Below are 144,179 nucleotides of genomic sequence, written 5' to 3'. Positions count from 1 at the left end.
TGAGTTGTGCGTCGTAGTTGTGAGTTGGTCCGTCGGAGTTGTGAGTTGGGGCGTCGGAGTTGTGAGTTGGGCCGTCGGAGTTGTGAGTTGGGCCGTCGGAGTTGTGAGTTGTGCGTCGTAGTTGTGAGTTGGTCCGTCGGAGTTGTGAGTTGTGCGTCGTAGTTGTGGGCTGTCCGTCGGAGTTGTGAGTTGGGCCGTCGGAGTTGTGGGCTGTCCGTCGGAGTTGTGAGTTGGGCCGTCGGAGTTGTGAGTTGTGCGTCGTAGTTGTGGGTTGTCCGTCGTAGTTGTGAGTTGTCCGTCGTAGTTGTGAGTTGGCCGTCGGACTTTTTATTTTGTTTACTAAGCTGCAATGGTCAATAGGTGGCGTATGCCTACTTCCGGGTTCTTCTACACATGTGATTGAGTTCCGATTGTGATGAATTATACCTTGCTGAATCCATCGATTCGTCACCGAGAAGGCAAAATCCTTTTGAGTTGTCGCTTTTGCTTGCCTATGCCTACATGAAATGGATGGACCCATGTGTTCGATGCTTTTATTGGGAAATTAGGCCTATGTTTTGTTCGCACAGCACTATGTTGTCAGTTGCAGATCTGATATTTTATCTACGCCCCTTCGAAATGTTGTTTATGAATTGTAACATATTCTTTAATAACTGCAGGTAGGATGCGGGCTTTATAACGAACTAGCATTAATCTTTCACTAAATTCTTTTTCGTTCAAGGCACCACGAAAGCGTTATATGTTTTTACACCCCGATAGCAATTTAACATTAAATAACAATTAAATAAAATTTAAAGTGTATGCCTATCATTAAATTAGTCCAAAGATGGTCAAATCATCCTTTATTATTATTTATTATTATTATTATTATTTGGCAATTCACATAAAATACAAAAAATTACAAAAATTTATACGAAAAGGAAACAACTCTTTAAAACATTAATTATATAAAAACATACATCTGTATTGGAAAACAGTAACAAGGGGGATACATCAAGATATATAAAAAGGATGGCAGGCAGTAAAAGAAAAAAAAGAAAGAAAAAAGTACTACACGACTGAGGACAACAGCAAGACATCAACACTACAGGTTTGCCAGGACTGACAATAGTGCCTGCACTGTCACCAAGAGGTGTGTCAGTCCAACCAAGAGACAAAAGGACAAACAATTTCACTCAACGAACAGGTTAACAAACAAACACCCCAACAAACAAACAAACAAATACAAACACATACTAAAACTTTAGTATTTGAAAGTGTTATGTAAGTTGGATTGACTAGGTATGGATGAATAGTGTTTTAATTGGTTAACTTCAAATAATTTATATGTTGTTTGTTGTAAACGGAAATACGAACGCATGACCGCATAAGCCAACGGAACTATGCAAATTTTCCTGATACCCGAGCTGTGACCTGTGTGTATGCAAGCTGTGCTTCCAAATAACAAATTATAGACATAAATCTGACGATGCCTTGAGTTTGTTTTATTGACTTGTATCCTTGGTGGGTTTATTTGCTGTTCAAACAAAAACAAAAACTATACTTCTTATGGATCCCCCGGGAAACTAGTAGCAATTTACAGATGCATTGCCAGATTTTTAGACGATCTGAAAGCCAAAATATGTTAAATTGCAATTATCCCAGGATATAGAGTTGTTGCCACTTACTTTATATATACTTCAAAGATTACAAAATACAGTGAATAGCTGGATCAGCCTTTTCATTTTCCTGTATTATGACGTCAATTTCAATAATTTACATTGGGCAGCAGTCTGGTGCTTGAATATTATGTACTTCTGTACACAAAGTGACACATTATAGCTGATAATTTCGCAGTGTGCGCGAAACGAACAGTCATGAATATTCAGTAAGTTGCACATTCTCCTGATTGACCGGAGCTAAACCAATCAGAATGAAATGGTCTGGATAAAAATCGTTCTACCTACAGTTCCTGGCGTTAAAAATATGTAAATATTTTGTTCTTTCATTTTGTTGAGGAATACGGGCTAACCATCATCTTTAATTCCTGCGAACCGGCCTAAACTGTAAGGTATCTTTAAAAAACGTGTTCTCTACGATGTTATAAAATAAATGAAAATAGGAATGGGCGTTTTCACTATTAACAAAAAATGATAGAATGTCAAATAACTCACAACTACGACGGCCAACTCACAACTCCGACGGCCAACTCACAACTACGACGGCCAACTCACAACTCCGACGGACAACTCACAACTACGACGGCCAACTCACAACTCCGACGGACAACTCACAACTACGACGGCCAACTCACAACTCCGACGGCCAACTAACAACTACGACGGCACAACTCACAACTACGACGGCCAACTCACAACTCCGACGGCCAACTCACAACTACGACGGCACAACTCACAACTCCGACGGACAACTCACAACTACGACGGCCAACTCACAACTACGACGGCCAACTCACAACTCCGACGGACAACTCACAACTACGACGGCCAACTCACAACTCCGACGGCCAACTCACAACTACGACGGCACAACTCACAACTCCGACGGACAACTCACAACTACGTCGGCCAACTCACAACTACGACGGCCAACTCACAACTCCGACGGCCCAACTCACAACTCCGACGGACAACTCACAACTACGACGGCCAACTCACAACTCCGACGGACAACTCACAACTACGACGGCCCAACTCACAACTCCAACGGACAACTCACAACTACGACGGCCAACTCACAACTCCGACGGCCCAACTCACAACTCCGACGCCCCAACTCACAACTCTGACGCCCCAACTCACAACTCCGACGGACAACTCACAACTATGACGGCCAACTCACAACTCCGACGGCCAACTCACAACTACGACGGCGCAACTCACAACTCCGACGGACAACTCACAACTACGACGGCCAACTCACAACTACGACGGCCAACTCACAACTCCGACGGCCCAACTCACAACTCCGACGGACAACTCACAACTACGACGGCCAACTCACAACTCCGACGGACAACTCACAACTACGACGGCCCAACTCACAACTCCGACGGACAACTCACAACTACGACGGCCAACTCACAACTCCGACGGACAACTCACAACTACGACGGCCAACTCACAACTCCGACGGCCCAACTCACAACTCCGACGCCCCAACTCACAACTCTGACGCCCCAACTCACAACTCCGACGGACAACTCACAACTACGACGGAGGCTGTCCTCTATGGAACACCATACGTATACACAGAACAATGGTTATACGCATAGTAATGGCGTTGCCATTGAGGATCATGTATTCTGAGTTACAGTACACACTGCCTGTACTTATATGTATTAAATGTACTACATGTACATGTAACTAGTCTCTATTTATATATTGTATTCTTCTGTCCTTGTACACATGCGTTCTTTTTGTATCAATGGTTTGTGGATGCAAATAAAGAAAATCAGAAGATCAAATATTGAAGAAGTGTCTGCTGACTGATGAATGACTGGACTCGGCAATTCCTTTTTTTAAATAAAGAAGGGGACCAGGGCCAAGGACTCCCTCAAGTGGCAGGGGGTTATCTCCGTACCTCTACATTAACAAAACGTATACAAGTAAAATCCTTTCAACAAAAGAAATCCTACTTTCGGGATGTCGACTTCCCGAGATAAATTATCACAGGAAGACGACATCCTAATTTTAGGATGTCGATTTCCCGAGATAAATTATCACAGCAAGACGACATCCTACTTTTGGGATATCGACATTCCGAGATAAATTATCACAGGAAGACGACATTCTTCTTTTAGAATGTCGACTTCCCGAGATAAATTATCACAGGAAGATGACAACTGACGTTTAGGATGTCGACATACCGAGATAAATTATCACAGGAAGACGACATTCTTCTTTAAGAATGTCGACTGTTTGTAGTTATAAGATAGGGGATAGGAGAAAAATTTGGAAAAACCGTGGCCTCATTTTGACCTCTACTTCCGGGTCAACCGGAAGTGGGACCATATCTCAAGAACTACTCAACCGATTTTCAATTTGTTTTCACTTACAGACTCCTTGACATTAATATTTACTGTGAAAACTCGTGACCCCATGTTGGCCTCTACGTCCGAGTGAACCGGAAGTGGGACCATACGCCAAGTACCATACAACCGATTTTCAATCCTGTTTGTTCAGTTTTATCCTCCTAAGGCATTAAAAATAAACTTTGAAAATCCATGACCCCAAGTTGACCTCTACTTCCGGGTCAACCAGAAGTGGCACCATATCTCAAGAACTACACAACCGATTTTCTAACTTTTTTTCAGTTACAGACTCCTTGGGCGTTAGAGATTAGCCTTAGGTTACCGTCACCCCATGAAGTGGCACCGTAACTCAATACACTGTACAGTATTTTTCAAACTTTTTTTCAGTTATAGACTCCTTGGTAATGTTAACACATAATCAAAGCAAAAGAACACGGAACAGCTTTGTGTTTGTTCACAAACACCTAATGTCTAGTTGTATGTAGAAATTGTAACGGCTTTATTTTCTGTTTTACACCTGTCAATTTTGTCCTGTTAGTTTTGTCCTTTATTTTTAATGTCTGTCTGTTTTTTGGGTTTGTCTGTTCATAGGCTGGGGAACAAAAGCTGTGCTTCTCCCCGGACCTAGATGTTGCCTTTTGTTTATTGTTTCATCTTTTTATATATTTTATATTTACTTTTATTTTGTCCATATTACTCTGTATTATACACTATTTGCAACATTGAATAAACGTTTGTATATAACACCCAAGCAGATCCTTGCCATTTGATTGGAGGATTGTCCGTCACGTGATAGCAAATAAAAGTACCATTGCACGCTGAGTCACTCGCCGTGCTTTTTCGTTCCATCCGAAAAGTACCATTGCACGCTGGCACGCTGCCAGCGTGCAATGGTACTTTTCGGATGGAACGAAAAAGCTGAGTAAAAACATCACTGCGTGCGCGTATCTTTGGTAACGCAGCAGGTGTTACTGTAAGAAGGCATAGTAAAATTACTAGCATTCGGCTTCTACAGTTGAAATTGTTTGTTTTGAAAGTTGTTTCTTTCAATCAAAATGACAAAGTTCTACTTGGATGTTATATAAAACAAATAATGAATGTTTTTCATTCGTGCAATGGTGCGAATATGTTCATTCGTTGAAAGCTGGAATGTTCCATTCAACTCGGCTCCGCCTCGTTGAATAGAACATTCCATCTTTCAACTCATGAACATATTCGCACCATTGCACTCATAAACATTCATTATGTGTATAATATCTATCTATCTATACCACGGGAATACATTATAGTAGAATTACTAGACATGATAGAATGAGAACTATCTGAATGTATAAAATGCAACTCGTCATTACTAGTGGATCCAATACGAGGGCCTGGGTTAACAGCAATATCCATAAATATTGTTTGTGGAGGGTCATGACCAGGAATAACAAGAGTAGTTTGGCCATGTTTGGACCATTTTACTAATGGAACTTTAGAGAAATTAAACCCAGTACGGCACAGCAGAATGTTACCCCATAACAGGGTGAAAATGACACAACAAAATTAGTCAGACACCACATGTATTGGTCTGGAGACACAAAATACTCATTTCTGACAGTCACAGCATCAGAAAAGGTTTGAACCCATGACTTATGTATGATAAAAATCAGATGTAAAAACACCAAGAGACGAGAACGGGCACTAAAGCAACAACCATTATGAGCACACGTTAAATAGTGAACTCGACCGGAGATAAAAACCACGTCAAAGGTTCACGCATAACCATTATGATTGATATCACTTGACTGGCCCCTGACATCGTAAACAAAGGAACGACCCAACAGTGATGCGTGAACGACCTTCTATTCAGAAGTTTTGAAATTATATAAAAAGGGATTTCACCACCCAGGGCCAAATTTCATTGCTCTGCTTACCGCCGATTCTGCGCTTACGATCACCATTCTCCGTTTGCTCATCTAGCTAGAGCCGAATTTCTACGCTAATAAGGCCTATACGTGGAGTACGAATACGTGGAGATTGTTTTCTTTTTGTATGAATTCAATTATAAAAATTGAATGTGTATGTAGTTGCTGCAGCATGGGCACCTCTAAAAACAGTGTTTCACTGAGAGGTTTTCCCAGGGGAAATAAGAAATAAATAAATAAACCTGACCCTATACCCGACCACAATATCGAACATTGTGTGTGATGTCAATAAAATAAATTCTTATAGATGGATGAAAAATAATTTTCTTAAAGTTGTACACATGTTAGAACTGTTTACTCAGTACTTCCCCGAGCTAATGTGAATAATGAAGAATTTGAACTGCCTCTAGCTGCCGGGCAATCTTTGTGGTCTATACTTGCTAAGACACTGCTCTAGAATGACGAATGTCGTGGGTTCGAATCCCACCTGAGTCAACGTTTGTATTTTCTCAGAAAGCTTAACTCCTTTGGCGTAGATAACACCATTTTAGAACTGTTTTACCGCACTATTTTACAAAGTGTTTTATCTTTTAGCCTTATTTGTGTTTATGGAAACATGCTATCTCGGGACAAACAATCTTTTTTAAGAGTAGTTAAGCAAGCTAGAAAAATAACCAGAGTCGAACTACAAAGCCCAGAGGCACTCTACCATGACCAAGTTAACATGATCCTGTCTGACCCATCCCATCCCATTTACCCTTAAGTTTTTATCAAGTCGCCGGCGGGAGGATCGCCTTTTACAACGTAGAATTAGGATACAACGCTACAACAACTCCTTTGTCCCTACTGCAATGCGTTTTATGCGTTGTCGGTTTTAAGGACTTCTCTTGTGTACATTTTACCTTGTATATAAATATTGCTGTGCATAATTTTTAATCCATGCTAGATACATATTTTTCTACCTGATATTCTTAATTAATTAATATTTGTATCTATCTGTTTGTTGTTAAATAATTTTAAGCGTTTTTGTCTGTACTGTTTGAATCATGGCCAGTTTTAATTTCCCCAGTGTGGGATAATTAAGTTCTTATCTTATCTTATCTTATCTTATCTTAATTAGGTGTTCGGGCAACAGCCCGAACAACTCATTGTTTTTGTTCGTTTTTTTTTTTTTTTTTTTAGGTGTTCGGGCAACAGCCCGAACAACTCATTGTTTTTGTTCGTTTTTTTTAGGTGTTCGGGCAACAGCCCGAACAACTCATTGTTTTTGTTCGTTTTTTTTTTTTTTTTTTTTTTTTTTTTTTGGTTGTTCTTATTCTTCTCGCTGTCGATTGTCCGCAAGAAAAAGCATAGATGCAAAGCTTGCATTAAGTTGAAACTTTGCACACAGGTAGACATTGACGAGATACACTAATTCAAAACTTTTGATCTACATGAGGGATTTTTACAATCAATACATCATCGGAAAGGGCATTAAAAACTCCGTAAACGCCTCACAAACATGACCACATTTTGATTTTGTCTTCCGGCTCAAAAGAGAGGTTGAAAATTTCGAAATTCACGTCTGAAAAACAACGTAAATCCCCCGTTGGTATGTGCATAAACATTACACCTAGGCATACACGCAACGTGTAGTGTATTAGCTGTGCGGGAGAGTCACGCTCCAGTGATCATCCATAGAGCGCGAAAAAGCTTCATGTAGAATAGTCTTCGTTCAAGGCGTTTAACTTTTTGACCTTGTCTTCTGGTTCAAATCGAATTTATTGTATATTATCTATGACCGTACTGCGTTGATATGACCGGTTCCCGTCCGCTCACTGAAGTTAAGCAAAATCGGGCTTCACATGCTAAAATTTTCACCTAGTTTGTATTTGTTAATTATTCGTGTTTGGAGCATTATCAAGGGTTCCATTATCAAGCCGGTGTGGGCGTTTTTTATTGTCATTTATGAGCTAGCAACTATTAGTCATTTTTATTGTCATTTATGAGCTAGCAACTATTAGTGCAACTTTTGACATTACAAATAATATTAGCTCCCCGTTTAACTGTTTACATTTGTTTTCATAAATACACAAGTCATCAATAAAAACTTAATATTTTTTTTAATGACTTGTATATTTATGAAAACAGATGTAAACAGTTAAGTGGGGAGCTAATAGTTGCTAGCTCATAAATGACAATAAAAAACGTCCACACCGGCTGTTGGAACCTTAACAATGAGTAATTTATAAATAATTTATAAATACAAACTAAGGTGAACATTTTAATAATATTATCTGCGCAATTATATCAATCTGAAAAGTACAAATCAGTACTTGCAGTAAGTGGAATAATTATGTCAAACAGCAGTGCAAGATGAAATTCGAATTAACTCTAGTTTGTAGAACGGAGACCTAATTATAATTTTCATTAATTTTTTTTAGCATGAATACATTAAATGTCAGGTCAGGCGTTTAGTAAAAACAAATTCTTACGACATTGGCCAAGAGCTAAGCTATTTCTTTATTCCTTACGTTTCCTGACATTTTGTTCAAAGATCATTTCGACAAGCGTAATTACACCGACCGAATTCAAAAGTTAAGGAGTCTCGAAACGGCCTGAATTGTGCACCACTGCATGAAAACGGCTTTGATCTGTACCCATCTTTTTTTCATCTTTTGGCATCGGCTCGGAAATGCGCCCAACGTTTCCCATACTTTTTGGAAGCGTCTGGGATAAGCACGGACCGTACCGCTTCTCAATGCTTACTTTATTGTACAATGCCTGGAAAATTGCTAGAATCATATGAAAGGGCCTCACGTATTCCACAAAAATGGGTATGTTGGTGACCTTCTCTTGACTTTTTGACCTTTTTAAACTGGAAGAGCCTGTAAAATGCTTTGAAAAGGCAGTATTTAAAGGCTTTTAGGTTGAAATGTACACTTTTTGATGCTTTATCATAAAATTATTTCACATCGAGAAAACTGTTTGGTTTTGATTTCTTTGCAATGGGCCATATTTTTGACCGCGTGAGGGCGCTCTCAATCACTTCCGGGGGTATATTCATTCATACCCAAAACAGTTTTTAAAGATTGGAACACATTATAACCACAGACATCTAATCCATCACAGACAATAAGACTTTTAAAGGAGCCGTTATAATCCACCTCTAAAGCAAATTGAACCTACGGCGCAACAAAAGTGACAGAACGCCTATTAATTTGTGCAGGGCGAATCGCGTGTACCCCCGGAAGTGATCAAAATACTATTTATAGCGCCCTCGCGCGGTCAAAAATAAGGGGCATTTGACGAGCTATTAACAACACTTTTTCATTGATTCAAACACTGACCCAACAATAGCCGAACACCTAGTGTTTGTTTCTACAAACACTATATCTAGTTATGCCTGTAATGTTTCACAGAGCTCGGGTAAGTACTGAGTATTATACACATAATGAATGTTTATGAGTGCAATGGTGCGAATATGTTCATGAGTTGAAAGATGGAATGTTCTATTCAACGAGGCGGAGCCGAGTTGAATGGAACATTCCAGCTTTCAACGAATGAACATATTCGCACCATTGCACGAATGAAAAACATTCATTATTTGTTTTATATAACATCCAAGTAGAACTTTGTCATTTTGATTGAAAGAAACAACTTTCAAAACAAACAATTTCAACTGTAGAAGCCGAATGCTAGGAATTTTACTATGCCTTCTTGCAGTAACACCTGCTGCGTTACCAAAGACACGCGCACGCAGTGATGTTTTTACTCAGCTTTTTCGTTCCATCCGAAAAGTACCATTGCACGCTGGCAGCGTGCCAGCGTGCAATGGTACTTTTCGGATGGAACGAAAAAGCACGGCGAGTGACTCAGCGTGCAATGGTACTTTTATTTGCTATCACGTGACGGACAATCCTCCAATCAAATGGCAAGGATCTGCTTGGGTGTTATATAATATACACATAATGAATGTTTATGAGTGCAATGGTGCGAATATGTTCATGAGTTGGAAGATGGTATACACATAATGAATGTTTATGAGTGCAATGGTGCGAATATGTTCATGAGTTGAAAGATGGAATGTTCTATTCAACGAGGCGGAGCCGAGTTGAATGGAACATTCCAGCTTTCCAGCTTTCATTGGCAGCGTGCAATGGTACTTTTCGGATGGAACGAAAAAGCACGGTGAGTGACTCAGCGTGTATTGGTACTTTTATTTGCTATCACGTGACAGACAATCCTCCAATCAAATGGCAAGGATCTGCTTGGGTGTTATATAAAATGTTCTATTCAACGAGGCGGAGCCGAGTTGAATGGAACATTCCAGCTTTCAACGAATGAACATATTCGCACCATTGCACGAATGAAAAACATTCATTATTTGTTTTATATAACATCCAAGTAGAACTTTGTCATTTTGATTGAAAGAAACAACTTTCAAAACAAACAATTTCAACTGTAGAAGCCGAATGCTAGTAATTTTACTATGCCTTCTTGCAGTAACACCTGCTGCGTTACCAAAGACACGCGCACGCAGTGATGTTTTTACTCAGCTTTTTCGTTCCATCCGAAAAGTACCATTGCACGCTGGCAGCGTGCCAGCGTGCAATGGTACTTTTCGGATGGAACGAAAAAGCACGGCGAGTGACTCAGCGTGCAATGGTACTTTTATTTGCTATCACGTGACGGACAATCCTCCAATCAAATGGCAAGGATCTGCTTGGGTGTTATATAACACTATAACACTGTTGAAAGCTGGAATGTTCCATTCAACTCGGCTCCGCCTCGTTGAATAGAACATTCCATCTTTCAACTCATGAACATATTCGCACCATTGCACTCATAAACATTCATTATGTGTATACTAATGCACATCGGTGTATATTGGTAATACCATCCAAATTAATATTAATATACTTAAAGGCAGTGGATACTATTGTAATTACTCGAAATCATTGTTAGCATAAAACCTTACTTGGTTCAAGCAATGTGGAGAGGTTGATAGTATAACACATGATGAGAAACGGCTCCCTCTAAAGTAACGTAGTTTTCGAGAAAGATATAATTTTTCACGAATTTGATTTCGCGACCTCAGAATTAGATTTTGAGGTCTCGACAATAATTGTTCGTAAATTATTTTGGGGAGACGTTTCTCACAGTGTGTTATACTATCAACAGCTCTCCATTGCTCGTTTCTAAATTTGTGTGCTAACAATTATTTAGAGTAATTGCCCATAGTGTCCAGTGCCTTTAAGAAAAGAAGAAGAAAAAATCTCATGAGATGGCAAAACAAAATTGCTTCCGAAAAACTTACCGTTCCCCGGACCGACACTTAGCACCCTCAGCACGCCGTCAGTTGAACCCTCCGCACCAACGCCCAGTGCCGGTAGTTTATTTTCGATAAAGTTACCCAGCACAGCACGTCGAGTGCTTGCCTGATCAAATGCTTGAGCGGCAGCCATATAGTCACCACCGGACAAGTAGGTCCTACGTGTTGATTTGGCTACAGACATTTTGAAGTAAATTCTAGAAGAATTAGACCTGTAAAAATGACAAATTCAAGTCATGCACAACATGCATACATACTAAGCCCGGGAAGGGACAGTGGTAAGAAAAAAATATGCAGGGGCTAATTCGTTCGCACGGTTAAGTAATCCGTTCGAACGAATTAATAATCCGTTCGAACGAATTAATAATCCGTTCGCACGGTTTAGTAATCCGTTCGCACGGTTTAGTAATCCGTTCGAACGAATTAATAATCCGTTCGCACGGTTTAGTAATCCGTTCGCACGGTTTAGTAATCCGTTCGAACGAATTAGTAATCCGTTCGAACGAATTAGCAATCCGTTCGAACGAATTAGTAATCCGTTCGCACGGTTTAACTAAGGCATGAAATGGCGCTGCACGCATGCGTAAGCAATCCCCTCACAACAACACTTTGCTTCAAGATGTCCACCCTCGTCTTTTCAATTAGCAATGCATCTATTGACAAACTTATCAACACGGTCATCATCAGAGTCAGAACTTGTGTTGCGGCCCTCTGCCATCTTGAAGCAAAAAGTTGTTGTGAGGGGATTGCTTACGCATGCGTGCAGCGCCATTTCATGCCTTAGTTAAACCACTGAACGGATTACTAATTCGTTCGAACGGATTGCTAATTCGTTCGAACGGATTACTAAATCGTTCGAACGGATTATTAAACCGTGCGAACGGATTACTAATTCGTTCAAACGGATTGCTAATTCGTTCGAACGGATAACTAAACCGTGCGAACAGATTATTAATTCGTTTGAACGGATTACTAATTCGTTCGAACGGATTACTAAACCGTGCGAACGGATTATTAATTCGTTCGAACGGATTACTAAACCGTGCGAACGGATTATTAATTCGTTCGAACGGATTACTAAACCGTGCGAACGAATTAGCCACTGCATATTTTTTTCTTTCCACTGTCCCTTCCCGGGCTCCGTACATACACAATGTCTGCTTTAAATTGTAGTTAGTCACAAAGAGTATATGTCTGTATGAGTCAAACCACAGTTCCGGTCGCTCTATTAGTCAGCTGAATGACAAGGTTAAAATTACTCGGCGGACAAAAGCACAATTTTTTTTTGCACAATGCGTCCTGATCTATTATATTAATACTGCTCTTTTGTAGTATACTATACTGGATTCATCAAACAGCAAATGTGATTTAAATCAATGTCACAACCTTTAAGGCAGTGTACACTATTGGTAATAAGTCAAAATAATTATTAGACTAAAACCTTACTTAGTAACGAGTAATGGGGAGCTGTTGATAGTATAAAACATTGTGCGAAACGGATCCCTCTGAAGTGACGTAGTTTTCGAGAACGAAGTAATTTTACACGAATTTGATTTCGAGACCTCGGATTTAGAACTTGAGGTTCAAAATCAAGCATCTGAAAGCACACAACTTCTTGTGACAAGGGTGTTTTTTCTTTCCTAGTTATCTCGCAGCTTCGACGACCAATTGAACTCAAATTTTCACAGGTCTGTTATTTTATGCATATGTTGAGATGCACCAAGTGAGAATACTGGTCTTTGACAATTACCATAGTGTACACTGTCTTTAAACTTTATAAAATAGGTTTTTTTTCTTAAACGGAAGCGTATATATACGACATACCGAAAAAAAAAATCGGGCTCCACTATTTCGCCCGGGCGGATTACTAAATCGCCCGGGCGGATTACTAAATCGCCCGGGCGGATTACTATTTCGCCCGGGCGGATTACTATTTCGCCAGGGCGGATTACTAATTTGCCCGGGCGGATTACTATTTCACCAGTGCGGATTACTATTTTGCCCGGGCGGATTACTATTTTGCCCGGGCGGATTACTATTTCGCCCAGGCGGATTACTATTTCGCCCGGGCGGATTACTATTCCGTGTGTAAAGGGAAAAGCGTAATCATTTTTTTTTTTTTAGGGGGGGGGGGGACAGTAAATAGTAAAACCGAGACGCACTCAACACGTTCAAAAAGCTAGAGGTTAATTATTTTATAATTATTCCTCATTACATGGAGAGAGATGTATTGGAATCCAAGCTTTATAAAAACCGTATGAGGCGTTAATATGTATTGTATAAAGTTCTTTTTATGGGGGGGGGCAAGGTAGAACAGCTGGGTTGGTAGGGGTGGGGTTTGGATAAGAAGGAAAGTGCGAGGAAGAGGGAGACCGACACTACCCCGAAAGTACTAAGGCCAAAATAATTCTGGAGCGGGAAATTCGAAACCAAATCCGGCGACAGGGGGGGGGAGGTGGTTGTTTGGAAAAGGAAAAGACAAGTAATCTTGTGGGCAGCTCGTCTGGTGGTATGTGCCAAGAAATGTGATTATGTGACACCATCCGGAAGAGTCTTCAGCGCTTTTCTGATAGATTTGCGAAAAGCCCCGACACGTAACCACTCTCAAAACGTCATGGTTGTGAGCTCCAGTTTGTAAAGCCGCTTTTGGTTCAGGAGCTTATGGTGATCCGTAGAAAATAAATGATTAGAAGATGCCACCTAGCTAGATACCTTCTTTAGGTCTTACAAAACAAGAAAATACATGTTAGCAAAATTGAAAATCTGGCAGATGGCGGCCATCAGTGATTTCAAAATGGCCGCCTTTTTATGTAATTGTTTCCATAACTTTGGCAATGTTGTTGAAAATCCTGTTTTTGATGACTTATTAAGTAACATTCGCAATGACTATCAAGCTATACAAGCTAGCATTAATATAATTAATATAAATATGACCAATAGAAACAATATTTCTGAATTTCAAAATTGCCGCCTATCAAATGCCTGTATCACGGCCTATGAGCCTCACAGAAACTTGGTGCTGGTGTCTATACCCATGTTTGCAGGGTCAATGAACCCAATTTGATTGTTATATTGGATCATTTGGTTAAAAAAGCCATCTTGAATTTCAAAATGGCTTCCATTTAAATGTGCCTGTTTGACATATCTTGGTCTGTGGAGACGCATAGATGTATGGTATACTGGCAAGTTTTACTGTTCAACAAACCAAATAAAAACATATCCATCACAGCTAACTATGACAAACTGGCTCCAGATCTTGCCCAGAAGCGACAGGCCCTGGTTGGTCTTGACCAGTTACTGATATATCTGGGCCCGACCAGACTACACCGATTCCGTATTAGATCTGGGTCTGGTTAAGCCAAGCCAGGTCAGATGTTCTTAGATATGTGCCAGGTCTGGCCATACCGGGTCAAGCCGAGGAAGGCCAGGTCAATAAATCTGGATGTCAGACCTGTGCCAGATTTGGCCACAATGTGTCAGATATTTCTATATATGTGCCTGTTCTGGCCACATGAGCTCAGATAAGGGCAAATGTGGGCAAGGTGTTTCCTCCAAACCAGGTCAGATGACGTCAGATCTTGGCCAGAAGTAACCAAGCCCGGAAAATGAGTGTTCGATCTATGCCAGGTCTTGCCACACCTGATCTGATGATTTCAGATCTTTGCAAGATCTGGCCGAACCTACTCAAATAATGGCAATATGTGTTATCATGGTTTATACAACAATAATCAAAGGGGTGTTTTGGGGCCAGGGTAAGATAGGGCATTTGACTGGAATTGGCCAGAACATGAAGGCCTCGTCATCCATTTGGCTCACCGGGTGTACATCTAACATCGTCAGGCTATATTGGACAACAATCTGTACTCACGTGTACCTGGCCCATAGCTGACTTAATGATATTCCTGTTTTTCACGACCTTAGGTTGGGGCCTGATTTTTTTAGTCGATAATTATAAAAAATTCAGAAGTGTACACATATCAAAATTACATTAAAATGGTGAACAAGTGCATTATTATCAAGTAAAAATACCATTTTCGTTGAAATCATCTCATCTTTTTTTCAAAAGCCTACTGTACGGCGCCATGAGCAACGATTGTTGGATTAGCGCTTTATAAATTTAACAATTGATTGATTGATTGATAATCAGTGTGGTCTCTGGTAATAAACCATTCCCTGACAGTTTGATGTTGATTAGTGGTTTTCCAAATAGTCAAAGCAATGGTTAGAACAGATCTTATGTTTGTTGTTTAAATGCGATTACACGAAAGATTGGAGGGGGGGGGGGGGTTAAGGGGAAAAGGAGGCTGGAAGGGGTTAAAGAGAACTTTTATCCGGTGATGTTTGTTAAGGTAAAAGTGAAATCATACATGTTGCCCTGTGTAAACATGCGGCCTCGTAATCCGCCCGGGCGAATTAGTAATCCGCCCGGGCGAAATAGTAATCCGCCCGGGCGAATTTCATTATTATCTCGCAAGTTCGATGACCGATTGAGCTGAAATTTTTACAGGTTTGTTATTGTTATGTTTATGTTGAGATACACCAACTGTGTGAAGACTAGTCTTTGACAATTACCAATAGTGTCCACTGCCTTTAAAGGAACCACGTTGCTTGGATCGGTCGAGTTGGTCTTTCAAAAGCGTTTGTAACCGTTTGTTATAAAATGCATATGTTTAGAAAGATATTTTAAAAGTAGAACATAATGATCCACACAAGTATCACTCGAAATTGCGTGGTTTTCCTTTTATTCGTCGACAAACACCGTCGGCCATTTATGGGGGTCAACATTGTGACTCCCATAATGGCCGACCGTTTTAGTTCGCAAAGTACAAGGAAAACCACACAAAGTTTGAGGCAATGTGTGTGGATCATTGTATTCTAATTTTACAACATCTTTCCAACCATATGCATTTTATAACAAACGGGTTACAAGCGCTTTTTATATATATACCAACTCGTCCGATACAAGGCAACGTGTTCCTTTAAGTTGATAACCCATCCAACTCACCTAATTTTGATGAATTGTTAAATTGAATGACTATTTTGTTAAATCGAATAACGCAACATTACATTTGATTAATTATAAAACGAAATCGAATGACCCTTTTCACTAGCTTTTGATTTCGCGCGAAATAGAACAGCTTGGTGCTTAAATTGGCTGCTCATTTGCCGAAATTGACCGAGAAAACCTGTAGTATAAAACATTTTGAGAAACGGCTCCCTCTGAAGTATGTAGTTTTCGAGAAAGAAGTAATTTGCCACGAAATTGATTTCGAGACCTCAGATTTAGAATTTGAGGTCACTAAATCAAGCATCTGAAAGCACAAAACTTCGTGTGATAATTGTGTTTTTTCTTGCATTATTGTCTTGCAACTTCGACGACCGATTGAGCTCAAATTTTCACAGGTTTGTTATTTTATGCATAAGTTGAGATACACCAACTGTAAAGGCTAGTCTTTGACAATTACCAATTGTATCCAGTGTCTTTAAGAGTTGAACTTGAAAACAGTCATTCTTATATGTTATGCATTGATATCACAAAAGCCGAGTGCAAGGTAGACTTGATATTGATCGCTGCTGCAAAACTACATTTTGAAGATGGGGGCGCACTTGTCTAAAGTGACTGCTGGCATGTTTCATGTGTTTGGGACCTCACACGAGAAAGGGACTTGAATCAAGTCTATGTGCAAGGAGGCATCTCCGACTCAATTATGGCATTCTTTGCAGCATCCACATCGACTCGGAAATCTATATTTTGTCAACAATTGAAACCCTATTCTGAATCATGTACAGAGTCCGATCCGACCTCAATCACAAACCTTGTACTTCCACAGGTTCATTTTTCACTTACAGCTTTCATTTTGGGGTTTAAATTTAAAGACTTTATTGAAGTTGTTTCAAGGTAAATTATAACAGTCTTTGAATTCATACATTTTTGATGACTCCAAATTATGATCACCAAAGATAAATACGCAATCCGTCGCTGAAACTAAAAATAAAATACAAAGGGGTGGACTGAAAGAGAGGGGTGGATTGCTTTCTCCAACGAGGGGATGCATAACGTTGCCCTTTGTTTCTTAATCTAATTAGGTGTTCAGCCAACAGCCGAACAACTATTGTTATTGTTCTGTTTTTTTTTTTTTTTTCCTCGCGTTCTTCTTTCCCTGCGAACATTCTCCAGCAATTTTAAACAAAAGTAAAGCTTGTACAAACTTAAAACTTACTATGTACATAGGCAATAGTGAGTAGATGAAACCGAAGAGCATATCTGTCGTTATGTATACACAAATCGGTGCAACTCAAATTTTAAAAAGAAACATTTTGTACGTAAAAAATGGCTTCAAAAACAGCAAGTGACAAAAACACGGCACATTTTTTCGTTATGAATGTCGGCAACAGTCCCTAATTAGTATGTATGGATAGATTATTTCATATTCTACCTGGACATGTTACAAGCGAGACCGGATCGTACCTAGTCCAGTCAGGATACAGCGATTTCCACCGTTAATCCAAAACTCCCATTACGAAAAAAAATCAACTATAGACAGCGTGGTTTTCCTACACGGGTGATTGGCTGACGATGACATCATCGACGAATATGGCAGCAAGCTGTTTTTCGTTGGTATGGTAAAAGCGCCTGTCTAAACCATGAGCTGAATGAGGATCAGCTCATTCATCCCATGGTATAGACCGTGGGCTCTTTTGTTATTAGTCGATGATGTCATCGTCAGCCAATCACCGCCAATCATCATCGCTGTTTCCTGACTGGACTAGGTACGATCCGGTGTGGCGGCCTCAGCGCTCCGGCGGTCTCAGAGCTCCGGGTGACGTAACGGGAGATTTCAGCACGCAGTAATCACGGTCTCAGATCTCTGGCGTGCCAAGCTCTCCGGGATGACGTAGCATGCTGTCGTGAGTCCCCGTCCACCCCCCCTACCGCCACGAATAAATCTTCGCGACCCGTTTTGTTATCGTACGAGTGCTTTTCCGAGGGGCAACCCAAAACCCTTTTCTGGCTTTCAGAAGAACCTTCTTTGTAATTCCAACTCCTCAAATACTTATTATTAACGTGATTATTTTTTTCACAATACTGTCGCATATGCTCCACTCGTTCACCACACGATATGGTGACTACTACGAGCTACCTGGAGTCGGGCAGCGCAGTAGTTGCGCAACCAGCAGTTCGCGCGCGGAGAGCACGGCGCTGCAACTCGACTATCTCACCGCGTGGGCTATAAACGACTTGCCCCTAAGTCTACTACGAGAGTGTACTCGGCACGGCGCTAAAATCGACTACTTTCGCTTGGTGTGCGCAGCCACGGCATGACGTAATACTACCGTATTTGGTAATATGGAGCTCTGAGACCGCCGGAGCTCCGAGCTAGACCGCCACACCGGTCTCGCTTTTAACATTTTCGGGAAGAATATGAAATAATCTATCCATAATTTTTATATACTAATTGGCGACTGTTGCTGACATTCATAACGGGAAAATTTGCCGTGTTTTTGTGACTACGTTGTTTTCTTCCTTTTTGAAGCCATTTTTTACGTACAACTTTGTAACATTTGAGTTGCAACTATTTTTTTCATACAAAACGACAGATATGCTCTTCGTTTCAATGTACTTGTACATTATTTCTGTCAATACTTTTCAGATAAGGCCGAAAAGACTGAATTTCAGAAGCCCTTTGGACTAATTATTATATTCAAACCGAGGTCACGCATGAAAAATCACGCCAACTCGTGCATGCAGATAAATCAAAAGAAAACTTATTACATCGAGTGACCTGCGGGTAGACTGCTTTTTGAAAAAATTGCCGTCAATGCTATTTCAGAGGATGTGTTCGTTCCCTGTGTCGATCCCGCGGTGCTCACTCGGGTGAACCCCTGGCATCAGCTGAGAGCACACAAGTTAATTATGCAACAAGTGTTTTTTTCTTCTTTCATTATTCTCATGCAAACTCGATGACCAATTGGGACAAAATTGTCTCAGGTTTGTTATGTGATGTATTTAAATGGAATACATCAGGTGGGAATACTGGTCTTTGACAATAAGTATTTACCAATCCAGTCCACCCCTATCCAGTTTATGATTGTGTGCTTGGACTCTCTTCATCAGGGGTGCATAAGGAGGATACCAATAGTAGGACACCATGACAATAATGAGTACTGTATATGGCCCTCTGTCCCCATATCGGACATGGTATAGCGTGTTAAAGGCAGTGGACACTTTTGGTAATTACTCAACAAAATTATTAGCAATAAAACCTTACTTGGTAATGAGTAATGGGGAGAGGTTGATAGTAAAACATTGTAAGAAACGGCTCCCTCTGAAGTAACGTAGTTTTCGAGAAAGCAGTAATTTTCCACGAATCAGATTTAGAATTTTGAGGTCTCGAAATCAAGCATCTGAAAGCACACAACTTCGTGTGACAAGGGTGTTTTTTCTTTCACTATTATCTCGCAACTTCAAAGACCGATTGAGCTCCAATTTTCACAGGTTTATTATTTTATGCGTACAACAAATGAGAAGACTGGTCTTTGACAATAATAACCAATATTGTCCATGGTCTTTAAGGATACAAACAAAGGGGACCTGTAAGTACCTGTAAGTAAGTTCGGCACCTCCGGTTTAAAACTCTTTTGACGCATAGATGTGCATACAACTGTTATCAATGATTTAACCAAACACAATGTAATATTATGCTTGGCTGAATTTGGAGCTCCGGAGCCCATTAGATAACGTTTCGGGACAGATTGAACTTTGTGCCCGTTTTCGATGCTCTGTACAATCGTTTTAACGGATAAAATTAATGTACATGGTTGAGTAAGTGTGAACTGGCAAACAAATACATGTACATTGTATATGTTGCTTTATACTAGCTGTGTTTATGCACATTTTTTCTTCCCCCTTAAGAAAATACTCTATACACGAAATAGTCCTAGAATTGAATACCACCATGTCTGCGTCTCAAGTTAACAACCTCAAAGATCTGTCGACTGATGAAGAGTATTACCAAAGAGTTTACGATGTTTTTGAAACAGTTTGTGACAGACGGGAGAAGATGTATGAGTGGATTTGCAACGATCTACCGGCAGTTGTGGACTCGATCGAGACCGACCCTGGACGGGCGTTAAACGTGCTGAGTGTTGGGGCAGGCAACGGTATGTTACACCACATGGTTACACAGCCCTATGTTCTGGTATCTTATGTTTCGACATCCCTTTCACCCCGGTGGTTCCGCCATGTTCCGACACCCCTGGTGTATGTTCCGGGAGCTGGTCATCTCGCTGATTGAAAAGTGATGGCGCTGTCCCATTCAGTGACGCTTCAACACTATTAACTTGAGCAAACACAAACTGTTCATTAATTTTTTACAAGTATTTTTGGGTAGGGTCGATATGGGTATCAATATGTTCGTAATTTTTTTTACTGGGGTAGTTGAACCAGATGAACCGATTGAACAAATGTGTCAATACGTGTATTGTTATGGGACACCGCGAGGTTTGCAAGAGTCCTCTCTTTGTAGCAACAACATGTTTTCATGCCTTCTTACATTCTGTTAGAGGTCTCAACCATTGTCTGGCTGGCAGGATATCCCAGCTCTATCTCAGTTCATCGTGAACGTCAGTTATTATTAGAGAGAATTCGCAAGATATGGTACGGAATCCGGACATTTAAAACGGAGTTGAGTATATATGTACATGTATTACTGTGTGACTTGTCCCGTGAGAGATTGGTGTTTCATCCGGGTCTACAAAACCCAAATGATCAAGGGTATGTGGGTTGTTTGGGGATGGTCCGGGTAGTTTTGCTCGAGCAGTTTGTTTACCTTTTTGAACGCAATGAAAGATCTTCGAAAGTGTTTCATGGTTCCAAAGTAAAGATCAGTGGATTTGTTTAGGTCACCCGGTTGTACTGAAAACAAATGGAGTTTCAGCGGGTTTGTTACATGTATATACTTTCACGTGTAATATTATACCAGTTTTACTGAATTTGAAGATTGTATAGTCAAGGTAGTGGATCGAAGTATCAGATGCCAGATGCCGCAATTTTTAACTAATATAATGGTTAACAATTCAACAATAGTGTCTCTTTTTGGAAGATGGGTTGGTCCTGAAAAGGGCCAGTTTGGTCGTTTGACGAGATCCTATGTCTCACGTTTCCTCTTTGTACCTTTGTCCGCGGATGTTTTGGGCCGTGAAAAGAAACTGATGAGATTTACAGCCGTCTGTAGTTCTTGTTCCTTGATTTCCGCTACCAGTTTTGATGCTACCTCCTCTAGAGCCGCCTGTCGTTTCTCTTCGATCACTTGGGCTTGGTGCGTGTACTCCTCGATGGTCAGTCTGACAAATGCCAGCGATACTTTCGAAGATAGTCGATCCCAATTCTCTAAGAATGCTGGATGGAATGTCATGCCTCGATGTGGGTGTGGTGGATTCGTTGTGATCTTGAAGTACGTCGGCGGCTTGCTGTTTTTGATCGACTGATTGAAGACTGATAGTTGTGTTGTAATGTGACTTCTGGCGGCTGTGAGTTTGCTCAAAGGTTCAGCCAGAAGTTTTACAAGTTTGAAATCAGTTTCAGAAAGTCTTGTTCGAACTTCATGGGTTTCGGTTGCGAACTCGTCCCTGATGTCGAAATAATCACACTGTGTGTCATCACTGCTAGCTGAAGATGGTGCGGGAGACGGTGGATCTTGGTTCTTGGGGCTTGAAGGTAGACTCTTGGTTTTGCTGTGGCGCTTAATGGACTTGCTAAGTTGAGTAGACATGATGTCAGTGGCGTTACTGCTGTGGTGACAGGTTTATAAACCAACAGTATATTATACGGACATGGGCAAGATCACTCGGGTGCGTTGCGTGCTTCTGTGGGTTACTGATGTGAGTAGTTGATTGGCTGTGAGGTTCCTTTGTTGTTTTACAAAGAGGGGTCCAGTGGTTCCGGTGGCTCTCAAACAGATGCGCGGGAAAACTGATGGTGATATTCTGGATTCCTGAGGAAGTTTGTGTTTGTTTGCTTGTAGAGATGAGCGTTTTGTCTCTCTCCAAATGTGGAGAAATGAGAAAATAAGCTGTTTATTACATTTCTAAAACGCAATGAGTTTTTAATGTGGGTTAAAGCCAGATTAGTGTTCTTTTCCGATTGCTGTTCGAGTATACTGTTCGAAACGTTGATACCACACCCGGCTCTTTTCAGAGCCAACACCCCTTAATATTATACAAACAAATTAATAACCATGCTGGCTAGTTTCTCACAATCTCACAACTCTCCGAATGTCCGTGAACTACCAGCTTACTTACCATGCATCACATGAGCCACCTCCCCGGGTTGAACCTTGGGAAGTTTATATTGAGTTTATATTGAGTATCTGTCAGAACCTTTAAGGAATTTGCTTACACGCTGAGTATTCATGTCTTTTTGCTTGTATATTAATAGTTCTGCCGACCATGTTTACAGTAAATGCTGGAATTATGTGGACGATCTTACACTTTAGTGAAACCAGGCTCATCAATGCTGTTAGCAAGATTCGGGATGATTTAAACTGTCTCAATGACTGGTCTGTAGAAAATGAACTTTTATTGAACCCCTCGACATGTCAAATCATGCAACTTTACTTTAGGCGGGAGGGACCCCCCCCCCCTGTTTCTCAACCCTTTGAAGGTGCCCTATTGTGTGTCACCTTCCAACACAATTTGAAATGGGATGAAAGTACTGAACATATTTTGACACAGTTGAAACAGTTGATTCGTGATACCGATGACATCGTGATATGAAAATATAGGTAAAGCCATTAGAATGTAAGTTACGTAACTACGACCGTGTGGAATGACATGTGATTACACTCTCTGACTCTCTCACAGGTGTCATCGATCTAAAGATGATGTCAGTGCTCCTGGTTAACCATCCTCTCGTCCACGCCACTATCCTCGAGCCTAACCCAAATGTATTGCAGCAGTACAAAGCCTTAGCATCCAAAGAGTCGGCAAAGCTCCAGGGCGTAAGCTTCGAGTGGAGAGCTGAGACGTTCGATGAGTATCAAAAGATGACTAACAAGAAAAGAAAGTTTCATTTTATCAGCTGCATGAGTTCTATTTACTACATGGGTGATTTAGAACCGGCCTTGCAGTGTCTTCATGGTGAGCTGGATACAGGAGGTATATTGATGGTGTCGCTTATGTCAGGTAAATAACAACTTGCAATAAATCAGCTCAATAAGGGAGGTTTAGCTGCACGTTACGCGAGGGGTATATGTACGTGCAGCAGACGTAGGTTCGCACGTCATACGTGGGCATGAAATAAGCCCAAAGTGGTGACGTCACCTACAACCATTACATTCTTTTTTGAAAGTTCACGTTCGCATGTTTGCTCGCGTAACGTGCAGCTAAACCGCCCGATAGTCTAAACATCTGGCGTCAAACACCGTCTGTGGCAGTCCCATTCTACACGCAACATTAAGCCCCTTGCATTGGAGGTCACACGTGCACGCGCCATGCCTAGCTCTCAGTCAATAGATGCACTGCACATGACGTCATTGACCGCCATCTTTGACTTTGAAAAGTGCTTGCGTGGTACGCGCAGCGCAAGACTCCCGGCCAATGGGTTAAAGAGTGCAAGTTTTGTCATTAATGGAGGCATGCAAAGGGTCTATATAAATCTTTATATTGCAACGTCACAGCCCGAGTTTGTATATGTACACACCGACGTTGGAAAACTATAGAAAGCCACAAAACGCAAAACAAACACAGAAAAGTTTGTAGCTATGTTACACAAATATTCAACCATTGAATTTGTTGACAAAGCACCAATTCAGGCAACTCAGTGTCTTTATTTGTTTAACCACTTTTATTGTTATTCTGTTTTGGTTTGTTTTTTTAACTAGGGGAAGGAGGATTCGGGAGTCTATGGCAGTTTCTTCATAAGAAGTTTGGCCGGAGAGGAGATCTGTTCACATCTTCAGACGTTATTGAGGTGTCACGAAATCTCAATCTTAACATTTCCGTAATTCAAAACTTTATTTACCATTGTGACCTATCGGCTTGTTTCGGTCCCCCCGAAGAACTGTCCGAAGAGGCGAGTATTCTCCTCGACTTCTTGACTCATACCATCGGCTTTGCTCGGAATGCTTTGGCTGAGTGTCGAGATGACGTCATGAGATTCCTAAGGAGTGACGCGTGCTCAGACCGAGGTCCTTTAGGTCAGGTGATTCTCAAAGGAAACAACGTTGCTGTGTTCATCCGTCATGAATGAAGTCCATGGTGATCATGTTGGGAGGCAGAAGGGGTTACCAATGTAAGGCCCACACCTCTTAGTGGCCTTCAGGCCGTATGTGTCTGGCAATGCAACTTGCATAAAAATAATAATTCAAAATGCATTTCGATGGCGTGGGTTCGTATCCCACCGCTGCCACCAAGTGGAGTCTTCATTTTTGCCTTATAAACAAGGTGGAGGTTGAGACAGACTTAACTTTTATACGCTGTGAAACTTAGCTTTTATTTCTGCCATGTTGGTGAAGTAAGTTAGTTGACAATAGAGGGCGCTTGTCGGCTGTTGATTGTTGGTTCAACAGAGCTTCATTTCAAACGAAATTTAATTGGCAGGGATGTCGTATTGAATTAGAATTCACCCTTGACGTAAAAATATAGGCCCTAGGGTCTAGCAAATTTAAAGAGTCCAAAGTATACCCAAATCGAAATATGCACATTAAAAATAAATCAATTATGTGCATTTCACAATAATTGTTAATATCTGAGTGACTTAAATAATTTTTGTCTAAGAATGTTGGAGCCCTTTTAGGAATTAATACATTTAGGCATATATAAAAGTATAAGTTTATGTGTCATGACAATACAGTAATATATCAATGTTTAATCGGTCCCTGCTGGTGAACAGGTTTATTTATAGTGTCTTTATATTCATGGCTTAAATTATATTTTAAGTCAAAAAATTCAATTTCAAAGAATTTTGATGCAACTAATTTTTCGTTTACATTATATCTACCCCATTTTAAAAAACGTGCCTTACAGTTAACGAAATGATATAACTTATGGCTAACAATTAAAACAAATCCAGTTAGATTGTTTGAAGTATAACGCAGATTTAGTCGTGTTTATACAAACACGGACAACATTCACAAGAAGACGACTAGACATAGTGTTTTTTGTTAATTACAAAAACACGGTGTTCGGTTGGACGTTACGTGATGACGTAGTTCAAAAACATTGAACCATAAAGATGTTTTTTATACAATGTGTCATATTTTATAGTTAAACTTGTATCCCACTTTTGAACGCCTTGTTTCTTCACAAATGCAATATGTTTGTGTGAGATTGGCATCAGTTTTTTTGTTAGCAACTTATGAAAGCCCTTTAAAAATCTAGCCCACCCCTGCACTTGATGCTGTACACAGATTTGATAATCAACAGCGCCCTCTTTGGTGGGCAAAAAGAGAGCGCTGTTGGGAATTCCCCCAAAAACGTTCGCGCCATATGATTTTTACAAATTTTAAACGTAACTTTGTTTTATTGTTATTTAATACCCGATAACGTGATTTTGAAGGTTCAACTATCTGTTTAGTTTCAAGGTTCAAATCGATCTCAATCTTGAGTTATGCCGGGCCGTAGATGAGCTCAAAAGCTGGTTTTTTGATGGAAAAAAACACGAAGGCGAACTTTGACCCAGGGTAACGACCCGGAAGTTAAAGTCGTACGATTTTAGCGTTAACTTTTCAAATGTTGTCCAAGTCTTTATCTATCCGATGCCCAAGTATGAACATCATAGCTTTTATATTCGTTGAGATACAGCAACAAGCAAATGGTCATTTTTGAACATTAAAACCCTGTCATGACGTCATCAATAACGTCATCATTCTAAAAAAGTGGCGGTTTCATCAACTCACTGGTGCCTATGTACATAGTAAGTTTTAAGTTTATACAAGCTTAACTTTTGTTTAAAAGCTCAAAAGTTGTTTTTTATGAAAAAACACGAATAAAAAAAACACGAAGGCGAAATTTGACCCAGGGTAACGACCCGGAAGTTAAGGTCGTACGATTTTGGCGTTTACTTTGCAAATGTTGTCCAAGTCTTAAACTATCTGATGCCTAAGTATGAACGTCATAGCTGTTATATTCGTTGAGATACAGCAACAAGCAAATGATCATTTTTGAACATTAAAAACCCTGCCATGACGTCATCAATAATAATAATAATAATAATACTAGACATAGTGTTTTTTGTTAATTACTAAAACACGGTGTTCGGTTGGACGTTACGTGATGACGTAGTTCAAAAACCATTCAACCATAAAGATGTTTTTTATACAATGTGTCATTATTTTATAGTTAAACTTGTATCACACTTTTGAACGCCTTGTTTCTTCACAAATGCAATATGTTTGTGTGAGATTGGCATCGTTTTTTTGTTTGCAACTTATGAAAGCCCTTTAAAAATCTAGCTCTCCCCTGCACTTGATGCTGTACACAGATTTGATAATCAACAGCGCCCTCTTTGGTGGGCAAAAAGAGAGCGCTGTTGGCAATTCCCCCAAAAAATTTCGTATTTAATACCCGATAACGTCATTTTGAAGGTTCAACTATCTGTTGAGTTTCAAGGTTCAAATCGATCTCAATTTTGATTTTGATTTATTGCTCAAAAGTTGTTTTTTTTTGTTCGAAAAAACACTAAGGCGAACTTTGACCCAGGGTAACGACCCGGAAGTTAAGGTCGTACGATTTTAGTGTTTACTTTTCAAATGTTTCCCAAGTCTTTATCTATCTGATGCCCAAGTATGAACATCATAGCTTTTATATTCGTTGATATACAGCAACAAGCAAATGGTCATTTTTAAACATTAAAAACCTTGTCATGACCTCATCAATGACGTAATCATTCCAAAAAAGTGGCGGTTTCATCTACTCACTATTGCCTATTTACATAGTAAGTTTTAAGTTTGTACAAGCTTTACTTTTGTTTAAAAGCTCAAAAGTTGTTTTTTTGATGTAAAATACACGAAGGCGAACTTTGACCCAGGGTAACGACCCGGAAGTTAAGGTCGTACGATTTTGGCGTTAACTTTTCAAATATGTTCCAAGTCTTTATCTATCCGATGCTGAAATATGAACATCATAGCTTTTCTATTCGTTGAGATACAGCAACAAGCACATGGTAATTTTTCAACATTAAAAACCTTGCCATGACGTCATCAATGACGTCATCAATCCAAAAAAGTGGCAGTTTCATCTACGCACTAGTGCCTATGTACAAAGTAAGTTTTAAGTTTGTACAAGCTTTACTTTTGTTTTAAAGCTCAAAAGTTGTTTTTTTGATGAAAAAATGCGATGGCGAACTTTGACCCAAGGTAACGACCGGAAGTTATGGTCATACGATTTTGGCGTTAACTTTTCAAATGATGTCCAAGTCTTTATCTATGTGATGCCCAAGTATGAACATCATAGCATTAATATTCGTTATTATTATTATTATTATTATTATTATTATTATTATTTATTCGGCCAAGATTTCAACAAACAGTACAAGATACAATATTGAAATATAAATAAAGAAATATAACAGTATAAGAAACAATGAATGTAAACTTAAGACATCTAGAACAATTGTAAACCAATGATTGAGTGAGACAGAGCACTGGCAATCAAGCAAGACAATTATAAAAACAGACAGGACAAGCCCATTCTAAGATGGCCAGGATTAATAAAAGTGAACCTAACCACTGTGACTCGAAAGCCTATCAATCCAAATTGAGATACAGCGAAAAGCAAATGTCGTTTTTCAACTTTAAAAACCTTGCCATGACGTCATCAATGACGTCATAATTCCCAAAAAGTGGCTCGTTTCTATTTACTGGTACATTATTTTGGTTGATACTTTCAGAAAAGGCGAAAATGACCGAATTCCAGAAGACCTTTTGACTAATTAATATTCACACAGAGGTCACGCACGAAAACATGCATACTCCGCAGATAACACAAAGAAAATTAGTGACCTGCGGGTAGACTGAATAGGAGACTTTCCAACGCTAGGCGGCAGCAGACATACCGGGTAAATTCCCATTGTTTACGTAGTTCTGAACATGCGCATAATTCTGAGAACAATGGATTTACCCGGTAAGTCTGCTGCCCTCTATCGTCCCAGAAAGTCTCCCATTGAAAGGCCGCCACTCGCATAATCGAGTCTAAGGCCGTGTCCGAAACGGCGACTTCGGCTACAGCTACGGCTAGATCGCGCGCGTCTGCTATTCTTCAACACTGGTAGACGCGCTGATCTAGACGTAGCTGTAGCCGAAGTCGTCGTTTCGGACACGGCCTTAATTTTGCAATGAACTGACTGACAAACGAGTTTAGTAGGCAGATCCCGCTACAGTTTGACGCCATTCCCTCATTTTGTACAATACAATTAGGTAGGGAACCGCGCAGTAGTTCCCCACATGTATTTTCCCTTACATTTTCACTCGGCGTCCGTAAACTACAGACGGTACCAGTTCACTTTCTTTGATACGTCTGTGGAATTTCTGAGGTTGAAATTTGAAAAAAATGGCGGACACACGTCTCGATTCGTTGATACTGAGGTTGTTTGATGTCGAAGCTGTGAAGTTTGGGTCGTTCACGTTGAAAAGTGGCATACAATCTCCCGTGTATTTTGACCTGAGAGTCATGGTTTCCTACCCAGAAATAATGGTAAGTATTCAATGGGGCAGCAGTATTTCCTAAATGTTATAAATGTCGTGAATCATAAAATAATTTGGTTAATCTGAATTATTATATAGGTAGGTTCACCTTTTTGTTTAACTTAAAAAGTTATTATTTACTTATATTGGTTAAAACTTTTGGTTATTTGTAATCGTCAATAATTTCAACACGAAACTGTCAACATGACAACAGGTAATTCATAACATTTTAAACTTAAAGCCATCGAGTGATCGATATTGCTCCATGATTAGACACTTTCTGAACAGAACAAAAATAAAACTAAAAGTTCACAGATTTTCAAATAACTTACAGGGGTTTACAGAAGGTTTACAGTGCAGTTTTCTGCCTATATCGACAAAATCAACTAGGCGGGCATCCAATAAATCATCTCATCTTCCTTTACTGTGCAGAAACCTCCTCTGGAGTATACTTGCACATTATCATAAGGGGTGTTCTTTTCTTTTATTAGTTTGTCTACCATTGGTCCCTTTTGAACATGGATGGAGGTAGGATTATTGATTAAAAGTTGTTTTCAACATCTTATTTAATTTTTTCATTACTTTCTTGCAGCAAGTTTGCCCAGGTTTGTTATTTTATGCATGGTTTGGGATAGCCTTGCCCTTTGACATTTTAAGTATACCCGCCTTTAATTAACAAATTTCTAATTTTCTAAATTTCTAATTTCTAAATTTTGTTATTGGATAATAAAGTTTTCTGCGCCTCGGAATAGGGTCTTGTACACTAGATTATAGATGGCGTATTATAAATGCATTATTATTACTATTATTATTTTTATTATTATTATTTGCAGGCAGAGGTTGCTGAGCTTCTGTGGGAGGCATCGATCAAGAGTGGCGCAGATTTCAAAGTGGTTTGTGGGGTGCCATACACAGCACTTCCATTGGCAACAGTAAGTAAACTTCCTGCAAATGTGAATGTGAAGCGAAATTTGACGTCACAGTCCTGTTTTCTCAGCGAATGTTTCGTAGGAATTGAGCACAGTCCAGCTGTTTTGAAATATTCATTGCGATTGTGTGACATCAGAATCTGATCGCATTGGCAGGAAGTATGAACCCCTGATATGATATTATTGCTTTGTCTTTTCTGATCGACATCTTTTTAAAGTATTGTAAGTTAAACTTATCTTTGTACAGTAGTGCTTTTCCATAACTTTTTAAATTTTGCGGTTTGTGGTTTTAGTTATTGACGGGTCCATTTTTGTGGTTTATAGAATTTTTGTATTATCTTTGGCTATTTGTGCCTCTTTTTTTGCAGCTATTTTTTAATGTGTACAGCGCCTTGGGGTCCAGTCATGGATGTAAGGTGCTGTATAAGCATTATTTATTATTATTATTATTATTTATTATGAACCGGGCTTAATTTACTAGAAATATACTAGGATTGAAATTTCACACTTGGGCAACTAGAACCAAACCAATACCTCAGGCTCTCTGGTGTGCTCTAGTACAGTTTCTTACCATGTGATATCTGCAAACAATGACCACCCCCCCCCAATTTATTTAAAGTGCCACCTTGTTAACACTGAAAGATCGGAAGGAGGTCAAAAATCCTCTTAAAGGAAAGTGTTGCCTTGAAAGAAATAATTAAAACCCATTCTCAAATCTTCAGTTATCCCTTTAAACAATGGAGGTCACCATTTAGTTGTGCTAACGAAAACCAGTTTATGTTTACCAAAAGTTTTGGTCTTTGAAACTTTTAAAAGTGTTCTACCGTCTCTTTTTGTACAATCACAAAACGTAAGTCTTTGGCCCTACCCTAAGTTAAAAGTGCAGGTCGGAAAAAAAACTTCTGACCTGTCTGCTACCACCTAAAGTTAGAAAGTATCCAGTCCATTTCTCCTCATTAAAGCCAATTTTCTTCCTCACAGCTGATAGCTGTAAATCACAAGAAGCCAATGGTGATCCGACGCAAAGAAGCCAAGGACTACGGGACAAAAAAGATGATAGAGGGCGCTTTCCAGCAGGGAGATTATTGTCTAATTATTGAGGATGTAGTGACAACTGGTGGGAGTGTATATGAAACGGCTCAGGTACGGTTAGTTTGTCAAATATCAGCAAACTTTCACCCCAGTTCTTTAGAGCAGTGGACACTATTGGTAATTGTCAAAGACCAGTTTTCTCACTTGGTGTATCTCAACAATATGCATAAAATAACAAACCTGTGAAAATTTGATCTTAATCGGTCATCAAAGTTGCGAGATAAAAATGAAAGAAAAAACACCCTTGTCACACGAAGTTGTGTGCTTTCAGATGCTTGATTTCGAGACCTCAATTTCTAAATTAATTTGAGGTCTCGAAATCAAATTCGTGTAAAATTACTTCTTTCTCGAAAAGTACTCCACTTCAGCGGGAGCCGTTTTTCGCAATGTTTTATACAGTCAACCTCTCCCCATTACTCATTACCAAGTGAGGTTTTCATGCTAATAATTATTTTGAGTAATTACCAATAGTGTCCACTGCCTTTAACCATAAACAAAATATTAAAATCCATTTCCAATATTATGGCTGAAATGGTTAAACCAAGGTAGCGGTAAAAAGAGAAAATATAAACTATATATTAAATATATATTAACTCCTACAACTATATTACCATGTGCCTTGTATATCAGCCTTTTTACTTAATAAAACCTTCCTACTTTTATCTAGGACCAAATAGCTTTCCCAAATGGGACACAGTCTTCCTAAATTTTGTTTTGACTACGTAAACTTTCAAATTTTGCCATTTGTTTTTTCATTTAGATAAAATTATTGCCACTGCCTTTAATGGGACATGTTGCCTTAAAAAGTGACTGAAATCTGTTGTCGTAAAATGCAACAGAAAGATATTTTAAATGTAGAATAATGATCCACACGATGCCTTTAAATTGAATTCCTTATACCTTAAGAACTAACACGGCACATCAACTTGTGGAGTCAAATTCTTTACACCACAAACTGGCCGGCTGTGTTAGTTAAAGGGTAACCACGTAACTTTGAGGCATATTTGTGTGGATCGCTATATACGCTCAGTCCCTACCCGTTTGGGGTTGTCTTCTAACCACATGTAAAGCAGAACATTTGTTGTGTTTCCTATTCAATAACTTTATATAAAAAAACGTAATTCTGATAACAATAGCAAACGTTTTTTTTATAAAAATTTAGTCTTTAGAAGCTGTTGGTATGAAAGTACGTGATGCAGTGGTGCTACTTGATCGAGGCCAGGGTGGAAATGGCAGGCTAAAACAACAAGGAATCAACTTACAAAGGTACCATTGGAAACTCCAGGGCTTGTCTCATTAAAAATAGTTGGAATTTTGGTTGAGCAAGGAAAAAATTGACCAGAGACTGATTTCAACCCGCAAGCGACCTCCAGATCATTGTGTCTGCTCTACCAACTGAGCTATCTAGCCTTAATGTTGGTTAGGCTTGGGCGACTAGTGAAATTTACTACTCGACTAATCGCACTTCAAATAATCGCTACTGTGACACTGATTTTGAATTCTCAAGGCGTATTTTGGCAATGTTTTCCGCAGGCGCATTAAAGTAAAATTCAAGCCAAAAAGGATTGAACGATTGGAAATGGATTTTAAATTTATTGCACACACATGCCCTACCTTTGTATTTCACATGTAAAGTGTGCGAACCCAATTTTCATTGCAAAATTTATTTTATATATACTTTTTGCCTGATATTTTTGGTCTTCATTTTTTTTTCAGTGTTATAACCCTCCCTAAGGTGCTTCAGGTCCTAAACCATCATGGGAAAATCAGCTCCAGTGTCATGGCCGAGACAGAGCAGTTTATTGTTGACAATACTTTCACAAATGGTGCAAATACACCGACCCAAGTACAACCAGCAGCAGCCAAGAAACCTCGCATGGTAGGATTTCTCAGTCGCTGCACTGGCGGGAAAAATTAAATATTCATTAGGTTACTCCCATACTAGAAATTTTGACAGTTATTTCTTTAAGACACTGGACACTATTGGTAATTGTCATAGACCAGTCTATTCACTTGGTGTATCTTAACCAATACATAAAATAACAACAAACGTGTGAAAATTTGAGCTTGATTGGTCGTCGGAGTTGCGAGATAACTATGAAAGGAAAAACACCCTCGGTCTTCACCCTCTGAAGACTCGGTATTCAAGCCCCAAACAAAGTTTTAAATTATTATTATTGTTATTATTTATTTGGCAATTCACATAAAAATACAAAAATACAAATAATTTATACATAAAGGATAAAACTCTTAAAACTCTTAAAAACATTAAAGGAACACGTTGCAATTCTGTTATCTGTTTATCTGTTATCAAATTTATGTTGACTTTCTTTTTTATAGCAAATGACGTATGAGAATCGTGCTGAGTTATGTCAACATCCTGTTGCTAAGCAACTCTTCTCCATCATGGCCGCCAAGAAAACCAACCTTGCCTTCTCAGCAGACCTCACATCTTGCCAGAAAGTTCTTGAGGTTGGTCCTGGATTACGATATATTTTTGACATTTGTTTTGAAACTCTAGAAAGTTGTGAATATATAGCTTAATGCTAGTAGTTATGCCCGGAAATTTCATTTTGTAGCTAGAAAGTTTTTTTTTAATGAGAGATTGCTTAACATCACAATGCCAGGAAAGCCACTTCAAGGTGAGAGCTATCGCTCAGAAATCAACCTAAGGTCAAACCGTACAGAGGTCGCACTACCAGATTCTGGACAAGCTCTCTGCCTTACATGACTGGGTTACTAAATAGAAAATAGTGCAATATTGTCCTCTCAGTCCACCATTGGATCTTATGTCTGTATTGTATCAACCAATCAATTTTTTGGAGGTTCACCCAAATGTAATTAATGATTTTTTCATTATCTTCTTTTAAGGACTATTAGTCTAAATTCAAATTCAAATTCAAAAATGGTTTATTAAAACATGACTCGCAGTTAAAAAACTGAATTGCACATGTCAACATCATAATATGTTTTAAGAAATTATTATTATATACATTGGCAAAAATACATTGGTAAAAAAAAAACAGTAGGCACAACTATTATATATACACACATAACTATATTAAAAGGCATTTAACAGACTGACGATTTGAGGAATTGCACTTTGTTTGTAGCGAACTGTTTTACATCTGGGTGGGTCATATTTGTTGGTGTGTCTTAAATTGATTTGACAGTTTCTATGGGGAGGTAGCCAATTTCTACACATGTGATGGGATTCGATTGAATAAGCAAAATCGCTACACAGTTTGTCTCAACGGTTTTCAAGGGTTTCAAGTTTACACACATTTAAAGCTTCCCTATAAGTAGAATAGTTCTTACCAAAAATTATAAGACACACCCTTTTTTGAATACGTTCCAATTTGTTGACCTGCTCTTTAGTTAGATTACCATTGAACAAAGGAACACAGTAGTCTAAAACAGGTCTAACATAACCCTTGTAAATTGCCAATAGATCATTCACAGGTAGATTATGAGAACGTAAACAACGCAACATGTACAACTTTCTGTTACATTTTTTGATTATCTCATTGACATGTCTGTCCCACTTTAAATTGTCTTGAATAATCACACCCAACACTTTAACATAATGCACATTTTCTAATTGAGTGTCATTACTGAGCAGGATTTCATGATGTTGCAAGTTTCTGGCAAAAGACACTGACATGGTACAACATTTGGCTGCATTTAACTTCATGTTATTGTAGATTTTGTAGATTGACTAAGGACTGTTGAATATGAGGTAATTGAACAGAATTTCGACTTTCAACAAAGGTTAAGTCATCAACATATTTATAGTAAGGGGTGTCGTCATCAATACAAGCATCATTGATCATAATAAGAAACAATACTGGGCCTAATTTTGTTCCTTGGGGGACTCCAGTGTGAATTGTTTCCCAGGAGGAAAATGTTCCTTTATACTTCACACGCTGCTTACGACATTCAAGAAAACTAATAACCCAGGACACAATACATGGGCGTACTTGTAACTGAAGCAGTTTTTGAACCAATATATTATGATCAATTCGGTCAAATGCTTTAGAGAAATCCGTTAAAACAATGGTGGAAATTGATTTAGGGTTGTCTGCATTTTCGTACAACTGATGCAACAATTTTACCAAATAATGACAAGTGGATAATTTGCGTTGAATGCCAAATTGGTTAATATCAATTTTCCCGGCAACGTCATCCAACAACCATTTAGCTACAAAGGTTTCCGCAATTTTGGCGAAACAACTGGTAAGTGCAATTGGTCTCAGCTCAGCAATGGTCGGAGGATTAGTTTTGGGGATTGGTACTACTTCAGCACATTTCCATTGTTCAGGGACTTTGGCCTGATCAAAGGAAGGGTTAAGAATGTCAGTTAGTGGAAAAGACAACTCATAAGCAAAGTCGCGCAATATACGTACAGGTAAATCACCAGAAATACAAGACTTGTTAGTTTTAAGCTTACGAATTTCCTTGTATACTTCTCTTGGCTGAACATGCGGACAAGGCATGGGTGACGGTAAATAGGAAGGTATTAGTGATCTATCAATACTTGGAATGTCCTTAGCTATAGATATAAAATGATTATTTATCAAATTAGCTACATGTTCAAACTGTCCATTGCAATCAACCCCAGGAACAGTTATGGGTGGCTGATCTCGTCGGCCTTGGGTGAGTAACTTTATTTGTGGGTGCCAGCCAGCAGGGTCATTGGTCTTCAGATGACAAACTTTATTTTGGTAGTAATGTCTCTTGGCTGACGAGATAGCATGCATCACTCTTGTCTTCATATGACTCCATAAGGGCCGGTTGTTTTGATGCCAAGCTTGTTGTCGTTGTTTTATAACCGCTTTAATTCCGGCCGTGATCCATGGCTTGTCGGTCGCGTAGAAACGAATATTGCGAGTAGGTAAGTGGACATCAAGGTGCTGTTTCACACTTTTGAGATGGATCATCGATTTGCAAGTTTTCTTCCCAGGTATGGCTAGTGAGCCATGAACTGAATGACCTGAGGCCACTGTCTGTCAATGGGCGTACAGTCTTTTTGCGACTAACTTGGTTAGTTTTAACAACTTTGTCTTTAGGCACCCAAAGTACCCAATTATGGTCGCTTCTAGCCACTGGACATAAAATTTCAGTCTGAAAATAAAGATAAGAATAATTTGTGATAATCTTATCTAAAATGTTAAGACCTCTAGTCGGCTGCAAGACAACTGGAGTAAAACGCTCATCCTGTAAAAACCCTTGGATATCCAAGTCATTAAAATCTCCAATCAGGGAAATTCCAGCACCCGGATACTGTACTTGAAGAGAATCAATGCTTGCAATGAGATAATCTATATAGTCTTGGGCATGAGGACTCCTTGGTGGGAAGTAGACAACACACGTAATAAGAGATGACATTTGACGTGGTAGTCTAGGGGGTCTCATGTGGATCCAAAGAGCTTCAATGTTATCAGGAACGTGTATTGGTGGTTCCCTCGCTTTCAAAAAGTGCCTAGCATAAAAAGCCACTCCACCACCCTGGCGGTTGCTTCTTGACTTGAAGTTAGCAGAAAATCCAGGATTTTCTAAGTGTGATTTCTTGTAAAACTTTGTCTCAGACTGCCTGAGTTTTAATATTGTATTTTTCTTCTTTGTAAATTGCATGTAATTCAGCCTTCGGCAAGGGTATCATCCACTAGGAGCCTGGCTGGTATAATTTGTCCATACAATTTTACTGTTTAGTTTTTAACCAGTGCCAATTCCTTTGTATAACTGTGTTCAGCACTCTAGAGCATGCCTGCATGATTAGGCCACTTTATAAATATTGGTACTTTAATTATTTTGATTATTAGCTGTTTCGTAGCGAAGCGCAGAGAAACAGCTCTTGTTTTTGTTAAAGTTTTTTTATTATTTTTTTTTGTATTTTTTATTTGTCTGTTTCAATACTCGCAATTTTTTGCAAAGTTCCTAAAGAGCAATTGCAATGAAACTTTCAGGGATTGAAGGTTATGGTGCTATAATGATCCTAAAGCAAGGATGTCATGATGACTTCATCACTGGTCACGTGACGTTATCTTAAAGGTGTTTTATGTTAAATGTTTGAAAATCTATATCAAGTCAGCCAAACGAGACCGTAGGTTTCTGTTTGCGGGATGTGGTAGGGATAAATTAGGTCTTCATTTTGTTTCGTGTGCGTGACCTCACATGACCTCTACTTCCGGTTGAAACGGGCAAAAAATGGAAGTGCCCATGTTGAAACTTGGTAAGTTGTTGGATATTGACAAGTTCTTTTTAAAACCGACATGACTTCATGATGACGTCATCACATGATTTTTTATGATTTTTTCAATTTTTGCACCTTTAACACATAAATGAACATGGTATAATCCAAATAATTTTTTGTATTTATGCCACATTGGGCAATTTGCTTTGAATACCCAACAAATTTAAAACTCAGTTGAGAAATTTGAAAATTTTATTGACGAAACAGCTCTGCATTTGTGCACAAATGCAATTTAGCTCTAGTTATTATTATTATTATCATAGAGACAGAAGACCGGTTTGTAGATTTTAAAAGATGGAGTGATTTACCTTTTGACTTATTAATCCTTCATCTTGCACAAATGTTTTCAGTTTGCAGACAAAGTCGGTCCTCATATTTGCCTCCTGAAGACGCATGTTGACATCCTTGAGGATTTCTCGGCAGAGTTTGTCTCATCGTTAACGGCGCTGGCTGACAAACACAACTTCCTCATATTTGAAGACAGGTTAGTTCTCTCAGCGCTCTGGGTTCTCGAAATCTTGAGTTTTTATTGGTCCAATCAACCTGACCAATCACACAATAATGTTTGCGCCATTTGGGTGTGATTGTGTGTAATCAGCGTTGTGCTAATATTAACTACGACATGTACATGTGTGCCTGGGCCAAATTTCAAAGAGCTGTTCAAGCACAAAAATCCTGCATGGCAAATTTCCTGGCTAAGCAAGAAATGAGCGGGGTAGCAGTTGCATCAATGGTAATTCTTTGGTGGTGTGGCTGGTAACCTATCTTTTTTTGCAAAATTTGTTTGTGCTAAGCAAGTTACAGGCTAAAATGAACACATTTTTCAGTATTGGCATTCCATACCTGGTTTAAAATTACTCTGTTGTTGTGCTCTACATTTAGGAAGTTTGCAGACATTGGCAACACTGTCAAATACCAGTATGGTTCCGGACTCTACAAAATTGCAGACTGGGCGCATATTACTAATGCTCATGCGGTACCAGGACCTGGAGTCATACAGGGGCTGAAAGAAGTGGGCGGGGCCAAAGGGAGGGCATGTCTTCTACTTGGGCAGATGAGTTCATCCGGGAACCTTGCGACTGGCGAATATACAAAAGGTACAAAAGATTTTTAAGATTCATAAAGATAATAAATATTGATGTCATGGGCCAAAAGTTTGCTAGTTCAAAAACTTTTTTCTGCCAATTTCACACAGTCTTTATAAATGAAAATTGTTCCATTGCATTTTTCACGCCATAATATTAAATCGAGTGTATGCCAAACCCCTCTTTTGTAGACTTTAGCATTTTTCATTCAAATCCAGGGCCTTATGCCCAAGTCCAGTGAATTTAGATGTCGGCCCAGTAAATTTATGAACTGACAAGGCCAGCGGACTTGTGTTTTTCGATTGAATAATATTGTTCAAAAAATTTAACAAATTATGTTCAAAAATCGAATTTTTCAATTCTGTCCAGGCATTAAGGTACCCAAGTGTTAAATGATATGTGCTTGTTCAGTATATAAAACAAGTTCACAAGTTAAAGGCACTCAACACCTTTGGTAATTGTCAAAGACCAGTCTTCTCACTTGGTGTATCTCAACATGCATAAAATGAAAAACCTGTGAAAATTTGAACTCAATTGGTCGTCTATAAGTTGCGAGAGAATAATGGAAGAAAAAAGACTCTTGTCGCACAGATTGTGTGCTTTCAGATGCTCAGCTGAGGTCTCTTGTTCAATTCAAATATTTTAGTGAGAAATTACATCTTTCATAAAAACTACGCTACTTCAAGGGAGCCGTTTCTCACAATGTTTTATAAAACAGCTCTCCATTGCTTCTTACCAAGTTAGTTTTTATGCTAACAATTATTTTGAGAATTACCAATAGTGTCCACTGCCTTTAAACTGTTTTGAAAGTGTTTTCTCTTTTTTGATTCTGGTCTCGGTAAAAGTTTTGAGCAACAAGTTCTGCGGTCTTGTTGATTTTCACACCCAATTCGAGCTCTGAGAAGGCTTTCCAAAGGTTATTTTGTCTAAATTAATTTACACTTCTGTTTCCATAGCAACTATAAAGATGGCGGAGGATCAGGCAGACTTTGTGATAGGATTCATATGCACCTCAGGATTGTCGTCTGATCCAAGATTTATCCACATGACACCAGGTTTGTTGGTAATTTGTCCTCTTCAATGATGAAGTTTCTCTTATTCGTAGGTGGCATGTTCATGTCCCACTCTTTTCAATTTTTCCTTTGTTCAACCCTTAATATTAAAGCTACCTGGCTTATTTTGGGCCTTGCCTCCACGCACTTCCCGCCAGTTTATTCTTTTTCTGTATTTTATATATACATGTATGTATTACATGTATGTATTACAATGTAGTTCTATAATATTGTGGAAATGTTTTGTGAAAATAAATGTAAATTGAATTTAAATTGAATTGAATTGAATTGAATTAATTAAAATAACTCAGTCCGTTTCCCTTTGGTGGTTTATTACTTAGTACTTGAAAAAAAGATACAGCAAACCTGCTTTTTCCCTTGGAAAAATTTACTAGAGCGGGATTTGACCTCGGGATTAACGTGCCGGCACTCTATCAACTGAGCTATCCAGCCGTATGCTGTTGGTCTACCTGTTTTGTCAATATCTCTGTTCTGGTTGTGAAAGTCTCATTTTGTTTGCTGAGATGAAGCATGTTTGTACTGTAGCTTTATTTTGATCTTGTTTACTTTTTGTCAATCTTAGGGGTCAAATTGGCAGAGGGCACTGATTCATTAGGTCAGCAATACTTGACCCCTCAGAAGGTCATCGGACAGCAAGGAAGTGACATCATCATCGTTGGACGAGGGATCTATCAGGTAAAATAGTGAGCACTGGGTCTCATAGTTCATAAGAGTGTTGGTATCGACCCTCTTGATTAAACTCATCAGGGGCAAAATTCATAGAGCTGCCTGACAGCTAATTTTTCTACTTACTGTATGATTACTGTATGATTTCTGAGATGGCATCGGCTGAAAAAACCTCTTTCTCAACTCTTACAATTTCCATTTCATAGTTCTGCTAAATAATAATAATAATTAGAACACTTATAGTGATGCTCATGGCGCAAGGAAGAAACGCAAAGTTAATGAAAAGCAACTGTGAAAAAGTGGGTTTTGAGGGCCATGGCGTCACAATGCAAACCAATGGTGAACGCCCAAGCTGGCCGCCTAATTTTCTTGCTTACCTGTGAAAAACAATTACACTTAATCACGTTTTTCTGCTATAAAATTGGTGAAGTCGTTCATTTATTGGGTCAGTATAATTGATTCATTTACAAGTTTTGTGACAGCATTTCAGCTTCAGTATATATTTTTATCAGGGCCTAATTTTATAGAGCTGTTTTGCCGAAAAATGCTTAGCAATTTTGTTTCTGCTAAACAAACAATAGCAGGTAACCAGAAACAATCAGTGAACATTGTATGGTATTTTGGCTGGTAAACTGTTTCTCCTATTAGGAGGATTTTTCCGGTGCTGAGCTTTTTTGTGTGTGCCGTATGAATTTGGGGGCTTGTTTATGAGTTGAAATTGTGCAGAATCATACAACACCTGATAAGAACATTAAATACAAATTCATTTCTGAATCAAGGATTGCTCAACAGGAACTGTTGAACCAACCCTGAAGGAGAACTGAGTAATTTCCTGTCAGCAAGCAGGGCATGAAAACGTGTGTAACGAAAACTTATCTGGGCAGTTGATTTTTGAATGAATCAAACTATTTCAGAATTGGTTTTTGCAAAACAGTTGCTGGCAGTGTAAGCACTTTATGTAATCCACCATACACATAATATACTGGCAAACCTGTAGAAGTTTGAGATCGATCGGCCATCTTGGTCACGAGAGAATAGTGTAAAACCAATTACAAATTTTGCATTGCATCGATGCCAAAATAAAAATGAATAAAACGCTCACTGAGCGATAAACTCCAAACGCGAAGTTAGATTATTTATTTCTCATCAAATATGACATTTCAGACAGAAATATTTCAAGGGATGTTTTCAACTATCATCATCACCGTGTAAGTTTTGTGTAAATCTGTGATCTTCGTGATTTTTGTTTCTTACCAATTCTGTAATGTTCCTTTAAAGGATTGTGGTACTTTTTGTAACACAATACAAATATCCACAGATTTACACAGTGATAGTAGAAAGCTTCCCTGAGAGTATAAATGAGTAAAACAAAGTCACAAAATTAATTTCCATCTCAGTTTTAGCATGTAAAAGGTATTAACAGTTTTGGTATATAATAGATGTTAAATTTGCATCGGGGATAAAGAATATTAATTTTGGTTTTTACCCATACACCGATGTTTGTTAGCACTGTATACTCAGTAGTTTTGGTATAAATACCGAAACTGGTAACATTTTACTTGCTTGTTGTTTTACTCATTTCTCAAATACTACAACACCTCAGCAAGTAATATTTTAAGGGGAGCTTTCTACAACCATTATCTTCGAACTATGTAAGTTTAATGTTAACACGTGGACATCATGTTTTCTGTCCTACAAAAAGTACCAAAAACCCTTTAAAAAAAGGATAAATCAAATCCTTGTCAACCTATAACTTTTTTTCTTTTCTGTGTTTTTACTTGCAGGCAGATGACCCTGTTGAAGTGGCTAAGATGTATAAGGAGGCAGGTTTCTCTGCTTATATGAGCCTTCATTCTTGAAGATTTCAATAAGTTGTTTAATGAACTCATTGATAAGCCTGGGTGACAAGTGCGACTAGTGTCTTAGCCGCGACTAATGCTGGCCGAGTCGAATCGCGACTATCGTTTTTCGATTCCTTGGTTAATCCTGATGCCACGACTACTACAAAACAACATGGTTGATCGTGCCGCTAGACTACTACAACAATAATCACAACTACTACAAAAATAATCACGACTACCTGGTTGGTGAACCAGTTGTGTTGCTGACGACTATTACCAACAACATATACTTAAAGGCAGTGGACACTATTGGTAATGACTCAAAATAATTATTAGCATAAAACCTTACTTGGTGACGAATAATGGGGAGAAATTGATGGTATAAAACATTTCAGAAACGGCTCCCTCTGAAGTGCGGTAGTTTTCGAGATAGAAGTAATTTACCACGAATTTGATTTCGACACCCCTCGATTAAGAACTTGAGGTCTCGAAATCAACCATCTAAACGCACACAACTTCGTGTGACAAGGGTGTTTTCTTCTTTCATTATTATCTCGCAACTTTGACGACCGATTGAACTCAAATTTTCACAGGTTAGTTATTTTATGCATATGTTGAGATACATTAACTGTGAAGGCTAGTCTTTGACAATTACCAATAGTGTCCACTGTCTTCTTAAAACTAAATCATACATTGGTGACACAATCCTTCAACCATTTTAGCATGAATTTACTATATTGCGCTTGTGGCAAACATTAGCCGCAATGCATCTTGAGAATAAAAAATTAGTCGAGACTTGTGTCGTAGTCGCGGCTATTTGAGGCGTAACTAGTCGAGTAGTAAATTTCACTATTTGACCAGGCTTAGTAAGGAATTCAAGATCCTTTATGCTCAAAGCATTGGAACTTTACTTTTTTATTGCCGTTGATTTATTTACTGGGAATTATTTCTAGTTGGTTTTTTGTTTTGAGTTTTTTTGTTTCGATATTTGTCAACTCTGAAATAGAATTGGAATTAGTTTCCCTTTCAACTAATAGTTTGATGAGAATTTGTTGTTCTCTTGAAGTAAAACAAAACCAGGTTTGAAATTCATGTTAACACTCGATTGCAGGACTGAGGTAATTTTTTTTTTTTTCATTTGAGTAGTGAGTGTGATATATTTAATGATGTTCAAACAATAACTTTGAGATCAATCTTCTGTTGGTGCTCGTTCAAATAAAAACAGTTAAAAACTGTTTGCAAAGATTTTTGAGATTGATTCTTGTCTTGTAAAATAAAATCCGGTCCTTGCTGTAAAATTTCTAGCTACAAGCCGTCTTGCAGATTTCTTCCCCAAGCACTGTAAAAGTTAAAATATTAAGGTGAGCTACAATGCTTACTTTTAAACTCTGATAAAATTGGAGCCAAATATAACAATTTGTTTTCAAAAAGTGTGACCTATTTTTACGTGTGGTTATGACATGATTCTTTCAAAATATTTTTCTGTGTTCTGTGCATCTATTTTTATTAAACATCATAAACATTATTAATTTTGTTTTGTTTTTACCCATATACACCGATGTGTGTTGCACTGTATACTCGGTACTTTCCCCCCCGAGTCCTGTGAAAAAAAAAAAATTAACATCTACAGAAGAGTTTGCGGTGTTACCGCAAACTCTTATATATCTTATATATCCACCATGCAAAGTTTCAAATCCTACTTAATTTAACATCTATTAAATCATAAACATTCGTACCATAAACCTCCAGAGTTTGTGATAGGAAAATGAAACGGTTCTTGGATGCGACTGCTAAATGATGAAGAACTTATTTTCTTGAATGCAACTACGCCATGGAATAAAGGAGAATTATGAACGACTATTCCGGATTCTGTGACAGTGTTTTATTATTATAGATTACCAAGACCAAAAAGTACTATATTCTGTATATCATTGTTTTTTTATAAGACTCTAATGTACAGATGATTTCAAATTGTCATAAAATTACACTTTACATTTTGGAATATTTCAATAAAAATTGTATCTAATACAAATTTGTTTAGTCTATACTTCATTCATGCTGAACTTAGAGGTATGAGGGTGGTCCTGTATGAGCTATTGGAAACCAATGTGAGTTTTGCACTAGCATCGACATGTAGTTGCTACGCATGCAACTTTGTTTTGAATTATTTAAAATCGGAAAACTGCAGAGAACACAAAACTTTGTTGAGTGATTTTCAGTTTTCTATGACACACAATAAAAAAGCGGAACTACATGTACATGTAGGGTGGTCGGCTGCAATGCCCGAAATACATGGAGTGCTAGAACAAAGCTCACCAGTTTGTAATCCCACAGTCTTCAATCGCATTCAACTTTTTGAATCAAAAGACCATGAATGTGGCTTTGTCTGCAGCCACAATTTGTGTGTGGGGGGGGGGGGGGGGTTGAATAAAGAAAATTCAGCAAAATTCTGTTTTTAAATAGCCTGGAAAGTCTATCAAAAGCCATAAAATTTCTGGACATGAAATAAATTAAATTTGAATTAAACAAAATTGTTCTACTCTTTTCCAAGGGCCAATAAATATTATACCGGAATTGTGAAAAAAACATTGACATACCATGTTTACAATGTGTTCACATAGTTATAATATTAAATAATTTCTCATAACATTAAATAATTTCTCATAATTACACAAAATTCACAACTCGATAAAACACTAGTACAATTAGCAACGACATGCAGCATCTTAAGACCACCTGAAGTACATTATTAAGGCCCAATTTCAAAAAGTAGTTGTTTTTTAAATCCCAAAACGTTGCTTAGCGCAGAAAAACAATCCTTAAAAAAATAAGGTTACCAGCCAAAATGCCATGTACATGTAATTTGTGTTACTTGTGACTGGTACACTGTTTAAATTTGCTTAGCACAGATTTAAAAAATTGGGCTCGGGTTCAGAATAAATATTTGAAATACTTAATGAAGTCAAAACTGACTTTTGATTCGGCTGACTGAGTAAACTGACTATTGATGTTATGCTATTGATGTATGCGCCATCTGCAGCGACCTCAAACTTGGAAATTGCTGTTGCAGTTTATCTGCTGCTTCCATTGTAATCAGTGTACACTGACAGACGTTGAGGTGTTGCAGATGTTTGGTATGGGCCCCAAGCTGCGAGAGGGTCGTGTCTGTGATTACCCACTATTACATAGACATGTACATTAGGACTACAAACACCTGCTTTTAACATTTGAAATAGAAAATTTGCACTAAACCCAATCAAATAATGGAGGATATGGGTATCATATTATGACATAGTATAATAGAAATCAAGTGGTTGCCCATAGCTCGTAATATTAAATACTCCTAAAATTAAACTCTCAACAACACAAATAAACAAGTGGAGGTGATGTACAATTATATACAATTTTACCCTTGGTTCAAAACAAGTGATTCTTGAGTTTACAGCCAGCACCTCTGTTTACGGAATACAACAGGCTTCAATGCAAAAGTGACTAACTAATTCATCCTTGGTTTCTCTACTGAATCGTGAAATGACAATCCATCACAAGTTTTTAGTTGAAAAAGACTTTCAAAAAGTTCCACAACATCATCCATTAAGTTAAATACCAAATTACATGTTAATGTATTAATTATAAAACATTTCGAGGGTGAACAGAAATTGAAAAATTGACTAAAGCGCTGTGAGATTTACCCCTTTAAAAAATAAATCAGTTTTAGAGCTACATGTAGTGCTCTACCAACTGAGCTATCTAGCCCTATCCTGGTAGTCTCCCCCTATTTTGTCAATATCTTTGCTCACAGGTAACCAGTCAGACGTCGTGCAATGCAACTGTATACTGCTGTATGGCAAGAAATCACAACCATACTATGGTACAACCTGAGAAACACCATTGTTAAGGGATTACCTTTCGGAGAGCAACTTACAAGGTTTACAGAAGGTAATGGTGAAAGACTTCTCTTGAAATATTATTCCATGAAATGCTTTACTTTTTGAGAAAACATTGAAACAATATCAATTCTCGATTCAAGAATTATGGATTTATTTTAAACACATGTCATGACACGGCGAAACGTGCGAAAACAAGGGTGGGTTTTCCCGTTATTTTCTCCCGACTCCCAATGACCGATTGAGCCTAAATTTTCACAGGTTTGTTATTTTATAAATAAGTTGTGATACGTGAAGTGTGGGCCTTTGGAAAATACTGTTTACCAAAAGTGTCCAATGGCTTTATGGGATTACCTTTCACAGAGCAACTTTAAGTCACATCCCCAGTACTTCTACATGAACCTGAAGGTTGAAGGTTCAAATCCCTCTCCAGTCAATTTGTCTTTGTTCACCCCACAATTGATTTACATTTCATCCATCAGTTTTCCTTGTCTTTTGTTACTTAATATTATAAACAAACACATAGATCCCTTGCATTGGTCGCCGTCGTTGATGAAATATGCAGGCGTGAAGAGTAATCATTGGTTGTCATCAGAGATAGTGGTAAATGACATCATGTGCAATCTAAACAACTCAGAAAACCAACTGAATGGTAGTTTCATTCTTATGAGAGTAACAGTCATTTGCACATTGAAATTTCAATAAATATTTGTAAAAATTTCATAGCCTAAACAGTTAGGTTATTGTTCCTTCCTCATCAGTTAAATTCCATCAATTTGTAGTACTTTACTTTATTATAATTTATTTACACCATTAAAAATTCGGCATATCAGTGGAAATGTAAACGGGGGCATCTGTGGAATATGGATACAAACATTAGAATCTGATTGGTTGATAATGATAGAATGCGGACCCGTTGCTTGATGTATGCGCCATCTGCAGCGACCTCAAACTTGGAATTTGCTGTTGCAGTTGATCTGCTGCTTCCATTGTAATCAGTGTACACTGACAGACGTTGAGGTGTTGCAGATGTTTGGTGTGGGCCCCAAGCTGCGAGAGGGTCGCGTCGGTGATTTTATCGCAACCACATACATCCAACGATCGCAGGCCCTTGCACTTCACGGCCAACGACGCCATTCCCACGTCGGTGATCTGATGGCATTGCCCAATCAGAAGCTCTGTTAGGTTGGGATTGTTAGTCGCCATGGCAGCGAGACTGTGATCAGTGATGTTGGAGCAGAGGCTGAAGCTCAGAGAACGAAGCTTCGGGAAGCGGACTGTATGCGCGATGCAGACGTCAGTCAGGTGGTTGCAGGCCATCAGATCGAGGGATTCCAGTTTCGTCAGGGCGGTCAGGTTGATCTGATCTGGTTCCTCCATCTGCCTCAGGATCTCCGTCTCAGGGACGGCCAAAATCTTCTCATTGAACGAGGGCAGCTTGAAGAATCCCATGTTGCTGTGACTCTTGGTGAAGCGGTCGCTGTAGTGCTTCTCGGCATCGTCGGTGATGAAGACTGGAGCATCTTTGTCCAGGCCGAGGAGACCAAAGTCGGTGATCTTCTTGCACCATGCTAGACGAAGCTTCCTCAAGTTTGGCAGAAACCTGAAATCAGGAATGGAAGATTATTAAGAAGTTGATACATTGTAACAGTCTTATGGCAGCACCTGAAACACTTTTTCAAGTCATCATTTCAGTGCAAATCCCATTCCAGATCTATGCTTAATTTCGAGACCTCAAAATGTAATTCTGAGATATCGAAATCAAATTTGTGTAACATTACTTCTTTCTCAAAAACTATGTTACTTCAGAGGGAGCTGTTTCTCAATTTTTCTTTATACTATCAACCTCTCCCCATTACTTGTATTTTCTTGTATTCAAGAAAGGTTTTATGCTCATAATTATTTTGAGTAATTACCAATAGTGTCCACTGCCTTTAATTTAAAATTAAATCAATTGATTGAACTTAGAGATGATCTGACTACCTTGAGATTGCAAGCACACTGGGGTCTCCAACTCCAAAGCAAGAGCTAAGATCAAGCTGCTCCAACTGGGGTAGACTCTTCACAAGATTCAAGACTGTCTCATCATGGACCGATCCGCATCCGCCAAGACAAAGTGCTGTCAGACGAGATGAGCTGCCACTACAAAGACCCTTGATCAAGAAGTGAAGTCCAACATGGTAGCAATTGGCCAAGTCAAGTGACTTGAGTCGCTTCAAGGAGGACAAGCGCTCCACAGCGTTTGGATCAAGCTGAGACCACTCACTTGCTTTCAGATGCTCAAGATTGGGAAGATGGTTACAGATTGCTATCAGGGCGGGGCCGGTTAAGGACGCTATCCCGCTGAGATCGAGTGACTTGAGTGACGTCTGCTTCTTGACGAGCGTCATGACCCCCTCATTGCTGACACTAGTACACTTCTTGAGTATCAGTTCTTCGAGAACCAAGTCCATGACGTGGCCGATCTGTAGGAGAGCGGCGTTCCCGATTCCGGTGTAGCTGAGGTCGAGGGAGGTAAGCTTGGACTGATGCTGTAGATACATCAGGAAATTCAGCAACGATATGAAGGAAGTGGATTTTCTGTCCCCACTGATGTACGGATCGGTCTGATGAACAATGTTACATGATGCTAGGGAGAGCGATGTGAGATTGGGCGTTGCGCTCATCAGCCGATTAAACAGGATGTCCGACAGGTAGCGGTTACTGGCAAGGTTAATCGACGTTAACTTATCAAGATGCTTCGCCATGTTCTGACAATCTTGTTCCTTCTGTAAGAGATTTCCAGACATGAAGAGGCTGTTGCAACAGCTGAGATCCAGACTCTGGAGCCCCGTGCAGTGGCCAATGATCCCGATGAAGACGTTCTCTGTGACGTCGGACCCACGCAGGCTGAGATGGGTCAGATGGGGTCCGAGATGGTGACCGATGTCCTGGAGGACTTTACTGCAGTTGCTCGAGCCGTCGATGTGACTGATGACCAGACTTGGGCTCTTCCGTTGGCCGAGGTTATGGAATGTCTCTCCGGTGGTGCTGCTTGCTCGGAGGGTGATGGTGGAGTTCTGATGAAGATGCGGGTCCAGAGATGCGTGGTACCATTTCTTGCAGGTAAGAGAGGCTTCATGACGCTCGGATGAAGTCAAGAACCTCATTATGTATGAGATTAACTGAAGGAAAAAAGATTCAAACATTTAGGAATGATTGAGCATAAATGTTAAGACACACGCCTTTTAGAGATAGTTTTTTTTTTTTTTTTTTTTACTTTTATGCTCTCCTGGGCACCCCACTGTTGTTTTACTTTGTTTTCTTAAATATTTTCAATGTATGTGCTTGTAAATGTGATTGCCCGAATAAATATTATTATTATTATGAAATAATTAAACCTTTTTGGTATATTTTTCCCTTTCATTTCGATGATTTTGTCTACATTGCCTTGCAACAAAATACCATTTTATTTTTAATTATTGCGTCTACACCATCGATTGCTGTGTTAGTGTAAAGGTTTTTCTAATATTACCAAGATTTGTAACTGTCCAACTAATTATATTTTTGGCGTGGAGTAGATTAGGAATTGGGTGACTTCCGAGTCCAAATATTAATAAATACCTTAAATTTACAGGCAAAAAAGGGGGACTAAAATGTTGTAGAATTTTGATGCAGACATGATCATGATCATGATCTTGATGTTTTTACTGCACAAATCGCCTCAGATGTGGCTGAATTGATGATAACATGGCACCGGTTTAATTATCAATAAAAAAAAACATTTTTATTGAATAATAAAATTAATAATTCTATTGAAAGCACAATCTATTCTAAAAATTCAACACTGCTGTGCTACAGCACAACACAACAGAATACAGCTGTAATGTAATTCGATACAACAAGATCAAATAATTTTAATACATTATTATTATTAATTTTAACTTACTTCCATCGGCAGCTCCATCTTTCTGGATGTGGATTTATTAACTTATTAAAATTATTATTATTATGTAAAACAAGATTCAGTCATCCCGATCCTCTGATCTTTACTATTCAAAATTAATTGTTGTTAAATAACACATCAATTCAAAGATGCACCTGTCCGTTCGGTCTGCTTGGTCATCGGTGGCACTAAATGAATCACATGATTTGTATCTAGATTTTTATTAATAACTCTATGATGTTTTGCGTACTTTGTGCTGGTTATGCAATCACGCGATATTGTGGCTGCTAAACGCCAACGTTTGTCAAATACCGTCAACAACCGTCAATCGTGCCAGGGCCTATGTTGTGACTGGGGCGCTTAGTAGATTCCTTTTTTTTCTCTCGAAATTTAGACATTATAAAAAAAGGAATCTAGCGCCCCAGTCACTGGGTTTACCAATTAACATTAATTGAAAACTGGACTAGATTGTAGCTGAATAGAGTTCTAGTTTCAGCAACAGTCCAGAATCATGAGCAGGGGTGTGATGAGGGCCAAGATCGGATGAGTTTACTGTGAATGCTAGGGTGGTATACAGTGGCCCATCCCACGGGTGTTTGACGACTTTTGACTAGATATCAAGGTTCAATAGTAAAAACCAAATTTGGTGCTCAAATAGTTTAGCCTCATTTCAACGACTCTCTCACACACATAAGTCAAATGGCGCCCTCTAGCTAGCTGTACTGTTAACATTGAAAATGGGGGCGTGACTGAGTAGTCCACACTCTTCTCTTGCAGTAAAGAATACTGAACATGGCAGTTTTTATTTTTTTAAAAAGCAGTAAACGATAAAATGCAAATGCTGGGTGCAAGTATTTTTTACCTCCCATCCCTCTATACCTGACTGCCGACACCCTTGTTTCTGAACCTCCCAATAAAATTTAAATTATTTATACTGGAACTGCTTTTTTGACTATCAAAATTGTGATAAAAACAAAACAATAGAACAACATTATGTCCGCCCGAAGTCTCTACAGCAAAAACAATAATAGAAAAAAACACACCAAACAACAAAAACACATCGATGGGGGGGGGGGGGGGGGGGGGGAGGGGGTTGGTTTTTTGTCATATCATTTAAATATTAAAAGCATTTTGCCGGTGTTCCTAAAACTGCTAAATACACTTCTCCATCCACCGTTCTTGGTAGCATGAAAATAAAAACCCAGACACACTGACTGAAGACAAATCTACTCATCAATACGGGGGTGCATCTGGTCAAATATCTCTTCAGATGGGGATTAATGTATCCGCTATTAACAACATTGACTTTTTATCTCTCGGGGCACGACCTTCTTCTGGAATCCCTTTAATGAGTAGTCTCCTTTCAATAAACCAGCCGGCCAAGGTCTTACAAAACATGACAGAGACTAGCCGCCGTGTGATGACGACACACTGATTGAAGCACGCATGCGTACTCCACCGACTCGCCATATTGGGAAAAATGGGCAGGGAGTGCGAGTTTGCTGTCATCAATGGAAATATAGCCAACGTGTGTTGCTCAAATCCGGTGTAATTTTTCGGCCAAACCGGCAGAGGATATAAGCAGAATTACTGTAAACATCATGCCCGAAGCAGTGTGATTCCTGTCAGCAGAAGAAAACTATATTTATCAGTTGCCAAGATGGTGCTACAACCGTTGGAATTTAGCGAGTGCTACCTCGACAGTCCTGAATTTCGAGATAGTTTACACTCGCATGAAAATGAACTTGAACACACGAATAAGGCGATTAAAGAGTTGATACGGGATGGTAAAGCATTATTAGCCGCCGCAAGAAGTGAGTATTGTTTCTTGGGTTTTTGAATATTTGGCATATTAAATGTGACATGTATTATAAGCAGTGTTGTGTGTGTGACCACTGACTGAGCACGCTTTAGTATTAATTTACACACACCAGACACTGACTGAGAGAGACTCAGAGAGGGAGACAGTAATTTGTAAACCATTGTTGAAGCATTGTTTTGCATTTTCATTTTCATTGTGTTGTGTAGTGCAATAGAATTGTTTACAGTGAAAAATGCTTGTGAAATGTTACTACCTAAGTTCAATAAGTTTCATTTTTCCATAATAATTATGCCTAAAACCCATTAAATTAAGCCCATGCCCATGGCATTAATTTTAAAGTTTAAACCAAACTTTTTGGTTGAAATATTTTTATTTTAAAAAACATTTTAATTAATAAATTAATAATAAACAAAAATATAGGATAACTTTCCGTATGGCGCCACCACCTTTTCACTTATTTTTACACAAAGGGATATCTCATTGAGGTAAATTAGATACTATATTATTTCATATCGAATGAAAAAGTGGTGGCGCCATACGGAAACTTTTCCAAAACATATTTTGCAGGAACATTGTCATCATTCATATAAATTAACATTTTATTTTATAACTAATGTGATAGCATGGGACAGCGCTGCTAATACAGTTTGTGCCAGTTTATAAACTAAGGTGGGAAATTCACCTTTAAAGGGAAGGTACACTGTTGGTACATGTAATTGTCAAAGACTCAGTGTTCTCACTTAATGTATCTCAACATATGCATAAAATAACAAACATGTGAAAATTTGAACTCAATTGGTCATCGGAGTTGGGAAAAAATGAATTTGTGTGCTTTCAGATAGGACTAAAAGACTTCTCGCTAGAATATAGAAGTATTTTATTATTTTAGTGAGAATTACCTCTTTCTCAAAAACTACGTTACTTCAGAGGGAGTCGTTTCCCACAATGTTTTATACTATCATCAGCTCACCATTAATGCTAGGTACCAAGTCAGTTTTTAAGTTAATATTTGTTTTGAGTAATTACCAAACTTGTACCTTCCCTTTAAGCATCAGAAGCTGACTGTTAAAGAATAAAATTAGTTGTAAAATAACTACCAGTTTTTACATAGCGCTTCCAACATTATTACCTCTGGTCACTGGGCCTTTAATTCATTCTTTAGACCATCTCAGCTTCCTGGGGAGTAGGCCTTTACAGATGAGTTTCAATGTTTTTATTCTGAGTTTAATATCTGATTTTATGCACATCCTGATTTTAAACATATCATTTTATATAATAATTGGGGAAATTTTAAACTAAGTTTAAATTTGTTTATGGTCGATTTATCAATAATTTCAATAACTTGACTTTAGAGAAGAGTTAATTCACAAACATTAAGACTACACAGGCTGGTCACTGAAAATATCATCTGGATCAATGTGTCATGTCCGCTCATGTTCAGACATAACTGTTTTTCATGTGCCCAGAACCAGGCCTCAAATTTCATCTTCTATAGGGCAAGACCATGTTTATTTTGCAAAGAGCACTTGCAACCATCGGAAATCTTAAAATCTATGGATACAATTTGATGGGGCATCAAGGCAAATACCAGGGCAACCGAAGTTCATGACCTCAATGGCTTATGTGTAATTCCAGGCCTGCAGAACATAAGACCATTTATTCCAGGCACATATTGGAATTCCATTACTTTTGGATGAGGTTTCAAAACGCATCCTCTAAGATGCTTCAAAAAAGGCTCTGAAAACTCCTCCAATATTCAAGTTTTTTGTGACTCTCTTTGGCCCTGTGTTACCGTCTTTGATGAGTAAATGTCCAAGTATTTTTCCTTCATTCAAGCAAACTTCAACCCTGATTGGGGGTATCCATGGGGATGCCTGAAACATGTGTTGGTGCTGATTACCAGCTAGGGTATTTCCTTTCATACCTTTTCTAGGAACTCCAAACATCTTTGATCCTACTGAAACAGCCATCCCATTTTCCTGAAAATACATAACCTGGGGACTTTCCAACAAGTTGCCCAAGATGTTACTTTTGACTAAAAACAATCTATTTTTGATGTGCAATTTTTATGTTTTGTTTGTCCTTGTGCCCTTTTGTGCCTTTGTCATTGTTATTTTCTGGATCACCTTTAGATAGTGATTATTTTCGCTTTTTGGTTATCCACAGGCTTGTTCTCTGTGTAGTCTTATTTTTTATTGCCTATTCTTTGCATGTACTGTTTGCCTTGAAATAAATAAATAAATAAATAAATAAATATAAATATAAATATGACCTTTAAATTGTTAAACAACAGTTGAATCCAGTGAATGTAACTTTCATTTGTTGAGGTATTCAGTGGACAGTAGACTTTACTTAGCTCTTGGGATACCAATAACTAAGTTCAGGTGTGAGCATGCCAATGTATAGTGCACTATAACGAATTCCCTGATGCCAAACTACATCAGCATTGATTGCTCATAAATCTTGCTAAAATTACTTCTTCTTTTTTTAAGAAACCTGTGAAAGTTTTTTAATCACAATCTGTTTTCAATAAGTCGCAAGAAAAAACAAACGATTTTGAATTTGCGATTATAGAGCTTATCTTTTTTACCAAATCTCTCAAAACTAGCTTTCAGTAAATAGGGTTGAAACGTTGGACCATTAACTATGTATTTTTCGCATACCATTAGGTACGGTATGGTTGGTAAGCAGTTTGCTACAGCTACTTCTATTTTCTCTAAAAAACTACTTTTAGGTACTGTACATGTAAATCATTTCAAGCAAAAATATCGCAAGGGAGGTTTTCCACTCTGACCATACTTATACTACACTGTACACCATTTAATTATGTTGATTTAAAATTAAGGATGCATCATTCTCATTTGAGGGTCAACATTAATCTGATGACTCGAAACTTGTACCAATATAGACCAAATTTACAGTTTGTACTATGAGGTCACTTGAGTAGAACACCCTCAGTTAGAAGGTACGTAGATCAGTAGCTGATCCTGTGCGCCTCGCTTTAATATGTTTATTGTAGCTGTATGTTTTCCAAATATAGTTGTACCTCTAAGACATCACACAAGCTCTGCTCCAACTGTGAAGCAAGCATGTAATACAATGTACATGTACACGTAGTATTATCCATGTTCAGAAGTTATTTTAAAGCCATTATACACTTTCAGTACAGAAAAGATTCACAGATTTACAAATAATTTACAGGGTTTACAGAAGGTAATGGTGAAAGACTTCTCTTGAAATATTGTTCCATGAAATGCTTTACTTTTTGAGAAAAGATTAAAACAATATAAATTCTCGTTAGTGAGAATTATGGATTTATTTTAAACACATGTCATGACACAGGGAAACGCGCGGAAACAAGAATGGGTTTTCCTATTATTTTCTCCCGACTCCGATGACCGATTGAACCTAAATTTTCACAGGTTTGTGATTTTATATATAAGTTGTGATACACGAAGTGTGGGACTTGGACAATACTGTTTACTGAAAGTGTATAATGGTTTTAAACAGTGACATATGAAACAAATAGTAAAAGTGAATTATCTCACAGATGCATTATAATGTTCTTAAAAGGTTTAGCAGGATTTTCTTCAAGTTCTTTCATTTTCTCTTCACTTGTTGAAAAAAAAACCGAATTGCTCTCTACACTGTCTGACTCCTACAATATGAATCTATCATAATAACTTGACAAAAACTCTGAATGCATAGTTTTTTTCTCAAGTCAGGCTCACTTTCAATTTTGATATCCTATGCATACTATACATGTATGTAAACATGTACTATGTACGTACACATACGTACAAACACGTACAAACACGTATGCGTATAAATTATCTCTTTGTCGTAAAAATAGTTCAATGTTTTCAATATTGGGGACACCCTTCCTGCCATTATGCAAGGAGTGTCACTCACCATATTCCACCTGTGGCGATGGGTCGTGAATGATGATGATGACCAACCCGTAGCTGAGTGACTCATCCTTGTACATCTTGCCCTCTCAAGATGGCCGTGTGTGCAGTCTCATCGTGTATGCATTCTCATTGGTGATGAGAAGGAGTGTGGGGAGATCACCTCCTGATAAATGCATGTAAACACTAGGGGCTTGTGTTGACTTGGCCGGTATAAGCCTCTCCCCTCAAGGCTCGAATGGGGAGAACTTGTGTTGGTTTTTTGTTGAGAGGCAAACTCTTGAATCTACTATACAGTCCAAATCTAGAATGACGACATTCACCATTCTAAATTTATAACATTTATTTTAGCGCATGGTGACTGTGCCTTACTATGCATTGCATTGATACAATGTACAAAAACTGTTATTGTTTGTGGTTCATGATACTAAATTGGCGTAGTTTGGCTATGGACAAAATTTGTTAAGATCGGTCATCTTCAACCAAAAATTGTTGGTTTTACAAAATGCGAATTTGTAGACATTGTACACAAAAGCACACTTTGTCCTATAGGTTTTATTTTGCATAATAATTACAATGCAATACAGGAAATAAGAAATATGGATTTGTGGACCCATTATCTTTGGTGGCAATCATGGCAAGATGATTCTGTATTGACGTAAAGTTCATTTTGTTCTTCAAAATTTGTGACTTTCAACTGTAGACAGTAATTGTAGAGTAAAAGTATACGTTAGTGTCCTCTGTTCAATTTGAAGGTACTGCTTACCACAGAATTCTGCGCTTGTGGAGCCCTGTAGACCTCATGGATCTATTGGGTGTCAGCAAAATGTTCCACAGTAATTAGAGCTATTATTAGATTGGGCACGAAGAATAGCAAAATAAGTCTTGGCAATCTGGAATTGTCATTGACACAGTTGATATTGTCAACATGACAGAAGTTTTACCAATCTATTGTCACAATGGTCCTCATACCACATTGTACAGGTCCTTTCACTAAGGACACTTGATTATGGAGTCTTATTTATGCGCAAATCAAGGTGACTTTTTAATCCCAAGGTCAATGGTCATTATACTGTACAATTTGTACAGTGTTAATCCATGCTGGTCAGTGACACATCCTGTTAGCATTCTGTATTATCAATAGACTTTTGTATTGATGGTTCATTCAGGTTTGTTTCGGTGGTCACTGTTTCCTCTCTGTCTTTCACCTCTGTGACCCCTGGTTCAAACCCAGAACAAGACCAGGGCCTTGCAATTGCATACAATTGTGTGGGTTTGCCCTATTTGGGGTTATGCCTAGTTGATGAGTGATATTTTCATGCTCATAATTATATAAAAAATCTACACAGACTAAAGGCTTTGGATATCAGTCAGTGTGGACATGGCCTACGTGCATTGGCCAGGTCTTTGCCTGGATGCATTATAAAATGTTTCCTGAAATTTTGATGGAAGAACCCTTGACATCTACCTCCATGCCTTAACAAAATAAAAAAAATCCCATGCTCAATTTCCAAAAGAACTACGTAGTAAACTTGCAGTTGCAGACCTGGGCCCAATTTCATAGAGCTGCTTTTAAAGCACAAAATGTTGCTTAAGCAAAAAAATCCTGGCTTTATAAAATCAGATTACCGGCCAAGACTCCACTAAATTGTTATGCTAAGTAAACAACAGCTTAATACCAGTCACAAGCAATGTATATATGGCATGAAATTTTGGCCAGTAATATGTGTAAAATAAGCGAGCTATTTTCGGGCTTAAGCAAATATTTTGCTTAAGCAGCTCTATGAAATTGGCCCTTATACAACCATGTACGTATAGTATCTCTTTTAAGGGAGTGTTGGCTCTGAAAAGAGCCGGTCTGGTCCTGACGTTTCAATTTCAAAGAGTATAGGCCTACATGTTCTCTGCTCGTCTGTAGGAGAAACATGATGACATTCTCTGTGAATAACTTTAAAATACATATGACAACATCATCTACATGTACACTGTATGTCCATGTAGAAGAAATTTCTTCCGATTGGCTCATTGTCTACCTTTGCATCAAATGTACAGAACAGTTGGCTCTTTTTTTGGAAAACCTCAAAAATAATTTGTGAATTCACCGTGTACACGTAGCCCAATCTCCACCTGTTCACAGTCAGTTACCTTCAGCTGCTTAGGTCTGTTGTGACTCACCAGGGCCACTCAGACTGGATTTCTGTCCACTTTGTTACTGTTAATTGATGTGATGCCACACAAACAATTATTTCAGCTATAAGAAGTTAATTAAATGAACTCGTTTGTGATGGAAAGCATTTATTGTTTTAACCCAGTCACTGATATGCTAGAAATGTTTATGAGTGTAATTTAGTAAGAAAGTATTGTTGTTTTATTTGCATGGTGCTGTCATCAGTTTTGTTATATAAAAAGGCTTTTGGGACACATCAGGCCCAATTCATAGAAAATGTTCCTTAATTACTTTCTGCTACACAACAATTAGCAGGGCACCGGTCATACAATGGTATTGTTATTTTGACTGGTGGTATGCATATTGTTTTCTGCTGTAAGTGTACTTCTTGTGCTTGAACTTTTAACGCTGTGAACTTTGACCTTAAAATTAGAATATTAATTTGACTTTCTAAAACCCCAATTCAGTCACGTATCATTTATTCAGTTAAAATGGGACATGTACTGTGTAAGTGTACAGTTTCATGTACATGTAGGTATAGGCCTATAGACCTTTCTTTTGTTGATAAACAAACCGCCTTGGTTGGCATGGTCGGCCGAATGTTAGTAAAGCATTCAATCGTATTAACAGATGTTTTAACAAAATTCAACCATTTCTGCTAACTTTCAATTAAACAAAATATCTCTTATAATTAGTTGTTTTATTTTAAACAAAATCAACAAATTTGGTTACATTGTTACCAAAAATAGCAGCTTTCCATAGTTTTCCAATCTGGGTTGGCAAAAACTTGGGCTGTGACGTTGCAAAAGAAAGGTCTATTGTAGGCCTACAATATACGTGAGCGTTACATTCCCACTCCTCCCCTTTTCAACTTTATAAGCCAAATACAATGGAAAAAACAGGCCTGGGGCAACGAAGGCGATTGCCCCCGTGTCCCCTGGTCATTGCCTAGGTGCCCTTGAAATGCTCAGGTACAAATTTGCAATGTCATCATAGGGTGCCCTTTACCAAGAAGAAAATGCCTTTGTGCCTTGCCCTTTCAAAAACAAAGCAAACAGCCCTGGAAAAACATAAGTTCTACATACATGTACAGCCCTGATACTTCGGCTTTTAAGGGGCACGGCAGTTTTGCCTTGACTTTTTGTAAAAATTTAGGGCACCAAGGCAATTTTCAAAAATTTGGAAGGGCATCATGGCAATCATAAAAAGTTGCGAAGGGCACGACGGCAGTTTGAAAAAAAACCTCCGAGTTGCCTGTAAAAAATAGTTCTTCCAATTTTTCCATTTTCTAACTGTTACCCAATGAAAAAAGAAAGCATTCATCTAATTCAACAAAATAAAGAACAACTACTTACAATACACAATAAATAATTTTTGTTCATACGTAATCCTACTATACTATTGGTCATGCACGTTGTGTAGTTTTTCGTAGAGACGCTAAAATTCCCACGTAACTGCTCCATTTTGACACGATGTTGACAGAATAAATGCATGCGGTGCGCGACAACTATGCTGTACATGATAGTACATCATATGTACCAAGCATGGGGAAAACAACTATCCCAGCATGCACAGACACGTCAAGTCTTTGTCTCAAGGCGTTTAGCGTTGGTTCGCGTAATTACACCACTAGAGGGCGTTTAATCTCATGCTATCGCTTTGTTCCGAAACGCCCTCTAGCGTTCGATGTTTCGAGTATTTTTTTGTCGCACGCAAAGAACAACGACTAACGGGCCTGAAATCTGCTGTTGTGCCTTACGTGCGTGAAATTGGGGTCTATTTCGTTGCGTGAAATTTACACAGACATCGGGACTTTTTGGCTTATTTTCGAACTTTGACCATTGAATATAATTTGTTTTCGGGAGGAAGGGCACGGCGGCAATGATGAGAAAAGGGCACGGCAATCATTGCCGTGAAAAATTGGGTTTTTGAAGGGCATTGCGGCAATCGGTAGGGGCAACGACGGCAATTGCCGTCGTTGCCGTCGTGAAGTATCAGGGCTGCATGTAACGCGTATTGTACATTGCATATACAGTATGTACGTAGTTGCCTGTAATGTTTTCCTGCCATTACGAATGTACTATATGTACATGTAGATTGAGGCAAGTATTTTCAAGTAACCAGTCATCTTGGATCCATCGGAATCCAACAGCTTTGTAAAAAAAACACCATAACCCACCTTTTCTACTCTTTATAATAAGTTGGATAATTAATATGTTACTCTTATGTGGCGAAATAAAACATTTAGGTATATTTTGAGTAGATTTCATTTCATTTCATTTGATTTCAATGATTAATTTCACAGGTAAAAATGCAGAGTACAAAAATAAGAATCATTAAAAATATGACTAAAATAGGAGCAAAATAAGGCAAAAAAGTAGCACCCCAGATGGAAAAAAAGAAGAAGATAAACCTTCTGATTCCAAAAGGCTGGCTTGTGCACATCACAGCTACCAACTAAACCATCCTTATAAACAAATGATTGAATACCTCCCCGGGTATGGAAACTTTTCCCTTACCATGCTGAATGGAAATTCTAAATATCTCCCTGCTTGATTGTTGTAAAAAAAATTCCCTGATTCTGGAAACCTTTCCCTATTATTTAGGTAGAATCATTTCTACCTGCATGGTTGAAAGGAATGCTAAATATCTCCCTGATTTAAGAGGTGTTAAATTTGCATTGGGGAAAAAAAAAAAAATTATTTTGGTTTTTACCCATACACCGATGTGTGTATGTACCCGCTGCCAAAACATAGAACTCGAACTGCCTCAAGCTACCGGGCAACCTTTGTAGTCTAGTTGGTAAGACACTGCTCTAAATGCAAGGGTCGTGGGTTCGAATCTCACCCGAGTAAGATGCCTGTGATATTTTTTTCACAGGACTCGGGAAAGTACTTAGTATACAGTGCTAACACACATCGGTGTATGGGTAAAAACCAAAATTAATAATCTCCCTGGTTGTTGTACAAAATCTCCCCGATAGCATGATGCAAATGTTAGCTGGTTTACACGTGATCATGACGCACTGTACATACTGTACATGTATACCGGACCCATTTCCTTCCTGTAAGTATGTTTTACAGGTACATTTGCTTCCCTATGCGGTCTTTCACCTTGAACATCCCTCAAAATTGCCATTCTTATTTCTGTCATATGAATTTTCAAGCATTGTATGCATTCTTTTCACAATGAATCCAAATAGATAAATCTCAGGCAGGAGTTGAAACTTTGCTTGGTGGAAATCTGATATACTGAAAAGAACCAAGGGTTTCGACTCAACGTCCCGATCAGTATGCTCTGATCATATTCTGGAGAAAGCCAGCTTCAGAAGATGATCAGAACATACTGATCGAAACATCAAGTTGAAACCAACAATTCTTTTCAGAACCACCCCAACTCAATTATACATTGTACATGTATAGCCTATCATTACACAGTGTTGCCGCAAATCTTACTACATTGATGAATCTCCATCAAAAGTTAACCTTTTTAAACTTCAAGCATTTTTTAAACCAAATTTTTCATAAGGTATGCGGTTCAATACATGTAATTGTGTATCCCCTGGCAGAATTTACACTGTTGAAAAGTAAACAAAACGTCATGTAAATATGTCTTCAATACTCCGATGTAAAGTTTACAAATTGCAAATTATACTCTTTATAGAGATACTTTGAACTAGCCAACGACTGAAATTCTTTGAGGCAATTCATCATCCTCAACGCAGCTATTAAAAAATTCCCTTTGCATGTGTAACAAACTATAAAGGTTGACGCACCGAAACACTCCGAGCATGTTTCATAGTTCAAGCTTGCCTCCATAGTTCAAGCAATTAATATCCTATGCCCTGCTTGAGAGAGCCGTAACAAATTCCATCGCACATTCTTTGGGAGTCAAAATAACGCTAAAGCCAATGTTCACTTTGATACATGTAATCACGTCAGACAGTGTTTGTTTTGTGTGGAGAAAGTAAAACTATTATTTTAGTGCGCTGACAAATTTTCATCTTTTAGAGAAAGCGGGGATTTTAAAGGCACTGGACACTGTTGGTATTACACTCAAGATAAGTGAAAGCATAAAAACTTAGTTGGTCCCGTGCAAGGGAGAGCTGTTGATAGTATAAAACATTGTAAGAAACAGCTCCCTCTGAAGTAACTTGGTTTTTGAGAAAGGTACTTTCTCACTCAATCTTGTCAATGCATCTTAAAGCACACAAAATTGTGCAATAAGGATGTATGTATTTTTCTTTCATTATTTTCTTGCAACTTCGATGACCAATTGCGCCTAAATTTCCACAGGTTTGTTATTGTATGCATGTACATGTTAGGATACACCAAGTGAGAAGACTGGTCTTTGACAATTACCAAATGTGTCCCGAGCCTTTAAAGGCAGTGGACACTTGGTAATTACTCAAAATAATTACTAGCATTAAACATTACTTGGTAACGAGTAATGGGGAGAGAGGTTGATAGTATAAAACATTGTGAGAAACAGCTCTCTCTGAAGTGAAGTAGTTTTTTGAGAAAGAAGTAATTTTCCGCGAATTTGATTTTGAGACCTCAGATTTAGAATTTGAGGTCTAGATATCAAGCATCTGAAAGCACCCATTTTTTCCCTTTTTTTCTTCCATTATTATCCCACAACTTTGACGACCAATTGAGCTCAAATTTTCACAGGTTTGTTGTTTTATGCATACATTTTGGGATACACCAAGTGAGAATACTGTTTTTTTGACAATTACCAAATGTGTCCCGAGCCTTCAAGGGACTGTTCAGAAAATAGTTGTTTTGACCATTTTTGTTTGTCTTTCTTCCTCCACAAATGTGGGTAGTGGGTTTCTGTATGGTGTCACCACTTTCCACAATATTATATAAAAAGAATTAATGAGTGATGACCCCGTGTAAACTAAATAACATACACGAAGAAATGACGACATGAGACCATGTTGAATTTAGATAATATATTTACACCAACAATTATTTACAATTTTGTACAACATTCATTGGGTAAATCGGAGTAATCATTACTTAAACCCACAGTCAATTAAATCATTTAATTCAGTTGGCTAAAGCAATCTAAAAATCATGCAATAGTCCAATCTATAAACAGTACTTCACGTATCACTTGCTTGGCTTCTCATCAACTGAGTTTCTTCATTCGAAGCCTCCACTTCTCAGTGTATGGGTTTACTTATCCAGTAACCCCAACAAATATCGAATAAAAATTACTGATACTTCAAATTACGGTATCTCGTCTCTAGTCTAGTCTCTAGTCTTCCTGTACGTTCACGTACGATGAATGGCACGATGAGTGGCACGCAGTCTAGTAACAATGACATCACACAGATGACGCTATTTGAACTACAATGATTGAACATAAACAGAAACAATTTGTGGAATTAAAGCAGCTCTGTTGGCTCTAAATGGAGTTCTGAACTCTCACCCAGTTACAGCTCGCATGCTCTCTCTCTCTCCATAAAGAGATACCCCTTGAGGTCCTGCGTCCGTGCACTTACTGGGTTTTTCCATGTACACTGTACACACAGCCACAGGCTCGCTCTGATCATTTGTAAAATTTATAATTAACCATTCTGAATGGCTGCACATCACCACCATTAAAGCTTTCAGTTTTATGTGACATTTATTTTGACTTTTTGTGATTCTTTTTGTGATTCCTGTTTTTAGCTTTTAAACATACGTCTTTTTTGCTGTTGATTAAAATTATTATTGATTACTTTGACAATCCAATAATGAACAAACATTTATCTGCACTTTTTGTTAATTTTTGAAAAAATGTTTCACCAAATGTGTCACTAGAAAATGCTTTAATTCAATTCCCTCTTCCTCAAAATGTTAAAGAGCAATATCTGAAACAGATAACTCTTGACCATTTCACACTGTCAAATTGCCATGCTAATTTTTACCTTTGAATTTAAGAATGTTATGTATGAAATATTTACTTTATTTTGAACTAGTTACATGCATACATCATTATCAATACGCACAGCCATGAAGATTTATTATTTTTTTCTTATCTTAAAATATGTAGATAAAACTTGAAGAAGCTCAGCCATAAAAAAAACCCCAAACCAGACAGTTCACTGTAAACCTAGAGCCATCCTTTCTCCTTGCTGTAAAGTATACTTTAATCCAATGTGCATGAATTACTCTCAATATTTAAAAAGATAATCTGCTATCCTTTGACGAGTCCTCCCATTGATGAAGGCGCCAGCTTTATTCATCTATTTTAAGAAGCAGATCTTAGCCCTTAGATCTTTTTAACATGTATTTCCACGACCCTGGCAGTAAACACAAGCAATGACTCCTGCAGTTTCTTTGCCAGGCTGGCCCAGACTAGTAAGACAACCTTCTCTTTAGTGTTGTGTATTTGATTACAGCACAGCATAGCACTGTGCAGTGTGTCCTTAAAAAAGAACACCCCTTAAGCAATTCTGCTCTGCATTCCTTTAGAGGAGTTGATTCTCTTCTCTATATTCTTTATGCTTCAAGGGCCGTTTTCTTAAAGACTTTGTCAGGCACACTAATTTGCCAAGCACAAAAAACACCCCATTTTGCTTGGGTAGTCCTAGTAGGAATGGTTTCTTGCTTATATTTGCTTTGCAAGTACTTTCAAAGGACAGGATGTGCTCTGCTGCTAACCGAAATCGGACAAACAATTATTATGGTTTTGAAAATTATTTTATTACTAGTTTGCAAAATTTAGCTTGGAAATAATAGGTCACAGTTGGGGCGTAAAGGCTGATAAACTCATCCAGCTACATGTACACTGACACAGTGATTTCCCTTGCTTAGCATTTAAGTGTGTTTTCAGGGAATTATCAATCAGTGTTGTTTCAGGGATGATACATGTTTCTGCAGTTACAGTTATTTTTCATTGCTAAGTGAGTTTATGTGCTTTCAGTAGAGTCATGATGACTTTTGATTAGACCATACCATACAAAATAGTGCTGTCAAACTCATTAGAATGTACACATGTGTGGAAAATACATTAGCGTCGTGTGTGGGACAGGTAGTCGTGATGACACCTCAGTTACACTCTTTATTGGACTGTCAGTCTTTATTATGTTAAAATGAAGCATCTATAGATTCATGTCATACATTAAGAACACCAACAAGCCATCTTGAACAAGCCATCTTGTTATATCATAATGATAACTGAATTAAGAAAGGATACAAGTATCAAATATCTTGCTAATTTTTGACAAGTTAATGAGAAAGTTACGAGTTTGCAGATGACAACAAGAGTAATCTTTTTTGAGAAAGAGTTGTTTGTTCTGAAAAGAACCAGGGGTCCTTTTTCATGGCTCTGCTTTACAGCAAAATTTTGCCCTGTGAAGCATTGGGATGTCATCGGTATAGGCAATTTTTTGGGTGTAAGCACAGACGTATGTGGTAAGCAAAGCCATTAAATTTTGACCCAGGGGTGAGATAAAATGTGTTGCAATAATGTGAATGTTTTTTTCTTCTTCTAAATATCTGGCTGTTTATGCAAATTTGCTGGATTAAATTGTTCTCTGTTTAAGTAAACCTACATGTACTTTGGGATGTCATCGGTATAGCAGACAATTAATAGAAGTGAACAAAATTAGGGGAAAAAAGAAAGAAAAAAACCCATAAGCAGAACAATTTGTTACGTGCAATCGGAGAATAAAACCCTTTCATTTAATTAAGGCACCATGGTTCTGGTTGTGACCCCCGAGGTAAAAAGACCATTTTTAATATTTTCCAAAGACGCCTGTGTTTGCGACATGCTTTTTGGGGTGCTATTTGTAGTTAAAGGATCGTGGAGTGCCGAGAGCGTCCCCTTGGTCATGTGACGTCAATCAGACTATAATGTTTATGCATGCTTTAATTCCCTGTATTAGGGTACCGTGGATTGATAATGGATTACATACAGGAAAATCGAGGGGGACCAGTACCAGTTATTAAAAGTACGCATTCCAGTGAATATTATGTGTACTGCGCCCTATTTCGTAGAGCTGCTTAAAAAGCAGAAACAAATATTGCTGCAGGGCATAGATTGTGCATGCGACATTGACATAGTTTTTTGGCTGGTGACCTTATTCTGGTTTAAGCGTAATTTTTTAGCTTAGCTACTTTGTGTTGCCCTGCTTGTAAAGCCCGGTTCATTGTACTTCATGGAATGCAAATGTGCAGTTTCGAATTTTGACGTTACATGGCTGTTTTCACAGCGAATGTTTCGCAGGAGTTGAGCACATTTCAACTGCAATGCAAATTATCGTTGCGATATTTGTTACGTCAAAATTTGTATCACATTCGCAGGAAGTATGAACAGGCTCTTATCTAGTCGGTAAGTAGCTCAAAGAAAAATCAAACGTATCTACATTAGGTCATGATGCAATAGGAGACTTTCTGGGACGATAGAGGGCAGCAGACTTACCGGGTAAATCCATTGTTCTCAGAATTATGCGCATGTTCAGAACTACGTAAACAATGGGAATTTACCCGGTATGTCTGCTGCCGCCTAGCGTTGGAAAGTCTCCTATTGTCTAAGACCACAAAATGGCATAGCTCACTCATTTTTGGCACTTATCAAAAATTGGTTAATCGAAGAGCGGCTTTTTGAGAAAACCCCTAATCTGATAATAATTAACATTGTGCTAACACTTCTAATTAGTGTAAAACAATCTGGAAACAGTGTCATTTCATGACTTGAAATTTTGACAAAATATTGGGGTCAATGGTAACATCCAAAATGTGTTAATTATTACACCAATTTGCCAAAATGTGTGATTACAATTTTTAATTTATTTGCTGTTCGTGAAAACAGCCTTGTTGTACATGTACAGTATGTAAACTACAGATTGTCTATAAATTAGAGTCCTAGTTGATAAGGTCGTAAAGATACGATAGCAAATGTAAACCAGCCTTAAAAAGCTATGGACTTGTGGAAAAACAAGCTAGCAATAATTTGTAAAGTACCAGTAAATGTTTTTGGGCATCATTCTCAATATATTTAAGTGAATTTGTACTTTACTCTGCAAGGAAGAACTGTTACACTTGTACAATAAATATTTTATGTTTGTTTTGTATTTGTTTAGTTTTCGCTGCTCGTCTCAGTTGTCTGTAATGTATTGGAAATTTGGGTGTGCTCGAGTGGCAAAAGGAAACGGCACGAAAATGTTGTAAATTACATGCAATGTGTTCAAAATCAATATTTGGTTGAAATCAGCATTATAAAGAGAAAAACAGTTTGCCAAAAAAAGTCTAATCCTCACTAAATCCACCAACCCCGCCCCCACTAAATCCACCAACCCCGCCCCCTTCCTTTTTAGAATCCACCTCCTTTTTTTGTCCTTCTTTTACTTTCTCAAAAAGGAAAGGATACATTTAAACGATCTCAGGCGGCCATTTAAACAAAAAAAACAAAAAAGGGGGGGGGGCCCTCGCCTTCCATTTTTCAAACAAACAGACAGGCGCTAACATGATTTGTTTTTTTATTTGGCCTTAGATTCCATGGCTCAGTAATTTGGTAGTAACTCAGTAGTGACCAGAATATTGACATTACACCAGATCGTCTATCAGTCAAGGTGCCACTCCCCAGATGCTAACGCCTCATGTTTTTTTTTGCCCCCAATTTCCAACACAATTGCTCTTTATTTGTCTTGGGCACACACAATTGTTCCATGGTAGATGGACAGGCCTGTATGCTTCATTTTTGAAAGGGCACCACGGCATGTTCTCCTCGGTAAAGGGCAATACATGTAAATGAGGAAATTGACAATTTCTACTGGATCGTTTCAAGGGCACCAAGGCAATGACAAGGGGGCATTGAGGCAATCGCCTTCGTTGTCTCCGTGAACTATCAGGCCTGACATGTATAGATGGACATCTGGTGAATATGTGTGCCAAGTCCCGGGCCAATTCATTATAATGACCAATTATTTATTAACTGTCACAACGTTCATCAGTGCATAACATTGTTTCTGTGGTGACCTCGTTTGATATTTGGAAGCAATTGCATTATAAAAAGTATGTGCATACTACAAATGAAAGTGTACCATTTGAAGTGACTAATGCATCCGTGCATGTAGGCATCTTGAGCAAGTCCTTGCTCTATGATGTACATGTAGGCCTACATGTACTTGTAGGTAATTACTTTCTAAATGTACATTTTATTTATTTTTTATTCAGGTTTTATTTCTTCATTGATTCGAACCGGAAATTGTAGCCTGAAGGTTCGTTTGAAGCTGATTTTAAAATGCACATTAAAGTAAAAAGTATCATTTAGAACATTAAACATGACATTCTAATTTTTTATACAAAAGTTTGATAATGTCACACCTGATAATGTGATGTATCTTGTAAGGGCAAGGCAGTTTTTTCTCTGTAAAGGACAACTCTATCTTATCCAAGGGCACCAAGGCAATCAGACCTGTTATGTCATCTTTATGTAACTTTGTGCAATTTAACACAGTGCATGTCCTGAGGCATGACTAAGTCAGATTTGCGATTTCAGGGCCCTCAGAAAAATCTGCCAAATTATTATCAAATAGCGTGAAAAGTCTTTTATAGAGCCTATGTCAGTCCTGTGACTCATTAAAATTGTCTTATTTTTTCCATACAAGTGGTTGTATGAATACAGAAACCTTGCATTTATTTTTAAAAACCACAACAAAAATAGAACAAAATGCACAAAGTCGATGTAATAAAACAAACAATTCTTAAATGTTTTTGGTGATGCCGGATTTACCTGGTTTGATAGTGTTCATTTTAAAATACAAGACGATGAAATTAAATTTATACTTCCATCAATATTTCATGAATCAGACAATCAGAATTTTTTTTTTTTAAAAAGGTTGAAATTTGTTAAATTGATACAAAGTGCATTTAAACCATTTAAAAAAAGCATGAACGAGTAGGCAGGACTACAATGTACATGTTTGTAAATGCATTTTTAAGCATATTTTGTTCATATACATGTATTTCCTTTCTGCACCATTTACCTTCTCCCTGACATTGCCATACAGTAACGCTGCCACAATTTATTATAAAGTGAGAATTCCTCTGAGGTCGAGCCAGTGGACAAACGCCCTGATTTAGTTATGAATAATTCAATAGTTCCCTTGAAACTGCTGTGTAGTAATAGTTTGATTAATAATTAATGGTGGGGCCTACATTCAGACTAGGACATGAATCTACCCTCCTTAGTGTGCAATTACGCATTATGTGCGTCATGCACAAGGGATTTGCTTGCACATTTACATGTAATACACATGGACTGCACATGAATTACGCTAAATGCATTCATTCAAGAAAAAGAAGAAAGTGGTCTAGGGGTCGATTTCACAAAGAACTTTGCACTTACTTAGGACTAGTCCTAACAGATATTAAAAACTACATGCTACATGTAGTAAGTTAGGATGAGTAATTCGTCCTTACTCAAGATAAGACTTGTCTTACATGTATGTAAAATCTATGTGAAATCCACCCCTGGTGTCTAAAGCCCTGTTCGCATTGGACATAACTTGGGTAAACTAACTGAGCCAATGGGTAGCTTACCCATTTTAAGTCCAATGCGAACAGCCCAGGAAGTTTTCCTCTCAGGTAACTTACCCGACCCGAATGGGTGGTTTAACCGAGCCAAAGGTGCCCAGGAAGATTGACCAGGTCAGTTTAACCGAGCCAGAAAGTCCAATGCGGACGCAACGACTCGGTTAAATCTCCCATCCGTCCATGACCCGAAGAAGCCGACATGTTTTGTCATGGAAGAATAAGATTTTCGTGATTATCAAACTATTCAATGTTACGCAGGGGGCCAGCTCGGTTAGTTTACCCACGGTCTCGGTAAGTTTAGCCGAGTCAAATAAATCCAAGTGCGGACGGTGGGAAAGTTAACCCGTCAGAATGTTACCCAGCGTCATGGTTAAGTTACCCAAAATATTAATCCAGTGCGAACACGGCTTTAGAATATCAAATTATACTTAATATATCAGGGCCCACTTTCATAGGGCCGCTTAAGCAGAAAATATTGCTTAACAATTGTCAGCTAAGCATTGAGCAGGATACCAGTCACAATATATAGTATCAATGTACTTACATGTAACAGGCCCTTGAACTGCGCTCTTTAAGGGCACAGCAATTTTTCTGTGGTAAAGTAAAGGGCACTTCTATTGGGAAACTGTAAGTTTGTATTAGGTACCACATCAAAAGCAAAGGCTACCACGGCAATTGCTGTGGGTGCCACGTGAATTATTTCGATGCCTGGCTCAGTTTTGTTGAGCTAAGATTCTTTTTGTAACTTGAAGCAGAGCCCTCAAAATTGGGAAATCCACTTTTTTGTTTGAATGTTTGACTTATTTTTAAAGACAACAAATGTGTGTCTGTTGTAAAAACAAATCAAAAAATCATTGTGTTGTGTGTTGCGCGAACTGGGAATGCATAAATGGGATGATAGTCTTAGTTATCCCGCTACTTATCTGTGCTACAATATGGGTGAGAACCATTGAACTGCTAAACTTAATAGTGCATCACATGATAACATTAAAGGCACTGGACAATTGTCAAAGACCAGTCTTCCCACTTGCTGTAACTCATATGTAACATGTAACATATATGCATGGAAAATAACAAACCTTTTAAAATTTGAGCTCAATTGGTTAGTCGAAGTTGTGGGACAATAATGAAAGAAGAAAAAACCCTTGTCACACGAAGTTGTGTGCTTTCAGATGCTTGATTTTGAGACCTTAGAATCTAAAACTGAGGTCCCGAAATCAAATTCATGGAAAATTCCTGGAAAAGCTGATTCTCACAATGTTTTATACTATCAACCTCTCCCCATTACTCTTTTACCATGTAAGGTTTTATGCTAATAATTATTTTGAGTAATTACATTTACCAATAGTGTCCACTGCCTTTAAGAGCATCGTCAAGGTGGTTCGGAAACAACTGATGAAGAAACGTTTCTCCTATGGTTTTTTTTTTATTCAAAACTGGGGAATTTCTTGACCAATTATTATAAATGTTTGGCCGAAGTGCACCGAGTTCAAACAAGATCTTTGGAATGTTTTCTACATGTACTTGGTGTTTTTTCTTAGTTTTAATAGCTTCTGTATGCAATCTATGTATTGGTTGATTTTCCCTTTAGGGTTTTTTGGTGAAACTATTTCCCAAAATTATCATGTTTAAAAAAGTGGGGTGGGGGATGGGGGCGTATCATGTACCCGAGGAAGAACTGCCCTGCCAGGCCTGGTACCATGTACCGTGTATACTGAACAAGAATATCTCTGTGAATTTGATTTTATCAAAAGAAATAGTTTGAGATGTAAAAAAATTTTCATTTGAAATTGAAGGTTCAAAGGTCTGTTTGTTTTGTGTGAAGTCTGCTCTTTACTATCTCTGATGTAGTTCTTTCGTCAGTCTTCCTTCATTTTGGAGATGGCAACAGAGGCATGTCCATCAGAAATTAAGCATCATGCTGATTATGAAGACATAGAATTTATTGCATTGAAATGTGCCCTATTTTTTATTTCATTCCATCCAGTGCTGCATATATTGGACATACACAGTATTCATGTGTTTTATTTTGACCTAAATCCGTCGCTTCTATCATGTTGCTGAGCAAAGATTGAACAGTGAATTTTAAATCGCCATTTTGAGGGGCAACCTTGCACAATCATCGCAGATCTACATGGTGCATAATGAATGGGAAAGACATGTCTCTACATGTCACTGACAGTGGTTTCTGAGCAAGCAAAAAGGACGAGCCAAAATTATAAATTGTTCATGTGGTGTAGTTCTACTGTCGCCAGTGAATCCTGATGCTGAGTGATATACATCAAGTGTAGCTGAAGCCTGCATCTTGCCCTGGCTTAATTTTAGAATGGAGAAGATAAAACAATTCAGGGATGGAACACGTAGTTTGTACAGTGACATGTGTACCATAAAATATTAGGAACATTAAAGGCAGAGGACACTATTGGTAGTTACTCAAAATATTTACTAGCATAAAATCTTACTTGGTAACGAGTAATGGGGAGAGGGTGTTAGTACAAAACATTGTGAGAAACAGCTCCCTCTGAAGTGCAGTAGTTTTCGAGAAAGAAGTAATTTTCCATGAGTTTGATTTCGAGACCTCAGGTTTAGAATTTGAGGTCTCGAAATCAAGCATCTGAATGCACACAACTTCGTGTGATAAGGGTTTTTATTTTTTTCATTATTATCTCGCAACTTCGACGACCGATTGAGCTCAAATTTTCACAGGTTTGTTATTTTATGCATATGTTGAGATACAGCAAGTGAGAAGACTGATCTTTGACAATTACCAATAGTGTCCAGTGTCTTTAAATTAAAAAAAAGAGCCAAGGGACCTGTACATCTTTAATAATACAATATAATGTAACCCCACATTATAACACAATTCAGCCATTTTGTTTTCACCCTTCTGACATCAATATACAACCAAACTGAGGCACAAATGAAAAAACAGTCTGGCCCCTTTTTCCGATAAAGGAAATCACTAGGCAGTATTTGTCTTGGAGACAGGAAACATGACCACGATGTCGGCGACTCCATAGAGGGTCTTGAAACCATGAACTGTGGTTGAGTTCCGATGGAGGTTAATTCTTTCTGCACTAATAACACTGCACAGTATTGAACCATATTGAGTTCAGGGACCATGTACAGTGTGTCATATACAATTTTGACGTGTGCCGTGTATATAAATGGCCAGTCATAATCACAAGGTCGCCCGTACCTTTTTCACACAGCGTCATATTTAAATTTTGATGGGGAATTGGAAACCGAGTTTGACATACATGTATCATTTTGGAAGTAACGGGTTAGTTATTTATTTGTTGAAATTCAATCAGTGCATAAATGCATTGGGACAGATGTGTAGCAGTAACATGTAATGTAACTAATGTGGTGCTCATAGGTGTAAATCTATAGTCTACATGTACATGTACTGGTTTTTATGTACAAATTAAATGATTTTTTAAAAGCAATTCAGCATGAAATTATACTCATGAAAGGTATGTAAGTTTAACCTTACTGTCTGCAGTAAAAACACCCTTCAAATCAAATCAATTTAAAGCTTCTGTTGATACTTAAAAGAAAAATATATAAAATAAAAAAAATTGTTACATAAATTTCCAGTTTTAAAAAGTGGTACATTTGCGTAAACACACTGTTGTTGCTCAAACCATAGAGAAAAGCTAAAAACATTTCCCCACATTCAAAATAGTTTGTTTATTAAAAATAAAGGAAATTAGACTTTCTTACTGTGTGGGTTGGAGCAATCGCACAACATTGGTAAACAGTATTGTCATCACAACTTATATATAAAATAAAAAACCTGTGAAAATTTAGGCTCAATCGGTCATTGGAGTCGGGAGAAAATAACGGGAAAACCCACCCTTGTTTCCGCACGTTTCGCCGTGTAATGACATGTGTTTAAAATAAATCCGTTATCCTCGATATTGAGAATTGATGCAATGTTTTCTCAAAAAGTAAAGCATTTCATAGAATAATATTTCAAGGGAAGTCTTTCACCATTACCTTTTGTAAACCCTGTAAGTTGTTTGTAAATCTGTGAACTTTTAGTTTTTGTTCTGTTCAGAAAGTGTCCAATTTAATACAAAATTAAACACAAATTTATTACAAAAATATTTATAAAAATTGCATTTTCAAAAACATTTCTGATAAATAAATTTAGGTGTGCAGTGTTCATCTGTGGTGCTCGCATTTACCATCCTCTATATAAATACACATTGTTATCACTCAGTTTCCCAACCACCCATTCCACACAGACCATGTCAAACAAACACACTACCCATTTAACAGTCTACATTTCACATTCACTATAACTGATTAATACTTCACACCACGCACTAAAGAGAGCACAATGTCCGCAACCGTCATGACCCACGGCTGTAGCGTCGTCGGCGGCAAAAGGCGTCTGGTATCTGAATGGGGGCGGCCTCCATAGATAGAGGGCTGAATCAATATTAAAAATATAGGATAAGATTGTTTGCGTATACTGGTTGGATCTCCCCTAGTGATTGTATAGGGACCCCTAGGTCGCTAGTCAAAGTAACACATTGGTTACTTTGTACACAGACTGTAAGCAATACAGTACATATCATTTGAGTAAACAAAGCAAGGGGACAATATGTCATAATAGATGTGGAATTTATGAACATGTAGTGCAAGTAGTGTTCAGGTTGTCCTGTTTATTTGTTTCTGAGATCACGCACAGTTAACCACTTTATACATGTGTACCTGCTCTTTATTAGGTACACGTACACTGCAAGTAAACTAATTTAAATTTTAAACATAATTTTGACATGTATAATTGGATAAAATTTCAACATTCATACAAGCTTATAAATGATGTACAGTACTTATACAAAGAATCAATTCAAACCAACTGCATGTTGAAACCTGCGAGTTGAAACCAACGGTTGTTTTCAGAACCACCCAAACTCATTAGAGATAGTTGTCACCACTATCCCCAATATTATATAAAAGAACTAATGAGTGATGACCCCGAGTAATAAACTAAACAAAACACACAAAGAAATGACTACATGAGACCATGTTAAATTTAGATAATATATTTACAACAAAAATTATTTACAATTATGTACAACATTGGGTAAATCGGTGTAATCATTAGTTAAACCCACAGTCAATTGAATCACTTATTATCGATTGGCCAAAGCAATCTTCTATCAATTAATGAATAAAAATCACATATACTTGTACTTCAAAGTTACGGTAGCTCGTCTCTATAGTCTTTAGTCTCCCTGTACGTTCACGTACGATGAATGGCGATTGGCACGCAGTCTAGTATGACATCATACAGATGACGTTAAGTTTAGTCTCCACTTCAGGAGTTCACAGCGGCCCTCGTCTTTCAGTTCATCTCAAATAGGGAGTCTCATGGACGGGAGATCGAAGCCCCAAATAATGGCCATGGTTATTGTGCGGGCGAACTAACTTGAGGCGTCTTCAGGCTGAGTGTTGCGGTGTCGACCGGGGTTAGGAAGAATCGTTACTATGGCTCTGTTTTGCCTATAGTTTTTGGATCACAGATCAAACAAGACAGAATTCTTGTTGACTGTCTACCTGTTGCTTCAGGAAGCTTCACGCAGTTGGTACAGTCTCTAAACACTCACCATCAAAACATGCTCTCAGATCGCCGATCAAAATCGTTCTGCTCAAACTAACATTCAATTTCACTAGCAAACTCACTCACTACTAAACTCCCAAAATCAACAAAAGAACAAACACCAACAACGACAGACTAAACAACAACAATAACAGAACTAAACGGGGACAATAACCACGGCCGATGTATTACGTAATGTACTGTGACAACGAAAAAAGCGTCCTATGTTACACTAAAAAAAGCACTGGAAAAATACAGGAGGGTGCGGTTTGTAGCAGCGGGAAAATTAAACGCGTGCGATTGGCTTAAGGCTATACGTCATGCGGGAAGGCTAAACCAATGTGTTGCACGGGTGGCTAAAGAACAGTAAAAATAATTAAACGCAGCGCGATCCTGACAATAGTCATTACATGGTGTTACCGCAAAACTTTCCATATCATATTTCCACCATGCACAGTTTCAAATCCTACTCAACTGTATGTATCTCAAAGGTACATGTATTTAATTTTGCATTATATGTGTACATGCAGGCCTGTATGCTTTGTTTTTGAAAGGGCAAGGGCACCAAGGCATTTTCTTTTTGGTAAAGGGCACCCTATGATGAAATTGCAAATTTGTACTGGAGCATTTCAAGGGCACCAAGGCAATGACCAGGGGACATGGAGGCAATCGCCTTCATTGCCTCCAGGAAGTATCAGGCGTGTACATGTACAAGTTTGTACAATAATTAAAGCTCGAGGCTAGAAAATTACTCTGGACCGAAGGCTTGAGGCCAGTGTCGGGCTACAATGTAGTAAACTTACACCAGACAAGTGCGGCAGTCTTGTGTTTTTGAATAATAATTACTCCCCAATCCTTTATTTCTCAGTTTTGTTTAGTTAAGGTTAATTTTACTTGCAACCACATACGGTTGGATTCATTATAAAAAAATACTACAAAAACTTACAAAATACATTACAAAAACTTTAAAATCATTTATTATCCATCATATTTTCAGGGTTTTCAGCGGTATCTTTGTATTTTATATTTTTATGATATTGCATTTATAATACAATTCAATTATATTGAGTATGAAGGTATTGCCCAGTAAGATGTTTGAGGTGTGCAAATACTTCCTTATGTGCTTGTTGCTGAGTGCTTATAAAGTACGACAATGTACATTAGCTGAGAAGTTGCCATTAACAATGTATGCATTGTATTATCTGCTGAATGCTTTCCTTCTCCAAGTATTCAGAATCAAACAAACAACAAACTGGACAGCTTTCAATACATTATTTCCTGCTTCCACAGATGTTTATTTATAAACCAATTGAATGCATGATTTCCAAAGCTGTTGTATTTAGATTTTTATTTTTTTTTTTTTGGGGGGGGGCATTAAAACCTGATGTATTCAAGCCATCCAGTTCTTTTACACTGGTGTCCCCTCAAATACAGTAGACTAGTGTTGGTGCTGTGATGTTTTTAAGTTAAAGGAACACGTTGCCTTGGATAGGTCGAGTTGGTCTTTGAACAGCGTTTGAAACCATTTGTTATGAAATGCATACGGTTAGATAGATAATTTAAAAGTAGAATATAATTATCCACACAAACTTGCCTCGGAATTTGACAGTTTTCCTTTTACATCGCGAAGAAACACGGTCGGCCATTTATGGGAGTCAACAATTTGACTCCCATAAATGGCCGACAGTGTTAGTCGATGATGTAAAAGGAAAACCACGCAATTTTGATGAATATTTGTGTAGATCATTGTATTCCACTTTTACAACACCTTTCTAACCATTTAACAAACGGTAAAAAAAACGCTTTTTATAGACCAACTCGTCCGATCAAAGGCAACGTGTTCCTTTAAGGAATGCTATCAACCTGCAACCATGCCCAAAGTGGTGGTTACGCCTATGGCTAAGGCTTTATCGCTGCTGCAACATCATGCATTGAAATATGGGACTAGCCAGTCTTAGCCATAGCTCTAGCCGCCAATTCAGATACATACCATGTACATGTACAGCCCGATAATTGATTATAAAGCACAATAGAGGTCCATTGACGATTTTAAAAATGTAAACAAACAAGAATATTTAGAAAATAGAATTAGCTGTGGCAAACTGCTTACCAGCAAAAGAGGACCTACATGTACATGTTGGGTAAAAAAAAAAAATAGTTTCTGGCCTGACGTTTTGACCCTGTCTTTCCCGAAGGTTAAAAAATATTGTATTTTCAAACCATTAATTTGCGCCTTACGCTTGCGGTGGGGGTGGTTAAGAGTAAAGTAGGAAGGGTTCTCTGGTTATGCAACTGTTCTCTCGTGTTTAAACAATATTTGAGGCTAATTTTGATTTTCTATTTCTGTTTTACAGATCTATCGAAGGCACAGAGAGCATTCTCAGACACACTGATCACGTTCAACTTTGAGTGCATTGGAATGTCCCAGACTGATGATGAAATTGACATTTGTAAGTTCGTGTCTTTTTGAAAGGTCTTCTATGTTTTGTTAGTGTCTATTTTGAGTGTCTGAAATATACGTAACTATGCCTTCTAAGTGTTTTTCCTGGAGTGGGATTCTGGGGGGGGGGGGTAAGGTAGGGGCTAGTTAAAAAGGGAGACTTTTGGACGGTCCTTTTTATACAGTTCTCAGCATGTCCATGTGCTCTTAGACCTACTGTACGTGCAGAGCCGCAAAAAAAGGACCGTTTTGTCTGCCGTCGTCAGCGTCTCAATAGTCTCCTATTGGAAAAGAATGGGATGGTTACATTTATGCTAAAAGTGTTTTGTTTTAATTATTATAAATATCTGTTTAAATTTGAAATAACTTGATTTCTAGAAATGTTTGATGACATTTTGCAGTACAAGTAAGTTTTTGTTGTTGCAAATTTGACCTGAAAATTTAGGTTTGAATTTTAATAGCTATTTAAGCTTCCACTTCAGGTATTGCATAAAGAAATCTGCCAATAATACATGTAAGTGGTACATGATGTAGTAAACTAAAAATGTATTAATGTCGGAACCCAAACATTAGGCTAGATGTCCATTTGCATGTTTGTTACTTGTATTGTGTTAAATTTTTCGAATGAAATAGCAGCATCCATCAAATTCATTAGGGAAAAAATTATAGAAAGTAATTTATTTCATCAAAAAATTACACCACCACCTTATACACTAATCAATGACTACTTTAATGTTATATTGTCTTTTATGCATAAAAGTGCATTTAAAATCTTACACACATTTAGTACATTTTTTAACTTGTTCAATATGTTTCTCACAAACTTTTGTTTAACCCATTCAATATGTATAATTCACAAACCAGGGCAGTGTCAAAAATTGTATTTTTTTGTCAGAATTTGTATTATAAAAATTGTGTAAGAGGACAGCCTAATTATCATATTTACATATACCACATATACCATGGAAGGTATTTCATTTGGCCGTTGGCAGACTGACTTTACGTCCCCCGCGGTGAGAAAAAACCTCTGGCCCTGAAATTGCCAGAAATTAAATGCGTCCAGTCCAGTAGGGTAGTATGCGGTTGACAAATGTTTGGCATGAAAGCCCAAAGGGTGCACCACAGGAAATGCTTGGCGGAGGAGTTGCAGGCTTATATGGCTGAGGAATAATTGGTTGAGGATGTGTGGGTTCTGTGTACATGAATGGTTCATCTAGGAGTTTGTGTCAGGGTTTCTTTTGTTGGGGATAGACAGGTGTAAATAACCTGTCACTATATTGGGATACCTGCACAAGAATTACACGAACCTGTATGTAGATCGCCATTCTGTCCGCCATCATCGTTGTCGTGTTCCTTGACTTAAATTAGTAAAAATTTGCAGTTTAATATTGGGGGTCAGACTTCATTTATATTACATGTGGGCCTACACAGTATGTAGCATTGTCTTCTACAGTAAGCTTATAATATAAAGCTGTACAAAAGGCATTTTTAATGGACAGTATTCCAATTTTTATGTGGGAAAAAAAAAAAAAAAAAAAAGGAAACTTAAAATTTAGTTCACACAGCTTCAAAGAAAATTTCAATAATTATGGTTAAAGTACAGCCCCCCCCCCCCAATTTTGTTTTCTTTTTCAAATATATGACACGTACATAAATTTTAAAAATAAGAACAAATTATGAAATACATGTAGATAGAAACATTTTATTTGTACTTTTTAATTCGGGTTGCATTTTCCCTCATATTAAGTTTTTGTCAATACAGGTTTTTGTATAGATTTATGGTAAGAAATTAATGCAGGGCTAAAATTAATGGAGCTGTTTGACCATAGAAAAGCAGAGCTACATGAGCATATGGCAAATTAAGCTTACTAGAAAAAAGGTTACTAAACAAAACACCACATTTGCTATCTGTGACTTGTACCCTGGCTGTTTTTCGCTTAAGAGACATTTTACAAAATATGTTTTCTGCCTGCATGAAGAGCAACGACAATGGGCCCAGTTATGGCATCAAAGTATCAAAGTTCAAAATTTTATTTTCTTTCTGAGTGATGGGTGAATAGTGCATCTATTGGCATGAAACAAAGAGGTAGGCCTCACACATTCACGTGGAGTTTCTTCTAAGAAAAGTACAAGGAATTTACATTATATTCATGTACTCTGCATGCCTAACACATTTGTTCGCACATACCTCAAACGAGTCAAGTACTGGAGTTAAGTTTTGATGTGAGAAAAAAATCACTGATAACATTCAGGTGCTTGTTTACCTACCCTCCACGTGTATGGAGCGTGCATGTGCCTAAAATGAAATGTTCGGAATTTGGGTTATAGAATTTATCAAGCAAAAAGTAAATGAACGCCCCCACACACATGTCTTGTACCTGTACTTCATATCCCAAGGCAGTACGGTTTACAACAGGGATGTAGGCCTGTCAAGTATGAGTCAGTCTCTGCTGTAAAACAGCTGGAAGGCTGAAATTACAGTTAAAAATGTAGGGTTGAATCTTCAGAAGAACAATTAGATTAAGGTTCAATCTGCAAGCTTGCTGATTATGAGGCCTGGAATTACAACACCAAGACCACAGGGGCCATGGCCTTTGTTGCCCCTGCTCTTGGCCCTGGTGTCCCTTCAAAAGTTCCCCATAGGCTTCAAGAAGTGCCTGAAAGGCAGTGGACACTATTGGTAATTACTCAAATTATTTATTAGCATAAAACCTTACCTGGTAACAAGTAATGAGGAGAGGTTGGTAGTATAAAACATTGTGATAAACGGCTCCCTCTGAAGTGGAGTAGTTTTTTGAGAAAGAAGTAATTTTCCACGAATTTGATTTTGAGACCTCAGATTTAGAATTTGAGGTCTCGAAATCAAGCATCTGAACGCATCAAGCATCAAGCATCTGAAGGATGTTTTTCTCTCATTATTATCTTGCAACTTCGACGACCAATTGAGCTCAAATTTTCACAGGTTTAGAAAGGTTTGCGGTAACACCATGTAATGACTATCTCTAATGAGTTGGGGTGGTTCTGAAAAGAACCGTTTGTTTCAACTCGACGTTTCGATCAGTATGCTCTGATCGTCTTCGGAGAAAGCAGAAAGCTTTCTGCTCTGATCGTCTTCTGGAGAAAGCAGAAAGCTTTCAGAAGACGATCAGAGCATACTGATCGAAACGTCGAGTTGAAACCAGCGGTTCTTTTCAGAACCACCCCCAACTCATTAGAGATAGTCATTACATGGTGTTACCGCAAACCTTTCTATATCGTATTTCCACCATGCAAAGCTTCAAATCCTACTTTCACAGGTTTGTTATTTTTTGCATATGTTGAGAAACACCAAGTGAGAAGACTGGTCTTTGACAATAACCAATAGTGTCCAGTGTCTTTAATGCAATTTGAAAGTGGCCTTGTCCTCTGAAAGATGAAATTCCAGGCCTGGATTATAAAGTTTATCACTCATTGCCTGGGTTCTCTCAAGGTGTTTTCAAAACTGTGAGGCATTCTGGACCCACATTTTTGTATGTTTAGCTGTCACAAAGCACACTGAATTGAAACAAGTCTTTTGGAATGTTTTCTACATGGTGTTTATCTTGGTTTTAAAATCCCTACTGTGCAATCAGGAACATTTTCTCTCTGACGTTTTTGTCAGTTTACAAAATCAATTATAGTTATTGAAGCACAATAATGAAGTGTAACATGGTCAACAAGTCGAAAAAAGTGATGCAAATTGCTTTATACTTTCCCTTTGACAGGCAGAGCATTTTTTTCACGACCCCTCCCCCCCACCCCCTTTAAAACACTAACGAAGCATACCAGACAAACTAATTTAACCTAAAAAAAAATCCATTTATAATCAAATTAAATCTCAAAGCATAGTTGATGAGGAAGTTGGACATCTAATATTTCATTTGACATCAAATATTTCATTTGACATCAAATTGGAACACTGCAAGTCCAAAGTTCGTTCTAGGACCATTAGACTTTTATCATTATGCAGCCATCTTGGGCCCCCCCCCTCCCCCATTTGATATCAATGTAACCAATCCGAGGCTGGAAGAACAAAACAGTCTGGTTCCTATTTGCATAATGATTATTAGCATTCATTATTGTTATTCGATACAAGGAACATGACCAGGAAGATGGAGGCAGCATGACAAAGGTCTAATAGCTGTATGGGATTACACTGCACCTTGCCTCTTGTCTGCCATTTTCCTGATCTTGACCTTGATTCAATGCAAGACATTTTGATTTCTACTGGAAGTGTTCTCCTCTAAGGAAATAAAATTCCCTTTCCCCCCAAGGAGAATCAAATTCCAGACGAGCCACACATTATCATAATGTTGTTGCAGTCACATTCTCAGACTTGAGCATGGACTTTAGCACACAGTTCTTCAACACATATAATAACATTAGTTGGAGTATGTGTTTGAGTACATACTGTGCTACAGACAGGCTCCTGGTGGATGACACCCACGCCTGGCATATTAGTACATCCCTGTGGACGGTAACCCTGTTTCAGCCCCAGGAGTCGGCTGGCAATGTGCCCCTATTGGCAGTTGATTCGGGTCCACAGCCCTAAATAGTTGAGTGTTGTAGCCCACACCTTGAAGTAGCTGTCTGCTGGCCTCGTAAAGTTTAGGCCTTTTCTCATTACCAAAACTCCATAAGGGGGTGTTACAAAAACACATTCAGATAAAGCCTGTTTTTGTTTTACTCAAAGTGAAACTCACATTTGAAAAACAAACACAGAACGGAAAAGTCTTTACCTCCCACATTTTTACTTTTACTTTGTTGGTTATTTTGGTTTAAACAAAGAAACTTGTACTAGAGCAGAAATTGAGCCAACGATCTCCAGCGATCTCCAGCTTCACCGACTAGGCTACAAGTGTATCTAGCCCTAATATTGGCAGTCTCCCTATTTAATTTATTGTTGGTGCGAGTGCCAGTCTGAAGTCAAACAACCTGTAACTGTCCTATACATTTGTAGCCAGGGATCAAAAGATAAAACTATTTACATTTAGAATGTCAAACATCGCACAGAAGGGGTTTTAAAATCAAAGATAAACCCCAAGTAAAAACATTCTGCAGATTTGTTTTCCAATTTAGTGTGCTTAGGCCAAAAATTTAAAAATTTGGGTTAAGAATTGCCCGCAGTTCTGAAAAAGAAAACAACATGGGGAGAACCCTTTTCTTATGGACGGCCATTTTGAAACTAAAAAAGCATAAGATATGGTACATGGGTACGTGTCTAACATACGCCTAAAATGCACTACAAAGTAACTCACATCTGACTTTAAAAAATTAGCAATCAAGATTTGTTGTGGGAAAGACTTCAGGTGAATTGTGTCAATACAGACTTGTTTACAAAAGAGCAACTGAGCCTTGACTTCATGCAGGCATGATTTGTACACAGTTTAGCCGAAGAAAACATGTCAAACCTTTTCTTATTTATGGAAATTGGCAGCTACATTTTTTCTAGCTTTTGATGATGAAAAGGGGCCTTAAAATGGCCTTGACAAGAACTGTAAACAAAAACAAAACAAACTACATGTTACAGTTATGAAATGATACAAATTTTAGAATTGCCTAATAATAACAAATATATATATAATTTGGAGGAAGGCCTTCAGGTATACAGGTTCAGACCGTTGTTCAAAACCACTAACTTGGGCCATGATTATTGCCATCAGAAATTATGAAAATGTGTACTTTTGGTAACCTGGGTCTTTAGACAGGCACTAACTTAGGCCAGGCTTAGGCGCAATCAGATATTATGAAAGTGTGTGCGTTTGGGAACCTGGGACTTCAGACAGGCAGACAGAGCCCAAGTCAGAGCCTTAGCCAGATTCTAAGCCAGACAGTCGAAGGCACCGTGTAGAACTCTGCAGTTGCACATTATGCTGCAAATTATATTGTAGTAAAATCTAATCAATGAAAGTAAACAGTTCGTGCCAGTTACTGTGCTGTATGCAGTGTATGCAGGTTAAAGGCACTGGACACTATGGTAATTACTCAAATAAATTGTTACTATGAAAACTTACTTGGTAACGAGCAAAAGTAACATAGTTTTTCACTCAGACTATAAAAAACTTCAGGCCTGAAGCCTTTTATTAAATGCATCTGAAAGCACACAAAGTTGTGCAACAAGGGTGTTTTTTCTTTCATCATTCTCTTTCAATTTCGATGACCAATTGAGCCAAAATGTTTAAAGTTTGTTATTTTAAGCATACACTGTCAATATTGGGATACACCAACCGAGAATACTGGTCTTTGACAATTTACATGTACATTGTACAAAAGGTGTCCTGGGGTCGATTTCACAAAGAGTTAGTACTAGTCCTAGGAGATATTAGAAATGTATGGCTAGTTCTAAGTTCAGATGAGTAACTTGAGATAAGACTAGTCTTAACTCTTGATGAAATTTACCCCAGTGTTTTTAGGTCCCTGCTTGTGGATGCCTAATCTACTGTTCTAAACCACGTCAGGAGTACATCGTAGTACGTTATCACCCATGTTACTCGTCCTGATTTAGGACACAAACGTTTTTTTATATCTCCTTGGACTAGTCCTAAATTAGGAATCAACCCCTGTGCCTTAATACCCTGCTTGTGGGTGCCTAATCTCCTGGTCAAAACCACTTCAGGGGTACACTGTAGTACATGATCACCCATGTAAATATGGCCATGATTCATAGGGTGAGTATCAGATCCTGAATTGGCCATCTTGTTGACCCGAATTCTCAAGGTCTAGTTGTTAAAGGCAGTGGACACTATTGGTAATTAATCAAAATAATTATTATCATAATACCTTTCTTGATAACGAGTAATGGGGAGAGGATTATAGTATAAATTGTTGTAAGAAACAGCTCCCTCTGAAGTGACGTAATTTCGAGAAAGAAGTAATTTTCCACGAATTTGATTTCGAGACCTCAGAGTTTTAGAATTTGAGGTCTCGAAATCAGGCATCTGAAAGCTCACACCTTCGTGTGACCAGGGTGCGACAAGGGTGTTTTTTTCCTTTCATTAATATCTTGCAACTTCGACGACCGATTGAGCTCAAATTTTCACAGGTTTGTTATTTTATGCATATGTTGAGATACACCAACTGTGAAGACTAGTTAACATGTACAATTCACAATGCAACACAAAATGTGTTTTGCTAGACTCTAAAATCATCACTCGCAACTCAGTTGCATTCAGTGTGCACAGAACATGTTCAGCCGGAATTAAAATTGCTGGACGAAATCAGTCGCGAGTGTACATGTCCCTGTAATTTGTCCAACTGTGCATTTGTGTACGACTTGAGTGTTCGGAATACACCGTGTTATGTGCAAGGTTTTTAACATAATTACTATTCATCGTTCGTTATGCACTGTGCACTGTGTGCAGGACCTGTCTTGTAATATCATCCCGTTGTGTATGTAGATGTTCTGTGGTCCTTTTCCGTGGTCAAAGTGTGTCAAAAATAAATCAATAATGGAGAGTTGAGATGTACAAAATAAGAAAGAAAAAGATGATTATTTGTTTGATTGCCCTTGGTAATGTCTTTCATTATCAACCAATCATGGAGTTGGAAATAGACTTGATTCCGTACAACTGTTAAAGCTATTATACACTTTCGGTAAACAGTATTGTCCAAGTCCCACACTTCGTGTATCACAACTTATATATAAAATAACAATCTTGTGGAAATTTAGGCTCAATCGGACATCGGAGTCGGGAGAAAATAACGGGAAAACCCACTCCTGTTTTCGCGCGTTTCGCCGTGTCATGACATGTGTTTATAACAAATCCGTAATTCAATTTATATTGTTTTACCGTTTTCTCAAAAAGTAAAGCATTTTATAGACTAATATTTCAAGAGAAGTCTTTCACTATTACCTTCTGTAAACCCTGTAAATTATTTGGAAATCTGTGAACTTTCTGTACCGAAAGGGTCCAATGGCTTTAAGCAGGGGAAACAAATATCTGCTATTAAAGAAAAAATTAACGCAGTCTGAATTGCTTTTATAGTCTGTTTGTTTTGAAAAAAACAAACGCATATTTTTTTTAATGTATGCACGTATCACTTATCTTGTACATGTATGTTTGATAATAACAAACCGTGTATAGCTAGCTGCTAAGTGTACAAATTTTGCGAATACAAAGAAAGTTACCCTCCAACTGGGGGGGGGGGTTGTATACTGTCGTGACTGACATACTGACATGAAAAAAAAAACGATGCAAAAAACAAACGTGTTGTGAATGTTTTTTTAAATTTCTCTTCAATTTTGAAGTGCTACAGATCTAAATCCAATATGACTTTTTTGTCGAATTAGGGTAATTAACACTTGTAGTGATGGGATAAACTTATTTTTTAACACATATGCAAATTAACCTTTGTGCCTGACACTATTGTGACTGACATTACGCATTCATTTTCATAACATCTGTTGTAGTAACGGTAACAAAAACCAGCCCCAAAAGTATGCTAGAAAGAATTGAGAGAAGAAAATACATCATGTATAAAACTGCTATTTCATAATGTTCAAGCATTGGGATATTTAACATGACTGCTGAGAACTCATGCCTACCATATTGTGTGTCATGGGGGAGTGGTTAAGAGCACCGAATTCAAACTCTGGTGTTTCTGATCAGCAGAGTGTGGGTTCGAATCCCCAGCCGAGACACTTGTGTCCTTAAGCAAGACACTTACCTTGTCCTTCGGATGGGACATAAAGCCGTTGGCCCCATGTGTTGTGTAACGCATGTAAAAGAACCAGTGCACTTATCGAAAAGAGAAGGGGTTCGCCCTGGTGTTCCTGGCTGTGGCTGCTGTATGCGCCGTAGCATCTTGTAAAACCCCCAAAGTGCTAAATTATTGGGTCTCAGAATTCATTACTGCAATCTTTCTGAAAGTTTGTATATACTCAGAGCCTTAAGTACCTTGTTTGGTATGGCGCTATATAAGACTTCAATATTTCGATGTTATTGTAATCAAAATATTTAAATGTACTCTTCCATCCTAGCTGGTGAGGAGCAAACTTCATGGTCAGGTATAAAAGATTCTATTTATTCAATTTGTTTCAACTTGCAGTACACCATGTGGTATCTACTAAACTATCGCTAAGAAAATTGTGTGGTTCAGGAGCCTCAGGAGCCAAACTAATGTACTTAGCAACAACCAAAATAGTTACCACAGCAAACCGAACACTAACATTGTCAGATTGTGATCAGGCTCTAAGAAATTGGTTACCACATTGATGTTAAAACTAGACATAATTTTAGGTTGAACCATCCCCACCCTTAACACTACTTTATAAATCTAGAGCTTGGTGGAGTAGCTGATCAGCTTCATTAACTTTACATTGGCAATCACTACTCCACAAAACAGCACTCTGTATCCATCGAGTCCATCTATGTGTGCTGTGGCCGAGTGGTCTTGGTCACTGGACCCATGCTCTGGTGTTGTCAGCAGGAGAGTGTGGGTTTGAATCCTGGTAATGGCACTTGAGCAAGGCATTTAACCATAATTGCTTTGTAAAAAGTTGGGAAGGTAGTGCATCCTGCTCTACCGGCCTGTCTACCAGTGGACGATACCAGTGCGAATATTCTTACTGACTTTGAAGGGAAGAACTCTGTTTCAGCCCAAAGGGAAGTGGCAATGTGCTCCTGGTGACAATTAAGTGTAGCCCTCACCTGGACGTGTCCCTCCGTGGCCTTGTGATGCTAGGCCTTCTCTCATAAATTTAAAAGTATCCCCAACTTTGAAGGAGATGGATCAGATGTTAGTGCTGCTCTCTGCTTCTTCAGATGGTGACATCTCAAAACCCTCTTTCTATTTTCATTACATCTCTCGGTTCATAGTTACTTCTGGTCAGTCCTGTACAACTTCTGCATTTCTTTCCTTTTGTGCCTCATACAATCTCCTTTCTTCGATGTTTTCCTGCACTCAGCCCTCGCCTCTCTGCTGGCTCTCTTTGACATCCTCCTTACTATCTTGTATAATATGTAGTATTAGATTATTGAAATAATTATGCCTCTATTTAAAAAGAACACAATTGCCTAGAATTACTTTTACATTGTCATGATTGTACTTCGATCAATGAAAACATTCAAGATGAATAATGTGCCTTAAATGGAGTGCATTGTGAGTAATAGACAAAATATAATCTGCCCATCCACTGTTCTAAATGTCTTCCATTGACCATGTTGACTCGTGTAATAACATGACTGACTTTACAATGTTGTGACTGACATTACACGTGACTGACATTACACGTGACTAACATTATCATGTTACACTTAAGTTCAATTAACAAAATCTTTAAATAACAATTATTTGCCCACTTGATAACATTATTGCACTGTACCCAGACCCCATACTAACGTAAGAAAATAGGGCAGATTTTAATAGCTATCATGTATTCATATATTTTTATTAGAAAAATCATTGTTTTGTGACTGACAGTTGATGGTATATCATGGGTATCTAACATAAAATTGATATAATAACAATTATTTTCCTAAAAATAGACACTGAGAATTGTTTTTTAAACCATTTTTTTAAAATATTAAATACCATTGGGTTAATGAAGGCAAATTTTACTTTGAGAGGGGATTTCTCATTTTGCAAAGGGCTTGCCAATTAAAAGTCAGAAAGTGAAACTTTTGAAGGAGCGCAAAGGTAAAGGCCAGGGTAACTGGGGCTTGTCTTCTCATCTTTTAAATTGTCTTTCTTTTACTTGCATCTCGTCCTACCACAAGCTGCCTTCTGCCCTTGTTTTAGGGCGATTTTTTTCACACATGAAAACAATTTTTTTTAAAAAATCCTTCCACCCCTTTAAAATCATCAATAAATAACATAAATTTCTTTTTCTTCTGTCTCGAATTGCAGCTCAATCGCTGAAGGAGTTTGGGCGACTTATTGCATCAATAGAAGATGAGAGAGATCGCATGGTAAGATTGTCAAGATGAGAAGAAGATGAAAAGAAGTTTCGATAACTCATTGTTTTCAGTCTCAGTTGCAGATGAACCCACTGCCCACTACACATACCCTCTTTAATCCTAGATTTCAAACATAATATGAGGTCTTTCGTGATAAATTTCTGTTCATAACTTTCAGAGTTCAGTCTATGAGAGGTTTATTACTCACGATAATAGATGATAAAAATCATGGGCTAAAATAATCCTTATAAAGGACAGGGGGCAAGAGTCACTTACAGGCCGGCCTGTCTAACCAGAGGGTGTGGTCAGTTCTCTTTAATGCCTGGAGCAAGTAATAATCCACTGTGCCACAACCGCGCCCTTTTCCTGTTGTTTTCAGATATCAAATTAAAAAACATTTGGTTGCACCTTGTACTTATTATGCTTACCCTGTGTCTTAAAGGGAATGTATTTGTTGGTTTTCAGAACCATTCAATTGTTTTAATATTTGATGAATGTAGAAATACAATAGAACTGATAATATAAAAGTTTCAGTCTACTTCACTCTACTTACCGGTAGAGTCGAATGACTAATTTGCATATTCCCTATGCCGCAAGGCAATAATGCTAAGACTTTCACACACACACGAACACACACAATAGCGCCCTCCACCGTCCTACCCACAATGCCCCGCGACATGCCTGCCACGGAGGTAGCGTTTTTTTGGTTTTTATTTATAGATCTGAAGTAATTTAGTCCACGCAGGCAGAATACACAATCTGAGAAAATTTTCTAACATCAATATAAAGGTGATCCCCTAGCTGCCGCTTCCCAGGTTGTAACATAATTTGGGTGTGATCCCTGGCTACACGGCAGTTAACGGTTGTATGGCTTCTGACTGGCACCCCCGAACAAAGATATTGACAAAATAGGGACACCGCCAATAGGGCTAGATAGCTCAGTTGGTAGAGCGCCGGCACGTTAATCCGGAGGTCGTTGGTTCGAATCCCACTCTAGTCAATTCTTTGTTCAACCCCAAAAATCATTTACAAATTTACCCAGTCAGTTTCCCTTGTGGTTTATATTGATATCTGAAACAAAAAGTCGCATCCCCTTAAGGTGATCCCCTAGCTGCCGCTTCCCAGGTTGTATCGTAATTTGGGTGTGATCCCTGGCTACACGGCAGTTAACGGTTGTATGGCTTCTGACTGGCACCCCCGAACAAAGATATTGACAAAATAGGGACACCGCCAATATAGGGCTAGATAGCTCAGTTGGTAGAGTGCCGGCACGTTAATCCGGAGGTCGTTGGTTCGAGTCCCACTCTAGTCAATTCTTTGTTCAACCCCAACAATTTTCTAACATAACGTTTCTCAAATTCAAATTTGGGGGGTGAAACTGTTTTACTTCACAGAAGAATATTATGTGGAAAGAATAACGAGAATGGTTTATAGCATTCCAATCCCACCCTAGTGATATACACGCAAATGAGTATGCTGTGCTTAATACACAATTTCGTAAGGGCAAAAAGCAATGGATTCTCTATCCATGATGCAAAATTTGAAAATCTATTCTGATTTCCTGGACCTGGTTGCCTGTGTCATCACTTTTGAATTTTGCCAACTCACATTGTATCGCTGACAGTATCAGTGGTAATTTTACTCGCTTCATGTTACCAAATGCCCACTCTCCATGGAATGTGATCTTTATTCATGTATGTTGTATGTCACCGAGCAAAAGAGATCAAACCTACATGTATGCCTTTCAGGTTCGCTGCTTAGAAGTCGGAGACAGAGTTTTACAGTAAAAGGGAAATTATTTGTTGACTCTTGAACTTCTATCATCTTAATTTGATATGGGGAGTCCTAGGGCCTGTCGAGTTATTCTCCCTCCAAAATATAAACACCAATATACACCTGTGTAAGTTCCCAAATGTCCGAGCATCAATCTTGAAAAATGTCTCTACACCTCTTGGGAAATAGAACCATTTATTTCAGGGTCTATGCCATCCAAAATACATCGAGTTGGAAGTCAACAACCCCTAATGTAGCTCACAATTTTGCCAACATTTTACCATGTATCTCTTGTTTGGGGGCTCTCAAATCTGTTTAGAATGTAATATTTTGAGGACTTACATTTTTTTTTTAGTGAGGCCGATGCTCGGTTTTCTCCTATTCAGTGGGGTGAACCTTGATATATGCGTAGGTTACCCCTGACTTGCCAATGACCCAAGTGAGGCTTCAGTTGGGTGATTCGTAGAAACTAAATTAAGCACACATATATATGATTAATTAATAGGATATGCATCAGATGCCTTATTTATAAAATCTACTTTCCTGTGTATGAATGAATCTTCATATTCGCAAATGATTTGACATGTTAGTTCCTGTAAACAAAATCATCATTGTCCAATTGTTTAAGAAATCAAAGAAAACAACACAGTTGTATGGCTTCTAAAAGGCAGCTGGCACCCCAAATAAAGATATTGAGAAAATATTGAGACCGCCAACATACATATAGGGCTAGATAGCTCAATTGGTAGAGTGCTGGCACTTTAAACTGGAGACCATTGTTTCAAATCCCCCTGTACAATGCAGTAAGTAAATCTTTGTGCAACCCAAACTTATCAACCCCAAAACATACTTGTGTAGTACCAGGAAAAGCCCCGTCCTAGCCTATTTTTAGGGTCCCACTAAAGAAGGATTTTTCTTGTATAGACCAGCAAAGTGCCACACAGACAGACAGAAGGTAACAGTTCCAACCCACTCAAAAGTCATTATTTGTTTCTCAATATTTAATAGCTTTCCTAGTGAACAATACATGCTCAGTCTGAATATTTTGCAATGCAAAATTCATGGACCAAATCATTTCCTGCCCACACCTGAATATTTGAGATTCATAGAGCACCTGTGGGAATGACTCTGGTATTTATTTCTGGAAACAAGTGTAGGCTAGGAGAATACAAATGACCTTGAGTACCACTGAATGACCTTTGACCCCAACTTCTGTTTCATAGTAACTAAAATCTGTCTTGTAGATTTATGACAAACCATAAAGCTGTCAATGGGAATTTCTATGGAAAAAAAAACCATGGCTTGATTTCATAGAACTACATATTCACACAAAAATAGGACAAGCCAAAACAATTGTGCTTTCCAGAATAATGTGACCGGCCAAAATACCATTGTCCCATACATATTTCCATATGGTACTGGTATCCTGCTTATCTTTGTTAATAGCAGAAAATGTCTTTAAAAAAATGTTGGGTCCAAAAGTAAATAAACCATAAACACTATATTATCCCTTCCGTGTACTATTGTAATTTTTAAAGTGCACTTCCACTGGAAAAGTTCAAAGAGTGTGGCAAATTTTGAAGGGGCACCTGCACCAAGGCCAAGACTATCAGCAACAAAGGCAACATGGCCTCTGTTGTTCCTGTGTAATTCCAGGTGTGGTAGCACATTATACAATTGTTGCACGCTGTGACGGGATCCATGGCAATTTGTACACCGGAGGGAGAAAATGGCACCGAGGCGAAGCCGAGGGTGCCATTTGCCACCGAGGGTGTACAAAACCCATGGACCCCAGTCACAGCGTGCAACAATTGTTTTGTTATACCTTAGTAACATTGTTATTCCTCTTCTCGAAGTTCTGTTGTCATCTTCAAACATTATTAAGACGGAGCAATCCATAGTTCAATCATGGTTTAATAAGCAGATGAACAGTTCAAACAAGAAACAATTCTTCACCTGTGAATCGAACCCGAGTGTGTTTCGCACAGCGCTTGAAATCGACCAACGACGGGAACGATTAAGGTGATGTACACCGGGTGTACATCACTTTTCATGTTACCCGGCGCGCTGTGCATTACGCGTAGCGCGCATCATTAGCCATGATACATGCGTATTTGTTGCACGGCACTTGATTGGTTCTCGACCAATCAAACTTCACAATTTGCACAGAGGTATAACAAGCCTGTTTGTATCCCAAAGCTTCAAATCCAAAGACAATGTGTCCCTTTAATTCATCGAACATGAGAAACACAGATGTCAAGTGCATAAAATGATTCATCAAGTCGATAAATAACCACTGTCGAGCAATCTCGTTAGCCTACTGCAGACAGAACATGAGGATACTCCTGGCCGTGACGTCGGCGTGACATACCCTGTTTAGCTGTTGACATTTTAACTGAGTCACATTAACTGGTCTGTTCTGTCCCGTGGTACAATAAGGCCTATGCCGTTAGCTCACCGGAAGGTCAAATTAAGGGGAAGGGTTGATGAGAAGTAGAGCTCGGGTTGAGCTTGGAAAGGGTGGGGTGTGTGTTAATACAAATTTATTGTGGGTGTTAGGCCTATATTAAGGTTTGATAAAAGTTCTTGTCACGTGTGGCATTTTGTTACAGGCAACTTGGCGGCAACCAACTGTACTGTGTGTATGCGCATACATGAAGTCGTTAAGACATCAGCCCATTGTTCATTGCGCGGCATGCTATAGACTTCTGCACATACGGCGTCCTGTAGAGCGAGTGCTTTTATGGGCTGTAAGTGCAGAGCATGAAATTGGGCTCTGAGCTAGAATTTGAGTGGGTTGTGGGTTCAAATCCAACCAGAGAAAAATGCCTTGGATGGTTTTTTTTAAGTAATCGAAATACACTGAGTGCTTTTCACCTCTAGTAATGTGTACACTAGAGAAATTAAGAGAACCCCAAATAAATTTTTTTTATCCCCAATCTAGTTGTTACATTCAATCAATGATTTTATGTTGAGTTCATCAATATCGTTGTTTTTGTCAAGAACATTGTTTTTATCAAGATCATTCTTCGAGGGGTTGGGGAGGCACCAGTAAGATTTGAACAATTGTAAACTGCCGGGGATCATGCCCAGTTCAGAATGTTTACAATGTGTACACTTGGTGGCACGGTTGGCTTGTGCGTAAAGCGCTCGCCTCTCACCAAGGTGACCCCGGTTCGATTCCTGGTCGGGGCCATAATGTGAGTTGAGTTGTGCGTTGGTATTACTGTGCCACGAGGGTTTTCCAGACTATCCGGTTTTCCTCCCTCAGGAAAAAATTAAACACTTTTGATCTTGGCTGTGCTCCGTGGTCATAATGGGTTGATGTGGCTGGCAGCTGAATGCGCCCTTGCATGCCTGCTTCTCGAACACATTGTAGCCGCGTCCTTCGCAATCAGCTCTAGCTGTGAGTAAGGACAATTAGCCCCCCAAATTATTATTATTATTACTATTATGATTTATTTTTTTTTACCCTCACGCCGATGTGTGTTAGTACTCAGTTCTTTTCCCGAGTCCTGTGAAAAAATATCACATGCATGGTACTCGGGTGGGATTCAAACCCACGACCCTTGCAATTCTAGAGCAGTGTCTTACCAACTAGACTACCGAAGTTGCCCGGTAGCTAGAGGCAGTTCCAATCCTGTTTTGGCAGCGGGTACCGCAACGATAATAAGAGATATAAATTTGCATCAGGGATAAAGAATATTAATTTTGGTTTTTATCCATGGTGTATCTCATGGGTAAAAACCAAAATTAATATTCTTTATCCCCGATGCAAATTTAACATCTCTTATTAATATGTACTACATTGACAACCGTTCAATAAGTTAGGCTCATGGTCAGATTAACTCATCTTTTCTCATGTTTGATTGTTGTTTATCCAGCTGGAACATGCCAAGGATCAGCTTATTATCCCTCTGGAGGCCTTCAGGAAGGACCAGATCGGCTCCGCAAAGGTACAAACACCTCGTAAAATACAAACCTCTTAAACTTATTAGTGTATTAAGACATCATTTCGGCCAGAGGGGTGTCTGATCCCCCTCCTTGATGCCCAGCTTTTTAATTGGACAGAAGCATTGTTATTCAGGGGGAGTTCACAATTTTCTACATTTTCATGGTCATACAAAGATTATGATCAGGGGGGGGGGTGGCTGGAAGAGACCAGGTACAACTTTAAAAGTTGATATTTAAATAATGTGCATCAAATTTTGAAACAAAATTGAGAAGTGCTACTTTTTTCTTTTTTAGGGTTGGGGGTGGGGGTTCCTCAATAGTAGTTTTCTGTTGAAAATGAGTGCATCACACAACTGAATTTGACCTTGAAAACCCTCTTGAAATTGCTTTTTATTTATTTCTTTAAAAACAAAAAAACAAAGTTATCGGCCTGATGTTTCGAACCTACCAAAGTCATTCGCTAGGGTCGAAATGAAGGCTACTAACTATTTTTTGCGCTTATAATACTATAGCTCCTTTGGTTGGTACATGTTAGCAGTTTGCAAAAGCTTTTTCTGTTTTCTTTTTTCTTCATAATATGAAAAATGTAGGAAACGATTCATTTGTTGATGTTGTATATTTTTCAATGATTATTAAGTAGATCAATTGGTCTAGAGTCTACCAAAGTTTGTGTTGCACGTAAAGCAAAACATGACATCAATTAAATCTCAAAATAGTACCTGGGGGGAGAGAAACATAAAAGACCTGTGTTGATGTAGACAGTTTATGTGTTTGCTTAGTCAGTAAAGCGTTGCATATTTAGCAGCCTGGACTGTTTACGCCTCCAGGGGGAGGTTCGGACAGAATTCCAGGAAACGATTCCAGGAACCATGCTGAAGATAATGAGATTGGCTGATATAATAAAGTCAGGTGCCTGGTTGGTATGGTCATGGTGGAGTTAACAAGATATATGATTATTATTCATGGTAATGGTCTTAAGGCTGTCAGAGATATACAACTTGTGACTAGCACCATATAGTAAGGCTAAGCACAAACAGCATCTAGGTTCTCCTCATGAACAAGATCATGCATCGGGCCAAAAGTGCAAATGGCAGGTAGATATGCAAAAACTATGAACTTAGCTGTTTTACAAATTAGTAGTTAGTAACTGTTTCGGATAATTTTGGCCTCTGGTTAATAACTGGCAAATGACTTGGTTTTATCAACGGAATCGTATCCCCAAATTGCAAAGTATCGCATCCCCAAATTGAGAACTGGAACCAAACATAAACACCAAGTAAAAAACATACCAATGACCTTGATGCAGCGTGCTTCAGCCAAACTTAGGAACAGAATGCCCCACAGTTTTTAAAAGCTGTGGTTGAAAAGAGAAACTTAGCTTCAAGTTCAAATCAAATTGTTATCCAACTCACAGTGACGCGTATTCACAATCTACACACCTTGGTAGTTGATTATGCAAAATAGGAGTAAAATGACATTTTGTTTGTCAAACTGCAAGTCATCATGTTTTTGTGCAACTTGAAACTTTAGTGACTATTTCGTTGGTCAGAATGTGCTATCAGTGGGATTGCGCAATGAAGGCAACAAGAACATTTTCCGTTTTGTCATGCTAGGGTCACATGTACATCCTAGTTGTTGTTTCTGTTTTTTTTTTTTTTTTTCAGGTCAAGAGGGTTTGTTTTAATAGGAAATGCTATGATTGTGACAGTTTGTGATAGTTTGTCACAAACTAGTAATAGGTATTTTAAGGTGTTTTTGTGGTTTTGCAAATTTCTATAAAAGTCAGAGGACCATGAGGTTTTTCTCTCATCCTCTCTGACTCTCATGGTTGGTTATTAAAATCAGAGACATTATTAAATATTTATTTTGGGTTACCATTTTAGGAAGCGAAGAAGCAATTTGAGAAGCAGACAGAGAAGTTCTGCAAGTCGCTGGACAACCACGTCGGTTTGACAACAAAGAAGAAGGAGACCTCATTACTGGAGGTAAGAGCCGCTGTCAAAGGGAAATCTGTTCGCCGGAGATTCTGTCCCCCATACAGGAAATTAACATGGGCTGAAGGAGGACGATTCAAAAGATGGCGCTATCAGAAGAAGTTTGTACACAGTTTGCCATATGGGGGGCCGAATCTCCAGGGTACAGAATCTCCTGTCACACCGGAATCAACAAATTCCATAAACTTGTTTAGCAAAAAATGTTTCTGCTGAGCAAAAATCAGTCACAAACAATTTACATTACATGGTAGTTTGGCTGATAACCTGTTTCTGCTTCATGACAAGACTTTATGCTGAGCAAGTTGCTGTGAAATTTGGGGTTCGACAAAACAAAATTTACAAGAACGGGATTTGGACTTGCTACCTCGGGATTAACATGCTGGTGCTGTATCAACTGAGCTATCTGGCCCTCTCTCTGTTTGCAGGGGTTGCCAGTCAGAGGTCATTCAAGCCTAAACTGCCTTGCATACATTAGCCATTAATCACACCCAAGTTTAAGATTAAAACTGGGAATTAGTAGGAGCAAGGAACTAAATGCGACATTTTGTTTCAAATATCAAGTAATAAACCACAGGAGAAACTGGCTGGATAGTTTTTTAAATTTATATAAAATTTTGGGTTGGCCAAAGACAAATTAACTAGAACCAGTCAGCTGCCCTTGTGGTTCAAACGCGTATGCAATTGGGCCCAGCAGAATTCATGAAACTTTACGCAACTGCAGAATTCAACTTGTGTTAATGGTGCAAAACTTGTGCAATAAATGTTGCGCAAAAGGGACATACACTGTTTTGTGAAATTGATGGCTGGTTTGTGTGAAGATAGAAGTAAATAAAAACAACAATGTTTTTATAAGAGATCGTTGTCTCCTTGCATTCAGGCTGATGCTGCCCTAGAGCTGGAGAGACGAGATTTCCATAGAGAGTCTTTGATGTACGCTCGCATCCTTCAAGAAGTGCAAGAGAAGAAGAAATTTGAGTTTGTAGAGACGGTAAGTGTTTTATTTTAAAGCCCAGTTAATACTTCACGTGAATTTGGAGAGCGACGCGAATTTCCCCATGTCACAACCGCAGACCTGTGCCCTATTTCATTTTTCTCCTTACGGCCGAATTCTGCGCTCACCTTTCTCCGATTGCTCAAGCGCTGAATTTTTGCACAAGCTGTGTAAGTGTAGAATGCCTAGTAACGTGGACTACCGCAGAGATATTCTCTCAAAAAGCGGTGGACTACAAACGATAACACTTGCAACTCGACACCGCTTGGGCAGTTCAGGACCTTAAAATGGCAGACATCAAACATTCACCAGTCTCACAAAAATACCATATTATGTTGTAAGCACAGACTATTGCAAGTTGGGCACTGTTTCAAAAAGTTCCTAAGCAGGAAATGTTGCTCGGTGATCGATCAGGAAATGGCACCCACTGTTGCCTTTTTCTGCCACATGTAAGCATGAACTTCTCAGCTTAGTATTAGTGAGCGACACAGAAAACCTATGAGAAACAAACAATGTGTATTCAAAAGTTTTCTAAGTAAATTGCTTGTGTAATTTTTGTTTGTGCTTATCAGCTTCATGAAGTCGTCATGTGATTAAATATTAATTGAGGAAATAAAAGTGTCAAGTTATTTTATGGCAAACCCTGCCCCTTCATGTTAAACATACTAAGTAGGATTTTAAACTTTGCACCGTTGAAGTAAAACTAAAAGAGGTTTGCAGTAACACCTTGTGAATATCTCTTACTGAGTAGTGTTGGTTCTTAAAAAATGTTGGTTCTTGGTTATTGAGTAGTGTTCGTTAACCACCAGTCCTTTTCAGAACCAACACTACTCAATAAGAGATATTCACATGTTGTTACCGCAAACCTCTCTTAGTTAAGCATAGTATAAGCTCTGCAGCTTAGTTTGAATCAAAACAGTGCGCTTTTTCAGAATTCTGCGCTTGCAGTCTACAGATTTTTGCATTGTATGGATCACCATGAGGGTCCCAAAATTTCTGCACCACAGGGAACTTTGTAAGCGCAGAAATCCCAGTGTGTTGCGTACATGAACGTTCATTGGCATCACAGGTTTAAATCGTGCGTTTCTCGCTGTTTGAGTGATTTTAAATGAGAGTTGTATTTTCCTTTCTTCACCTGTAGTTACTGGGATTCATGTACAGCTGGCTTGACATTCTATCATCAAGGTAAGTGGGTCCTATTTGTATCTAGACTTAAAGGGAAGGTTATGTTTGGTAAACACTCTAAAATTAATGTCAAGAAAGACTATAGATGAGTTGCAATACGCGTCATTGACTGCCATCTTTGATGTTTAACACTGGAAAAGCGCACGCATGTACGTGCTGGGTGTGACTCTCAGCCACAGTCCCATCAAATATGGCGGCCGATGGCGCGTATTGCTATCCATCTATTGAATGAAAGCCTACAGCAGCTTTCGATAGTATAAATCATTTTGAGAAACATTTTACTTCAAAGTAATTTGGTTGTGTAAAAATGTTATACTTTTTTTTGTGCTCGAAAGTTTAATATGAGAGGCTTAACTGCAGTAAAATATAATGGTTTGTTTGTTGGGGTGGTGTTTTTTTTTTTTTGGGGGGGGGGGGGGGTTGTTTATGAACCAGTGTTTATTTTAAAGTTAACGTTAGAAACACTAGACACCTTTGGTAGTTGTCAAAGACCAGTCTTCTCACTTGGTGTATCTCAACATTATGCACACCAAAAAAAAAATTTGAAAACTTGAACTCAATTGGTCGTCGAAGTTGTCAGATACTAATGGAAGAAAAAATAGCATCGTCACCCAAAGTTGTGTACGTTCAGATGTTTGATTTCGGGACCTCAACATCTAATTCTGAGGTCTCGAAATCAAGTTCATGGAAAATTACTTCTTTCTCGTAAACTAGGTTACTTCAGAGGGAGCCGTTTCTCACATTGTTTTATACTATCAACCTCTCCCCATTACTCGTTACCAAGAGGTTTTATGCTAACAAATATTTTGAGTTATTACCAACAGTGTCCACTGCCTTTAATTAAAAAGGTGAAGCTTAGTTATACATGCCCCAATCAGTTTCTGTGAAGATTTTTTTTTTCAAGGCTGTGATGTTGTAATAGTTATACACTTGTAATATTTCCTCACAGGTCATGAAGTTGCGACGGAATTCAAACCATACACAACAGAGTTGCAGCTAAAGCTACAGAATGTGAGTTGAAACGTTTCAAAACTTAATAAAAAAATGTTCCAAAACTGTGCAAAACCAAGGATTAATATAAAGGTATTGCTCTCGTGGTTATCAACACCATAGAATCAGGCCGTTGTGATTTTATTTATGGTTGCGGTCTAGCAATTGAGATATCTGTTCAATAGTGCCAAAGGTCTTGGGTTCAAATTCCACCAAAGATGTTTGTGGATTTTGTTCCAAAAGGACTTGAAAAGCATCAGGTGTGCTGTGGTCATTTTAAACCATCCTGCAAAGAGCAAAGCTAAATCATATTGTACTTTATGTAACACAGTCAGTCTTTCTTTTGATAGATCTGCGACTGTTTCAACATCACAAAGCAAGGCGACGACACTCTCACACAAAGAGCATAACCCAATTGTACTCTGCTTTATTTGTTGCGATCTTTCTCTTTGTATATATTATTGCCAAATTTTATGCGTTCTTTTTCTCAGTCCAAGACGGATTTTACATCACAAAGCAAGAGGTGGTTGCTTACGTACATAGAGCTAAATCAAATCGTATAAAATTGCTAAATTTTATGCGTTCTTTCTTTCGATAGATTCGAGACGGGTTCGACATCACAAAGCGAGAGACATTGTACCCTTTTACATTGTAGAGCCAAACCAAATTGTACATACTAAATTTTATGTGATCTTTTTCTCAAGAGATCCGCGACAGTTTCGACAGTACAAAGCAAGAGGCGGAAACCCTCATACATTGAGCAAAACCAAATCGAATATTGCTAAGTTTCATGTGATTTTTTTCTCAATAGATCCAAGACGGGTTTGACATCACAAAGCAAGAAACACTCATACATAGACCAAGAGGCAGAAACCCTTGTTCATAGAGCAAAAACCATACCGTACTCTACTATATATATTGCAATCTTTCTTCGGATAGATCCGAGATGGGTTCAACATCACAAAGCAAGAAGCGGAAACACTCATACATAGACCAAGAGGCAGAAACCCTTGTTCATAGAGCAAAAACCATATCGTACTCTACTATATATATTGCAGTCTTTCTTCGGATAGATCCGAGATGGGTTCGACATCACAAAGCAAGAAGCAGAAACACTCATACATAGACCAAGAGGCAGAAACCCTCGTTCATAGAACAAAAACCATATCGTACTCTACTATATATATTGCAATCTTTCTTCCAATAGATCCGAGATGGGTTCGACATCACAAAGCAAGAGGTTAAAGCTTTCATACTTAGAGCAAACCAATTCATACTCTGCTTTATTTATTGCAATGTTTCTTTTAATAGATCCGAGATGGGTTCGACATCACAAAGCAGGAGGCGGAAACCCTGATGAATAAGATGATGGAGGTGAGGGTGTGTATGATCGTTCCCCTTTGTCTTCTGCATGCTGCATGCCACACCAAAATACTCTTCTTTCCCTCAAATACGAATTTCAACTTTCAACTTTCTCGTTGGGTGGTTGCAAAAATACATCACTATATTTTGACAAGACTTTCGTTAGCTATTCCAAGGTTGTGGTGGTTGGTGAAAATTAGCTGGAAATTCAACACCAAAATACTCTTCTTTCCCTACTACTTGCAACTTAAATTTTCTTTTTGGGTCCTGGGTTGCTTTCAAACATACATCGCTATATTTTGACACGACATGTGGTTTTTGAATGCTCACTTTGTGGTCATTTGTGCAAATCAAAAATGGAAATATATACCTGTTTTTGAGATCATTGGGCGTTTAATTATTTCAAAGATTTGTCATTGATGGAGGATTTTTTGGGCACCATTGGGTTTCAAATCATTTTGTATCTGACAGTCACAAATGACTTGTGGAGAAAAGTGAATCGCTTTTTCTTTGTCTTTTTAGAAACTGTACTGTTATGTTCACATTGCACAATTTCTTGCACTAGTAGTTACCTCATCTTTGGTACAGATCTCAAAAGACTAACTACCAAAGCTGAAAATATTTAACAGATGTTGAGAAGTTTTTTAAAAGTTATTGCTACCTTCTTCCTGTCCAAAAAAAAATAAAAAATAAAAAATAAGAAATAGAGGACAGAAGTTCAAATTAAAGTGGTACTCTAAATGTATTCATCGGTTTTATTACAGCAAAAATTCACAATCTCAAAATGAGTTTATTAGGATTTCCTCAAACCGATGCGTTGATGTACAAAGAAGCCATTACCTCTGTTGCCCTAGTCTTGGTCGTGGCCCAAGTGCCCATTCAAAAATGCCAAATAGACTCTTAGTTTTTCCAATGGAAGTGCTCTTTGCTAATTGAAAGTGGCCTTGCCCTCTCAAAGATAAACTTGAAGGCCTGCAACCCACCCCAACGATTGCGTTCACTGGGTAATAGTAGGACAGTTTGGCACAATGCATGCATGAAGATTGGGGGAGAATGGTGTGACCCTTTGGGTCTTGTCACACACAGTCAATCTTTTACAGGCAACTAATAAACACAGTGGTGTTTGAAGCTTTGCATGGTGTGAAAAATAAGAAGTGACTATGAATAAATAGCGAACTTCCAATGTTGAAGTTATTAGAAGATCTGAACATATAAATAAGAAATAGTAAAATTGTGGGTACAACCGTGTATTAAATCTCCTGTGTGGAAGTGCTGGCTCTGAAAAAGAGCCGGTGTGGTCTCTTTGTTTCGCACAGTATACTCTGCTTGTCTTCAGGAAAAAGAAGGGCGGAGTAAACTTTTCAAAACATCAAGATTGCACCAGCTCTTTTCAGAGCCAATGCTCCCACACAAAAGATTTAATACCTGGTCTTACTATTTGCAAGGAATGTATGCTCTGCCTTCCTCGTGAAATTTTCCAGAACTGGTTGCCTGTTAAAGTGCCCTGTGTGACATGATCCATATATGTGTAGTAATTGTATGGTATACTGTGTTTTATGTGTTTTAATGGTTTTCCTTGGACTGTGTTCTAATGTTTGACAAGTTAAATTTTCAAACTTCAATTTGTTTTCTGTCGTTAGAAAGAAACTTTTTCAATGCGATAAAAGTAGTGGGCTCAACTGCTGTTAACAGGTTAATGCTGCAAGGCTCTTGAAAGGTTTTGGTTTGTTTTCTTATGTCAAACTTTCCACATTTTTCCTTTTTAATTGTTTGTGTTCAATGCAATGAAAGAAGTGGACATTCCTGCTGTTAACAGGCTAATGCTGCTAGGCTTCTTAAAGTTTTGGGGTTTGGGTTCCTATGTACATGAACATTGCCATAAAGCATAAGGAAAAAAACTTGCGCACTTATTTTTTTTTTTTTGGGGGGGGGGGGACACACATGTGTGAACCTTTGTGTCACAAATATAGTTCGGCTTTTACAATCTGATGACGAAAGAATAATACAGAGGAGGTCTTCCAGAAGTTAAAGACAAATGTTTTTAAAATGTTCCAAGTTTTTCTCTCCCTGTTTCTTTTCAGAAACCACACGAACAAGTTACGTCTAGTAAAGGTAGTGAGGGATACTTGTACATTTATGAAAAAAGTAAGTAGGGTATTTATTTCCCAAATAATATTTTTTTAGTTTTAGCTTCCCAAGGCTTTTTGAGATACATGTACGGTAGACACATTACTAGAGCACTATTTGTTTTTGGTAAATTTGTATGTATACAATCAAACCATCAAGTAATAAACACAAAGGAAACTGACAAGTAAAGACAGTGGACAGTATTGGTAATTGTAAAAGACTAGTCTTCACAGTTGGTTTATCTCAACGTATACATAAAGTAACAAACTGTGAAAATTTGAGCTCAATAGGTCGTCAAAGTTGCGAGCTTTGAAAATTTGTGCTCAATCGGTCGGCGAAGTTGCGAGATAATAATGAAAGAAAAAACACCCTTGTCACACGGAGTTCTAGGTCTGAGGTCTTGAAATCAAACTCGTAGAAAATTACTCCTTTCTCAAAAACTACTCCACTACAGAGCGAGCCGTTTCTCACAATGTTTTATACCATCAACCTGTCCCCATTACTCGTTACCAAGTAAGGTTTTATGCGGATGATTATTTTGAGTAATTACCAATAGTGTCCACTGCGTTTAAATTTCAAATATTTTTTTGTTGAACAAAGAAACATTTACTGGAGTTGGACTTGAATCTGGGACATCCAGATTACTGTGCAGGCTCTGGCTCTCTACCAACTTAGCTATCTAGCCCTAATATTTGGGGGTCTTCCTATCTTTGCTTGGGGTGCCATTCAGAAGCCATTAATACTGTAGCTGCCGTGTAGACAGGATCACACCCAAGTTGATGATACAACCTGGAAAGCTGCAGCAGAGGGGTCACCTTAAAGTTGCCTTGGATTGGACGAGTTGGTCTATAAAAAGCATTTGTAACTGTTTGTTATAAAATGCATATGGTTTGAAATATGTTGTAAAAGTAGAATACAATGATACACACAAATGTGCTTTGAAATTGCGTGGTTTTCCCTTTACTTTGCGAACTATAGTCGATGAGGTAAAAGGAAAACCACGCAATTTCGAGGCATGTTTGTATGGATCATTGTATTCTACTTTTACAACATCTTCCTACCGATCTATTCTACTTTGATAACATCTTTCGTCCGATCCAAGGTAACGTGTTCCTTTAAGGGGATGCAACTTTCTTTGAATGGAAGCTGAACTATAAATATTTATGTGAGGTTTGCGGTAACATCATGTGAAAAACTCTCTTTTGAGTAGTGTTGGTTCTAAAAAGAATCGATGGTTGACAACTCAACGATTTGATCAGTATACTCTGATCGTCTTCAGAAGAAGAACCGCCGGTTCTTTTTAGAATCAACACTACTCGGAAGAGATTTACACATGGTGCTCCATCAAACCTCAACTAATTCTACTCTCACCATGCAAAGTTTAAAAACCTACGGATTATAATTGTTTTATTTATTTGATTTTCTTTACCAGGGGCTCTTGGTTCTAACTGGGTGAAACATTACTGCCGCTATAGCAAAGACACCAAGATACTAAAGCTCATCCCATTTGTCCAAACACTGCCCAAACCGGTGAGTACTCTACCCTTCTCATTCCTAGCCAAGTTCAGGGCCTAATTTCATAGAGCTGCTTCAGTACAAACTTTCTGCTGAGCATAAAGTTGCAGGATACCAGTCATAGATTGTACATGAGATATAACATTTTGGCTGGTGACCATATTCTGGTAAGCATAATTTTGTTGTGCTTGGCATAATAATATCTCAGACAGATCTGTAGAACTTTGAATTTAATTTTTTTTTTTAAAGGGAAACAAAATTCACCGCATCTTATCAAAAAGTGCCACTGGAGCCTTCGTTTTATAGTTCAACAATTTTTCAGAAATGAAAGCATACGGCGAGTACTATCCCCTGTTCCCCAGTGTATGTACAGTTTGTACACTTGTGAAAAAAATTGACAATTGTGAACGACCCCTTAGAACTGATAACTAACCAGTCTCCTGACGATGACTAGAGCAAGCTAGTCGAAACTTTGAGACCAACCCAAGAACTGACTCCGCGCTAGTACAGTTAATTACGATCCAATAAGCTAAAGTAGTAGTCCCAGCCTGTTTCTTTACCATCCGCCCAGGTAATAGTTAATAAGCAGGACAGTTCTTTTCAGAACTGAGAAGTCTCCCAAACACCCGAACAATCTACTCTGCGTTAGTAGAATTAAGCAAGAACAAACTCTACCTGGCAAGTAGATACACACATGGTGTTATCGCAAACCGAATATATATTAACCAAGAATGATTTCATGTAATTAACAGTTGATTGTACAAATCCTTCTAGATGCAGAGCTGGCAACTACATGGAACAAGTTAAACACTTTTTGGTTGTTTAAGACATTGAGTAAATCTGTCGGCATTAGTAGATTATTTTCTCACGACTTCATTTTTGTGTTCCCGTTCTCAGACAACAGAAGATCAAGTCACTGTAACATCCTGCACAAGGAGAATGACAGACTCAATAGAGAAACGATTCTGCTTTGATATCACAACAATGGAAAAGTAAGAGAATGATTCAAGCGCTAATAATAATAACAAGAATAATTACAACATTTTTAGAGCCTTAATGCGTATATTTCTAAGCGCTATAACCAGACTAATCAGATTGACAAAACAGGTTTGAAGAAATGATTAAAAAGTATCCAATGGAGGTGCTGCTTGAATGTGGGTGGGTAGCTTGTTTTAGCTTGTTTCAAAGTGTTGGAATTATGACCGAGAAAACACGATTGCTTAGCGCGTCATGGTGCGGGTCCTGAGGAAAGCTTGAAATAAGCGGCGGAAGAAGAACTAAGGCTTCGGGTAGCTGATGAAAGTGAAGATGAATGAAGGGCTGAGAGATCTTGGAGATATACTGTTGCCAAATTATGAACAACTTTATACACAAGAAAAATAATTTTGAAACAAATACATTGGTGAACTGGAAGCCAATGAAGAGTGCGAATAATGGGTTTAATGTGCTCTGAGCACATTATGCCTTAGAAAGATACCAAACAACTGAACCTGAACGATTAACAGAATGATTATCTTGAGGGAAAAACTGCAGGAGTTAAAGGGAGGTTATACCTTTGGTAATAACTACAAAAATGAATGACTGTCAGATTTTCTTGAAAGAGGCAAACTTGCCATCACAAATTAAGAAAAGACTTGGCTTTCTGTTATGACCAAACCTTGAGATATCCATTTTTTAATGGTGAAGAGAGTCTTGTAAAACTCTAACATTTAATAATATGTACATTAAGGGACCCTCATTTACTGATCAAGAAGTAATTGTCATCCAATGTTTTTATTTGTTTTATTTTTATCTCATTCCTGAACTGGTACCTTCAAAGAATTAACAACGGTTGTCTGATATTTTTAATTTTTTTCAAATTTTCTCTTAGGCCTCACATTCTCACATTACAAGCAATCTCAGAGAAGGAGAGGACACAGTGGATGTTGGCAATGGGAGGAAAGGAACCAGTAAGTCTCAAATCAGATACTGGAGGGATTAGAGATAAGATTCAGTTTGCCTCTTCCAGACAATGGACTAATTTTGTTAATTTAAAAATAATACAAAATTTCAGTTCAATCCATTCGGTTTATTATTCAACCTAAAAAAAAAAATACAACAGAAGTAAAAAAGACTAAGATTGACGTGTTTACATTTAAAAAAAAAACCATGAAGTGTTTAAAAAACTTTTTAAAAAACCCAAAACATGTAAAGCTATAAAACCTGTAAAGGGGAGATAAAACACAATGGAACTAAATACTAGATAGCACAACATAATTGGGGGGGGGGGGGGTGGGGGGTGCATTTTTTTACCAAGTAAGTTTAAATATCTTCAGGGTTGGGGGGTGGCGCCAGTCAAAAACCCACTATTTTCATGAGTTTTTGTTCTTCTTTCTACAGATCTACATAAATCCTGCGCACATCTCTAAAAAAGACGACAGTGAGTTTAAACTATCTCTAGATTCTTAAATGAAGTGTAAAACTAAGTTTAAACTTCAATCTTCACCACAAACATGAATATTGACTTGAAATTCCTGTCTTGACACTTTCCTGTCTTTACTGTTTCCTGTGTTTTTCAAATGCCTGAGTAGTTAATTGGCAGGTCACTGCTTTGGTACTTCACACATAGTTAATTGTAAAACAAATTGGAATTGCAAGAATGGAAGCTTGGCTGGTCAATTTCACTTATACTTGTATTCATGTTTAGTTGAAATTAGAATTACCTTACAACTTAAAGCTTATTACCAATAGAGTCAAATGGTTAACAGGTTACCTCGAGAGCACATAATCCTATGCTAAGTATCGCCATGACTTTGGGCCTTAAAACCTCTTTTTAAACAGGACCCTCAGCTATATTCTCAAAGTTAACTTCTTTTACTCTTTTTTTCATTTTTTTCTTCTTTTCATTTTGCAGATTTGCTCAACGACATTGGTTTCCATTTCATCAAGAAATGTATAGAGGCTATTGAAAGTCGGGGTAAGTAGTCCAGTATTATTTCTCAGTCAGTCATTTACTGGCTTAGTTATACTTACAGATACGTACTTACGGAATGTCGGGCTCTGAAGTTGGACTTGGTCTGTTTGTGCCCCCCTTGAAGTGTCACACCAGTTCTCGAATTTCGAGTTATAAGACCAACAATTTGTTATTGTCGTCAGATTCTTGGGGTTCAACTCCTGTGTTTAGATAACAGAATTGTCTTGTATATTTACGCCTGTCCTTTGTAGTTCTTGTCATTTATTTGCCTGTTTTGACACAAACTACTTGTTTTTCTCCTTTTTTTTAGGATTGGAAGATCAAGGCTTGTACAGAGTAGTTGGTGTCAACTCCAAAGTCATGAGACTGACTTCTCTCTGCCTGGGTAAGTCTCTACTCTTGAATCATACCTTCTTGTAGTTCTTACAGTACCTCATCTGTTAATCATGACTTGTGAATCAAGTGAATCAAGTGAATCAGTTGTTAAGGTCAAGAATAGAGAAAACATTCTCTGCTTTTAAAGACAGTGGACACTATTGGTAACTACTAAAAATAATTATTAGCATAAAACCCTTGGTCACGAGTAATGGGGAGAGGTTGATACTATAAAACATTGTGAGAAACAGCTCCCTCTGAAGTGACCTAGTTTTTTAGAAAGTAGTACTTTTCCACAAGTTTGATTTTGAGACATCAGATTTAGAGTTTGAGGTCTTGAAATCAACCATCTAAACGCACAAAACTTCGTGTGACAAGGGTGTTTTTCTTTTTCATTTTTATCTCGCAACTTCGACGACCAGTTGAGCTCAAATTTTCACTGGTTTGTTATTGTAGAGATACACTAAGTAAGAAGACTGGTCTTTGACAATTACCAATAGTGTCCAGTGTCTTTCAAGGGTTTGGGTACTGTTTGTAACACAGAAGACAATGTCCACAGATTTACAACAAACTTACACAGTTTGAAGATAATGATGGTAGAAAGCTTCCCTAAAAATATTACTTGCTAAAGAGCTGTAGTTTTTGAGAAGTGAGTAAAACATAGTCACAAAAATAATTTTGTCTCAGTTTTAGCATGTAAAACTTATTTACCATTTATGGTACATGTATTTTACCATAACCATTACCTTCCTTGTACTAAAAAAGGGCAATTCAATATTATCATTGAGAATGTTGAGACCAATTAAGAACTCACTTCAGTTAATAACAATCCTTTAAGCTAAAGTAGCAGTCCCAGCCGATTGTCTATACCTTCCGCCTAGGTAGTAGTTAAAAAGCATGACAGTACTTTTCAGAACTAAGAAGTCTTGAAAAATCCGGGAAAAAATCTACTCCGCGGTAGTAAAATATATAGCAAAACAGTTCTCTGAAGAATAAACTCCACCTGGCAAGTAGATACACACATGGTGTTACCACAAACTAAATATATATTGATACCTCACCAGCAATGCCTCAAATCCCATATAATATTATCATTACTTTGAATTTAACCCAAGAGCTCTATGTTTGGGCAACATGGTTGGATTCCCAAGGGCTCTGTTTTGTGGCAACATGAGTCCCCCAGGGGTCTATACTTGGTACTGACTTCTTTATGATTGATTCTTGCCCTTATGTGAAGCAGACAAGAGGAAACCACAGAACGTCAATTTATCAGACTCCGGTGAATGGGAGATTAAGACTATCACTAGCGCCCTCAAGAACTACTTCAGGTAGGACAATAACAACAAACCTGCCCAAATTGTATTCAACCACAATGGAAAATATTTCCTGAAATAACATAGGCATTATGAGTATGTTTGTCATTGGCATGCAGGAATATGCATTATTATGTATAAAATGTGAGCAGCACGCGTGAGGTTTACAAATTCCTTTTATGATGGGTTGGTGAACCACTTGGCTGTACAGAAAATTATGAATGATGATGCAGCCCAAAGCGAAATTCAAAGTTGCCCATAAAGGTGGCTCTATCAGGATTAAAATCTGGTACCCTATAGACCATGTGATCCTTGTTCACAATAAGTGTGACCTTGTACATTGTTTGAGTATTCTGGCAGGCAAAATGTACTACACTGGTCCTATGGGAAAGTTGACATTTTGTGTCATAATTTCCACATCAAACCAAGAGTTATGAAAGTAAAAGCTGGACAAGTTTTGAGATGTCCCTCCCCCTTTCATCATATCAGAAGTTGATAAGAATTAGACAGCGCAATCTCTATAAAATACAAGATTTTATGTTTCCTTCCATTGAGCTGTGTACAAATCATGCCTGCAGGAAGTCCAGGCTCTGTGGCTCTTTTGTAAACATGTGATGTCATAGGTCACATTGTCTATACTCGATGAGTTTTATTGTGTGTGTATCTTTTGTTATCAGGAACCTGCCTGAGCCATTGATGTCATTCAGGCTTCATGATCAATTCATTGCTGCAGCGAGTAAGTATATCTACAACAACAACAACAACAAACAACAACAACAACAACAACAACAAACAACATCAACAACATGCATTCATCAGAGTGTAGTTTGTGTTGGTTTCAATTCGTGACAAATGACAGGGATTAGACATTTAGACTTATCTGAACTCTGAGAAAAACCTGACCTTCAATTTAACTTTGTGAAAGTTAAATTTATAACCAAAATCAGTTCTGGGATTCTATTGTTGAACGTTTTGGGTGGTTTCAGGCACTTACAACAATGTGACAAGAATTAGAAAAACTGCTTACAGTGGATAAGTGATACACATTAGTGTGTTTCCTGCCATACACGTTTGTCTTCAAGAAAAAGTTTAATGATAATTGTAGTGGATTAAAGGCACTGGACACTATTGGGAATTGCCAAAGACCAGTCTTCTCACTTGGTGTTTCTCAACATATGCACAAAGTAACAAACTGTGAAAATTTGAACTCAATTGGTTGTCGAAGTTGCGAGATAATAACGGAAGAAAAAACACTCTTGTCACACGAAGTTGTGTGCTTTCAGATGTTTGATTTTGGGACCTAAAAATCTAGTTCTGAGGTCTCAAAATCAAATTCAAATATTTTAGTGTAAAATTACTTCTTTCTCGCAAACTACATTACTTCAGAGGGAGCTGTTTTTCACAATGTTTTCTACTATCAACAGCTCTCCATTGCTTGTTGCCAAGTATTGTGAGTGATTACCAATAGTGTCCACTGCCTTAAGGCTCTGATATTAACTGTTTGTTATTTATTGCAGAACAAGAAACAAAAACATTACGAGTGAACGACATCCACGCATTGGTCCATCAACTGGAGGAGCCTAACTTTGAGATGTTGGATTTCCTTATATCACATTTAAGAAGGTACTCAGCCGCTCTTGATCTTGTCTTACTCTTAGTTTTGATACCCTCAGGAATATAAATAAGGCGTATGCATGAAAGCCATCTTAAAAATATGCTGTATTTGTGTAACTATGTTAGTTGTGTATTTCATTGCATCAGAGTCAGGGCACCATGATAGTTGTTGATGTGACTAGGACTTGTATTTCGGCAATAGTCCTTCACAAACTTATATCGTGCGCATTGAGTGCGCATGATTGGTTTCCCAGATTCAAATAGTTTTTTTTTTAGAAGAGTAATCCAAACCATTTTACTTCGAAGTGAATCCTTTCAAACCTGCAATATTTGTTACACATTATAATTTTGTCTCCCTTCTTTCCATTCTACTACCTTATCCCTCATCTATTTCCTCCTCCCTTCCTCCAAACTAGGGTCGCTGATCAGGCAGAGACGAACCTGATGACAGTGACCAACCTCGGGGTGTGCTTTGGACCGACACTGATGCGTCCAGAGGAGGAGACGATGAAAGCCATCATGGACATCAAGTTCTCTAATATTGTCATTGAGATTCTTATCAAGCACTATCAGAAGGTAAAGTGAAGGCATGATATTCAGTCTTATTTATAAACTGTTTGCCCTTGAAAAAAATCAGAAGGTAAGTGGGACAGGGCACCTTGCGATGTGGGAAAAGTTTCATAAAGTTTCATAAAGCCATCGTATCGTGGTGTGGCCAAGCAGTTATGATAATGGTTATGGTTATGGTTATAGTTATAGTTATGGTTTTAGTTATGATTGAGCACTGGACTCAAGCTCTGGTGTTTCTGATCATCAGAGTGCGGGTTCGAGTCCTGGTCTTGACACTTGTATCCTGACGGCTATTTCACTTTTTTTCAAAACATGTTATCGTGCCAACCTCCACACGCGTTTGTGCATGGGTTTTATCGCACGGCATCTACTTAATTTCAATCGGTACTGTATTAATAATTATCTAAGCATTTATATAGCAATCTTACAAAGAAAACGTACTGCAACTCTTTACAACAATAATATTTAAGCAATCAGCAACTTCCTTGTGGAAGATGCTTTTCATAATTGCTTTGTCCTTTGATTCGGAGTGTCAAATTGACAGTAATGGCTAGTTACAAATGGCCTTTGCTATTATGATTATTAAGCCGTAGATAACATGCTTAAAGACGATCTGCTTATACCAGCCACAGATTGTACACATTACATGGTATCTTGGATGGTAACCTTACATGTATTCTGGTAAGCAAACCTTTGATTGTGCTTAGCTAATTTTGATGCTTAAGCAGCTCTATGGAAGTAAGCCCAGATATTCTGTTTTCCTCTGAAATTGTGCTCTAATTTTTCTTTGTTTAATTGCCTTGTAGATATTCAAATTCAACCCAGACAGCGGAGGAGGATCTCAGTTCCGTAATGTCGCCCCGTCCTCGGCCTCTATCCTCTCCAATTCATCTGCCTCGTCCGTCTCCAGTGTCTCATCCTCCCAGATGTCACCAAGAAACGGAAAGCAGCTGCCTCAGACGCCAAAGACCGACCCGATGTCCACCCAGCGCTACATCCCGCACTCGCAGATGCCGTCGACAGGGCGGGACCAGTCGCCGAGACGAACAGGTGAGAAAGTCACCCCTCCTCCACGCCCCCTTCTTCCCCCTTCCCCCAAGAAATTCACCACAGGTAATGATGGACGAGACCGCAAGGCCTCTCTTACTCTCCCGCCCACCTCGCCAACGGTAAGTGAGCTGAGAGGGAAATTCGAATACAAGAGAAAAAGCATTGACGACGAATCGCTCGATTACGTTGACATGAGCCGTACGGTGATCAAACGGCCTAGTAGGTTAACAACTAAGAGTAGGGCAGTAAGTTGTCCAGCTGAGATGATCGATGTAAGTCCTGGAAATGGGAAGAAACCTCCGCCAAATAAGAAACCTGACTTTCTAATCGTGGGTAAAACTCCTCCAAGGAGGGTGGTTTCATCGCCAGATAATGACGACGAAGATTACGTTGTCATGAACATGAAAGATGTTGAAGGACTAGACGAATGCGCTTTTAAGAGTTCAGATACGCCCAGTAAGGGTGGGGGTGTCATTGCAAAAGCCCTTCAAATGGGTACCCATGGGGTGATCGGGATAGGGACGGGGGTCGCACCTCTGGTCGACAACAGAAATGGGAAATCTGGACAAAGTAGCCCACTTGATCGGGGGGTTAAAAATGGCGACCAGAAACAGGCAAATGGTGGTCAGGGTGCCCGGGTAGAGAAAGGAGAGGGTGAAGGGTTGAGCCAGGCTAAGGCGTCAGGGGTGCAGGACCAGGGGGCTTCTAAAGGAAATGAAAAGACCTCGCCATCTGAGCTTATATTAATGAAGCGGAGGGATGGTAGAAAGATGGCGCCTCCTGTCCTATCGAGGGTCCCTGGTGCATTTTTCACCGATAAAACGGACGTATAAATCTTCTGTTTTTTTCTATTTGGAAATCAAAACTTTCCTGAAAAACTTGGTCCATATTTTTCTCAGATAAGATGGATTAATAAGTCTAATTTTTTTCTTCTGAAGAAGAACATGGTCTAAACTTGAACGGTCATGGGATGTTTTCCACATTTTCATAACAGATCGGATTTTTCATTTAACTGAAGAAAACAAATTCAATTACGAAATGTCAGTAAATTTTTTATATTTGTAAAACTTTTTTTTTAAAGGATTCTTTTATTCCATTCTCTCTCCAACCCACTTAAAAAAAAACCATTTATTTTACTCCAATTTCATCCCAGCTTTTGACTAATTCCTGTATCCTCAATGATCTTTTCCTGTTGTTGGGGTTGGGTGCTCTCATTTGTCCGCATCCTTGTGTTGTATGCCCTATGTCTTTCTTGCTCATACCTCCGACCACAAGTCAAATTCTTATGTCCTTAAAGTCAAGTTCACGTCATACTAGAAACGTTTAGCCTGAGACCATAGCAGCGAAAGGCGGCTTATACAAAATCCCCAAAGCGGCCGCAAGCGACCACAAGATTTTACCTATTTTCCACTCAACCAAAAAGGTCAAAGTAAAAAAATCATAGCCTGAATTTACATTTTCCAATGATCTCTGTGTTAACATTGAATCTGTAATGCAAAAACAAAACCATTTATTTATCTGGTTTTTTTTTCAATCAATCTTCCTTAATTTTTTATAGTAAAAATCAACAAAGTTTGCCATGTCTTGGCATATCAGAATTTAATGGTCTCTAAAGAGTTAAACCTTTTACTTTTTAAGAATTTCTTTTAAAAGCTTTTGAGTGACTTTGGGCAAGCTTACACAGCGCTACAGTTATGTCACTGTTTTGTTTATTCGGAGTTGCTATTCAGAGTTGCTAGTGTGTGCCTTGCTGTGTCGTGTACAAGTTTTATTTGTTATTTTTTCAGTTTCTAAGTATCTTGGTATGTTTGCTGTGCATTTGTTGTATGCTATTGGAATCTGCATGGTTTGTAGAGAGTACTCTTTGAAAATTGTCCTCAAGATTAAACACAGACGTTGTAAATTTTCTATCATATCTCATTATATGTTATCAGTTTATACCATTTGAAAAGATAATGTTCATATTTAGTCTGCCACATATAGCCTTTTTTTTTTTATTTAAGTTACTTTTACAAAGACACAACCGTCAGTTGAAGTTCAGTTCTTGCCTGTGACATGCATTTTGGTATATTATTTATGTTTCTTTAGCTAAGTATATTTTAGATTCATTTAAACAAGATAATACTTTTTACTAAGTATTGTTTCTATTAACCACCAAAAGAACTGTTGGAGAAACCTAGTTTACATGTGTTGTTAAGTTCTGTTTTAAGTAAAGCAACCATTTAGTTCTTTCTGATAATTCCTTGCCAAAAAGCACTCTTGTGTTTATAGTAATCAGATAAACAAATGACAGCAAACCAGTCTTTTTCAAAGTTAAGTAGGATTTTCAAAACTTTCTCAAATGACTTGTATTGTATCTTTCTTGATAATGTTGCCTTTAAATCAGCATAACCTTGATAAAAACCAATCTACGGCCCAATATTTAAAGACACTGGACACCTTTGGTAATTGTCAAAGACCAGTCTTCTCACTGGGTGTATTTCAACATATGCACAAAATAACAAACTGTGAAAATTTGAACTCAATTGGTCGTCGAAGTTGCGAGATAATAATGGAAGAAAAATCACCCTTGTCACACGAAGTTGTGTGCTTCCAGATGCTTGATTTCGGGACCTCAAAATCTAATTCTGAGGTCTTGAAATAAATTTTGTGTAAAATTACTTCTTTCACAAAAACTGCGTTACATTAGAGGGAGCCATCTCACAATGTTTTATGTTATCAACAGCTCTCCATTGCTTGTTACAAAATAAGTTTTTATGCTAACAATTATTTTGAGCAATTACCAATAGTGTCCACTTAAGTAATTAAATTAAACTAATTATCGTAAACCCTCATGTCTGAGCATAGGTTGATTGATAATTATCCAGTAATGCATGATCTGTAAATGGTTGGGACGTCATTAAGATAGTATTATTGCACCTGAATTCTGAACGTTTTTGCATCACCAACACTCCATCGTTTCTACCACACTGTCATTCTCACAGACTCACTTCGCCTTACTAAAATCAGAAAGTACAAATCTCTCATTCCAATTGTCAAGTTCAGTCAGTGTTCTTGCCTGTTTTTTTTTGCTCGTCAAGTGTTGTTTATTGTTGATATTTTCTCCCTTCGGTCCCTCCAGCTTTATTACTGTTGTCATGTTCTTGTCACCCACATCCATCTTTCTCAAATGGTATACTTTATTCTCTCCTTTTCCACTTATTTTCTTAAAAAGAAATTGCAAACAATTCTTGGAAAAAAAAAAGTTTTTGCTTGAATAAAATAGAATATTTTAAAAGGATTTTCAAGGAACAATGTTCTTGAAGTTAAAGCTCAAAAAGGATATCTTTCCGTCAAGTTGTTTTTAGAATGTGTGAAACTATCCCATCAACTAATGTCCCACATTTTCAGGGAAAAAAGAAAATATAATATCAAATAATAAATCACACAGAAAACTGCCTCAGTAAACTTTTAAATAATTTGGGGTTGAACAAAGAAAAATCTGAACCAACGACCTCCGGATTAACGTGCCATTACCTGGTCCACCAACTCTGCTATCTTGCCCCATGTTGGGGTCTCCCTATTTTGTCAATATCTTTTTTTCGGGGGTGCCAGTCAGAAGCCTGCCGTGTAGCCAGGGATCACACCCAAGTTTATAATACAACCTGGGAAGAGGCAGCCAGGGGATCACCTTAAAGGGATGCAACTTTTTATTTCAAATATCAAGTAAAACTGACTGGGTAAACTTCTATAAAGAAAAATTAACTTGAGCAGGATCTTAAACCAACAACCTGGATCAATGACGGAACTTTTTGATGGAATATTACTTGCAAAGAGAGATCTGTACTTCAGCGATGTTTCCCAAATGCTGTGAAGCTGTTTCCCCTCCAGATGGATGACCTCCGGGGGATCCCAATGTTTGGATTCTACAACTTTTAAATCTCAAATACAAGTGTGAAGAAATGACAACCCTTAAGTGCAGCTTTCGCACAAAAACTGACTTTGTGTGACAGAGGCATCGGACTGATGGTGATGCTGAAAAAAAAATTGTTTTTGTCTAAGCTGTTTTGTGTTTGTTTAAAGGGTGTATGCACTTTTTGTAGGACAAAAACACAATGTCGACAGATTTACACTAGACTTACACAGTTTGAAGATAATGATAGTAGAAAGCTGCCCTGAAAATATTACGTGCTGAGGTGCTGTAGTTTTTGGGAAATGAGTAAAACAATGTCATGAAAATAATTTTCGTCTCATGAGACGAAAAATATTTTAAGCATTTACAAACGTATTTTCATGACATTGTTTTACTCATTTCTCAAAAACTACAGCACCTCAGTAAGTAATATTTGAAGGGAAGCTTTCCACTATCGTTATATTCAAACCCTGTAAGTTTAATGTAAATCTGTGGACATTTTGAAAAAGTACCCAAATCCTTTAAAGCACTGGACACTTTTGGTTAATGTCAAAGACCATTCTTCTCAATTGAGCTCAAGTTTTCACAGGTTTGTTATTATATTATACCAAGTGAGAAGACTGGTCTTTGCCAATTACCAACGGTGTTCACTGCCTTTAGTACCAAGGTAAGCGCGAAAGTTAGCATATCAGTAAAGACATTTATACTTAGGTTGTGTATATATAAAGTAAGAACAGTTTGAAAAAGGGCCAGAAAAACTGTTCCATATTTGAAGCACTGGTATTGGTTACTATGACTAACATTTTATAGATTATAAGAAAATACATATCCATCAATGAATTTTTCAGAAGGTCATAATTATTTAAATGAATCAAATGTATAAACTTTTTTAGATGATATGACAAATCTAGCCAAGGTTGGCCTCCTCTTTTCGATCAACAATACCCAACGAAATGAATGCGGGGCGGGGTTGGGGGTCCAACCTGGTCTACTGCAAACCCATATTTTCTCTACAAAAAATGTACCAAATGAAAATATTTCAAGTAATATTATCGCTAATATTTGATAAAGAGAGGTTAATTTTGCATAAGGGATAAAGAATATATTTTGTTGTACACTTGCACCGATTTTGAATCAAGTACTGTATACTCAGTACTCTCCCAAGGTCTGTTTAAAAAAAAAAAAGAGGACAAATCACTCGAGTGGGATTTGCACCCATGACCTTACCACAAAATTAACATCTATTAAATGCGCGTCTACCCATTCCAACATTTTGGGAGTCAATGCCGTTGTTTCATTTTGATATCCAAAATGGCGGATAGGATAGGCACGCCTAAGTGCGCCGTGTGCTGTGCGTCCTGCAACAGGTCAATCGTTTGGGTAGATGAAGCGTATCCAAACAGTTATATATTTGAACAAGTATTTTGTATGAGCTTTGTCATGCACTACTTTGCATCTTCCAATGTGTGAATTTCTAATGGTGAGCATGTGGTGTGGGTATTTAGTGCATGTCTTTGCATTTGGTGGCCAGCATGGATAGTTTTTTATGCATGCAGGGAGCTGTATGTCTTGCCTGTAAATTTTTGTGTTGGAATGCAATAAAGAATTTCTTGGGTAAAAGCAAAAAAAAGCAAATTTGTTTTGTGATGTGTTATGCCTTGAAGTGTTTTGTTCTCTGTGTTTAGATCATTTGAGAATCATTGTATATTATTTTATTAGAATTTTAAACCAGAACATCCCACTACAACCCCCCCCCCCGACCCAGTATCGTAGAGCTGCTTAAGCATTAAAATATTGCTTCCCATTTTTCTGCTCAGCAAAACTAAGCAAGCAAGATACCAGTTACAATTTTTACACATAAAATGGCAATTTTAGCTGGTAACGTTATCCGGTAATAACAATACAGTATTTGTAGAGTAATCAAAATTTGTGAAAAACAAGCTCTAAGGCCCTTATGGTAAGCATCATTTTGTTGTGCTTAGCAACTTTTTATACTTAAAGCAGCTCTATGGAATGAGGCCTAGATTGTAAAATCAACTCTTTAATTTCTTGTTCACAGGATGACAGATCAACAGCAATCAACAACGAAATATCAGACAGGTCGAAAAAATACAGTATTTATAGAGATTACTCATAAAAAACGGTATCACTTTTTTTAATTACCGCAGAATTTCATAGAGCGAAAAGAGTGGTCAAAATGACAGCCATTTGCAAGTTACATGTACATGTTTTTACGGATGTGATTTCTGAAGAAGTTGTTGGAGCTCTTTTTTTTCCAAGTGCTCTCGTTCAAGGACATGAAACTACCAGATGTTGCTCTAGGCTTTACTTTTGTTCAATTCCTTTGCAATTCATTCTTACTTTCCGGACAATTCTCCAAGGACTTTTTTTGCAGGAGGTACTTCAGATGAGAGAGAATATAAATGGGCGACCCGAGAGAGACTCCAGGGTGAAACTGACGCTGAACTGAATATGTTCAGTTGTAATAATTGTCAAACTGGGGAGGATTTTCTTCTTATCAAATCTACATCACAGCATGTTGAGTTTGCTAACAATTAATTTGTTTATTTTTGCAGGAATAACTTAAGTGTTTGTTTCGTTTGTGTTTCCGATCCCATTTTGTTTTATATTTGTGTGATTGTTTTACTATTTTTTTGCCTTTTTTTTTTCATTTTCATTGACATGTTTATTAAATTGTCTGTACTATGCCAATTTCGTACCAAAATGATGGAGAATTAAGATCATTTGATGTTTTCATGTTTTTATGAGAAGTGCCATTTTTTGTTGTTTATTTGTCAATAAGAACCGTTTTATGTTTTTTAAGTTCTGTGTTGTGCTACGATTTACTTTTTACATTCAAACAAATAAAACTGAAGTGTCAGGAACCGTGCCACAGAAAAGTTTACTTAACAATTCCTAATATCCCAATTAACATCAAAACCATTGGCATAGGTCATGGGTTAGAATCCCACCCAAGTAATGCGCCTGTGATTTTGTTCACAGAACTCGGGAAGAGTTTCCAGACTAACACACGTCAGTGTAAGGTGTAAAACTAAAACCAAATAATATTCTTTATTCCTGATGAAAATTTAACATCTATGAACACCAAAACCCAAATTGATTTCCCCAAAAATGTTTGATGCAATGTTTTTCCGCACAGTCTGTGCATGTCAGGATCATTTGCATCTGTCATGGGTTCGAATCCCACCCAAGTAACACACAAGTGATTTTGTTCAAAGAACTCGGAAAGTATAAAGTGCTTACACACATCGATTGAAACCAAATACTACTTTTTTTCCCGATGCATTTTTAACATCCATTAAAATCACAACCCAAACTTATGTTCCCAAAAATGTTTGATGCAATGTTTTTCCCAGACCGTCTCTGAATGTCAGGATTCTTTTTTGTCGTGTTCTTTGTCCCTTCTCGATAGTAGTGGAGCCCCAGTACAGTTCCAGCAGCAGTCGAGAGTCGATCAGCTCCCAGTCCTCCATCTCAACTCACTCCTCCAGCTCCTCACCGCCCTCCAATAAGAAAGCAAACTCACTTTCTACAGGTAAGGGGTCAATAACAAATATGCGTGCTCTGTAAGGAACCAATAATATTAACAATAACGTCAAATTTGTATGGGACACTTTCTCCAGGTATAGTTTTTTTTGCTGGTACGTAACGGAGCAATAAAATTAACAATAACTTAAAATTTGTATTGGACACTTTCTCCCGGAGACGGTCAGAGCACACTGATCGAAATGTCGAGCAGAAACCGGCTCTTCGCAGAGCCACCACTTCACACACAAGAGGTTTTTTTCACATGGTGTCGCAGTAAATTTTTCTTACTTAGACACTTTAACTTACAAATGTTATATGTGACCGGGTGCTAGCATTTATTCTAACACGGTCAAAGTTTAATTTTGGTTCAGTAGTTGGAGTGATTTGTCTTCTCTGACTTGGCTCTCTGGGGAAGAAGTTTAAAATTTGTTGATGTAGGTGTTGCTGCTTGCCTGGAGAGACAGTTTTTTGTAGCCAGTTACTTCAGAGATTGCAATAATGTATAAAAGTCTTCTGCAACACAAAGTGATGGTCTGATATCTGAGTGTCTGCGTGTTTGGCAGTGCTCATGTCAACACATCGTGTGTGGTTGGACACTGTAGGAGATGCATCCTAAGCAACTGTTTCACAGAGTTTATTGCGGCTGTGGTTGTTCGCTGGTTTGGTCAAAATGCATTGCCAGCAATTAACCGATTAATTCTTTGGAAGGTTTTGTGCCCAATGTCTTTATCAAAGACTTCTTCCTTTCACATTCCAGCCGTCGATTTCACCAAACTCATTCTTATTTAGGAATAATCTTAGGACTTAGGACGAGTTATGTTCCCTAGTATCTGAAGACATGGGTACATTGAACCCATCCTAAGATAGGACGGGTTACTCGTCCTAACTCGAGATAGGATTAATCCTAGCGTTTCGTGAAAGCGGCCGCAGTCAAGTTTTGTCATTAGGCCTTTCATCTCTCTCCAGGATGCTCTTCGTTTCACCGATTGTGGGTTGATGACTCGATTATTACCTAACATCTTTCAAAGGGTCTGATTGCGTTTCTATTACTCGACCTTAAACAAAATTAAAATATGAGCCATTACAATCTATCTTAGACCTATATAAAGAAATTTTCTCATTAATATTTAAAACAAAACAAATTCCATTCCTTCCAGTGGTGCGCAAGGAAAACCTAGTTCCTTTCATGGGTATAATAGATGATTCATGAAACAGTTGTTGATATTGTAGTATACAGACATGAAATGTTTGTCTGGTTTGTTTTCAACCTCCACCCTAGGAATAGACTCTTTGCCAACTGGAACTCCTCCCTCCATCAGGAAAATTTACACTTTTTTCTTTGGGAATCGTCTGCAGGAAAGACAGCCTTCCCCTCTTGGTAAACAAAAACAATCAACACAAGGATTAAGTCCGAATGGAATGATATTATTAACGAATGAGCATGATTGGTCTTTTGATATAATTTGGGGTATTTTATTTTGAGTTTTTAAGTTAAGGTCTGGATTTAAAGGTAGGGTCATAAGATTGGTAACTATTCTAAAAAATAATTATTGTAAAAACTTATTTGGTGAGAAGCGCTCTAAAGCTGGTGATAGTATAAACTAATTTGAGAAATTGTTCGCTTGGAAGTAATATGGTTTGGATAATTTTTCACCCAAAACAATTGAATCTGAGAAACGATTCATCTCTGATTTCTGATCTCTGATTTCATCAATTCTGCGACCAGCGATGCAGTTGGTTACCGCTGACACTTCGCTAGTTATGGATGCATTCAACACTATTGCAAAGTTACTGTGACAGTGTTTTGCCATTTTCCTCATCAAGCAGATACTGTATTCAGCTTAGACTTTCACATGGGACTTTGTAAATAAGCATTCCAGTGTCAACAACCAACCTACGATCCTAGCTTTAAAGTTCAAAAGAAAGTTGTTCTCACTGAAAGACCTAGGTGGGAGTGTACTTCACAACGAATTGAATTTGTCACACTAAGGCAATCATGTCTCAAAGTGTTTTTTTCTCTGGGTGTCAAATAATATTTTATAATGTTATTCCCTCCTTGTTAAAACACCTTCAACATTTAACTATTTTTATATATTCCATTTTTTATTGCACAGGCTGTAAACAGTTATCGATAATATTACCTGTTTTTCTCTCCTACGTCACCAGTTTGTTTGAAAGCAATCGTGACAAATTGAAAGGAAAAAAAAACCCAATGTTTTCTTTCTACTAAATTGCTGCATGTTGTTTTCAAAGATTTCGCTCTGCAAAAAATTAAATTTCCAGCATGTAGCTCTCCTGCTCCGTGCATGAAATGGCAAAAACAAAAATTAACAAGTGACGTCGTCCATTAAAACCATTTCATCTGGTACCCAGTCAACCGGGTTTTATGCTTAAATGTTTTTGCTTTTAAATTCGCTTCAAAACATCTTAAATTAAGAAAATTGTGATTTGTTTTGAAATACTTGTTTAGCACGGAGCGGTGAAGGTAAAAGATTAACCGAAAGTTAAAATTTGCAATATCATCGAGCGAAAACATTTCAATTTTAGCTTGTATTGATCACAGTGTGCATTGGTGACTTATCATTTACTAACACTTGTCATCTCTTTTCTTTCATCCCACCAATCTTTGCCCATTCTGAACGGCCCAATTCCTTTCCTAATCAATTACGACCTATACTTTTTCCCCTCAAACACGAACTTTGACCTCGGCGACCTTGACCTTTGATCTTCACTTTCGTGTTGGTCTGTATCTGTCTGTATCTCATGGCGTTCTGGTGCTTGTGTTTCACTGTTTGTCTACTTGCTCCGCATCACTGATCTTTTGTCTGTCGTATCATTCGTTTGTTTTCATGTTTGCTTCACTGTTTCATGAATCTTTGTGTCCCACTGATTGAATCCCAATTGTTCTTATTGGCCCTATGTCTGGTTCTTCATTTTGTCACTACACACTCCATTCTTCTCTTCCTTCATCCTTCTTTCTTCGGGTACCTCTTCTTGGGTGTCATCTTCCTTGTGCATTAACTGTGCCATCTCTTCCTCTCCTGTTCAATCCTGTTTCCACTAAAAATTGCTGCTTTCCAACCTGTCCGTTACCCTGATCTTTTGCAAACTTCAATCTACCTCCAAATCTACCGTGCGCTCATTTGTCAAATGTTTCATTTTCACCTTCTTCCTTACTAATAATATAATCCACTCACCTTTCCTACCTACGACCCCCATCTCACAACCCCTCTCACCTCCAAACTCATCTCACCATCTTACCAACCCCTGACCACCCATCTCACTAACCCCACCCCTCCCTAACGCACCCATTTCACCAATCCTTCCCACCCATTTCTCCACCGATTTCATGATCATCTCCTACTAATCATCTCTTCCACATCCCCCTCAACTAAACCCCCATCTTTCCCCTCCCCATAACCCCATCTTCCCCTCCGTATAACCTCATCTTACCCCTCATAACCCTCTCTCCCCTAACCCCCTCTCCCCTAACCCCCCTCTCCCCTAACCCCCCTCTCCCCTAACCCCCCTCTCCCCTAACCCCCTCTCCCCTAACCCCCATCCACTCATTCCTTCTCCATTAATGCTGCTATTGACATCAGTCTTCTGGAGGTCCATACAAATGCGGAAATACCCAAAGTACCACACATACCACGGTAAAAATGAAGAAGACGACACTGTGTGCCACGCTAGTATGTCAAGAATTGTTTTGTCCATTTGCTTTTTTTGTTCTTTTTTACTTTGCCTTCCTTTCATTGTTTGGAAGATGTTGTTTACAGTTTGCTTAAGGCTGGGTATTGACTGCGTTGGTAATTGCTGGTTATCTTTCATTTGCTTTTTACTGTACCAGTTTAAATGGTCTTTTTGCATGGCATGGCACCTTGTATTTGGTTGTATTGGCTTATTTTGTAATTTTGCTAGTATTTTTTTTTCTTTTTCTTTTCTTTATTTTGTACTTGTATATTCATCTACAAGATTTAGAAAGATATATTGTTTGATTAGAATTATAACTGAATTAGTTATAAACCACAGAGAGGGAACCTGGAGGACGCTAAGTGATGCAGTTGTGAGACAACTTAATGAACTCCTGCCCCTTTTACATGAGGCTGAGTTTGCACGCATGTATAACAAAACAGGATCGTGTGCACATAATATGTGTGTGGCAGAGTTTGCCATACTTGAAAAGTGAAACCTCATAGCACGTCGTTATTTTACCACCGCATGTCACATGATGTCATTTAGCCATACGTGTGTGTCAAATGATGTCATTTTGACATACAGACTTGTCACCCGATACTAAAATGGCCTTTAGATTCTTTAGGTCCTAATCAGGAATCCCCAAAGAACAATAAATAGCATTTTCACCCTATTTCAGATTTAACATACCCCAATCAGAACCCTTTTTTACCATTCTTTAATTCCTTATTAGGAATGCTCAAAGAGCAATAAAAGCAAAATTGACTCATTCTGAGAAAACATATACTGTTTGGAACCCTTTTCTACCATTGAGGACGTCTTTAGTTCCTAATCAGGAATCCCCAAAGAACAATAAATAGCGCTCGTTTAGAAAACAGCATACCCCCATTTGGAGTCTTTAGCCGCCATGCAGTGTGGACTCTGGATCCAATGGATGGCAACACCTTAAAGGATTTGGTTACTTTTTGTAACACAAAACACAATGTCCACAGATTTGCATCAAACTACACCGTTTGAAGATAATGATAGTAGAAAGTGTACCTTAAAACATTAGTTGCTGAGGTGCTGTAGTTTTTGAGACATTAGTAAAACAGTGTCATGAAAATACGTTTTTAGATGCTAAAATAATTTTCGTCTCATGATCACTGAGACGAAAATTATTTTCATGACATTGTTTTACTCATTTCTCAAAAACTACAGCACCTCAGCAAGTAATATTTTCAGGGCAGCTTTCTACCATCATTATCTTCAAACTGTGTAAGTTTAGTATAAGTCTGTGGACATTGTGTTTTTTGTCCAGCAGCAGTGGTTCATTTCTAAAACAGTTTTAAAATAAGGGAAACAAAAATGTACATCTCCTTCAATATTTTTAGATGAAATTAACCCCCGAAGATACATTTTCACATGAAATGAATAACAGTACAGCTCGTTTAAATTGTGATACTGCATGCATGTTGATGTTGCTTTATCTGTTTCTAATATTGATGTTGCTCTGTATGCGTTCTGCTGCAATTGACTAATCTTGTATGTAAAGTATTCTGCAGCACGGTGGTGTACAGAATGTCACATAGATAAAAACCTGAATGAATTAATCACTCCTTGCACAGAGTTACCCTTATTCCTTGCTACAGAATATTCTGTGTAGTGTGACAGTCTCATCCATTGAAAAGCTATTCTTGAATTTGGTTCTAAACTAAATAGAATAACATTCACATTTATCTGTGATTGTTAGGAAAATTAATCCGATTTGTTGTCTTCTTGTTTGTAACTACTTGGAGGAAAAGTTAAAGGAACACATTGCCTTGGATCGGTCGAGTTGGTCTTTGAAAAGCGTTTGTAACCGTTTGTTATAAAATGCATATGGGTAGAAAGATGTTGTAAAAGTAGAATACAATGATCTACACAAATATGCTTCTCATGTATGGCCGACCGTGTTATTTCACGACGTAAAAGGAAACCTGCAATTTTGAGTGATATTAGTGTGGATCATTATATTCTACTTTTAAAACATCTTTCTAACCATATGCATTTCATAACAAACGGTTTCAAACGCTTTTAATAGACCAACTCGTCCGATCCAAGGTGACAAGTTCCTTTAAAGAAAATCAACACATCATCCCATAGGACATCTTACCGTTATATACTTTAAAAATTTGTGTTGAAAACTTGATGATTCAAATGAGTGTACTCTTTCCAAACCCAAAGTGGTACCATCACATTTTAATTATTTAAGTGACAGTCACAAAATACTGCCCTCTATAGCTTGTGCAAGGAGAGGATTATTTATGTTCTGGTTCATATTTCACTGGACTCGCATGGCGTTGAATACTATAAGCTCGGCTGCTGATATTTGCCATCACAAAACTAATCAAATTCAATGAAACATATTCTTCTATACGATACGATCATAAATGAGCCTGCTGCAAATAGAATATTCTCATTGTAATTTCGACAAGTCTTTAGATACATTATGGTGTTAGACCTTTCTTTTGCTTACAAACTTTTGCCACCATTTTCTATGGGTGCTCTCGAGTATCACAAAATGCATAACTGGGTTGGCATAAATTTGCCCTTTTTGCTAAATCCTTGAAACTCTTGAACAAAAACATGTGTACTCTTTGTATTGGGTAGCACGTGGGAGACTTTGGGATGCTAGGTGGCTGCAGACTTAACCAGGTAAATTTCCATTGTTTACGTAGTTCTGAGTGTGCGCACATGACCGAGAACAATGGATTTTACCTGGTAAGTCTGCTGCCACCAAGCGTCCCAAAAGTCTCCTCTTGGTTTTATCAGTGATATGGCTACTTTGATAGCAGTTGTGAGTTGCAATTCTTTGTCATAAAATCAGCCCATTGCCAACCATGGTTGGTCAACTTGCAGCTGTGATGTTGCAGAAGAAAGGTCTATAGTCAAATTTAAGCACAAATATTTTACTAAGCTGACATCAAATGAGCAATGTTAAATTTGTGCTTAGGCAATATGTCTGGTTAGCAGTGAATATTATGTGTTCAAGTTGTGGTTCAAAGTTTATAGTTGAGTACCATTATCTGTTAATTAACTGCAACTTGTTGTTGACGATTTTTTTCTTCTTCTTCAGTACCTTAAATGAGCGCTTAGAACTTTCATTAGCCTATAACAATAGCTATTTCAAACTTTACTCTAAATTTTCGGGTCAAATCTGGCAAAAATCGGACCTAGCATTTCAAACAACAATTGTAGAAAGGCACTTCTCAAAATAATCATCCTGTGAAAGTTGTATTTGTTAGTTTTGGTTATGAGTTTCATATATACATATTTTTATATTGGAATTCATCTTTTGTTGTTATAGTAATTTTCAACATCTTTTTGATTTTGTTATTGTATTCATCTAACATGATAATGATAGTGTTTTTTTTGTATTGCACTTTGAGCACCTTCCAAAGCATTTGGGACAGTACCTAAGGATTTGAGTTCAGGACCTTTCATTGACTTTATTCCAAGGATCGCTTCTTTGGAACAAGTCCAAGAATTGATTCCAAGGGTTGGTTCAAAGAATACTTTAAGGTTCAGTTCCGAGCTTTACCTTCAAAGAATGTTTTGAAGGATCTGTTGCAAGATTTGTTTTTCTGAGGATCAGTTCAAAGGATTGGTTCTAAAGACAGGTTTTCAAAAATACTTTGTAAAGATTGGTTTCTAGACAAAGTCATGTTTCCAAAAGTCTTTCCATGGATTGGTTCCAAGGATCACTTCCAAAGAATGTTTCCTAGGAATCTTTCCTTGGATCGGTTCCAAGAATAAGTTTCGAGAGTCAGTTGCATGAGCCGGCTCAAGGAATCAGTTCCAAGAATCTCTTCCAAAGAATGTTTCTGATGAATATTTCCTTGGATTGGTTCCAAGAACCGGTTCCAAGAGACACTTCTAAGGAATGTTTCTAAGTAATATTTCCGTGATTTAGTTACAAGAATCCGTTCCAAAGAATATTTCCATGAATTGGTTCAAAAAATCGGTTCTAAGGATCTCTTCCAAAGAATGTTTCCTAGGAATCTTTCCTTGGATCGGTTCCGAGAATCAGTTCCGAGAATCGGTGTCAAGAGCCGGCTCCAGGAATCAGTTCCACGAATCTCTGCCAAAGAATATTTCCAAAGAATATTTTGATGGATTGCTTTCAAGGATTGTGTCCAAGGATCACTTCCAATGAATGTTTCTAAGCATCAGTTTCAGTTTAATTTACAAAGACCCCAAAGTTTTTGTACAGCATGCCAACCTTCTTCCTAATCTCCTCTCCCTTTGTTCCCTTCTTCTCGTAACAATTATTATTCATCAGGTAAAACACCACCGCTATGTTTACCAGGAAGTCTCGAGGATACTAGACAATTATCAGTAATGCCTCTATCATCGAGGCCGCCTCATGACTTAGCACAGCCTCTTAAAGGTAAAGGTCAGATTGCCTGCTGGTAGATGTAACTTAACATTTTAACAATCCCGATCATGCCACTAATTGTTGTTTAAAATATTCAAATGGTTGCAAGCTTTTCTAACAAGAACAGCGTTGTTCTAAACCTGTTTGGATGCGGTTCTTAATTTAATTGCTATGTAAAGATCAGTGGGGCACCAGCCAAATATAATACACATCACATGGTATTTTGCTGGTTATCAAAGGTTTTATACAGTAAGCAGATAGCAAACTTTTTATGCGGTAAGCAGATTCTTATACTATGTAACTCTACAAAACTTGCAGTAGGTTGTTGTTGTGTGTGTTTTTAGTCAAAGACACCAGGTATATATAAAATCAAATCTGCATAAATAACTAATAACTTACATATGTTGCTTTGTTATTCTTGTACACCACTACGTTGGCATCACATTCACGCTTTCTGCTTTTATTTTGATGTCGGATATTATTGTTATCCAAGAAGTTGCCGCCAAGTTAACACTACCTCACCATAGTCTCTAGAGATTTTTTTTCTCAAGTAGAAAGTGACACTTTACAGAAATTTAAAAGCTTCGAGGTACTTTTAAATAATCAATGTTTCAAATTGGGGTGGTTTTTTTTTCTTCAGGCCCACATACTCACACAAAATTTGAAATACTTGCGGCTATAACAGTGAAGAACAAAGTGGCATTTCATTCTAAATCAATGTTCTCCCAGCCAAGGAGTTTTCTAAGCCAGTGTTCCTGGCTTCTAATATGCAACTTTGTAGTTACAACAGAAGAGGAAATACAGCTATTTGCCCATCAAGCACAGAGGTCGGCCATCGAAACGAGGTTGACGGTTAATTACTGGAAAAGAACAGACGCAGTAGACCCCTTAAAGATTTCCTCTTTTTCAATTGAAAACTGAAATTACATTTTCAGTTGTTTCTTTCGACCCACCCACAGTATCGGAAAAAAAATCAAATTTATTTTGAAACTTTGATTATTCTGACCATCACTTTTACAGAGATTGTGGTAACACTTGTGTTGTAAGAGATGATTTGGTTTAAGCAACTTCATCTATTTTAAGTATTTCATGTATTTTGGTGTTTGTAGAAATAGAGTTTTCAATAGATGGGTTGCAATAGGCATCATCGACGGCCATTGTTGATGTATTGAAGGAAAAATGCATGCGTGTACGCGCTGCGCCTGCAATTTTACCGCAAACCTTTCTATATCGTATTTCCACCATGCAAAGTTTCAAATCCTACTTATTCTATCCTATTTTGTTTCAGTATCATTACAATAGGCTGTTGTAACTTGTTACTGATTGTTCTCCTTTGATGCAGGCCATGATATGGGTCTTTGCAGGTCGCTTAATCAATTTAAGTTAGACCCTGTCTGAATTACTGGCTAAGGCTGTTGCTAAGGCTGTTGCTATGGGCCTTTTATGTCGCAACGTTTGTTCTTGATCAAGCAGTAGCAGCTAATTTAAACACAACCTTAAAATAGTTGCTTTTTATTTTGAGAGTCAAGTTTAACTTTCTGCGAGCAGAGCTACGTAAAGCTTAGCTTGATCACTTCTAATAAAAATAAAGTTTGTAGAAATAGAGTTTTCAATAGATGGATTGCAATACGCATCATCGACCGCCATTTTTAATGTTTTAACAAAGGAAAAGTGCATGCATGTACGCGCTGCGCCTGCTATTTTCCCTTGTTAATACATCAAAGATGGCGGTCGATGAATGGTATTGCAATCCATCTATGGAATAAGTGGTCACTGTTGCTGTATGGTGATCAGCTGCCATTAGGCAACATGTGTGGTTCAGAATTGTTTCAAGTTGTGTGATGGGAGAGACTAGCTCAAGTCTAAACTGTGTCCTATGCAATTTTAGTTTTCTTCTGTGAAACTGAAAATTCTATGTTGTGATTTATTTGCGTTGTTTAGTTGTATTTTGTTTTACCATGGATTTAAGTCATAAACCACAAGGGAAACCGACTGGGTAAATGTTTTGGGTTGAACAAAGAACATTTACTACACTTTTTTTTTAACCTGCTGCCTCCGGATTATTGTGCCAACGCTCCACCAACTGACCTATCTACAATCCCGGCCAAAATGCTTGGGCCACCCATTCCCAACAGTTTAATAAACATTGCCTGTCCACTTACCCCTGACAATTAACATTCTGTCCCCCGTGCCCCGCTTAATGTTGACTGGACTGCAGAAGACCGTGCAATGAGAACCAACATTGAAAGGGGGCCTGGGGGCCCAACGAGATATGGCCCAGATTGTAGCCCTACCTAAAGTAGGCAGTCTCGCTATTTTGTCAATCTTTATTTGGGGTGCCAGTTAAAAGCCATTCAACATGTAACTGCTATATAGCAGGGATCACATGTAAGTTTATAATACAACCTAGGAAGCGGTAGCAGAAGGATCACTTTTAGGGGGATGCTACTTTTTTTATTTCACTATAATTATTTTATTACCATGGATTAAAGGCAGTGGACACTATCGGTAATTACTCAAAATATTTATTAGCATAAAACCTTTATTGGTGATGAGTAATGGGGAGAGGTTGATGGTATAAAACATTGTGAGAAACGGCTCCCCCTGAAGTGCCATAGTTTTCGAGAGAGAAGCAATTTTCCACGAATTTGATTTTGAGACCTCGGGTTTAGAAATTGAGGTCTCGAAATCAACCATCTAAATGCACACAACTTCATGTGACAAGGGTGTTTTTTTCTTTTATAATTATCTCGCAAGTTCGATGACCGATTGAGCTCAAATTTTCACATGTTTGTTATTTTACGCATATGTTGAGATACACCAACTGTGAAGGCTAGTCTTTGACAATTACCAATAGTGTCCACTGCCTTTAAGTGATTGATATTGAGATGTCGGATCGGTGAGGGGAATTTCGCTTCCAGCATGTGTTTCATACTCTGCTAACCTCACTCTGCTTACGTTGATGCATGCTTATTAGCTTTTAGAAGGACAAAAATCTCTTCGGCTGCATTGACTTTCAATATCTCTGACGTTCAATGATGGAATTTGAACAAATTGCAAGTGTGTTAATTTATTGTTATCCAAGAAATGATGATAATTGAAAATGTGAGACTCACCATGGAGTGTTTTCAAGTCATGAATGTGAGTTTTTTTTCTGTTTTCTTTCTAGGCGCACCAAGCACTATTATAAGACCACCCCTGGCAAGAGCAGATGAAATGTGAGTTATTCTGTAGTTTTGGTGACTGCTTTGTATTCCAACACCCCTATGTTCCGACAATCCTATGTTCCGACAATCCTATATTCCGAAAACTCCATGTGATTTATTCCCTATTCCCTAGGGCCAATACTAACAGGATTTCTATAGCGCCTTTCCATCTAGATCATGGCGCTCAGCAACAAGAGGTTAGGGTTTGGGTGCGGAATATACACCAAGTTTGTCGGAACAAAGCAGTGTCGGAACATAAGGGTGTAACTGTATTTTTGAGTTATTTTTTTTATTTTGGCAAAAAAAAAAATATATATACATAAAAAATTGGCTGATAGCGTGGCTAGTGAAGCTGTCTATTCTGATGATCCTATTCATTGCATGCTGGGATCATTATGGAATGCAATGGCACATTACCGTTCCCATTATAATAAGGTACTTGATACCCTCCAAGTGTAAATTTATTCAATATCACGAAACATCGAATGCATCACAAATATATTGGGTTGTCTGTACATTTTTGTGCAATAAATAATTTTTTCATTGGTGATCTGGGATGGTATGATATTCAACTAAAAAGGGATTGAATTTCACCATTGGGCTGATGCAGTTTTTTTCTTGTGCTTGACATCAGGTTGCAGTCTGAAAGACCATCAAATACAATGGCATTTTACACCACTTTATCATGAAGTTGGAGACTTGTGATTTTCATGAGGACTCTCCATATTGAAAAATGAGTGCATCACAAAACTCGATTTGAACTTTGAAACCCTCTCTATACACAAGTCCATTGTCATTGTGGTCCAAACTCTTGCTCAAGTTCAGCAGTAATTTCATCGTTTGGAGGAAGCAGGAATGATGGGATTCTGAAAATAAGCATGAGATCGATAGTTTTTATCATTTTCCATCGCCATCACAATTCAGCATTTTTGCCTCAAATTGACAGATTTGATAGAGATTGTCGTGATGTACAGACACGAAACAAGAGTGCTTCCGCTAGCTCTAATACAAGCTCATCCTCAGCCTCTCAGTAAGTTTCATTTATTTTCCTTCTGTTGGATCACCCCCTCGTCCTTGCTTCCTACCTTCTCTATTTTTTTTCAAATTTCTTACGTCATTTCAAAGTATTGGTTCATTGGTTAGGCTTGGTCTAGTGGTTATACTGCAGAACTTGCAATTACAAGAATCCACCAAGCTAACCACTAAATTCCAAAATGACTAGAATGAGGATTGTCGTCTAGTTACGGAGTCACAATTTCTTCCTGTAAATTCAATCTTTATTATATAGTTTTTAGATCAGCATTTTAGCGATAATTCAGGTCGAATCGCAACACAAATAAAAGAGCTCCATTTTAAATATAAAAAAAACAAATCAAATAAAATTACTTCAAATTATTTTAGCAAAGAAGACTCAAAACGATGATAGAGAATTTTTTTAATTTTTCATTGAAACACAAACCAGAAAACACGAAACAAAATTTGAAAACCCCCAAATTCTAAAAAAGAAAAAGAAAACTTGTACGAATTCCATATCACCCAATAAGAATAAGAAAAATGTCAAAGCTGCGTCTTGAGGTGTTGGCCATAGGATTTGACCACTGCCATGCAGCCAAATACACAGCAAGCCAGCTATGGTCAGTCAATGGGAGGCTTTGGAGATGGTAGCAGGCATCCAACTCACCAGGGCCCAATTTCATAGAGCTGCTAAACAATTTGCTTAGCATGAACATTTTGCCTTGATAAAAACAGGATTACCAACCAAATTTCCACGTGATTTTCAGGATAAGCAAACAACAGCCGAATACCAGTAACAAGCAATATGCAACAAATGGAAATGTTGTTGGTAATCCTGTTTTGTCAAGGAAGAAATCTTATGCTAAGCAAATTGTTGTGCTTAGCAGCTCCTTCTCACGTCCATCCCATCACTGAGGACGATGGGAAATTACCTGAGTGTGATGCCTGCCTTCTCCTCTGAAGTCTTCCATTGGAACTCCAGCAAACACTGTTTCAAATGTATCAGTTTATTTGACACCAATCCTGTCCTTGTTCCCAATTTTTTGCCAATGCTTATTGTGATTTTTTTATATTTTTTATTCTGAATTGTTTGTATTCAATCTTGCATTTGTAGATTTTTGTTTTCTTCCCCCGGTCATTCATTGTCATTCATTATTTTTGCATCAGAATTCATGATAACAATTGTATAAGTGTTATTTCTTAATAGGTGTTATTTCTTGGGAAGCAATTTTCTGAAATTGACACCTGTGCCCATTTTTATAGAGCTGCATAATCTAAAAATATTGCTTAGACCTTTTCTGCTTAGCTAAAATTAGGAGGATGCCAGTCATACATGTAGATTGTACATGATAAATTGCATTTTATCTGGTAACCATATTCTCCACATTCTGGTAAGCTTACCTTATCTGTCTGTTTATGGGTAAGCAGCTCTATGAAATTAGGCCCTGTTTATTTGTGTGATGTCTTTACTCTATGGTGTGATCATGCTTGGTTTGTGTCGGGGTTCCATGCTCGGTGTGTGTGGCAGTTTTGTCGTTAGTAAGGCTTTTTTTTCTTTTCTTATGCACCTGCACTTGTGGGTCCCTTAACAGTGAAAAAATGCTTTGCCGCAAACTTTACTTTATTGAAGATTTTACTTGGAGAGGAGTTCTTCAGCTAAGGGAATAAAGGAGAAATAATGGATTGGTCTTACTGACTGAACCGTTTTGCTAACAAAATATAGGTTCAAACAATGGGAGAACAAAAAAGTAGTTATCTTTTGACTGGAGCGACGAACAAAGAAACAAAAGTTCAATGCAGAAAAGAGCTTAAGCACTTTGCTTTCCAGGTATTTAGGGTACCAGCCAAAATGCCTCACGTCACACATACCGCCTGTGACTGGTTTCCTGCTGTTTTTTTGTTGAGCAGAAAATAGTGAAGCAAAATTTTCTGCTGAAGCAGGTCTATAAAATTAAGTTCTGCACAAATTGATCGTACATACTTTTGTGTTTCATGTGAGATATCACATCATGCATGCATCACATTTCCAATGAGTAGGTTTTGAGTTAAAAGATTTTTTTAAAAGGTTCTTTTTTTATTAACTTGTCACCATCTCAAAAAGGTGTCATACCAAAACGTCGAACTGAGTTCCTCATTGGGCTGTCGTTATCCCAATGGGTTCCCTGATTTGGGTTACTTGATATTCTCTTTTTGTAAAAAGTAGGCCCAGATAGAGCTATCAATATACCGCAAAATGAGATATTTAGGGTGACAATGAACTAATGAGTATATCACCCACATTATGTCTTCACTGCACATCATATCATTTCCATCAGTTCAAAGCTGAAGATTTCACACCATCCAGCATGCACCAAGTCAAAAAACTTTCCCAAAGAACAAAATAGTTACGTATCAAAGTACCACATATTTTGATCGTATTTGTTGTTATTCCACCCTCCGATTTTTTCAGATCCAGCAGTTCAGATACTTCTGGATTCCAACCTGCTATTAGTGATATTAGACGTTTAATTGAATCAGATCCTAGTAAAAAGTAAGTGTGCATGATTGAAGACAGTGCAATGCATGAAACAAGTATATCAAATCGTAAGTTCTACCCGTGAGCAAATCAACTATTCCCTCGTCCCTTAGAGAAAAGAGAATGCCACGTGACGTTCTCGTTCTCGGACGTTACTTCCGACTGAATGTTATATATAGCTCCCTGGTATTGATATTGAAGACTAACATTGCTAACTTATTTAAGATTCAAACGTTAACTAATACTGTTGGGTGAATGTGACACTCCATGCTGGAACCAGGCACTTCCTTCTGAATTTCAATACTGGGTTTGATTTGCTCATCGAATAGATGAGAAGAACAGCTTGCGATCTGTAAGGATTCTTCGTGATTTTTTTCATTTTTCTCTTATCCCCCTAGAACATCTAAAGGTGCACCCTCATCTTTTCTTGGTAGAAGCAAACTTGCCATCACAGAGATAAAAACAACTTGCACACGTGAATATATTTTTCACAAATGGGTCTAAGCACTATTAATGTCTTCTGCCATAGCGCAGGAAAGAAGACACAAAATAACAATATAGAGAATAAGAAGAGAGAAATTAAACATGCGAAAACACTATTTTGAACAGTTTCTTGAATACATTAAAGGCAGTGGACACTATTGGTAATTACTCAAAATAATAATCACCATAAAACCTCACTTGGTAACGAGTAATAGGGAGAGGTTGATAGTATAAAACATTGTGAGAAACGGCTCCCTATGAAGTGACATAGTTTTCGAGAAAGAAGTAATTTTCCACGAATTTGATTTCGAGACCTTAAGTTTAGAATTTGAGGTATCTCGCAACTCCGACGACCAATTGAGCTCAAATTTTCACAAGTTTGTTATTTTATGCAGTATGTTGAGTTACACTAAGTGAGAAGACTGGTGTTTGACAATTACCATTAGTGTCCATTGTCTTTAATAGAACCAGGGAACACGGCCTTTGTTCTTAGTAGTTTTTTAGATTCTATTTGAAATGATGCAGGCAGTCTGTAAACCTTAAATGTTACATTCTGTACATTTAGGGAGCTCCATCTTCAATCATTCAATCGCATTGTGTGGACATATATAGTCTTTTGTCAAGGCTTTTCTTGGCTTGCCGCGATTCCAAGCTTTGGATTGCTGCTCTCCAAGCCATGAAGGACTTGACAAAAGGCCAGCTGTTAATTGCACAAAACTCATCCTAACTAAAAGACTTATCTTCGGACTTGGGACGAGTCCCAACCCTGCACTGTAGCATGCAGACCTTAAGATTAATCCCAAGTTAAGACGAGTTACTCGTCCTAACTCGAGATAAGACGAGTCCTAACTCTTTGTGAAATCGACCCCAGGGTCCTGTTGTAAATGTTTCTCAACACATCATGTTGGTATCAACGCCGATATTTCAGTTGTCTTCACTATTTACAAGAAGTGCCTGGTTTGGGCGGGGAGTATCACAAGTTGTTTTTTATCTGAATGAATTGTCACCTTTGAGGTTATTGTAAAGGATTGTTCAAGCAAACCCTTTTAGCATAAAGTCATAATTTCTGGCGGGAAATCTTCAGAAATTATCATTTAGGTCAATGGTCAATAATAAACATAGCCTTCGGCCATTGTAACACAACTTTTAACCAAGTGGAGTGGATACCAGTGTGATGTAGACCACCATGCCCTCAGCTGGTTGCCCGGCTGGTTGCCCGCCTCACACTGTTCAGCAATTTTGTTCTTCTCCCAAGCAGAGGTGCACTTTTTGTTGGCCTATGCTAAAAGCTTGGGGTATAATTTGAAGCGCTTTTTGGCACCACTGGGCATGCATGTCTACAATGGACTGTGCAAGTCTCGCTTATTCAAACATTGTTGGGACCAGGGCCCAATTTCCTAGAGCGAGCAAGCACACAAACTTGCTAAGCACAGGAAACTCTTGCAAAGCAAAAAAAAAAATAATAATTCCAGCCAAATACCATACAGTTACCATTGTTGTGACTGGTATCCCACTCATTTCTTTTTTAACAAAGGATTTTGCTAAGCAGAATCTGCTGCTAAACAGCTTTAAGAAATTGATACCTGATGACAGTGTGTGACTTTTTCTCCTTCATGCATTACCAATGTTTATGGGAGCAAACTGGTCTTTGCTAAGCAGAATCTTCTGCTAAGCAACTTTATGAAATTGGGCCCTGTTTAAGTGTGCGAGTTTGTCTCCTTCATGCATTAAAGCAGTGTAAGTGGGGGCAAATTGATCTCAAAAATGTTCGCGAAATTTGCATAAGTCTTGCACGATGTATAAATTTGCCCTCCAAATTCTGGTCACTAAGGCAGTTCTGTGGTAGCAACTTTCTAAGGGGTTCTAGAGGTAGTCAAAACAAGAAGATTCTGGGACTTTCAGATTTTTTTGTTTGCATGTTTGAACCATCCTACCTATGAATGCCTCTACCCCCCTGGTTTGCTTAATCTTTGTTGTTTGCTCTAAAAACCCACTCTCTGCTATCCTTATTGTAACAGGGATATTTGTGTGAGGACGTTATATGCATGTGATGCTGACAACGAATCAGAGCTCTCGTTTGTTCCAAATCAGATCATAATTAATGGTGAGTCTCCCTCCTGCTTGAAAAAAAAAAATTGTTACAAAATTCCCAGTCATAACACTTCTTGTCTCGTTTTATGCCTGATTTAATCTCGGGGCTGTGTTTATACTCCATGTTTTAAGAGTAAAGTTGATAATTCTAGTGCCTGCCGTCTCTAACAGTGCAAGCTCCGTCAACCTATTCAGGATAATAATTCTAAGCGGTTTGCAATTTACTGGCATGAACTTTTGAAAATTTTGATCAAAATATTTGACAATGTTTAACCTGTATCTCCTGTTTTGTTTCTGACACTTTTTTAATGACATAGCACACTTTTTGCAAAGGTGGGTAGGTTGCTCTTCCACCGTTATAATCTTTTTGTGGTACAGGTGTTTAAAACAAAAAAACATATAATAATAATAATAATAATAATAATAATAATAATAATTTGGGGGGCTAATCGTCCTTACTAAGCTAAGAGCTGAATTGCGAAGGACGTGGCTACAACGTGTTCGAGAAGAAGGCATGCAAGGGCACATTCAGCTGCGAGCCACATCAACCCATAATGACCGTGGAGCACAGCCAAGATCGAAAGTGTTTGATTTTTTTTTTAATGATAGTGGCTTCTTATATAGCGCTCAAATCCATCACTCAATGACACTCATGGGGCTCCAACATTATTATATCTAGTCAGGGCATTATGTTTCATTCACTATTGGTAATTACTCAAAATAACTGTTGGCATATAAACTTACTTGGTAACGAGCAATGGAGAGCTGTTGCTAGTATAAAACATTGTGAGAAACCGCTTGCTCTGAAGTAACGTAGTTTTTGAGAAAGAAGTAAAGAAATTTGAATTGTATTCGAGACCTTAGCTGAGGTCTTGAATTCAAGCATCTGAAAGCACACAACTTGTGCGACAAGGGTGTTTTTCTTCTATTATTCTCTCGACGACCGAATTGAGTTTTCACAGTTTTTTTTTCTATGCATATGTTGGGATACACCAAGTGAGAATACTGGTCTTTGACAATTGCCAAAGGTGTCCATTGCTTTTTACAATCTTTCAGCTCCCTTGAGAGACTATGCTGTACTGCAATGTATAAATCAATCACAAGAACCATCTCTGCCCTCACAGCTACCCATTTACCCCTGGGTTAAGAGAAGCTTGCTGCGTGCTTTGATGATGTATGCGTTTGGACGCGCATACGGTTTGCCCTACAAGATGGCGACTTTTCATAGCAAAAAGGGGTTATTAAATATGGTCTATAATAAGCAGCCAACATGGTTTCCTACCTGTTCCTAATAACAATACAACACTTTCCACTATTTCTTCCCTCCATTTTCAATTCACAGTTAAGGCATCGAAAGAGAAAGGTTGGCTCCTAGGTACACTGAACGGCAAAACAGGTCTAGTTCCCGAAAACTATGTAGAAATGCTACCAGGGCCAAGCACCTAGCGACAGTTCCCTCCCAAAAGACGTTAGTACCAGTATAAATAAATCCCCCCACATTTTAACTACTGTAATTCATAAAATTTTGTAAGACGGTTCTCCGTATATGTGAAAATGTAGTCCGGTACACCCCTGTCGAGATATTCCCTTTTTGTAAAGAGATAAGAGGAAACGTTTTACGAGTTTGGTTATAGGGCTCTGTTTTTTAAAGGGTTGGGTTTTGTTACGGATATAGTTCTTGTAGGACAGAGGTAGACTTTTTCCCAAGACATGACAAAATTGATGATACAGTTTTACTCTATATTAGGGGTTGATGTGGAAGTGTGCTTTGTGAGTGCTGAGTGAACTGACCCTGTTATGGTAAAGAGGGTAGGTGCATGATGCATAATAAGAAAGGATGAGCATAAGTAATATCTTTGGATGTTCTTTTGCTCTTGCTCTTGAAGGAAACTTCGGTGGAGTTAGTGTCAGACACTTATTCTAACCACACTCCAGCCATGTCGCTTTGAAAAAGAGATTCATAAAAATTGGAGTATAGATACAGTATGAACCAAGCTGTCCCAATTGGGAGTTGTTGTTCTGATTAGAACTCCTTTCACCCAATAAGGGTTTGTCCAACTTAACAGACCTTTGGGAAGCTCTCCCAATTGGAATCTGCTGTCCCGATTAGGACTACTTTCACCCAATTAGGATTGGTCCAACGCAAGAGACCTTTGGGAAGCTCTCCCAATTGGGAGCTGCTGTCCCGATTAGAACTTGTGTCTCCAAAGTAGTCATTTTTCCTGATCGGGATAATTTGGGTGACAACATCAACCAAGCTATCTCAAATAGGAGCTAATCCTTCCACTTTAACTCTTTTTACCCAATCTGGATACCTTATGGTCAGAGTAATAATCATCCCCAATTGGGATGTGTCTCCATTAGAATGTTTGACTCCCAACCCTCAAACAACAAGAGCATACGCTATTTAAGTCAGCAAGGTGGTTGGCAAAGGGAATGTCATGTACTTAATAGAAAATAGATAGTTGTACAATTATATTTAAAAAAGTGAAAGCTCAAAATGGAAAAAAAACAAAAACCTTTTTATAATTTCTATAATAATGAGGGAGATTTTGAGAACCAGCGGTAGGATTTTGGTTTGTATTTAATCCAAGTAGAAAAACCAATCTATTTTGTGTTGGATCTCGAAACCTTGCTGATTTTGGAACGGGGAAAAAGTTTGTACTACTACTACGTTGTATTGTTAACACTAATACTTAACAAATTCATGTATATACTATGTTAATAATTATGTGCATCTACTGGTAAATCAATGCTGCAGTGACAGCATGAAGAATGTATAGATTATACATAGTTGGCCTATTAAAGCCATGAAATCGTCTTAGGCTTAGGAATTTCATTTTCACTACTGTGTCCTTGAAAATGTGTAATAATATGACTCCAAATATAAATAAGTGATTTTTGTTTTGTTTTTGCTTGAGCTGAATTTTTACTTGGAAAATCCAAATCGTGAAGACCTAAATATTGTATGGTTACCGTTCTTTTTAAAAATTAGAGCTATATCTTAACTAAACTGGTACCCTGTATTTATACTACATTCCTTGATGTAGACTTTGTATGTCTAGCTGTATATAGACCGACTGGGAACCAGTGTACCTAACTTCTACATTTTGTACCATACATAGGCATTTAGACAAATTGTGTGTAATTTTCATGTTGCAATGTTCTGTATGTAAGAATAATTTTTATCACTGGACTTACTCCCCATTTAATGTGTGCGGTGATTTGGACCCTTTTTAAACTAGTGCTTCAATTTATTTCTGTTTTTTTTTAATCTCAATTGAGCAAGAACATATAGGGAACTATCCAGCCATAATGTACAATCCTTTTGGCTGGTCACCAGGGCCCAATTTAAAAAGGCTAAGCAAAAATAGCAGAGCACCAGTGGCAATAACATTACAGGCAAATTTGGCTGGTAGAACATCTCTGCTAAGCAACATTTTCTGTGTTGAGCAATTGTTTGTGATGACCTGCTCTTCATTTTGTTAAGCTGCTTAGGCACATGAGAGTAGCTAAGCACAACATAATAAGGTTACTACCATTTCCGTATGTACCATCTATGACTGGTATCCTGTTCATACAGATAAAAGTATTGTACATCAAATGTCATCGCGGCTGGTAACCTCAATATTCATCTGCTGTGCTTAGGAATGTATTTGATTTTACTAGCTTTATGGGTTTGTACCAAGCCTTTTCTTTAGGCTCTGCTAATTTATTCCTCCATGGGCTGTCACCAGTTCAAATTCTGGCTGCGGGTTCCGGACTCCATGTCAAATAACTGTGCAAAATGTACACGGCTCTAAAATTTATGACGGATCCCAAGACAAAGCATAGGTTTGGCGAAAGCCCAACGAAAATTTGCCTCACTGTTCTTTAATTTGTGCATAGAACCTTACAGATGAATGGATACGCCAGTCTTTGCAATCTAGGAAATTTGCTTTTTTATTCCTACCCTGATCTGATCATCTGACCTCATACTTCGAGGCTCGTGAACATTTCGAGGCTTGTTTATCCTTGCGGATAAAGACAGGGGCCCAGTCTAGTCTATATTATTCCATGTGCAAGTTTATCTTTGGACACTCACTGACCATGATGGAATAACACTCAGCGTTATTAAAGTGAAAATTTACAAACAAACACAGGTGGTTGATCAATAGTTATAGGTGAAGCGTAAACACTAAATCAATATTTAATGAATAGCCCTTTTAAAGGCAATGGACACGTTTGGTTATTTTCAGAGACCAGTATTCTGACTTGGTGAATATAATATTATGCATGTAATAACAAACCTGTGAACTCTTTGGTTCAATGGGTCGTCACAAGAAAATACTGAAGGGAAAAAAACCTTGCCGCACAAATTTGTATGCTTCAGGCCTGAGGTCTTTCTCAGATTCAAATAATTTAGTGAGAAATTACCTCTTTCTCAAAAACTACATTGCTTCAGAAGGAGTTGTTTCTGCAATGTGTTATACTATCAACAGCTCTCCATTGCTTGTTACCAAGTCGGTTTTTATATGTAAGTTTTGATTAATTATCAAACGTGTTCATTGCCATTAAGTTGTTCTTGTAAAAACAGCCTAGTGCTGATTGTATCGCCCCGGAAACTCACACTTATGAGTTGCTTAAGACTAATTAGTCATAAATTACAGTCGAGATAAGTTATACATTTCTGAAGCTAGGCCTACCTAATTGTCTGGCCACTGAATAGTTCATTACCCAAACCAAGTGGTCTTACTAGAAAAATGTTCAATGGTAAATAGACTGGCACCTTTTACTGATGTCACTTCAAGATCCATAACAAGTGCTTGGAATAAGACAACGATGGCTACTAGTCAAAAGCTATCCTTTTTGTAAAACAACATGGAAGAGACCCGATAATTGCACAGCGTAGCTAACTCTGCACTGTATTCTTGTAAGAAGTTGTTCATCATCAATAGACCTTTATCACGGTGTGGCCATCTTGGTTTTACTCCATTCCAACTAGATATTGTAACCAAACTGATGATGGACGAAATAATAGTCTGGTGTCATGTTTGCGCAATGAATGTTAGCATTGATAACTGTTATGGAAACAAGGAACATGACCAAGATGGTGACAGCGTGATTAAGGTCAATTGTCTGGGATTGAGTTTTAGTTTTGGGATGGTACATGAAAGGTAAACGGTATATACCAAAATGTGTTTTTTTTATTTTTTGTTTATCCCTAAACTGAAAGAATTATACTAATTATTTATTACTGAAATCGGATAGTCTAGCATGAGTGCTGTAAGTAATTTATTGATGTACAAAGTGATTAATTCTAATGGTTGTTAAACAGGGGGGGAAATGAAAATCAAGATTCAGTGTAAACTTTTGTAGAAAAAAAACCCGCCCAAAATGATGTAAATTATTTAGATATTCCCCTTCCCAAGTGGTGTCTATTGGAAGCCACGTCGCATATTGTGTGCCCTAATTATTCCTATAGGCAATCAGAAGTCGTGGCCTGTTTATATTGCTATATTTAACCGGATACCAGTAAATTTTTATTACCACCGATTGTTTTTGTTTTTATGGTAAGAACATTATAAAAAAGCACTCTGTAGGTTAGGTTTTACAGTCCAGACAGTTTCTGTCAGGACATCTGTCCATATGAGAATTGTGATGTTAGATTTGCATATTTTCATGTATACTAGCAATTTGAGGGTTTCCGCTTTATGTTTTGGGACCCTGTAACCTGTACTCATAGCCTACTTTAAAACCTCCATTGGAGGGCTATTGATATAGGCCTATACCAACTCGTTTACTAACTGTAAATCTTTATTATTACAAAGCCATTTTTAATTTTCCTTTATTCACTGTTAACAAAGCCAGAAACTTGACCGAATTGACATGTAGACCCTTTGCATATGGCGTCATAGACCTTTTCGCAAATACTGGGGCGCGCGCGTTAAGCTTGGAATTAGGTGCATTGTGGTCTAGCTGGTATCCAAATTTGATCCATATCTATCCCACAATGCACCTCATTCAACAGTCTGCGCTTGCGCATTGGTATTTGCGATAAGGTCTATAATACCCAAAGCGCCCTCATTGAGATTATTGAGGACTGAGAGGTGGGCGTGGCGCGTGCTTACCTGCACTGTTCTATTGTTTGACCTGAGCGATGGCAGCATGGAGCAAGTTCGAGTGTGCACAATGGTTAACTAAAGGTTGACCATTTTGACTCGAACCCAGGCTGGTCGACCATTGGTTGACTACTGTGGTCGACCATTTGGAACCAGCCTCGAGCCCATGGTTTCTTCACTGGTCCAAACATTATGTTCCATTCTAACATGTGTTAAGCACAGAGGGGAACCAGTGACACTTTAGCGAAAAAGTGGAAGGTTGACTAGACTACCACACAACTCGTTCGGGTGAGTACGTCACTGCGCATGTGTGTTGCTAGTCGGTGGTCGACCACTGGTGGACTAAATGTGCGCACTCAAACTTGCTCATGGTGTCTAGGCTGGCCTTATTTTGGACCAAAAAAAAACACAAGGAGCCCATTTGTTTGTTTGGGAACACATGTCCAATGTCAAAGAGCTGCTCTAGCACAAGAAGGCGCACAGCAATATACATGATATGCTTACGATCAGCCAAACTACCATGTTGTGTGTTCCATTTGCAACTGGTTTTGTGCTAATTGCTTAAGCACTGTTGTCTCCTTAAGCAGCTCTATGAAATTGGTCTCTGTGTTATGGTCAAAATGTATAGGCTGTGTAGAAAATTACCTTGTGTTTCTGGCTTTAGTTGTGGTCAACTCGGATCTTTTTAAACTGCAAAAGGAAAGAACAAAAAGAGAAGAACAATCATTTTCCTGTTCAAAGTGATGTAGATAAGTTTTGTTGGGAAGTAAACTAGCGCAGTATTTTGATGAACGAAGCAGTCGTGACAGGCATGGCACTCTGCTTGTATGTGAAATGTGGTGTGCTTGTTGGGAATCATACTTTGTGGGTTGTTTCTGTGCATTAGATCCCAACTGTAAATTCTCCCAAAAGGGAACAATTCTCAACCTTCAACTCAAATAAGTTTTTATTTTATTTTAAAATAGATTTAGTCTCTTTTTTATTAAACAATATATATATGTATTATTAATATTTCTGGTAATAGTATACACATAATATTGACTGGCATAATTCGGTAATTAGTGCACGTTTATCCCGCCGAGGTACATTGAGTGACCACAAGAGGGAAATAGGTCCCTCTTCTGGCCACTCACAGGCCCGAAGGGGGGATAGACGTACACTAGTTACCGAATTATGCCAGTCAATATGTGTTATAACACAGCTCGGTCTTAAATGTGAAGTAGAACAGACATCTGGAAAAGAAAGGAAGTTTTGTAGTTGCTGTTCACGGTTCAAGTCAAGAGAGGGCGCGGTTACCAGGCACTATTTTCAAAGACTAGTGCCCGTATTCCCGCAAAACACGCGGGCGCGATCACTAATAGACTATATTAGTTCACA

At 38.1% G+C, this 144,179-nt stretch overlaps 4 protein-coding genes across 5 annotated transcripts; 3 read left to right on the top strand and 1 right to left on the bottom strand.

Moving 5' to 3' along the window:
• Window positions 1–20,155: 20,155 nt before the first annotated feature.
• LOC117293781 (histamine N-methyltransferase A-like) lies at window positions 20,156–25,471 on the top strand. Its single transcript, XM_033776220.1, has 3 exons — window positions 20,156–20,416; window positions 23,117–23,437; window positions 24,136–25,471. Exons 1-3 carry the CDS (start codon window positions 20,212–20,214, stop codon window positions 24,501–24,503), a joined length of 894 nt encoding a protein of 297 aa, XP_033632111.1. The 5' UTR covers window positions 20,156–20,211; the 3' UTR covers window positions 24,504–25,471.
• Window positions 25,472–28,700: 3,229 nt separating this feature from the next.
• Window positions 28,701–42,236, top strand: LOC117293950 (uridine 5'-monophosphate synthase-like). The gene is made up of 11 exons (XM_033776450.1): window positions 28,701–28,945; window positions 29,769–29,867; window positions 30,846–31,007; window positions 32,119–32,222; window positions 32,673–32,835; window positions 33,297–33,428; window positions 37,560–37,693; window positions 38,092–38,306; window positions 39,251–39,349; window positions 39,930–40,042; window positions 41,818–42,236. Exons 1-11 carry the CDS (start codon window positions 28,802–28,804, stop codon window positions 41,890–41,892), a joined length of 1,440 nt encoding a protein of 479 aa, XP_033632341.1. The 5' UTR covers window positions 28,701–28,801; the 3' UTR covers window positions 41,893–42,236.
• Window positions 42,237–46,033: 3,797 nt separating this feature from the next.
• Window positions 46,034–49,937, bottom strand: LOC117293942 (F-box/LRR-repeat protein 4-like). 2 transcript variants are annotated; one of them, XM_033776440.1, is made up of 3 exons: window positions 49,690–49,937; window positions 47,745–48,925; window positions 46,034–47,364 (listed from the first exon to the last, which is right to left on the bottom strand). In XM_033776440.1, exons 1-3 carry the CDS (start codon window positions 49,705–49,707, stop codon window positions 46,638–46,640), a joined length of 1,926 nt encoding a protein of 641 aa, XP_033632331.1. In that variant the 5' UTR covers window positions 49,708–49,937; the 3' UTR covers window positions 46,034–46,637. The 2 variants fall into 2 exon arrangements, with proteins under 2 accessions (XP_033632331.1, XP_033632330.1); XM_033776439.1 differs by lacking the exon at window positions 49,690–49,937 and having other exon boundaries at window positions 47,745–48,949.
• A 1,229-nt stretch (window positions 49,938–51,166) lies between these two features.
• Window positions 51,167–141,109, top strand: LOC117293977 (rho GTPase-activating protein 26-like). The gene is given in 31 exon segments (XM_033776491.1): window positions 51,167–51,500; window positions 77,089–77,184; window positions 86,173–86,199; window positions 88,041–88,102; window positions 93,748–93,819; window positions 95,701–95,802; window positions 96,689–96,799; window positions 97,944–97,967; window positions 97,969–97,987; window positions 98,937–98,998; window positions 100,289–100,357; window positions 102,421–102,484; window positions 103,899–103,996; window positions 104,879–104,973; window positions 105,852–105,930; window positions 106,361–106,400; window positions 106,875–106,937; window positions 107,245–107,319; window positions 108,547–108,637; window positions 109,300–109,358; window positions 110,140–110,245; window positions 110,653–110,812; window positions 111,613–111,856; window positions 119,182–119,304; window positions 122,900–122,989; window positions 127,297–127,404; window positions 130,562–130,610; window positions 131,545–131,628; window positions 134,062–134,142; window positions 136,629–136,714; window positions 138,044–141,109. Coding segments are annotated over 31 exon segments (2,697 nt in total). The 5' UTR covers window positions 51,167–51,346; the 3' UTR covers window positions 138,148–141,109.
• Window positions 141,110–144,179: the final 3,070 nt, after the last annotated feature.

This window comes from Asterias rubens, chromosome 8 (assembly GCF_902459465.1).
Source record: "Asterias rubens chromosome 8, eAstRub1.3, whole genome shotgun sequence".
NCBI lineage: Eukaryota > Metazoa > Echinodermata > Asteroidea > Forcipulatida > Asteriidae > Asterias > Asterias rubens.
The sequence above is the reverse complement of the archived record's forward strand: the minus strand, read 5'-3'. Positions and strand labels throughout refer to the sequence as shown.

Coding starts and splice junctions, on each gene's coding strand:
- LOC117293781 (XM_033776220.1), top strand. CDS start 20,212: ATGTCTGCGTCTCAAGTTAACAACCTCAAAGATCTGTCGACTGATGAA. Junction 20,417..23,116: donor GAGTGTTGGGGCAGGCAACG/GTATGTTACACC, acceptor ACTCTCTCACAG/GTGTCATCGATCTAAAGATG. Junction 23,438..24,135: donor GATGGTGTCGCTTATGTCAG/GTAAATAACAAC, acceptor TTTTTTAACTAG/GGGAAGGAGGATTCGGGAGT.
- LOC117293950 (XM_033776450.1), top strand. CDS start 28,802: ATGGCGGACACACGTCTCGATTCGTTGATACTGAGGTTGTTTGATGTC. Junction 39,350..39,929: donor ATTTATCCACATGACACCAG/GTTTGTTGGTAA, acceptor TGTCAATCTTAG/GGGTCAAATTGGCAGAGGGC. Junction 40,043..41,817: donor TTGGACGAGGGATCTATCAG/GTAAAATAGTGA, acceptor TTTTACTTGCAG/GCAGATGACCCTGTTGAAGT.
- LOC117293942 (XM_033776439.1), bottom strand. CDS start 48,949: ATGTTTGAATCTTTTTTCCTTCAGTTAATCTCATACATAATGAGGTTC. Junction 47,365..47,744: donor AGTGTGCTTGCAATCTCAAG/GTAGTCAGATCA, acceptor TCCTGATTTCAG/GTTTCTGCCAAACTTGAGGA.